This window comes from Theropithecus gelada, chromosome 11, assembly GCF_003255815.1.
Source record: "Theropithecus gelada isolate Dixy chromosome 11, Tgel_1.0, whole genome shotgun sequence".
NCBI lineage: Eukaryota > Metazoa > Chordata > Mammalia > Primates > Cercopithecidae > Theropithecus > Theropithecus gelada.
The window spans coordinates 65,115,064-65,238,490 of NC_037679.1; the positions used below are offsets into that span (position 1 = coordinate 65,115,064).

The 123,427-nt window shown below is 44.8% G+C and overlaps 1 protein-coding gene across 1 annotated transcript; it reads right to left on the reverse strand.

The window, feature by feature from the left end:
* Nucleotides 1-33,069: 33,069 nt before the first annotated feature.
* NUAK1 (NUAK family kinase 1) lies at nt 33,070-109,645 on the reverse strand. Its single transcript, XM_025403421.1, has 7 exons — nt 109,280-109,645; nt 76,859-76,979; nt 57,138-57,289; nt 54,255-54,320; nt 42,850-42,969; nt 40,563-40,695; nt 33,070-37,709 (listed from the first exon to the last, which is right to left on the reverse strand). The coding sequence occupies exons 1-7, from the start codon at nt 109,535-109,537 to the stop codon at nt 36,556-36,558; spliced, it is 2,004 nt and encodes a 667-aa protein (XP_025259206.1). The 5' UTR covers nt 109,538-109,645; the 3' UTR covers nt 33,070-36,555.
* Nucleotides 109,646-123,427: the final 13,782 nt, after the last annotated feature.

Consider the following 123,427-nt stretch of genomic DNA (forward strand, 5'->3'; position numbering starts at 1 on the left):
GGCAACACCCCAGAATAAACCTCAGATCAGCTGCACTACAGCCCCCAGCCTAGACCCTGCAGAAAGGGGACCAGGAATTACTGACTCAAAGCCGCAGCCGATTACTCACAGACGACGTATGCAAGCTCCCATCTCCCACTTCCTCTGAAATAGATAACAACCGCTATTTTAGCCTGAAATGCCACTGGCATAAAAGCATGAAAAGTCGTAAATCTGGAATGATAAAAACTCATTGGAAAATAGCAGTCAGGGATTTGGATGATAAAACCCCACACCCTGCTCTGGCCAGCTGGGACCCCCACTCTCGAGACGCCCAGCCAAAGAAGGGAGAAGAAGAAAAAAGGGGGACAGAGGGGAGATCAGTACCACATACAGTAGGAGGCTAATCAGGACTTCTTTGCCGGAAGCTGAACAGACATTTAACACCAGGAATGGCTAACTGCATATTTCGAATTGTTTACAGCAGCATACACAGTCTGATTTCTCTGTCCACTCCAAATCTTCAGTGAAATCCGATATACCTACAAATAGGGACTAACCCTTTTTAAAGGGTTATTATGTGCTAGGAACTGTTCTAGGACTTTCCACAAATTAATCCATCTAATTCTTACAATAACTCAATTATTATTCCAATTTCCCAGATGAGGAAACTGAGGCACAGAGAAGTTTGGTAAGTTGCCCAAGGTCCCAAAGCTAGTAGCAAGTGACAGGCCCAGGCAGTGTGACTTCAGAGTCCTAACTGTTCACCATCATTCCATATTTCCTCTCAAATATTTGGCATGGGGATAGCAGGGGGGTGCATCAAAACCAAAGAAGGGGCTGAAAGTCAGCTCTGGGTTGACACAGCACAGATAGGTTAGTCTCAAGCAGAAAAGGACTCCGAGAATGTCAAGAATACTCAGAAATCTGGAGAAGAGGTCAGGCGCAGTCACTCACACCTGTAATCCCAGCACTTTGGGAGGCCAAGGCAGGTGGATCACTTGAGGTCATGAGTTCGAGACCAACTTGGCCAAAAAGGTAAAACCCTGGCTCTACTAAAAAAATACAGAAATTAGCTGGGCAGATGGCATGCACCTGTAGTCCCAGCTACTTGAGAGGCTGAGGCAGGAGAATCACTTGAACCCTGGAGGCGGAGGTTGCAGTGAGCTGGGATACCACCACTGCACTCCAGCATGGGTGACAGAGCAAGACGCCATCTCAAAAAAAAGGAATCTGGAGAAGAGAGTGGAACTGCTGAGGGGATGGAATGAGGTTTCAAGACAATCTGATCTGGATCTCAAGGGTTCTGGAGCTGTTGTCTGGATTATGTTTCTGAAAGACTTTGCCACTTTCCCTCCCTCAGATCTCTCTTGGTGGTCAGTCCTAATGTGTGCTGGGTGTGGCATCCTCAAGTCCCTTGGCAGCTGGGTCCCTCCCTTTCAGTGCCTCTTCAGGGCTCAGTTCTATTATCCCTTTGTCCTTACTTGGTTGTGTTAGGAGTTAAAGGGATTAATCTCACCTCTGCCTCACTGCCCCTAGGGCAAAGTAAATCTAGAATTATAAATACAGAAGTCCGATGGAGGATAAACTATCACCTATAATCTTGGTACCGCCTAATTAGAGAACACGGCCGATTTTCCCTGGTTAAATAGGTTCTTGCAACTTTCCCCTAAATCTAGCCCAAAGTTCTTCAGTGGAAATTTCTGTGATGATGAAAATGTCCCATATCTGATCCCAAGGTATTTACACCTTGGTAGAAGACTGGAATTGCAGGAGAATACAGGGCCTGCACTCTGCACTCTAGAGGGTGCCATTTGCTCCCTGTCTGCTAATGGCAACTCATGGAGTTTTGCAGTGCACCACCCGAGCAGCTGTCTATGGGAGCTCTGGAAGAAAGCCTGCATCCTGCAGACAGGCCATTATGAAAGGAGGGAGAGAGGAAGAGGTGAACATCAATCAGATTACGCTCTCCTCAACCCTTGAGGGAAGATTCAGCAAGAAAAAAGTAGGAAGTGCATTACTTCCAAATTCTTTACTTCCTGGAAAGAGGGGAAACATTTCCTCATGAAAACATGAGAATAGGGGAAGAAATTTCTCCTAAAGAATTGTCTGGATCAAAGCACCCAGCTACTACTTGGCTGCTTGGCTGGAGGGAAGATTCCTCTCTACACCACATACCCAACACCCCCACCCTGCCACCACCACCACCAAATGCTCTCAGCACTGACGCAGCCAGAAGACTGATAAGACCAAAAGGTTTTCACTGGCTAAGATCACCCTTAGCCCACAAAAATGTTGCTTGGGGCTGCTGTGGAGGGCTAAGTGAAATCAGCATTCTTTACTTCTCTCTGCCTTAGTCCAGTTAGCCATGCCCCTCCTCCCTTAAAGAAGAAGAGTCATAATTTTAGCCACAATTTTCCCCACTACCTAGTGCCTTAACAAACAGAATTTATCTGGCTTCATCCTCACACAGTCAGGGAAGCTCCAACTCCCATCACATTCCTTCTAATGAGTTTGAGGAGTTGGGGGTGGCAGGGGCTCAACTATGCTCACCAATGTCCCCTCCCAGCCAACAGGCAGCAGCCGCTGCTGCTTTTCTCTCCTGTGCCAGCGGTGACATCTCCTGCCCTCCTCACATTGTGCCCAGGTTGGGTCAGCCCACGGCTTGACTTATTCTTCATTCGAGCCCCTCTGAAATGCTACAGAGCTGAGCCGCCTGGAGCCACCAGGGTCTGACAAGAGTCACTGACAGTGTTCCCTTGACTTTCCTGCCTACTTTGTGACCATGGCCTCTGTCTGGGGCTCTGCCTTGGACAATAAGCAGTGTTAGGCAGATGACGAGACACGGAGATGACATGCATGTGGCTTGAGGACAAGAAGAGGGAAGCTTTAGTGGGCTGAGCATGATGTCTTCCCTGAGGAATAAGATTCGAGCTAAGACCTGAACAGTGAGAAGAGGCAGCCATGCAAAGGGGTTGAGGCAAGAGCAGTCCAGGCAGAGGGAACTTTGTGCAAAGAGCCCAAGGCCAGGACAGGCTGGCTTGTGTCTGAGTAACAGAAAGGAGACCAGTATGACTGGAGCTAAGTGAGCAACAACAAGATTAAGATAATGTCCCTAAAATGCCTGAGATTTCTTAAGTGCTTAAAGAAATGGCAGCTGCTTGCAAAGGCAAGTAGTGCATAGAGAAACAAATGTTCTCTGTTTAGTCTCTGTTTAGTGTCTTTTGATGAGGGCCTACTCCATGCCAGCCACTGGGCTAGGGACAGCCTTGAGTGATTGTGGTGATCATATTCTGGTCGTGAGAGGGGGTTGCTTTTATTCCCATTGTACAAATGGATTTTGCCAAATTGAGCAAATAAAAACACAAAATGCCTACTTAAATTTGAATTTCAAACCATAGATAATCTTTCAGCTCAAGTATATCTCATGCAATATTTGACACATGCTAATGCTTTAAAATGAAGCATGAAGAAATGAAATACAATGAAGAAATTGTGTTTTACATTGAAATATGTATTGCACACCTAATAGATGCCAGGTATGGCCCAGTAAACAAAGATAATAAAGCCTGATGTCAGAGGAACACCCACCATTGCTCTAACTGAAAGCATTACAGCTCAGTCTTTCTGGAGGAAATTAGGTGATGAAAACCAAAATCCTTAAAAATATTCGTATTTTTTGGCCTAGAAATTCCACCGTATATGACTTTCTGATACATTAGCTAATTTTGTAAGTTCCTAACATACATCATTATTTTTTTGCAGAGCAGGCTACAATTGCAAAACATCATTTCTTCCATCAAAACAAATAACAAGCCAGGTGTAATGGCTCACTCCCATAATCTTAACACTTTGGGAGGCCAAGGCAGGTAGATTACTTTGAGCTCAGGGATTTCAAAACAGCCTGGGCAAATGGTGAAACCCCATCTCTACAAAAAATACAAAAATTACCAGGGTATAGTGACCTGTGCCTATAATCCCAGCTATTCAGGTGGCTGAGGCATGAGAACCATTTGAACCCAGGAGGCAGAGGTAGCAGAGAGCCAAGATCGACCCATTGCATTCCAGCTGGAGCGACAGAGTGAGACCGTCTCAAAAACAAAACAAAACACAAACACATACACACACACAAAAATAAAACAAAAATCATGTAGACTAATGTCTTCTTTTTAAAAAATGTTTTATTTCCATAGGTTTTGGCGGAACAGGTGGTATTTGGTTTTATGAGTAAGTTCTTTAGTGGTGATTTGTGAGATTTTGGTGTATCCATCACCTGAGCAGTATATACTGAACCAAATTTGTAGTCTTTTATCCCTTACCCCCTTCCACCCTTTCCCCCAAGTCCCCAAAGTCCATTGTATCATTCTTATGCCTTTGCATCTTCATAGCTTAGCTCCCACTTACGAGTGAGAACATATGATGTTTGGTTTTCCATGCCTGAGTTACTTCACTTAGAATAATAGTCTCCAGTTCCATCCAGGTTGTGGCAAATGCCATTAATTCATTCCTTTTTATGGCTGAATAGTATTCCATGGTAAACGTATACACCAGAATTTCTTTATCCACTCATTGATTGATGGGCATTTGGGCTGGTTCTATATTTTTGTAATTGTGAATTGTGCTGCTATAAACATGTGTGTGCAAGTATATTTTCCATATAATAACTTTTTTTCCTCTGGGTAGATACCCAGTAGTGGGTTTGCTGGATCAAATGGTATTTCTAATTTAGTGTGGAGATTCCTAATGTCTTTTTGGTCATGATTATGAACTGTTATGGTTTGACTTGTGTCCTCCCTCAAAAGAAATTATGTTAAAGGGCTAACCCTCAGTACAACTAGCTGAGATGAAGCCAGGCATCTGAGGATGAAAAGGAATTCCAGTCCCACAAAATTCAAGCGTCCCCTTTTTTGGTGCAGGTATACTCCTGCCAGTTTAAAACTAATAGCTAATTTTTTTAAAGTTTGTAAAGTTTTTTGCAAATTTGATTAGAGGATTGTAAAAGATCCTGGCCAACATTGAATGATATGTAAATGTTCCATAACAAACAATCATAACTGGCTAGCATTCTATAAACTCACTGCAGCGTCTCAGACCTCAGGCCAAGAAAACTCTGCTGTTTCACGTTGCTCTCTTTCACGGTCCCTGTCTTCCTCCCAAAGGCTGTGTGTGTCATCTCCTCATCCCATGGGCTGTGTTCTTTACATCCGGCACTGCCTGTGACCCATAAAACTCCTGAAAGACACAGGGAGAAGCTCTGAAGCTGAGGCAGGTTAGAAAAGAAAAAATTTCTGAAGGTTGCGAAAGAGATTATTGAGTCCACATAGTCAATGTCACTATCACCATCACCATGGTCATTGTCTCCTTCAGAAGAGTTTATTGAGCATTTACTAGGCCCCGATACTGGAAATACAGCATGAGAAACACAGTGGAAGTTTCTGTCCTCCTGGAAGTTCCATCCTAGTGGAAGACAGACCATCAAAAAACTCCAAGTCATTTCAGACAATGATACCTGTTGTAAGAGATGCAACAGGGTGGTGTGGTAGGGAGGAACTTGGATGAATTAAGGAGGTAAGATAAGGAAATGAGAGTAAGCACCACTGCAGGGGAGATAAGGAAGAGCTGTGAGGCTGGACATTCATGAGGAGAGTTCTCCAGGCAAAGGGAACAGCACAGGCCAAGGTCCTGACATGGGAATGGACTTGGCGTGTTTGAGGGGCTGAAAGAAGATTAGTGCATTTGTGCTGTGTGCAATGAACAGCAGCAAGAGGGTGGGAGAGAAAGGAGGGGCTTGTAAACCTTGAGGAGGAGGTAGGTTTTGCTCATAGCTATTATTTATTGAGGACCTATTATGCTCCAGGCATTTTACAGACACTCTTTAAATTATCTTGATAACCACACATGGTTGATATAATGACTGCCATTTTATGCATAAGTATAGTAACACATAGAGAGGATCCAGGATGTGTTTATGTCCCACAGTAAATGGCAGAGCTGGAATTTACAGCCATATTCATCCAACTCCAAAGCCATGCACCTCACCACGACAGCATGCTTGGTGAAAGGTTAGGAGTTTAGTAATTATGGTGCCTCTGCATGCTCCCCTCTCCTCCTTCCTCTGCATACCCCCAACTGCTTGTGCCTCCTCATTTGCTCTGCTCTTTCTCTCAAACACCTGTGGTATGTGAACAATCTGAGGGCCAGGGCAAGACAGCCTCCCTAGAACCTTACATGAGTCTCAGAGCCCGGGACTGTGTCAGCAAGCAATGTTGGAAGGGAAACCTTTGTTCTCCTCTTGCTGTGTCTTTCCACGCAGTAGCAAGATCTCTCCTGGGGTGACACTCTTAGCTTCTTTCTGCCCCCTTTCTCACCCCCTTTATTAGTCCATTTTCATACTGCTATAAAGAATTGCCCCATCCTGGCTAACCCGTCTCTACTAAAAATACAAAAAATTAGCCAGGCGAGGTGGCGGGCGCCTGTGGTCCCAGCTACTCGGGAGGCTGAGGCAGGAGAATGGCGGGAACCCGGGAGGCGGAGCTTGCAGTGAGCTGAGATCCAGCCACTGCACTCCAGCCTGGGCGACAGAGCGAGACTCCGTCTCAAAAAAAAAAAAAAAAAAGAGGTTAAAGAATTGCCCAAGACTGGGTAATTTATAAGAGGTTTTTAATGAACTCAGATCAGCATAGCTGGGGAGGCCTCAGGAAACTTGCGGTCACGGTGGAATGTGAAGGGAAGGAAGGAAGGAACCTTCTTCACAAAGCAGCAGGAAGAAGTGCCAAGCGAAGGGGGAACAGCCCCTTATAAAACCATCAGATCTTGTGAGGACTCACTCACTAGCACGAGAACAGCACGGGGGAAACCGCCCCATGATTCGATTACCTCCACCTGGTCTCTCCTTTGACACATGGGGATTATAGGGATTACAATTCAACAAGAGATTTAGGTAAGGACACAAAGCCTACCCACATCATCCCCCAGGGAAGAGGGGAGACTTAACCTGATTGGTGAAGTTGAAAAGCAAGTTCTTTTGCCTTACCTTACTTCCTGTCCCCTCTCCTCCCCACCCCTCCTGTCCCATCCTCTTTCTTTCCCTCCCCTCCCCTCCCCTCCTTTTGCTTTCTCTTTCTTTCTTTTCCTCCCCTCCTGTCCTCTCCCCTCCCTTTCCTCCCCTCTACTTCTCTTTCTTTGCCTCCCCTTCCTTCCCCTCCTCTCCCCTCTCTTTCTCTTTCTTTGCCTCGCCTCCCTTCCCCTTTCTTTGCCTCCCCTCCCTTCCCCTTCTCTCCCTTTCCCTTCACTTCCTTTCCTTCCTCTCTCCTTCTCTTCCTTTCCCTCCCCCACTCCCCTCTCTTTATCTTCCTTTCTCTCTTCTCCCCTCCTCTGTCCTCCCCTCCCTTCTCTTTCTCTTCCTTTTCTCCCCTCCCTTCCCCCCCTTCCCTTCTCTTTCTTTCCCTCGTTTAACCTCCTATCTCTTTCTTTTCCTCCCCTCACCTTCTCTTCCTTCTCCTCCCCTCCCCTTCTTTCTCCTCACCTCCCTTCCCCTCCTCACCCCTTCCCTTCTCTTCCTTTCCCTCCTCTCCCCTCCTATCTTTTCCCTTTCCTACCCTCTTCTCCCCTCCCTCCCCTCCCCTCCTCTCTCCTTCTTTTTCTCCTCCTCCCCTCCCCTCCCTTTTTCTTCTCTTGCTTTCCCTCCCTTCCCCTTTCTTTCCTTTTTCTTCCTCTTGGCACTTTGCTGCCCACATGCTCTGTTCTTAACACATCCACCAGCCCACAATCTGATCCACAGCTAACTCACCTCCTGCTGTTTTTTGAGAAACTAACAGTGGGAGAAACACTTGTAGGGGAACAATTTATGTTCAAGAGTGTGTCACCATTATTAGGCACCCACTGCATACCACCATAAAGCTGTGGTTTTTATGTTACTAACAGACAATAGTCTTAGCCCAGTGTACCACCCTAGATTACTATGAGAACCAGCTGAGATAAGGCAGTGAAAGACAAGGTGGTTCAAAACCAAAGAACCCTGTTAATTAGAATGGAGGGTAGAGGACATGATTAAGACAGAGATCTATACACCCTGAGAGTACAAGTAGGATCTCAGAACCAGGAATAGCCAGAGAGTGTGAGGGCACAGAAAGGGACATGAGGCACAGCCTGCCTGCAGCAGTACACAGCAGAAGAGGTGAGGGCCGTGGAGTTAGAGAGAACTGGGTCAGAATCTTGGCAGCCCCATTTACTGGCTGTGACGTGAGCCAGTTCCCAGCTTTTGGGCCTAAGTTCACCTCAGTTTCCCCATCTGTGAAATGGATGGGGCATCTGCTCTTCTGCATGCCAGCGTCCATGCCCCTCTTCTGACCACAGCCTCCCAGTTTTCCTTGAGGAGCTGCCTTCCCCCACTCTCAGGTGATGTTGTGAAGCAGACCCCCTCCCCCAGGTCCAGCAAGGGCATTTGACATATATCTGTGCAGTTTGAGCATCAAACTCCCATAGCCACGGTGAGTTGTTCTGAAACGGACAGATAAATCTGTCCTCTCATTCTGACACTTCTGCTGAAACTCTCAGGAAGAGAGAATCTCTTCTATTCAGATTGTGCAGTGGGTAAATTGTAAAACTGGAGCTGTCATGAGAAAAGTTGCCACAACAAGCAGCCTGATTGAGGAGGAAACGCAAGAAGGTATGACTAGGACTTGATAGCTTCTGAACCCTGGATCCAGCCAGACCTGAAGTCGTAGACTTTTTGGATATAAATAAATAAGTTACTTTAATTTTGATGAAGCCAAGTTAAGGTGCCACCTGTAAACAAAAGTAATAGAGCATTTAATTTAATAATAAATTCCAAGTGCTTATGTCACGGGATCCTTGGGGTGTCACTTCACCAGCCAGAAACCTCTGTGGCCAGGAGTGCCTTCTGCCTGAGTATTGTTTGTGCCCGCTGGACTCAATTCCACCCACTTGGCCCAGCAGGCTGCACTTGGCTTGCACTACTGGCCCAGATTCCACACCTGCCAAGAGCGAGCCAGGCATGGAGCAGCAAGGGGTATGTGAGCAAGCAAGCAAGCACAGGGTCTGGCCACTGCACACAGCCAGGCACACCAGCTGCTGCAGTGGGGCAGGCTACTCCAGGCACTGGCACAGATACCGGCTCCGTGCAAGGCTGCAGGTGGACCAGACATACAACAAGTGGCTTCTGTTGCAGGCACCAGTGTCTGGGCAGGGGGAACATGATAGCGCCTGAAAGCTCAAAGATGCCAGAAACCTCAGAGCCCCAAAGAGGGTGTTACAGCTCTGACTTGGGGAGCCCCTAGGTCTAGGGTCCCTGAAGGGCCACAGCTCTACTCTCCTTCTTGTCACCTGCAATGTGGCAAGCAAGGGGATGTGTTTCAGCCCTGTTTGTGTTACAGGTCTTTCAGTCCCACCATTCAGCAGGTCCTGAGTTCTTGTCCCACATCCAGGAAGGATGAGGTATGCAGACAACTAGAGAGTGAACAAGGCAAAGAAGTGCTTTATTGAGCAACAGTACAGCTCTCTGGAGGTCCAAAGTGGGTAGCTCCTGTCTGCAGGCAGGTCGTCCCAATGAACATGAAACCCTCAGCAGAGAGAAGACCTGTAGTAGGTAGCTCCTATCTGCAGGCAGATCATCCCAACATCTGTGTGAGTCTGGCTGAATCTGGGGGTTTTATGGGCTCAGAAGGGAGGAAGTGCATACTGATTGGCCCATGGGCAGCCAAGGGCAAGCGCAGAAAAAACATCATAAGTTCTCACTCCAGCCACAGACTCCACCCAGAACTGGCAGCCCAGCCCACAGGCTTCAGGCCCTCCCTGGCATGAAGGTGTTTCACCAAGGACCCGCCCCTTTCTGCCCAGGAACCTGTCTGCCTCCTGCCATCAACATACTGTCCAAGGCACCCAGGCTGTTCCTGCCAAGGGGCACCTGCAGGCCCACACAGAGCTGCCCTCAGTCACCTACCTCAGCCTCCCTCCCATGCTCATCAGTGCCCAAAGTCCACAAAGGGCCAAGGCAGGAGGGGGCTGGTGTATCAGCACCACCCCAGGTGTGCACACACCCGGCAGGGTTATGACAGCACTCGGGCTTGGCCATAACTTTGCTTCACCCCAGGTGGGCACCAGGAGCAGGGAAAGGCCAGGCAGTGGGAGCAGGCACTTTCAAGCCTGTGGAGGCAAGAAGCTTCCTGGGCCCCCAAGAGCACAGGGATGCCCAGGATGCCCAGGTCTGCAGCATGCACCCAGGAAGCATGGGTGCTCAGCAGGGAACAAGGCTCCCACCAGTTCCAGGCTCCTGCTGGCTCTTTTGCACAGACCCTTTCACACAGAGTGCACAGCCCCAGTCGTACCTACCCCGCTGCAGCTGGTGTCTTCGCAGCAGCCACTACAGATAGACCACTGCTGCCATCACTTTAGAGCCACGCCTGGCACACAGTAGTTACTCGATACCTGAAAGCAAGAGCCATATCTGGGATCGAACATAAGCAGTCTGACCTCACAGCCCATACATTTAACACAATGTAAGATTTTTTTCTGAGACTTCATCAATTGAGTGCCGAATTCATTGGATGATAATCATAGGTGACATCAGAGGAACTCCTGAGATGCAGTTCTCTCCCTGTCTCCATATGTATACACACTCACACAAACACATATATAGAGAGAGAGATAATCAGAGATATGGAGCCCAAAATGTCTTAAATATTATTGAAATCTGTAGCTGTCCACTTTCACACTGTTATAAAGAATTACCCAAAACTGGGTAATTTATAAAAAGAAGAGGTTTAATTGACTCACAGTTTCACAAGGCTGGAGAGGCCTCAGAAAATTTATAATCGTGGTGGAAGGTGAAGGAGAAGCAAGCACCTTCTTCACAAGGCAGCAAGAGAGAGAGAGCATGCAGGGGAAACTGCCCCTTTAAAAAGCATCAGATCTCGTGAGAACTCCCTCACTATCATGAGAACAGCATAGAGGAAACCACCCTCATGATCCAATTACTTCCCACCTGGTCCCTCCCTTGACACACGGGTATTACAATTTGAGATGAGATTTGGGTGGAGGCACAGAGCCAAACCATATGATCAGGTGACAATTAGAAGCTCTGATTGGCTATCAGGGCCACCATAAGAAATTCTAAAATGTGATTTTATTACATAATCAAACATATCTGAATCATACATAGAAAAATAACAGTAGTCATTATCTAGCAAATGATTTATTCAGAAGATAATGTCTTTGAAAACATGGATAGAAAAGGAATAAGAGGTCAGACATGCTGGCTCATGCTTGTAATACCAGCACTTTGGGAGACGAAGGCAGGAGGATCATTTGAGGCTAGGAGTTTGAGACCAGCCTGGGCAACATAGCAAAGTCTCATCTCTACTAAAAATGAAAGATAAAAATTTTAAAATTAGCCCAGCATGGTGGTGCATGCCTGTAGTCCTGCCTACTTTAAGGCTGAGGTGGGAGGATTGCTTGAGCCCAGGAGTCTGAGGTTGCGGTGATCTATGATTATATCACTGTACTCAGCCTAGGCAGCAGAGCAAGACTCTGTCTCAAGTAAAGGGCCCAGGAATTGAAAACAGTGGGACACTGCTCCAGTCCAAACTAGTTGCTTTTAACGGAGGTGGAAAACGATGGGAGCCAAATCAGATAAAACTACAAAAGGAGAAACTTGTTTTCTCTAAATTCTCATCAGAAATTCATAGTCCTGAGGACAAAACCAGAGGATGATGTACCCATCCAAATGTATTTCTTTTTTTCTAACTGTATGTGGATTGAGCTTTCTAAAGAACTTATTAATATGGCAGACTAGTTGGCCAACATTTCTAGATGTGGAAACGTTCCCACAAAGCCTTACAAAATGAGCCTGTGACCAGCAGAGGAATCTGGTGAAGCAAAAGAGCAAAATTATCAGCCTCCTTCATCCTGTTCAGACTTGGCCAAGAGTCAGAAGAAAGGCTGGCTTGGCCACTTCACACAGACCACCCACGTGACATATGCACACTGGCAGATGGAGATATACAAATCTTGACTATCGCTATTTGATTATTTACTGATCTCCCCCGCTACACCTTAAGACAATAATCTCCTCCTTATATCTCCAGTACCCAGAACCTTTGCCATGCAGTGAACACTCCATAAATGTCTGTTGAATTAATTCATTTTTATTGAATGTGGCATTAGTCAACAATGATTAATGTAGACTGAAGGACCAAGGTTCAAATCCTGGCTCTTACTGGCTAAATTTATGATCCATCTAGGCCACACTGCCTTATCTGTAACATGAGTAAATTTGAAGTAAAAATTCTTATGCCATGTTGGTGGAAAGGTAGATGGTTACAGACATTTCAGAAAAATCTGGCAGCCCTGAGTGAAATTAAATGTGCATATGTCCTCCTAGATACATATCCCAGAGAAATTATCTCTCCCCATGTTCATGGTAATGGCTTATGGTAATGGAAGATGCTAGGAAAAAAAAATCCAGTTAAACTTATATGTAATGAATGTAGTCTACAGAATGCAATGGAGCAAAAAGGTACAACAAACCATATATCCACAGAGCAATGTGGATAGATTACAAAGGTGCAGTATTATGCAAAACAAGCAAGCAATCCAGAAACACATGAAAAGATGTACAACCTCCCTCATAACAAGAAAAAAAATACAAATTAAATCTGTACTGAAATACTATTTCTCACCTATTTGATTGTTAAAAATATAAAAGTTCAACTTCACTGTTGGCAGGACTGTGGATTAACAGGCATCTTACACATTGCTGAGGAGGTGCAAATGACACATCCCCTATAGAGGGGAATTTGAAAATATCTCTGTATTAGTCCATTCTCATGTTGCTATGAAGAAATATCCAAGACTGGGTCATTTATAAAGAAAAGAGGTTTAATTGACTCCACATGGCTGGGGAGGCCTCAGGAAACTTACAGTCATGGCGGAAGGTACCTCTTCACAGGGCAGCAGGAGAGAGAATGAGTGCCAGCAGGGGAAATGCCAGATGCTTATAAGACCATCAGATCTCGTGAGAACTCACTCACTATCATGAGAACAGCATAGGGGAAATATGCCCATGATTCAATTGCCTCCTACCATGTCCCTCCCACAACACATAGGGATTACAGGGATTAAGATTCAAGATGAGATGGAATGGGGACACAGCAAAACCATATTAATTTCATAAAGTGATGTAGCATTTGTGCTTTGACCCTGCAAGTCCATTACCAGGAATCCACCCTGGAAATGCATCTCCACAAATACAACATGCATCCAGGGTTATCCACAGTGGTATTGTCTGTAATAAAAGAATGCAAGCAACTTAAATTTCAAACAATAGGAAATTAGTTGAAGAAACTATTGTACATTGTCACAATGGAGTACTATGCAAATGCAAATGTAAAAAGTATTTTAAAAATTTCTGTTTACTGATTTGGAATAACTTCAGCATATATTCTTGGTAATAATTCCAGCATATATGTTTGGAATAACTCCAGCATATATATGCCCAGGTATAGAACACTGTTTATATGTGCAGTATATTTCATGAAATAAGAAAGAGAAATGAGAATATATATGTATGTATTTACTTTTGCTCAAAAAAAAGCCAGAAAGATAAACCAGAAACCAATAATCATGATTATGTTTCTGGTTATGGGGGTAAATAAACAGGAAGGAGGGGTAAGGATGGGAAGAAGCCATCTCTGAGTAGAATTTTTAATTTAGTTTTGTGTTTGGAACTAAGTGTTTTACACATTCAAAAGTAAATTAAACCAAAAAGAGGGGAGAAAAGACTAACTCCAAAATTAAAAACAAATGTTTGAACACAATATCCTAACTATTCATCCTTAGTGGGATATACTCTACAAACCAACACAACAAAAATTTTTGCAGAGAAATCTTAAACTTCATTCAGTAGTTTTATTGTTAGTAATATATTTGTATTAGAAAAATAGTATTAAGTGAAAAAAATTAAAAAGAATTAGGTTTATAGCATATCATCATTTGAGAAAATTACAGACTCACAGACTGGTAATATTTTACAAGAACACAGTCTTATTTAATGGTTTATGTGTGTATGTGTACATATATTACATACATATATACAAATATATTACATACATACATATGTATTACATACATATATACAAATATATATTACATATATGTATATAAACACACATATACACATATATGTGTATATATACACACACATATGCATATGTGTATATATGTGTGTATATATATACACACTTTAGGGCTATTACTTATTGTAGGGAGAGAGGGACATAGAAGTCAGAAAAAAGGGAAAAAATAAAACGAGAAAACGAGAGAGAGCCTTTACAAGGACTAATGACGACTCTGTGCTATGAGCTGAGAAAAATGACTTACAAAATTTTCTGAGGCAAAAAGCAGTACAGATATCAAATAAATAAAATGAATGCATTGATTTGAGAAGTTGCTGAGGTTGCTCCTGGCTCTGATCTAAATTTTAAATAAAGAAAGTTTGAAAAGACCTTGAGCTACATAATGGCATTCTTTTACTTCCAGAATCCAGCACAATGTCTGGCTTATAATAGGTACACATGAAATATATACTGGATAATGCATATCAGTTATGAATTACATTTGACTGATACTAACAGAGATCAGACTTCATAAGAAGAAGCCTGTTTCTGTCATGCACAAAAGATGTCTAGAGATAGGCAGTCCCTGGCAGGGATAGTGGATCCATGGTCATTAGGAAGGGATACAGGCATCTGTCTTTCTGCTTCACTGACCTCATGCAATGGCTTCATCCTCAAGGTCACCTTATGGTCCAAGATGACTGGCCAGATGCCAGTCATTCCATGTACATTATAGGCCAGATAAAGGGAGAAATGGAAAGACCAAAAGAATGAAGACAAGTTTGTCCCCTCCCTTTGAAGGAAACTTTCCAAAAGCTTTCTAAACTTTCTAAAACTCTAAGTCACACTTGCGATTGCATTTCATCTAAAATAACTTAGTCACTTGACTGCACCTAGTTAGAAGGAAGCAATAAGGGAGGCTGGTGAACATAATCAACGGATGTACCCGGCTGGAATTTAGGATTTGATACTGAAGAGTCATAGATATCAGAGTTGGGTAGGAATTAGCAGTCTGACATAAGAGAAGGAAATGAGACTTTTTGAACACCAACTATGTGCCTGGTGTTTAACAGACTCTACACGCATTATCACATGGCCATGTCTCATGGGAGACACTTATACTAAAAAAATTACTCGTCACTTATGTAAATTCAAGTTTAATTAGGCATTCTATACTTTTATGAGTGAAGTCTAGCAATCCTACACACTTGCTGAAATGTGACTAAGGCTGGTGGTAGAGCAATGAGCTCACTGGCTTAGTGGTAAAGCCAGTAGGCTCCGGAGTTGGCCAGGGTGCAAATCTCCATTGATTATATGAACTTGAACAATTGCCTAGTCTTTTTCTCCATGTCAACTTCTTCCACTGTAAAAGAAGAATAATTGTCTCTATCTCTTATGGCAGTTGTAGGATCAGATGAGTTATGTGAGAAAAATACCTAGGACTGAGTGTGCCTAAATAGATACAGGGAGTGAGTTTTGGACTCACTTGGATAGGAATGACCCTGTCCTTCAACTTTCAGTCCCTCCTGACTGACATCCTGGTTGGCTGTGGCCTAGTAATGTGGGCTAACATCAACCCTCTCTATTTCAGTCATTATTAAAACTAATAATGATAATTAATCATAATGGCAATAATTATGGTCAACCATCCCACTGTACTTTCCAGTGTATGAAAACGATCTCCCTTACATTATGTCTGCTATCATTTTCCATTTTGCTACCTGTAAAATATCAGTGATATTCACAATGATATCCTCTTCAGACAGTGATGTGAATATTAAGTGAGATGATGTGTGTCGGATGCCTAGCACACAGTAGGTGATAAAGAATTCACATGCTTAATTCCTAAACTCTACTGCATGGGCCTACATGTGTGCAAAACTAGTGAATATTTGTTTTCTATATTTGAATATTGAATGTATATCTATATTGAGTATATGTATATACTGCATATTTATCATAAATAATGCCTCAATGAACCAATTCTTGTCAGTACTCATAAGTCACCCTCACAGATAGTTTTTATTGGAGGTCATCCCAGAGAACTTTTGAATTGGGGTTTCCTCTCTGTGGAGCCTGAGCTTGGCCTGTTTCCATTTAGCCTGGTCCTCACACCAGTGACAGTAACTAAACCGCTTTTAATCAGTGGCCTATGACTGGACCTGCTCCAGATACCTCAAATCAGGAAATAGATTACAAACAAGGTCTTCTTTTTGTTCTTTCTGTCACTGGCCTGGCTCAGGGCTGGGAGGATAATGGAGCAGGAGAAGAGAGCTGTGTCAAGGATGCCCACCTTGGGATCCTTGAATCCTGAATCCCACCCACCTGGGATTCCATCTCATTTCCTTTGCAATGCTTGGTGGAGAAGGACAGTAAAGGGGGCAAAGAGAGGCAAGACAGAAGATGAAGTTCCCCAGTGGTGGTCTCATCAGCAGAGCCTCAACATCCCTTGTTTAAATTTCAAGTTGAGAGAGAGTATGCCATGCCACGCAATATATACTAACAATAGGGCATCAACTCAGAACAGATGTCTGAAGGTATATTTCACTAAACAGGGAAAAAAATTAAAGTTCTTCCATGCCCAAGCCTCAAAAGCAAATGGGTCAGAGCTGTTTGGCCAGCTACTGCTCCCATTCAACCTGTCTCCCCAGAGTTCTCTGAACCACACACCAGATAAAATCCACCTGCCTCTTCTTTCCTCAGAAAGGATCTGAACCTTGACTGTCACTGCAAGAAGAGGCCACAGGATGTGCATATAAGGCTTAGATGACTTGAGTTCAAATTTTAGCTCTGCCCTCTACAAGCTCAGGATCTTGGGAAAGGAGCTTCACCTTAATGGCAGCCTTGGTTTCCTTATCTATTAAGTGGGGATAATAGTAGTTCCCTGCTGGGTTGTTATGCGGATTAAATGAGATGTGCAGGATGATTTGCCATTTTCTGTGAGTCATTTTTTTGGCTGCACAGCAGTTGAAACTTCTGGGCCTGTGACCCAACCAGACATACCTGCTCAAAGTTTTAAATCTCAAAGTAACGGTCCACAGACACAGGGATGAGGCAGGATCCATTTTGGCAATACTGTACTTACCAGAACCATCCCATTTTCTAGAGCAATGGTACCCCTAGCAATGCCCAATGGCCAAAGGCCAGAGCTGGCTGTGGTAGCACAGCAGCCACAGTGCCAGGGGCAGCCAGGGTAGCTGTAGTCTACCCAACACCCTGACTCTATGGTCCAATTTTGGCTGAGTTCTGGCCACCTTGCTTCCTTTATATTCCCAACTATTTCCCAAGCCTTGTTTTCCAGCCTTCTTGGAGTTTCTGGGAGATGCCTTATATTCTTTTATAAATTTCTTTCTGGCTTAGATTAGCCAAAGACCCTTTCTATTGCTTACAACTCAGATCCTGGTCTGGTATAGCAGTCAAAGGACTTGACATGGTGTCTGGTCTACAGCAAACGTTCAGTGTATGCTAATTTCCCTGTGTGTCAGAGATGTTTCCCTATTTCTGTCCCCTCATAACCATAAACATAATCATTATTATTGGTTTCTGATTTATCTTTCTGGCTTTTGTTGTGTGTATTAGTTTTCTACTTGTATTAGTTTGTATTGGGGCTGCCATAACAAAGTACCACAAACGTAGGGGCTTACAAACAAAAACCATTCATTACATCAGAGTTCAGTAGCTCAGACGTCTGGCATGGCATGGTTGAATTCTGCTCAGGATCTAACAAGGCTGAAAAGGTGCCTGCAGAGCTGCATTCTCTTCCAGAGGCTCCAGACTGAAGCCCCTTCCAAGCTCACTCAAGTTGCTGAAAGAATTCAGCTCCTTCCAGCTGTAGGACTGAGGTTCCCATTTCCTTGACATGGGACCCCCTCCATCTTCAAGCCAGTAACAGAGCTTTGAATCCTTCCCATTCTTAAAATCTCTCTGACTTTCCCTTCTGCATTCCCCTTCTGCAATTAAGGGCTTGTGTGATTACACTGAGCCTACCTGGCTAATCCAGGATAATGTCCCTATCTTAAGTCAACTCATTGCTAACCTAGATTTCCTCTGCAAAGTCCCTTTTGCCATGGAAATAACTAACATTCAATGCCTCCAGAATTAGGGCTGGAGTCTTGTGGGGGCTGTGAGCCTGCCCTCTACACCCTCCTTCCCAAAGGCACGTGGACAATGCCTCCATTTTCTCTTCTTGCTAAAACTGTTGGTATCACCTGGACAATGTTTTCAAGTGACATCTGTGGCAATGTGCTGGAGGAAGCAGAGAAGAGACCAAGCAGTCAGGGACTCAGCTCCAAAAATATCTAAAGAGCTTCAGTGAAAGATGAAGAGTGCGAAAACCAGCCAGAGGAAGCAGAAGGGGCACCAAGAGCGATGGGGAAACCAACTGGAGATAGAAGGAGGGAAAGGAGAGGTGAGGCAGGAAGCAACACCGGCCCTTCCCAGCTTTCCATCCGGGCATCCGGTGCCAGAAGGCAAAATGCAAAACCAACAAGGAGGAGAGGCAGATTTGCTAAGTGAGAAGAATGGGATTTTTATTTGAACACGTTGAATTTGAGAGGCCTGAAGAACAAAGTGAAGATGTGTCTCCACGTCCAGGGAGGAGGCAGAGGAAACTTGAGAAAACTCAAGCTAAGATAAAATAAAAAATATATAAAATAAAATTTTAATAGTGAAAGCAAAGGAGAGAGAGGGGGGAGAAACTCAGAGTGGAAAGGACAGGCAGGGGAGGAAGGATGAGAAGCAGTGTCTCAGACATGCTGACAGCGCCACATGGGAGTCACAGCTCCTGGCTCTGGCTGCTCACAACACGTGATTTCAAATTCCCATCTGCCACAGAGCGTTTTTATGCTTTCATGTGAGTCTGCGGCCCGGCACAGGCCTGCAGATATAAAGGCTGCTTAGGGATGTTCTGGAACTCCAGATGGCACTCTGGGATTCCTGCCTACATGCCTTATGCTTCCTGGGCCTAAGAAAGATGCTGCCACCCGAATTCTCCCCAGTTCCTGCCCACCGTCTCAAAACAATGCGCACAACGGCCTCTCCCTCTCTCCCTCTCCTTTCCCCTTTCTGCGCCTTAGGTCCCTGCCCCGGGACATAGTGGAAAGATCATGGATTCTGGAATCTGACCTCTGGAACCTAGGTCAGTATCCACCAGCTGTGTACCCTTGAGCAAGTTACGTAGCCTCTCTGAGGCTCAGATTATTCACGTATGGAACGGAATCAGCAACACCTATCTCAATAGGCCTGTTGTGGGTTAAATGCCTAGCACAGTGCCTGGCAAGAAGGAGAAGCCCAATCAATCTCCATCCCCATCCTCCAGCCTGGCACACAGGCCTGTGGGTCTCTTTTCAGAGGCAAACAGGTCCAGCCAAAAGCCCCAGGGCCAGGATGACTGCAGTGAGCACAGCTTTATGGTCAGGGGGACTGAGTTGTCATCTGTCTTTACCACTGATTGATATAATCTTTGGCCCGTTATCACTGTGGCCTCTCTGAGCCCTGATTTCCTCATCTATAAGACAGGGACAGTGACAGCATGCACCTCCACTGGGGATCTCTTATTTGCCTTGTATTAGTCTGTTCTCATGCTGCTAATAAAGACATACCTATGACTGTTTAATTCATAAAGGAAAGAGGTTTAATTGACTTACAGTTCCATAGGCCGGGGAGGTCTCACAATCATGGTGGAAAACAAGGAGGAGTAAGGTCTTGTCTCACATGGTGGCAGGCAAGAAGAGAGCGTATGCAGGGGAACTCCCCTTTATAAAACCATCAGATCTTGTGAGACTCATTCACTATCACCAGAACAGCATGGGAAATACCTGTCCCCATTATTCAATTACCTTCCACCAAGTTCCTCCCAGACATGTGAAAATTATGGACGCTACAAATCAAGATGAGATCTGGGTGGAGACACAGCCAAACCATATAATGCCCCTTTCGGTGCATTCTCCACCCTTCTCCACCTGCTCTGAGCCTTGGAAGCTGACCCGTGTCAACTACAGGAAGGGATATCTGCCCTCTGACTTCAGCAGAGGTTCAGCAGTCATTTCCCAGGCTCCCTTCCGGCAAGGTCACCTCTGGCTGGCTGCTTTCCCTAGTGACAGCTCCTGTCAAGGAAGCCCTCTTGACAGAGCTCTCTCCTTCTAGAGTCCAGCAACTCCTCCCCTCCTCGTCACGATCTGTGTAGGGAAAAACTCTCCCAAACCTTGCTTTTCTTCTGCTTTCACACCACCACAACAATCATCAACACAGAAGACTTTCATAACAAAGATGTGGAGATTTGTCACCACACACCAAGCAGTAGACCCCAGTTGGGCATCCTCCAGTTCAATGCCAACACTAGCTACCTGGAGATAGGGTCAGTCCCCAAGACTCTCTTTCTCTCCTGTACCAAGACACCAGTCACAAGTCTGGACCTCTAGAACTTCGGACCAACTAGCTTCAGGTTGGGGTTCCTATGACCCCCATTTTGGGTTTAATTAATTTGTTCAGGCAGCTCCCAGAACTCAGGGAAACAACTTAAGTTGACTGGTTTATTATAGAGGATATTGCAAAGGATACAGATGAAGAGATGCATAGGGTGAGAAATGGGGGGAAGGAGTGCACAGTTTCCACGCTTTCTCTTGCTTGGAACATCTGAAGGTTCCTGGGTGCACCACCCTCCAGGAACCTCCACGTGTTCAGGTATCCAGAAGCTGTTCTTCCATTGCAAGTGACAGAAACCCAAATCAAACTAATTCAACCCAAAAAAGGAGAATAACTCTCATCACTATGAAGTCTCAGGTTAGTGTTTGCTTTGAGGGTAGCCTGGCTCGGGAGATCAAATGATGCTACAATACACATTTCACTTACTCTCTTAGTTCTGTGGTGCTCTTTCTTGGCTTCATTCTTAGGCCATCTCTGCTATCATTTGGTGATAAAAATTGGCCACCAGTAGTATCTCTAGATTTACATCATCCTAATGGTGAGTCCAGAATAAAAAGAAAGAAAGACAGAAAGAAAGAAAGAGAAGATGATGACAACAATCATCACAAATCCCCCCACCCCCACCCCCGCCACCACTCAACATCCATACTTGATCACCCAAGTGGCATTGATTGGTCCTGTTTGGGCTTTAGAATGAACACTGAACTAATTATTAGGTCCAGAAGAAAAAAATTGAACTAGTCAGAGTGAGTGAAGAGCTTGCCCCTATAGTGTGAAAGGTAATTACAGCCCGGTGAGGTCCCACTGAATCACATTGCCTTGCCAGAAACAGAATCCCAAAATAAGTGATGTAGAACTGACACAAAGCAGATTTCCATATAGGACCATATAGATTTCCACTATAGGACCATTAGGGGCACAGACTATATATTCAATAAATGCTATCAGAATGGAAACTAAGAGTTCTATGAGATTAATACTTTCTCCTCTCTCTGCCCTCTCACTCCTATCTCTTTCTCCCTCTCCCCCGAGTCTCTCTGTCTCATATATTCACATACACACACAAAGAAGTAGTTTCAAATAGTCCCTGGGGCACTAACAGAGGAAAATGACCATGAGGATGAATTCCAGTATTACTCACAGGATAAATTCTCTTGTTACATCAAGAGGAAAAGAAAAACCATTAACTGAGGCATAAACTTCCTAATTGTGAAGACCATGATTGGCAGGCAGTGAATACCTCATCATTCTCAAATAGAAAATAAGCTTCAGGAAGCCTTTAATAATAACCTATTATATTGACATGATTAAGGTTGAGATAGAGCAGGCTATGCTGAAGTGGTAGAGGCTGAAAGAGAGAAGAAAAGATTGCTCCTGATGTCCTTTTGTATCTCACCCTTATCCAGATACTGAAACTGGACCACCATAATGAGCCAAGTGTCATACTCCAAAAAATCTGCCAGACATTCCTGCCATTTCAGCTTTATTGAATTACTATGTAGTGCAGCCGTAGAAATATAAATCATGGAGAAGCGGGAAATGCGTTTACTTCATTAACCCATCTAGCCTTCACTGAATGCCTGCTGGTGCCTCTCTTAAAAATAGCCTTAGAATCTCACCCTGCAAATACATTTGCATTCTGTTTTCCAGCAGCAGTAAACCTGATGATAGACTATTGTTTAATTCCTATTTCTCCTCAAAAGCCCTTTCATTCCCATTTAGTTGGCCTCATGTTGTTCAGAACTTTAAAGAACATCCTGTGTCCTTTGTCATTTCCTGGTCTTCCACGAAGTAGCTGGCCAGACTTGCTTTTTTGCTACCATTCCAATCAACCAGCCACAAAGAGGAAGAAATGGTTCCTGAGGTTGGCAACAAATATCTGGATGCATGCAAAAAGCCCAAATCACCTTGGACACCAAACTTGGTGCTCTGTGAAAGAGTTGCACAGGAAAATCCTGAACTGATAGAACCAGTAATGAAGACAGAGATGATTTGGTCATAGCAAGCAGCTTTGCAAGTTTAGATGGCAAAGCAGAATTAGGACCAGAAGCACCGGAGTTAGATGGCCTCGGTTCAAATTCAGACCATAACACTTATCAGCTGGGCAACTTGAGCTAGTGACTTTCCTTCTTCCAATTTCCATTTCATCAGCAGTACTAATGTTCTCCAAAGGCTGTTGAGAGGTGGCTTCAAGAAAAACAAATGATGGGTGGGGGGACCTGTAACCTACAAAGTGTCACTCAACTTTGTTATTATTATGACACCCAGACCAAAGAAGACAAGGGACATATACGTCTCAGCTTGGGACAAAATTTCAGAATTTATCCTTGCCACATTTTCTGTGAGAATTCCTTTGCTTTCTCATCCTGTCCCATTTCCCAAGAGGCCTATGTTGTTCTTCATGCTTACTCTTAATTAACACTTAATAAATCTTTCCTGAAACATTAATAGCTGGCCAAGATTTGGCTGACAATGGCTTAATGTATGATACTTCCCCAGGGGTGTTGGCATTTATTTTAATTTGGAAGGAGACCCTAACTTCTCTCCTAACAACCCAGAAACTACACGAGGGTCCAGGGAGTCATCCCTAAAATGTCACCATCTAGGACTTTCCCACATGATCATATTGAAAGTTTGGGAGACAGTAAAAGAATGAAGAGGAAGAAAGCAAAGCAAAACCCACTGGGAGTTGCATTTCCCTCCCAAAACAACAACAACAAAAACCTAGTGCCTGGTACACAGCAGGTGTTCCATTAATAATCTTAAATGGAGGAATAAATGATAGAATTAATGAACCAGCGAACAAATAAATGAAGAACTGCCCCATACTTTCTCCATTCACTCACAAGGAAGAAAATAAATAAAAGCTAACTTTGGCAGGGCATTTCTGAGAAGTCGCCAACTATAACAGCAAATTCCCTGCCTAATCCTTCTTACTGGAATTGTAGCACTAAGAATAGCCAGTTTGCTTTTTACTGACTGGGTTCTTACCTGCCTTCTTTCTGGAATGTGGTCCAAAAAAGGGGAGAATGGGATCTTGATCATGATGAAGGGCACAGGCTTTGAAGTCTATCATATTTGGGTTTTAGACCCAGTTCTGCTAACATCTATTTGTGACTGGGCAAAAGACTTAATCTCAACTTTTGCTTCTACCCATGAAGGAGAAACTCCTATGGGATACACCCTGACCCACTGAAAAAACAATCTACAAACAGAACAAAATAGATTCAAGAAGTGTTTTCAGACATTAAACAGCAAGTAACACAGGACCATAATCACCAATAAAATGAAAAACTAAAGTAAACCAGATAATTGCACCATCTTAACCTGGAAGTAATTTTTGGACTGAATCACCAGGAGGATGAACCCAAACAGAGAAAGTCACAGAGATCAGGGAGGCCAGGGTAGATAGATTTGGAAAGCACAGAGTACTGGAGTGAAGGAAACTATACAAAAAAAGAGCTCCAGAAATCTACATAGGGGCACTCTGGATCTTTAGCTAAACATTAATCTCCACATGCAAATGAGGCTGGGCAAGGAAAATTAACAGAAAAAAAATCACTAGAGAGCTGCAAGCCAAACAATTCTCAGAGCTCACCCAGGGCTGAAAATATTCAACTTCCCACCAGCCAGAGCACAGAGACAATGCTAAATACATGGGAAACGTAGTAACGCCATGGAAGTTTTATGCCTTGGTAGTGGGGCTAAATAAGCCCTTCAGTAAAGGGATTAAATTAACCATTTAAAAATATCAAAATTGAACCTCAAAAGAATCAAGCTGAATTGCATCCTAGTCACTCGACCCACCAATACAAAGCATAACACTCTTCAAAGGGATATAACAAAATCCACCAATAACCAATATAAAATACACAATGCCCAACCTCTAGTTAAAAAATTAGTAATTATGATGAAAGCATATGATTTGTAAAAGAAGGAAAATCAATCAATAGAAACATCTATAAATTTTAAAGATGAATGAATTATCAACCAAGGACTTTAAAATCTTTCAGGTATGCAAGCTCAAGTGTTTAAAGAAAAACATGAGTATAATGAAAGAATATATGTATATACAAAGGAACACATACATACACTATATATATGTAGTGTGTGCATATATAGATAGATCTATCTATAGTGTATATAGTGTGTGTGTGTGTGACACACACTATATACACACATATGAAAACATGCCAAATGGAACTTTCAGGAATGAAAAAAATTCAAGAGGAACCACAGAGAAAAAGAAAAAGACTGAAAAATATAAACAGAGCCTCACTGAGCTGTAGGTCAACATCAAATGGTATAACATAAATGTTGCTGGAGTTCCAAAAGGAGAAAGATGAACAGAAAAAAAAAATTGAATTTATAATGGCAATTTTAAAATCTAAATTTTTGATGACATCTATAAACTTACAGATGCAAGAAGGTCAATGAACTCAAGGAAAGATAAACACATAGAAAACCATACCAAGAGAAATCACAGTCAATTGCTAAAGAAATAACTACTAAATGAAAAATATGAAAAGCTGCACAGAAAAACAGACATGATAAACCCAGAGAACAAAGAGAAAAATTATCTCAGATGTCTCATCAGAAACTATGCAAACCAGAAGACAGAGGACTGATATCTTTGAGGGATAAAGATGTAAAATGTCATGTAAATTTTGATAACCAGAAAAAATATCTTTCAAAAGTAGAGTTGAAATAAAGATTTTTTTTTTCAGACAAACAAAAGGTGAGAGAAGTTGTCACTAACTGATTTTCACAAGAAGAAATGTTCATGGAAGTTCTTCATGAAGAAGAAAACTGATACCAGAGGGAGACTTGGAACACAAAAGAGTGAAAACACAGCAACCATAAGATTATGAGTAAATATGAAAAGAATAAATCAACAAGGAAATCAGAAAATATTTTGAACCAAATGAAAATGAAAACAAACCATGTCAATATTTGTGGAATGCTTCAGCAATTATTAAACAAAACCATACAGCTTTCAATGCTTATATTTGAAAAGAAGAAAGGATCAAAAATAATGACATTAAAGCTTTCCACAAAGGAAATTCCAGGTCCAAATACCTTCACTGGTATACTAAATCAAATATTTAATGAAGAAATAATGCCAACTGTATACAAACGCTTCCAGACAATAGAAAGGAAGACAAGATTTTCTAACACAGTTTAAGGTCACCATTGTCCTGAGACAAAACCAGACAAAGACATTAAAGAGAGAGAAAAACTATAAACCAACGTCTTGCGTGAAAAGAACATATTTTGCAAAATATCAGCAAAACGAATTTGGCAATATATTTAAAGAACAATACAACATGAAGTGAAAATTATCTCAGGAAGGCAAGGTTGGTTTAATATTCAAAACTCATCCAATACAATCACCATATTAACATACTAAAGAAGAAAAAACATAATTATCTTAATAAATTTAAGAAAAGTATTTAACAAATTTCTTTACCCATTTATAATTTAAAGAAATCTCTCAGCAAAGAAGGAATGTAAAGAAACTTCTGGCCAGGCACAGTGACCCATGCCTATAATCCCAGCACCTTAGGAGGCCGAGAGACGGGTGGATCACCTGAGGTCAGGAGTTCAAGACCAGCCTGGCCAACATGGTGAAACCCCATCTCTACTAAAAATACAAAAATTAGCTGGGCATATTGGTTGGCACCTGTAATCCCAGCTGCTTGGGAGGCTGAGGCAGGAGAATCGCCTGAACCCGGGAGGTGGAGGTTGCAGTGAGCAGAGATCGCTCCACTGCACTCCAGCCTGGGCAACAGACCCAGACTCGGTTTCAAAAAAAAAAAAAAAGAAAAAGAAAAGAACCTTCCTCAACTTGGTAGAAGACATTTATAACTAACATTATACATAATCGTGAAAGACTGAATATTTTTCACTAAGTTCAGAATGAGGAAAGACACTTGCTCAGTCTATGTCCATTCAACGTCATACTGGAAATCCTAGTACTAGGTGTGTTTTGTTGTATTGTAATGAGGCAAGGAAAAGAAATACAAACATACAAATTAAAAAGGAAGAAGTAGAACAGATTTTATACAGAGAGAACCTAAAATGGAAAAATCCACGCACATGGAAAATCCTACTGGATCTTTAAAAAAAAAGCTACTAGGTAGGACTACTAAGTGAATTTAGCCAATTCATATAATTCAACTCTATTTCTACATACTAGCAACAAAAAACTTGGGAAATAAATTTGTAAAGAATTCCGTTTATAATAGTTCAAAAGTATAACATACATAGGAATAAATTTAACAAAAACTGTGTAATTTCTGCATACTGAAAATAAAAAATAGTGCTGACAGAAATAAAAGAAGACCTAAATAAATACATACACCCTGTCCATGAGTTGGGAGACTTAGTATTGTTAACCTGTCAATTCTCCCCAGATGATTTATAGATTTATTATAATTGCAATCAAAATCTTAGCAGTCTGCTTTGTCAAAATGGACAACTGATTCTAAAATTTATTTGTAAATGCAATGGACCCAAAATATCCAAAATAATTTTTAAAATAGAAACAAAGTTATATGATTTCAAAAGTTACTAAAAGCTACAATAATCAAGGCGGTATGATTTTGGCAAAATGATTGACCAATTAATGGGAAAGAATACAGGGTCAGAAATAGACCCACACATCCATAGTTAATTATTTTACAAGGGTGCTATGTCAATTTAACAGAGAAAGAATGGTCATTTCAATAAATAGCATTCCAAAAACTAACATCTCATACAGAAAAAAATAAGTAAAATTCAATCATTCCCCACATAGTAAACAAAACTTACCTTAAAATGGATCATACACCTAAATGCAAAAACTTAAATATAAAGCTTTTAAAAGACAATGTAAAGAATATATTTGCAACATCAATGTAGGCAAAAATTTCTGAGATAGGACACAAAAAGCTCAACCATTAGAAAATTTATAAAATTGACTTTATCAAAATTCAAAGCCTCTGCTTTTCAAATCACTCTATGAATCAAAAATAAAAGACAAATTCAACAACTGGGGAAATATTTATAAAAATGTATCCCACAAAATCCTTGTGTCTAGTATACATAAAAAACTGTTATAACTCAATAACATGAAGATGACTATCTTAGTCCATTTTCTGTTGCTATAATTGAATATCTGAGACTGGGTAACTTACAATAAAAATAAATGTATTTCTTACTCTTCTGGTGCAAGAATAGGAAAAATCTCAGATGAAACTAGTCAAACCACTGACATGCCATGACTGCACCGCAAACTTGAAGGATAACTCACCTCTTTCAATCTGTTTCTTCACTTTGAAATCCCCTTCTCAATAGGGAGCACTCCTATTAGCTCCAACGTAGCTTCATGGGCAACATGATCCCACCACTCTAGATCCCCAAAGGACCTGAGCATGTGATTATAAGTTGTTTCTCTAAAATGGGAGGCAACTTTTCCCCAGCCACCCATGTCTCTCTCCTTCATCAAAATAGTGCTTAGCTACACGTGTTTGTAAGAAGCCAGTCTAAGCAGAGCCCATTTCCAGGGACCATCTGTACTTCCTAGCAACTGAACCCACATCCATGCCTTTGGAGATGACCAGCAGGACTGGGTAAGAAGTCTGCATCTGGCTTTCTGCTCTGCACACATGTTTTTGTCTGGACTCCAAGGTCTGACAGCTGAAACTTCTGGAACGCCCTAGGCACTGCTGAATCAGATGTTTTCAGCTTCGGTGATTCACAACTTCCAACTTGCAGAACATTCTCAAGCTAGCTATTTTTTGGAGTCCCTTTTCTCCAGCTGCCTCCAAAATGAACTGTCCCCAGCCCTGAATTTCACTGACAGTGAGGTGTTTCTGTGGAAGTCTGGTTGAGGGCCATGCCAGTGTCATCGCCCTGTACTGGGCTTTGAAGTCATGATGACCCACTGATTTTTATGTGATGAAGTTGCTGTTGCAGTGCCTGACCCCATGCAGGTCCATGCAACCCAGCCTGGCATCCTATGTTTCCATATGGCCCCAACCGGGTTGCTTTGAGCTCTCAGTCCTCTAGAAGTAGGGTCCCCTGAGGCACCACAACATAGAAAAGGCCATATAGAGCCCTGTTGGAATATGTGCATGCACAGCTTTGGACAGCCACTGGAGACCTGCTGTCTCCTTTACTGAATTCTGAGACATTGCAGGTGCTCAGGATGGAGTGACCTCCATCCCATCCCACAGTAGAGTAGTTAAGAAACATGAATCATTCTGTTAATCCCATCTGCTGAGACGGGAGCTTCTAGAACTTCACATTGGTAGCGTACTGGGGACAGTTGCTCTCTGCTCCATGTTTGTTTGGAGAGTGCATTGATTTGGGCAACTGTCTTTGTTCCTGATATCTGCTCAGCTCCTGCAGGAAATGTTGTTTATATCAACAGAGATGGCAACAGGCTGGGCTTACTGTCAAGGAGACTGAGTTGCAGAATGATCATCCCTGATTCCCAACAGAGCAACTAAGAGCTTGGGCTTGAAAGTCAGTCATCCAGGCCCATATTTGAATCCAGATGCACATTTAACAGTTGGTTGACTTGGGCAAGTTACCGTGCTTTCCCAAAAGTGTTTCCTTATCTGTAAAAATGGAGATAAAGGGACATGAGGAAACTTCAAAGAGAGAATAAACGCAAAGGGTAGGCACACGGACTGCGGCCCGGTAAGCACTTGGTTAATACTAACAATAATTATTTTTCTTAATGGTGAGAGTTCCCACCAGGAAGCAAAAATAAGCTGTGGCCGAAACATTGCTAAGTGTTCATCTGATTCCATTTTACTTTTTGCTTTTTAAGTACTGTAGACTTGAGGACTGTCTATGATTAGGTCGAGGTCAGATGGCTGAGTTTTGACCAATGGGAGGTGGACGCAAATGATGCACACCACATCTAGGCCTGATCTTTAAAAGGTTCCGACTGCTGCTCTCTCCTTCATTTGCACAGCTAGAAATGAAGAACCCGGAGATGTCAGAACCACAGGATAGAAGCAGCTCAGGTGTTTGAGTACCTGCTGGGAGGTGACATGACAAGAGAACAGCCCTGTACTGGACTCAGTGGGAGTGAGAAATTGTTATTATATTGAGACATTGACATTTCAGGGTTTATTTGTTACTTCAGCATAACATAGTCTGTCCAGACTAATTCACAAACAAACACTAGTACATGGAGTGGATGGGGAACCAGCTGGTCAACATTCAATGGATATTCCCAGTCAGGTAGAGAAGTGTAAATTTTTCATCAGGATGAAAATAACTCACTATTTTACAACAAAGTTGATTGCAAATTTCCCATGCAACCTCCCACTGGAACCAGACAGTTGTGCCAGGAGGAGACAAGTCTTGTGACATGAATATCCCTTTGTTTGCACTTTCTGGTCTTCATATAGCAACACTGCTGTTCCACTTCCATACCCCAAACTTTGCATGATTCTGTAGATTAAAAACATCCTCTCCATAAATTTCAATAAATTGGCAGTGAATTTCTGCAGCGGAAACATATTCTCATTTAAAACTGCACATCATGGCATGTATCTTTGTCTGGGGACCACCTGTTGAAGGAAGCAGCCATCTGTACACAAAGTCATAAATGATCACATTCAGTCCATGTTAAAATATGGCCATACATGTTTAACAAAACATCATGCTCCCTGGATCATGGCTGTCCTATGCCAATGGAACCAGAAATGAATCCTGTAAAGCTCTAATGTGAAGACCCAAGGGCCTTTGCAGATACTGTTCTCTCTGCCCAGAATGCTCACTTTACATATGGCTAGTCTTCATCTTCAGATCTCTGCCCAAAAGTCACCTCTTCAGAGATGCCTTCCCTGAATGCTCTTTCTACAGGAGGTAGCTCCCACCCTTACTTCTCTATCTCTGCACCACATCCATTTCTTCCATAGAACTTACTATATGTAATTTGGGGAGGGGGGTTGTATATGTAACTTATTTCACTAGACCCAAGTAACTGGGAAACTCTCCAACCTCTAGAATTCTGGGTATATGAACTGATAAAGCCCCTGTAGTGTTTAAGCCAATTTCAGCTGAATTTTCTGATATTATAGCTGATTTTACAGCTAAAATCTTCCTAACAAATATTTCTCCTCTTTATAGTATTACTACTATTATCTTCCCCTGAGATTATCTGTATAAATTAAAAATCCACTATGTGCCAGGCACTGCTTAGGTACTTTATTTCATTTAATCTTCACAATAACTCTGAAAATTAGCAATTATTTAATGCTACTATATGAGTGAGGAAATTGAAGCCCAAAATGTGTAATTAACATCGTTGGCTCTGAATTCCTTCCTTTGGTGAACTGTCCTCCCACATTCTGTGTGATTCCATGTCATTCAAATATACTGCAAGGTGGGTATATGATCCAGGCTGGCCAATAAGAGCACTTCTCCACCCAGACTCTGTGATGGGCCAGAAGGAGACACATGACCCAAACAAAGACAATCACAGTCCTTCCTTGTTACATAAATGCTAGGACATTAAGACCTATCTGGTTGGGGGATCACACTCTCAAATAACGTCATAACCCTGCTTTGGCCAGGAGCTATCTTGCTGCCATGTGGAGAGGGCATGCTAAGAATAAAGCCTCATCCAAGGAGAGTGAGTGAAAAGGAGGCCAGTGAGATCCCTTGAACTCCTGGATCCAACTGTGCCTGAGAAACACACCTGGGCTTCTCGGTTCCATGAAGCAGTAAATTAGTCATTACTTAGCATGGTCTGAGTGGATTTCTGTCATTTGCTACTGAACAAAGATGGAGAGAGCATTATGTAGAAGTTAAATACACATTAGTTCTCTCAACTTTTCCTCCTTAAAGTGACCACTGCCCATTAACCCCACAACAGTTGACAACATGTCAGCTGCTGCCACTACAAGCAACCCTATTTTTTCACTATGCTTACTATGTCACATTTGGTCCAGCCTCTAGGCCACGCACAGGCTGTTCTTTCTGCCTGGATAGAGAATTATGTCTTTTCCAAGGTCCACACTTCTAAGCAAATATACTCCACAAATGACCTACAGCGCCTCTACCTGCAAATGACTGCCCATTTGCTAGTGGGGGCAGGGGCTATAGTAAGAATTAAAAGCCCACAGGTCTTTAAATGTCCTATTTTAAGTCAGTGAATATTGCCCTGCCAAGAAAGGACTATTGTTTCTCATTCATATTGAGTTTTATATTCAAGGTAACTTCATAGAATTTCTCTCATTCCTTCTTTTTCGTACCCCTGTTAGAGTTGGGTAAGAGGGCAATGAATACACCCATTAGACAGATGAGAAAGCTGAGTTCCAAAAAGGTGTAGCAACTTAACTCAATTGCAATTATCAAGTCCAGACTGAACTTGGAATTCTTCCCACCTCGGCCCAACCTGAGAGGCACCAACATGTTCTAATTTGGCAAGCCACAATTATAAGCATCCATTCCCCAACCTCCTACCATACCCAGCACCTGGTCAATTTGGACAACTAAGCCCTATCAGGTTAGGTTACCAGATAGTATACAGTATGCCCAGCTAAATTTGAATTTCAGACAAATTTTTTTCTTAGTATAAGCATGACCCAAATATTGTCTGGAACACACTTATACTGAAAAATTATTCATAGCATATGTGAAGTTCAAAGGTAACTAGGCATTCTATAGTTTTATTTGCTAAATATGGCAATGCTACATCAGATGTTCTTCCAGTAAGCTAGAAAAGGGGTGCAAGTCGTAATTTATTTGGAAAGTCAGACTTTTCTGGAATGGATCCTATAACACTACTATTCTGTGCACAGCATCACTCTCTAATGTTTGATACTAGGGTAGGGTTTGATGTCACTTGATATTATGGCCAGGATCCAGGAACTCTTCAGTCTTGTTCTATGATGCACCTCTCCTTCCAAGAGCTTTGTGGAGGGTCTATTTGCACAAGAAACAGTGGCAAAATGGGACTCAAGATACTATGTCATTCTAGGCAGAGCCGCGAGTGGCCTTCCCCATTAGGAAATCATGACCCACTGATCTTGGGCTCTGATTAATCCCAATCAGATTAGCAACTTCCTGTCCTTGGGATAGAAGGGAGTGCCTAGGGAAAGGGCAGGCACAGGAAACTGCAATGTGGGGGAAAAGCGTGGCTGAGTGTTAGCCTTTGATGACGTCTAGAGTTCAGAACTAAGGAACCTGGTGAGTAGTCTCTGTTGGAAACCAAGACTGAGAACATGTAAATTTGGAAGCTATGGGATAAGCCAAGGTAGGTTCCATAATCAGGGAGGAGAAAGCCAGGGTATAAAAGGAGAAGAAAGCTGATATGCAAAGAGAAGCAGAATAGAGGGTATACTGTCCTCTTCAATCCACCACTCCAATTCTTAATTCCAGCTGCACTGCAAGCTGCATTGCCTCTTCTGAGAACTTCGAATAAATTCCCTTTTGTGCTTAAGCTCATTTGGGTAGGTGTCTGTTACTTATATTGATTCTGACACTTACTTGACTAAGAAAAACCACCAAATAAAGAAGCAAGCTCTCTGGTTCAGTTCATTGCAATTTATTTAATTTAAAAATAAAAACAGAAACAAAAACCAAAATGAAACAAAAATCAGTTTCCAATAAAAATACAAACACTTTGGGTAGTTATCCAGCTTTTTTTTCCCCTGTAGGCTGTTCTGGGCTCAAACCAATCAAATGAGTGAAAACCAATTTTGACAGGAGCCGTAAAGCATGTTGCACCAATTAAATTACACCAATATATTATTATAATACCTTTGAAATGCCTTTCAGACCAATAAATAAAAAAGACAAATTCAAATAAAAAAAGTCAACTTTTTATTACCAAAAAAAAAAAAATAGAAATTAAATAAAAGTCACAACGTGGATTTTTTTTTTTTTTTTTTTTTTTAAATGTGCAGTCAAGTTTCTCTCTTTTTTTCTTCTAGGAATGATACCATGCCAGTAAATCCCTACAGAACATTTCCAGTTTGGCAACAAGCAGTCAGTCGATCATTCACATTTGTACTCAAGACAGCAGGCCTGGGCAAAACTCGCCTGAATTTCACCCTGAAAAGTGCTCCCCATCATCTGAAGAAGCAGCACCTGGTAACAGGGATGGCAATTCAGAGGGTACTTAGCATTTTCATTTCACCTGGGGTCTTGAAGCACTTCCTGAAAACTGATCGTGCCTTGAAATTTACCTGTAAAAAGAAGTGTAATTCTACCCCTTTGGCAGATGTGTAAACTAAGACGGTGCAAGGCCCACAGAAGCAAAGAGAGGACCAGGAAAGCTGACAGCGAATCTCCTGCTTTGTCCATCGGGTCCTAAAAGTGTCTCTCACTTGTAATTCCACGGAAGTGAATAAAGCATAACTTCTTTGACTGGGATTGGCTGGTAGGGATGACAGGACTTAATGATGAAGCAGGGAGCTGCTTTAACGGCTTTTCCCTCTATTGCAAGTTTTTCCTTGAAAAGACAGTCAACATCACACCTAGAATTAGAGGATGTTGGCAGTGTCAGAGCTAAGCAGGGCTTCAGGGACCAGCTAATTCATCCTTCCAGCCCTCACTGGAAGGAAAACTTAACCACCACAAACAATGCAGATGCCTAAGGCCACCTATGACTTAACTCAGAGTCTCTGCCTCTGAGTGGAGGACTTTCTCTGCCACAGTCCACTGGCTGAGTTTCCTGACGAAAGAGAACACGTGTTTGGGGGGAGGAAGAAGGGAGTAGACTGACTTTCCTCAATAGTGTCATTTTTATTTAAAGACTAGAATGATGGAAAATACTAAACAGACTCAATCACTTGGCAAAAGGAAAAAGGACATCAACCAGTAGGGTGGTGCTAGATCTAAGTCATACTGACAGCTAAGGACACGGCCAGCTGCCGTGCGCAAGGGGCCAGCAGGGCAGCAGCATAGGCTATTCAGAAAAGCCAGAATGAAATGAGGCAGGAAGTAGGGAGCTCAGAGTTGCAGGTTGCCCTCCATGCACCCACACCCCTATCCCCCCCGCCCCCCACACACGCACAATTTGCTATCTACAGATTTTTTTTTTTCCCTTTTAACCTCTATTAGAGTTCAGGAAGGAGGTGGAATTGAATGAAAGGAAACTGAGCAGCTTCCCATAACACACTGCTCAGCTCAACCTGAAGGAATGCACAAGCCAAAACACCAGAGCCGGTGGCAAGGGGAGAAACCAATCTGTCTCCTTAAGGAAAGGGCAATTCCATTCTAATGCACTTTCTTAGCACTGTAAGGTGAATTTTTTCTTCTCTCTCTACGAACTATTTTTTGTTGGTTTTTCCAAAGATGTTCACAAGACCGGTCTTCCTGTCTATCTACATGGCTACCAGTGGTGGCCATCTTGAAATGAGTTCAATTTGCCTTGGCCAGCAGAATCTGAAGTCATCCCAAAGAGACCAGGAAGTCCAAACCTAGAATCCTGAAGGTGTCCCATGGTTGGAGTGGCATCTTGTCATTGTGATCCGGGTGTTTAGAAATTACATATCTAATGCTTTTTTCTTTTTTTTTCTTTTTCTTTTTTTTACTTTTTAAGATAAGAGTCCTGCCGCACCTCTTTTCTACCTCCCCCAGAACCATCTGGGTGACATCTAAGGAAATGTTCACTCTCTTACATGCTTCCTCCCAACCCCCTGCACTCTTTCAACACCTTATTCATTTAAATGAATGGAACTTTCTTTTCCCCCAAAGCCCAGGAGTTCATGTCAAAGTTTAAAACCATGACATAGAATACTTAGATTTGGGGGAAAAAAGCACCGTCTACCTGATTTTCCTTTCCTCATCCCAATATCCCACCTACATCTAACTCCCTAGAAGCAAACTTGTCTACCTCTGAGGATGCTACACTCAGTGGATGGGGAAACCATTTGTCATTGGTGAACACAGCCAATGGTTGAGCCAGGTAATCCTCTGGAAACTATGGACAGTAGCACGTCCAACTCAAAGCATCCATGCATGTGAGAACCCAAGAGGCAGCATTCCAGTTAATATTCAGAAAGAAAGTGACAAGTTGCCTCTCGTTGGTGCACATCAACTTCCATTCATCTGTGCAAAGATCACAGACCATCTTGTGCCCTGTCATATACAATAGTTTTTACCTCTGACACCATCATCTTTCTCCCTGTCCACACTCAAGAGGTTGTGCTGTAGAGCAAGGCAGACATCAGGAAAGAGGAGGTGAACAGCAAGGAGCTAAATCACCATGGGCTGACTCTATGTCCTTAGCAGAGTTCAGAGTGTTCTCTCTCTGACCAAGGCCCTGTCTTTCATCAAAGTTGAGTAGCAAATTAACAAATGCCTCACCAGTGGATGAAAGAGTTAACATAGATCCCACAGGATGACTAAACCCAATTCCGAGGGCCCAGCCAGATCAAAGATGACAACTACATAGCATTAGTGCTACTGCTTCCCTTCCCTTTCCCGTGGTAGCCATTACTAGTCAATCACAGCACTCTTTCCCCATGATGTGGGCCACTCACACCAGCACAACCGGCAGCCACTATTAATTGATCATCAACTCAAGCTCAAGTTGCTGAAATCTACTTGCCAGCTCCATGCAGCCAGACCTAGCTTGCTAATGCAAGGAGAAAAGGGGCAAGTTCTTCGGGCTCACCCAAGGCAAACAGCCCAAGTGTCTCCTGCCCCTCCTCCAGAAGCATTTGGATAACTTCTAAGGAAATGCTCCCTCCCCATATGCTTCCTCTCTACCCACTGAGTGCCGGTCAACACCACCTCTCCTGGACAGCTGATCCTCTAGGAGGTGCCATAAAGCAAATGCCAAATAGGGCCCAAATTCTGACTGACAGTTGTCAGAACTGGCAGAAGAGCCCACCCCTCCCTTTTAAGTGTTGGCTCAAGGCTGCAAACTTGGCCAAGTGAGACAGTGCCAATCCTTTTTCAGTCTGTTGTCATGGCCAGCAAAGAGGTAACCAGCCTATGAGCCCAAGTCTTCCTCCCCTTCCTCCCTCGTACCCCCACCTGCCCCCGGCGCCCTGGAGTGCTAGTTGAGCTTGCTGCAGATCTCTAGCGCTTGCTTGTAGACCTGAGTCACATCATCCATGTCTGCGAGGAGGGAGAAGCTGCTGTCTGCCAACCGGTTCCGGTACCGCTTCAGGTACTGGGGCCGGGGCCGGTTCTGGAGCCCCTCAAAGTCCTGGATCTGGAGGAAGTTTTCTGCAGAGACGCAGCTGCGGATGCGCTGGCGGGCAGGGCGATTCTCCTGCAAATCCAGCAAGTCGAAAGAGTCGCTGGACAGCACGCTGTCATCGCTGATGACACTGGAAGGACGGCTGTAGCTCCGGGAAAGGCCCTCGGCAGGGACACCAGGCTCTGACAGGGATTCCAGTGTGGGCATTTCAGGGCTGACCAGGGCTGGGTCCATGGCACCCGCTGAGTATTTGCTGCTGTGTTTCAAGATGCCCTTCCTCCGGCAGGAGAGGCTGTGGGAGGTCACCCTGGCTGGGTCTGGGGGGCTGGGGGAGGGGACGCTGCTGCCCATCACATCATTACTGTCCAACAGCTCCGAAGACTCGCTGCGCTCTGGGGAAGAGTAGTAACCTGATTCTCTCTGCTGGGTCTTTTTCAAGATGCCTTTCTTGGGCATCGTGGCTGACTGCTTGGGGCTGAGTTTTCCCGGCACCTCTGCCTCTGGTGAGCTTGGGAGGAGCACACCAGTCCTGCATAAGTCCTGCTCCATCTTGAAAGTAGAGGGTAAGGCAGGACCAACTACACCTTCAATGAAGCCAGTGCTGTGAGAGCGATGCTCGCTGTTGCTTCGCTTCTTCAGGATCCCCTTGGGCCTCTTAGAACTCAACTTGGATGGGCTTTCAGGCACTGCATCCAGACCAGACTGAGCAAAGTCATTCTCTTTCTTGGATTTCTTCAGCGACCGCTGCCGCTCTAGCATGACCTCAGAGGTCGTGGGTTTGACCAGGCCCTTCATTTTGGCTTCAGTGTCAGCCTGCAGCCCTGTGGAACGGTGGTGCCAGTCAATGATCCGAGCCAGGAGTGGGGACTCAGAGTCATGGAGGGCATCGCAGTCACACACGCTGCTCTTATAGCCCCAGTTCACCCACCAGTGGTTGGCAATGTCCTCAATAGTGGCCCGGCGATCGGGGTTCACCATCAGCATCCACCGTATGAGTCCTCGAGCATCTAAGGGACAAGGGACAAAAAGAATTGGGCATTACGTGGGAGCTTCTAGCTTTGTGATAGTGGGACCCTCCAGCAGTGATGAAAGACACACACTCCCTCTAGGAAAAATCCATTTGGAGACCTGGTCCAGTCACATTATGGAGCAGGATGCCCCAGCCTTTCAGACCATCCATCAAAAGCGTAATCAAGACTTGGAACAGGCCGGGGTGCCATCACATGGTGGCATGTTTTCCCTATAAGTGAGGAAATGTCATAGAGCTATGAAGTTTTTCATCATCTTGAATCTTTAGAAAATGTGGAAGGTCAGGTAACCAAGAAAGAATCCAGACTTGACCCCGAGAGATGCCCCACCATTCCTTTGGCGAATATCATTTTACCAAAGGAAAAACAGGTGTAGATCACCATTGCTTTCTTTATTCCTCCACAGGTGGGCTTGTATAAACACACAGCACCTGCAGTGACTGGGCAAGCATGCCAGAGACAGAACATGGAGTGTGGCTCAGAGGCACTTACCTGACACACCTGGGCAGTAAGAGCGGCTCTCTCCGAAACTGGCCTCCCCCCAAGGTCCTGGCCAGGTTCTGAGACCAATACTCAGTGAGCTCGCCTTCTTTCCCTCTCTGACATAAGCCTTCTCCTACTGAGCTGTCAGATCAGAGAAGTGATCTATATCTGCTACCCATTCACAGCCTGTCTGAAAATTCTACTTGCAAATTTCTGCTGCCAGACAATTAGGGAAAACCCCTAAAGGGATGCTGAGAAGGCCACAGGAACCAACTGACTCTCACAGCTTATAAACTGACTTTTAGGTTCAAACTGTGTTCCCCCAATTGGGGTGAATTATATTCTGGGAAGCTGCCACCTCCCCTCAGCTGCTTATGTAGGCAAATGAGAAGCTGGCAAAGGCCTGGTAAAAGGGACTGGGGCAAGAAACACCTCTGAAAAGTACCAAGATGATCATCCTCAGTCATTCAATAAGTATTTCTTGAACCCCTACAATGTGCCAGGAAGCGCATTGGCATCAGTTAGCTGGTGAGGCAAAGAAGACCACTTTAGAGGTCACTCTGAATTTTTCCAAAAAGAATAGGCTGGCTTGTTGAAAAAATTATATATATATATAGAGAGAGAGAGAATGCATATCTATATATACACACATACAACAGTCTAGCCTCAGTATCCATAGGGTCTGTATTTGCAAATTTGTCTACTCTCTAAAATTTATTTGTAACCTCAAAATCAATATTCACAGCTCTTTTGCAGTCATTTTTGCATATGCACAGAGCAGCAAACAATTAGAGTCACCCCACCCAACACACGTATGTATTCACAGCTAAGGTCAAACAAGGCAACACTCTGCCTTCTTATTTCAGATCTCATACTATTATACAAAGTGTCTTTTTCTCAGTCTATTTAGTGCTGTGTTTCTCACACTTTTTGGAATTTTTATTGGCGATTCCTCCATTTTAAATGACCCCCCAAAACAGTGCTGAAGCACTGTTTAGTGTTCCTAGCACAAGAAGGCTGTGATGTGCCTTATGGAGAAGATAAGTGTGTTAGATCAGCTTTGTTCAGGCATGAGTTACAGTGCTGTTGGCTGTTGAGTTTGATGTTAATGAACTAATAATATAGATTACATAAGGTGTCTTTAAACAGAGACACACATAAAACAAGGTTATATATCAATCAGTTGACAAAAATATTGTGAGCAGAGGCTCTCAGGAATCTAACCCTCTATTTCCCCTAGGAGCAATAGTTCAGTATTCACAAATTCAGTGTTTCTAGCAACTTTGTAGAACATAACTACTATGAATAATGAGAATCAACTGTGTATGTGCAGATATACAGATATACATATATATGTGTGTATATATATATGCATGTGTATAGTATGTATATAAATGAAGTGCCAATGTTAACTTCATTTTTTAACAAAAATGACCAATGATGACCAGCTGTACACACTCCCTGTACAGGCATGATACTTCCCATCAAGAGATGGAGCTCATGACCGTGGTTGTCTTGACCAATAGAACACAGCAGATATGACACAATCTGGGTACAAGCGTGGACATAGCACTGGCACTCCAGCCTGGGCAACAGAGCAAGACACTGTCTCAAGAAAAACAAATTTTAAAAAAAGAAAGAAGGCTCAGCAACTTTTTATTCCTCTTTCTTAGAACCCCTTGCTGCCACTGTGGGGTGGCACCTCAGAGAGCACCGAGGAAGGTCCACTGTTCAGCCCCAGCGGCAGCCCCAGCTGCCATCTGCTTACAACTGTAGGAAAAAACCCAAGGAAGGCCAGAAGAGCACCTCCCAACCCACAGGAGTGAAAGAGATGATTTCAAGGTTGTGTAAACCACTGAGTTTGTTTTGTGGGGGCAGATGGGGTAGAGTTGTTATGCAGAAATCAATAATGAGACAGTGCCCATGAGCCATACCCTATGCCAGTGGCACAGGAGTGAGAGACAGAGCAGTGGTCACCCTCACAGTATTTACATTCTGAGGTGGGTGGTTTCTGTGTCTACCCAGACTGGGAGAGACCTCGTCTAATACCTTTTCCAAAATTTGTATTTATGGTGGAGAATCTGAATCCAAAGAGCTTAAGTGACTTGCCCAGATCCACACAGCAAGCAAACAGGACTCCTAGAATGTGTGCTCTGAAAAGTTCCTTTGGGAAGGTTTGGGGAAAGCAGCCTAACAAGCAAGCTTTGCCAAGGATGATGCTTCTGGGAAGAAGAAAGAGGAAAACCAGGAGACTCCAGACAGACATACTAAAACAAACGCAGAAAATGAGAGTGGGTAAACAGGTCTCTCTCCCCTCCACCTCTGGCCCTCCCTCCACAGGGCACGCACCTGAGGGCTGCGTGGGCTCCCGGTACTCTCCACTGCTGATCTGCCGAATGAGGTTTTTGTGATCGAAACCATCGAAGGGCATTGTTCCATAAACAAGGGTGTAAAGCAACACGCCCAGGGCCCAGCTGTCCACCTGAAGCAGAGAGACAGCACATATAGCAGCTGGGAAACAGATCCCAAGGTGCCTTCCAAACCATTAGCATCACAGCCTGTGAGCAGCCACCCCCAATGCCCCCAGGAACTGAATTTAGCACCTGGAAGACAGGTTCCCAGTACAGCCTGACATCTGACAGCAATGCAGCTGGGACCTGCTACAGAGCCTGACCTTTCCATTCTGAGCAGAGGCCAGTGGTCCCAATTGGTAAAGTACTTTCTTAAACAGATTATCTTATTTAATCCTCACTACAATCTTGTGAAGCAGTTAGGGCCAGGACTATTTTCAGCCCCATTTGACAGATGAGAATACTGAGGCAGGAAGAACCTAAATGGTTTCTCCAGAGGCCCTGCCCCAGTGATGGAGGTAAAACTGGGATGCGGGGCTCTTCATTCCTAATCCAGGAATCAATTCCTTCCTGCACTTTCTTCAAATGAATCAGGAATTACAAACTGAAATCTTGTAAGAGCCAAGCAAACAACAGATATACACAAAGCAAGAAAGAATTGGGGTTACGACATAGAGTGTTGGGGATGGAGACAAACTGTACAGTACATTCACCTGTCTTAGGCAGACAACCTCTGTTTAGCTAATTGCTGCCATGTGGTAATGTGGGCCCAGCACTACTAGATTCTTTGGTTTTTCAAGAGAAGTCAGAAACCAAACTTTTATATGAAATCTCCTAATTATTACATGTTTGCTCAATTTTTAAAAATAAAAACTAAGGTGGCCAAATAAAGGAGTTTGCTGACCAGATCACAGGCTGCCAGCCTGTAACCTCAAAAAACAGGTCATCAAAGACCAAAATATTCATTATCTACGAGAAATTTAGTGTTGAGTTTGTACAAGTTTATAAATTGAGTTCTATGCTCCTCCCTCGCATTCTTATTTTAGAAAGACTTTCTCTTCATTGCAGTTGATAGATGGTCTTGGCATCCTTCTCTCTACCCTTCAGCCCTGCCCCGAAACACTCTCAAACAGATAAATATTTAAAAGAAAACATTTCAACACACTGAGCAGCGGCTATTTAAAGGATACTGAGTGGATGAACTTCTCTGAAAAGAGAACCATCTTTCAAAAAGAGAATCATCACGCACAACTCACTCATTTTCAAAATAAAATTTCCACATACCCATATCTTACAGTGGCCCTTGAAACACTAGCATATAGGGAAATGTATTTCTCATGAATTAGAAGATGTCATTAAAATGTATTTCCTTAGTCAGACATGCATGCTGCCAAAAATATATACAAAAAAAAGATATTTACTCCAGAGTGAGGCAATTTTTTGTTTTTTGTGTCTATAATTTTGTGATATAATAGGGAAAAAACTAAATGTTCACATCTAGACATTACTAAATAAATTATGCTATATTCATCAATAAAATGTCATTAAAATCATGTGGGTTTTTTTGGTTTTTTTTTTGAGACAGAGTCTCGCTCTGTCGCCCAGGCTGGAGTGCAATGGCACGATCTCCGCTCACTGCAAGCTCCGCCTCCCGGGTTCACGCCATTCTCCTGCCTCAGCCTCCCGAGTAGCTGGGACTACAAGTGCCTGCCACCACGCCCGGCTAATTTTTTTGTATTTTTTAGTAGAGACGGGGTTTCACCATGGTAGCCAGAATGGTCTCGATCTCCTGACCTCGTGATCTGCCTGCCTCAGCCTCCCAAAATGCTGGGATCACAGGCATGAGCCACCATGCCCGGCCGAAAATCATGTTTTTAATAATGAATTTGGAAAGTGTCACAAGATAGTTTTGATAGTAAAGGGCAAGATATACATATGTGTGTCATATACATATGTATATCTTGCCTTTTATTAACTTAATCTCAATTAGTTTTGAAATGCAGAGATCTACATTGGGAAAAGTTTAAAAGTCACAAAAGTATTAAGTGATTCTCTTTTGTGGGGGGATGGCAGGTACCTTTATTTTCTCCTTTAGGCTTTTCTGGGTTTTCCAAATTTCCTCCCAGGAGTATATATTATTGCTTTTATAATCATATAAGGAAAAGTTTTCCTTGCTTGCTTTTTTAGGCTCTGTTTTTTTAAGCATTTCTCAAATCCAATTTTTGCCCTTCCTCCCTCTTCTCCCTCCCCTCCCCCGCCCCATATGCATCGGGCAAGCTGCTCACCTCTGGCCCTCGGTAAGGTCTCCCGTTGACAATCTCAGGAGATGCATAGAGTGGACTCCCACAAAACGTTTGTAAGAACTTATCCTTCTGGTACAGGTTGGAAAGCCCAAAGTCAGCAATCTACAAAGAGAAGCAAGACCCAGGGAGACTTGTTAGCATTCCAGATTATGTCTGTGTTGAATCAGTTCACACCACACAGCACACAGAGTGGATGAACAGCACCTGGGTTGGTCTGCTGGCTGGATCGCCATTTTCTCTCCAGCCCTGAGTCTTCATAAAGGACCACTCAGCCCAAGCAGGTCCATGTTTCCTAGCTGCAGTCCTTGGCATCCATCACAAGTTCTACCAAATCTGCAGACTACAAGCTTTGCGACTTACTTAGAAATTACTCTTTAAATGGACGCTCTATTTAAACTTTAATTTAGACTTGCTCTGAGAAATAACATTCACAAAATCACTGGCTTGATGTTTCTGATGAACTTTAAAGCGTGTAACTATTAATTTAGGAATTCTCCCTCTGTGGTCTACCCAATCATACTGCATCTGCAGTGGCGTGCATATCACACTGCGGAAAACCCCTAACCTACGCAACTGGTGATACCACCTCTGTATCCACTCACACCCTGATCAGAACTGTATTTTGACTGTCTTGTGACCTGAGATGAAATGGACTAACTGACTCACAGCATTGGGTTTTGAGTCATCATATTTCAGCCCAACTCTGCACCTATCCATCTGTCACTCAGTGACCTTGAGCCTCAGTTTACCCACCAGAAAATGGGAATCCATGATCCCTTCCCTGTTCTAGCTCACAGGATTATCATAAGAATAAGAAGAAAAATAAATCAATCGAGATGAGACCTTGGCCGAGCAGATCATTTGAGGTCAAGAATTCGAGATCAGGCCGGGCGCGGTGGCTCAAGCCTGTAATCCCAGCACTTTGGGGGGCCGAGGTGGGCGGATCACGAGGTCAGGAGATCGAGACCATCCTGGCTAACATGGTGAAAACCCGTCTCTACTAAAAATACAAGAAAATTAGCCGGGCGTGGTGGCGGGCGCCTGTAGTCCCAGCTACTCGGGAGGCTGAGGCAGGAGAATGGCGTGAACCCAGGGGGTGGAGCTTGCAGTGAGCCGAGATCGCGCCACTGCACTCCAGCCTGGGACACAGAGCAAGACTCTGTCTCAAAAAAAAAAAAAGAATTCGAGATCAGCCTGGCCAACACGGAGAAACTCCTCCGTCTCTACTAAAAATATAAAAATTAGCCAGGCATGGTGGTGCATGCCTGTAATCTCAGCTACTCTGGAGGCTGAGGCATGAGAATCACTTGAACCTGAGAGGCAGAGGTTGCAGTGAGCCAAGATCGCACCACTGCACTCCAGCCTGGGCCACAGAGGGAGACTCAATCTCAAAAAAAAAAAAAAAAAAAAGAAAGATGAGACTGTGAGTGTAAAAGTGCTTCATAACCTTCAAGTTTCATGCAAATGTTTCACCTAGTCTTGTTTCCATTGTACTCTACACTCCTTGGAATCATTCTCTTCTCCTTTGGTTTCTTGAAATGTTTTATGTGTTATTCATGACAGCATTTTTACATATATATGTATATGTATATGCGCACATATATATGCATACATACATACATATATATATTTGCTTTCCCTACCAGACTCTGAGTTTCCTGAGGCAGTTGGCAGGTTCCACATCCTCCCCTTAACTTTGCATCATCCACTCCTTAGCACCCGCCCATACCCAAGAAACACTTGTCACTGGAACAGGCATTATATTTTGAAAAGCACAAGATGATTAATACATAATGCAAAATAATAATAATAATGATAAACTTAATTGCCACTTTTTGAACAACTTCCAGTTATCAGGTACTGCTCCAAATACTTTAAATTATTTAATCTAATCTTAACAAAAACCTGGTTTACACAGCAATGTGAATGCATTTTATGCCTAAAAAAGGTTAAAATAGTTTTATGTTATGTCCACTTTACCGCAAATTTTTTGAAAAATTCATTTAACAGATGAGGAAATTGAGGTTTAAGGAGATGAGGTTACTCATTTAAGGAGATGAGTAACTAATATGCAGCAATATAAACCCCCGTGTCTCTAAAGCTTCAAACCACAGTGCCACCTTCCCCTCGGTCACCTGCATATTTCACTCCACTCTAAGTCAACCTTGCAAGCTGAGCCCCTGTAGGTTTCCATCATTCTCCAAGCTGATTTCCATTTGAGGCTTGGAAAAGAGCTGCATGATTCACATGCCCAGAGACAGCCCAGTCTGAATACCACCGAGGCTCTGTTGTGGTCACAGCCCCTAGAAGCAGCCTATTTTGTAAAAGTCATCCCTGAATGAACGGAATGTCATTGAAAGCAGCTGGTGTACAACCATCCTCAGAAAATGCATTCTCTGGGCTCAGACTGCACTTAATTGCCCTGAATTCCACTTTCTTATCAAGGCCCCTGACTTGCTTGCAGGAAGTTGGTTGGAAGCTTTATGAAGTGTGCCCTGTCAATCAGAAGAGGCATGGAATGGCTACACACAGGAAAACGCATTCTCTTCCCGCCTGGCAGCAGTGCCTGGGGCACCAAATGAGCTTCACGTGCGTGTGAGAGGCACCCACTGCACATGTGCACACTCACGCTGGGAGTTTTCACTCCGAATCTGGGCAGCCTCTTTTGCTTTGTAGCCGTTCTGGAGAAGTGTGTTTATGTTATGGCCCACTCCCATCCTTGCAGACTGATGTTTATCAGTCTCTCCCAGTAAAACTGTCATTGCCACTGACACAAGATTAATAGAAATCCAGATTAGCCTGTGTTCTTGGCACTTCGAAGGGAAAGCAGTATTAATCAACACACACACACACACACACACACACACAGAGCGTTCTCAAACCTTGAGCCATTGAAACTCAGGCTTCGGCTCTAAGATTTAATGCCATATGGAACTTATATCAACTATTGATAGGAGGGGAAATGGCCACTGGTTATGAAACCTCTCTGAAGCTTCAGTTTTCTCATCTGTAAAACAGTGTTAGGAAGAGTGTCTATCCCTACTGTGCCATGGCGGAGATTAAATGACAAAAAGTATGTAAAGTCCTTACAAAAGTAATTGGCCCAGAGTTGGAGCTCAATATATATTTGCTTCCCAACTTTAAATCCAGAGAGTTAATTACCTTCATTATACTAGAAGCAGAGTTTATCCCAATGCCAGGGACTCTTGACAGTGAAGAAATACAGACATTTTAGATGCCAAATAATAATGGAATTAAATAACATTGAATAATAAAATGAAAAATTCATTCCTTTCTGGATTCACCTTCAGTTCTTTGGATTAAGTCAAGGAGAAAGTCTCAGTTGGGCACTGGTGTGTCTTCAGTATCTCTTTAGTATTTATTAAAGAGACCAGGCCTCGGGCCTAGCCTGCAGCAGCAACCAACACGAAGTTGGAACTTCATAATGCTATTTGGTTTCCATTATACTTAGTTTTGAGCTTATCTTCTATTCTTGGTAAGTGATTCTGGTTTTCCACTTAAGGTAATTATTTAGGGCTTCTTTTTCAAATAGACAGAACTTTAAAGAGTGACCTGAACTCAACAAAAATATTAAGTAAAATAGCAGTGAGGATACTGCAGAAAGGTAAAATCCATGAAAAGGATGAAAAACTGAAATTTGAGAAATATTGATTTTAAACATCATAAAACAAAAATAATCGCATCTCAGAATTACTTTGACCTGAAAGAGCCCTGAGAGATGTTAATCCTGCCCCTCGCTCTAAAAGTGAAGCAGCTGAAGGTTCCAGGGCATAAGAAGTTTTGCTGAAGGTTGCAAAAAAGGGCAGCAAGTACATGAAGGAGCACATGGATCTTCCCAAGCCGTACACTTTCTCCAACAGAACATCAGCTGTAAAAGGAGAGGATGACTTTCCAGCAACGAGGCGACTGGGCTGTAGTATTTTGCTGACACACTAGCAAGTAAGCCTTGGAGGAAGGTACCTAGCTGGTATTTTCACTTGTTGTTTTGACTGTTCCCCTGCTCTATACTGGTTCAGAACCACCTTCTGCCCCTGCCCTGTGCTTCAGTTCAGCCTCGATTCTCAAAAGGAGCCATGGAACTCAAGGCTTGGGTCCTTAATATTTGGAGTTTTTTATTGTTATCAAGCCTTTCCGGAGGTGTTCCCTGCTGCATGAAAATTGGGGTTAGAAAGATAAATGAGGAAGGATTATTCATTCATATTTCAAAAGGATTAACCTCACTACAACACAGATGAACCCTGAAGACGTTATGCTAAGTGAAATAAGCCAGACACAAAAGGACACATATTATATGATTCCATGTACATGAGGTCCCTAGAGTAGTCGAATTCATAGAGATGGAAAATAGAATGGAGATTGCCAGTGGCTGGGAGGAGGGGGAAAGGGGAGTTACTGTTTAGTGGGGACAGAGTTTCAGCTGGGAAAGGTGAAAACATTTTAGAGATGGATGATGGTAATGCTTATACAACAATATGAGTATACTTAATGCCACTGAACTATGTGCCTAAAACTGGTAAGTTTCATGTTACACATATTTTACCACCATAAAAGGATTAACTCCAGAACACTGTTAATAATGAGCTTATCTGGTGAAAACTCAGTGTCACCTTGCTGACATTAACTGATAGGAAAGGATGCTGATGGCAATGATAATAATTAGTGATGGTCTAACAGTCATCTGCAGTGTTTAAGAGGAAGTGTGGTGCACTCCACAGATCAGATGTTTTGGGGCCAGGAGAACTTGGGGCTAACCATGGCTTTGTCGTTACTAGGTGATGGGTGGGACCTGCCAAGTTACTCGAGTTCCTTATCTGCAAAATGGGACTCAGACTAGAACCCACCTCACATAGGTAAGAAGGGTAGAGAAAATGTATGTAAAGCTCCTAAAACAGTCCTGGGACCAGCTGACGCTATAAATTACAGCCATTATGGTAGACTGATGGTTTGACCAACCTAACAATTGTTTGTTAGACCAGGCAAACGGGGAACCGAAAGCATTAAAGCCACTGCCCATTAAACAGCCAGGAGATCTTATCACTCGTTCATAACAGAGGCATGTCCAGGGTGAGAAGCTGCATCGTAGGATGGGAAAAGGAAAAGATTCAGGGTTTAAGTACTTGAGTTCAAATCTCAGCCTCACCTCTTACCAGCATCTAACGGAAGGCACTTTAGTTAATCCCACCCCACTCCAATCTGGCCCACGGATCAGCAGCATTAGCATCACCTGGGAACATTTCAGAACCTGAGACACTCAGGCCCCACCCCAGATCCACTAAAACTGCATTTTAACAAGAGCCCCAGTGTATAATACATACTTGCACATTAGCCATTCTGAGCCTGCATTTCTTCATCTGTAAAATGGAGTTGATAAGGTCACCTACCTGGAAGTGCTGGTATCAAACCAAATAAACTGATCCGTGGAAGTGCTTACACCACGCCTACCTAGCACACAGTAGGCCTTCAACAAATGTTAGCTATGACTACTTTATTTAACCTCTCTGAGTCTCACATTCCTTTGCTGGAAAATGGAATTGCAATACCACCAATCGCTTGGTGCTGTGAACATCAAAGCCAGATTAAACAAGAAAAGAATTAAAATAGGCCGGGTGTGGTGGCTCATGCCTGCAATGCCAGCATTTTTGAAGGTTAAGGCAGGGGGACTGCTTGAGGCCAGGAGTTCAAGGCTGCTGTGAGCTATGATGGTGTCCCCGCACTCCAGTCTATGTGAGAGAGCAAGACCCTGTCTCTAAAAATAAAAGTAACAGTAGCAGCATGGCTATGTGCCAGGCACAGTTCTATGAGTGCTACATATATTAATGTAGTAAATTCTCACAACAATCCTATCTGGAGGACTGCGGATAGTGAATTCTAAAATTATCCTTATTTTGCAGATAAGAAAACTGAGGCACAGGGTGGTAAAGTGGCTTGCCGCAGACATCGGTGAACAGGTGCCTTGGCTGTAAACTGCTACATAAAGGGGAGTTATTGCTGTCAGGTGGCTGACGAGGAAATGCACTTTCTGCGTAATTCTTCGGGAAATCAGCAATTCCATCCAGGAAGATACACTCCATAACTCCTTTCCGGCCTTGGAGTTGATCGTTGTGGCTTCACCCACCACAGCCTCACTCCTGAGTTGCCAGGAAGTGAAGGCGCGGAGTGGAACAAGGAGCCGAAATGAGTGGGGCCAGCCTCCATCTTCGGAGGATCTAAGCTCATGCTGCCTCTCTTAAAAGAAAAGAAATTCCCACCACGAACAATGTGAGGAGGCTCTTAAAAGAGGGCGCGTCCAAGCAGCAGCTTCCATGGATGCTAATGAGCAGCCAGTGCCAGCTCATAGCACACAGCCCTGGCATCCCTGCATGGCTACTCTGGCCACCATGACTCAGCCTGGCCATCAGCCACCATTAGCACTTGGAGAGTCTCTCGCAGGGACAGCTGTCTGCAAGCCTGCCTGCAGACAAGGTAAGGCTGACTAAAGCACAGACCAAACAGTGCCCTCGTGTGATGTGCTCTTAGATGTGGGGCAAATTTGGATAGTGAGAGTAGAGGGTAGAATTCATCAGGTGTCTGGTCTTTAGAGTCAAATAGCCATAGGTTTGTAGCCAGTCCTATCACTTATTTGCTGCAAGAGCCTCGTCGTCTGTAAAATGATGTAACCACACCCACCCCAGTGGAGACATTCTGAGGACCAAATGAAATAAGGTGTGGAAGGTCTGACATGGGGCTCTAGCCTCCAGCAGGGGCTCAGAAAGCATTACTTTCCTTTTCTAGTCTCCATGCTGTGTTCCTGTGCTTGCTGTTTCTTCCTCTTGAAAAGCCATTATCATGTTCCTTACTATCAAACTCCTACCCATCCCTCAAAACCCAATTCAATTCCTCTTCCTACATGAAAGCTTTCTGGTCCATCCAGCCAGACAGACCCACTACTTCCTGCTCACAACTTCCAGAATACATTACACAGGGCCACTGGGCCCTGCCAAGGGAGGAGGATCAGGGAAGGCCTCCTGGAAGAAGAGACATTCAAGCAGAGACCTCAAAGAAGAAGCAGGCAAAAAGGAATGAGCAGAGCATTCCAGACAGTGTGAACCATGTGTGCCAAGGTCAAGAAGCCAGAGACAGCTTGGGGGATGAGAGGAATTCAAGTCCTACACCAGGGGCCTTCCCTGACCACTCTAGCTAAAAAAGCAACTCTATTCTTCATTGTCACCCTGCATGAATTTTCTTCACTACCAGCCAATTACATTATGTGTTTATTTGTTGATTGCTGTGTCTCCAACTGGAATTTTAAGCTCACTAGAGCAGGTACCTTCTCTTCTTCACTGACTTCTGTGTCCTCCTCATGGCTCATTATCACTGCTAGTTTAACAACTGCTAGATCCTGAGTTCCAAGACAGAAATTTGGCTATCTAGTTCTCTATTACATCCCCAGCACAGGGCGAAGACACAGTAGGACCTTAATGAATATTTCTGATCAAATAAATATTGCCCAGAAGAGATATTCAACTCCTCAGTGAATAAATGTAGGAATGGATGAGTGAATGCAGGTATGCATGGATATATACACACAACACATGAATTGATTAATTCATGCATGAATACAGCTCTCACATTCATATCATCAAAGCCCAGAGGCTGACTCTGAGCTGCCCCACTTGGTCTTGTTAAGCTTCAGAGGTTTCTATCTCATCTTGGCCCTGGCCATTCAAAGCTTCTTTTCTTATCCACAGCAGCCGCGTTTCCATTGTCATAAGGGGCAGCAGGCCATTTCCCTTAAGCCCCTCTGTTCTGAGCCCTGGGAGCTCACCAGATTCCCAGCCCTCTTGGAGGAGGTCGGCTGACCCTGGTGCCTGGACCTCTTCTCATTGTAAGACATTTTTACAGGAGCCTTCTATGGGAATTGTCAGCATTCCATTCTCTCAGAGAGTGGGCTGTGTATTTGGCCCGTTTTTTATTAATTGCAAATTAATGCTGTGCTGGGTGTCTATTTTAGTAGACATGCTTCCAGAGTGCGGAATGCAGCCCAAAGCAGCACATTGCTCTCATTCTTTCTGCTGACCGACTGTGTGAATATTTTTAGAAGCCACACCCTCTCGCAGTGGCCAGATAAATAATTTCCAAGGCCAGATGTGCTCTCTGCAAATCCACATCAGGCAGGGAAGGGGAGAGGAATGAGCTACATGGCTCTCCCCACCATTGCAGCGACATGTGACAAGTTTAAACCAGTAGCATTTATATAGGCTTCCTAGGCCAAAGTCCTCCACATTTGAAACGTGGAAAACGGATCCACACTTAGAGAGGCACCAGAGGGAGCTCCAAGAGAGGACCTTGCTGCTCATGTCCCGTTGGTTGGTGGCTCATGTGTCCGTGGTCCCCCAGGTCCAGACACGGATGGCAGGGGCTCTCTTGAGCATGGAGGCCAGCTTGTGGCCATGTGTCTGCCTGCCTTTGTCAGCAAGGGTCCTTTCTAAATATGTTTCAGCAAAATGCTGAGTCAGGAAGAGTTGAGTATATACCACCAGAAGACAAATCAAGACCAGCTGAATCACATTTTCTAAAACCTTGGAAGTGGATGCGAGATGATGAAAAGATAATTTGCCCGGAAGTCAAACACATGAGTTCTAATCCCAGCTCGTCATTCCTTTATTCCAAAGTCAAACCATTTTGAAGTACCTACTGTGTGCCAAGCACTAGTCTACACTCTGGGGAAGCAAAGACACAATAATTTAGTCTAGACTGAGTCACTGCGTGGTCATGGGCATTATCATCTAGACTCTCTGGGTCTAATCATTAAAACAAGGGGTTGGAAAATGACCCCCAAAGTTCTTTGAAGATGTGGATTCTCAGATTTGAGTAGGATTCCTTGAACAAGGAGGAAAGGAATTGAAAAGTGTTGATAATGGGAAGATCTGGTTTCTCTTTGGGATGTATGTGTGCATGCATACCCATGCTTTACCGTGGGAAATGCCAGGATTAGAAATTCTTAAGGAAAAGTGTATGCCTAAGCCTTCATTGTTAATACTGTTTTGTGTGTGTGCTCTTTCCCTCCGTCATGCACAGGGACCCCAGGTTGAAGAACTAGGTGCAGGGGAACTGTCAGGCCCAACATCATTGCCCTTTTGCTTACACAAACGAAGCCATTCTTCTGGGCTCCTGCCTCACTGTTTCCCTGCACAACTGCTTTCAGAATTCTAATCATTCTTTTCCTCCATTAGGGAATTCTATGATTGCATAGAAAGCTATGCGTCTTATCACTTCTGGGAATACATCATGGGACCAAGGGGTCACACTGCACCATAGAACCCAATCCCTAGGCAAGAGGCTCACATTCCAGGCCTTGTAAAGACGACATTTAGTTTTGAGCACTCTGGGGGCAGGTGGCAGGAAGAATCTGGAGAGGAAGTCAATAAGGTTGATGACACAAACCCTTAGAAAAATGTGGCCCTCAAGCCAGGACCAATTTTTCAGCCATGACCTGATCACCACTCCCCAGGACCTAGGCATCTTCAGAGCAGCTGACTTCCGGTTCAATTCCCTCTCCAGTGGCCAGCCACTTAAGCAGGCTCCCAGTATAGTAACAGTTAAACGTGAATTGCTTTGATTGTAGTATTGTCTAAAATCTTCACGTTTGTTATTGACTCCCCAGGACTGGGCACAGGACATTGCACACAGTAACTGTTCAGAAAATATTCATTAAAAAAAAAAAAAAGAACAAATAAACAATAATCTGCAGAGACAGGAACTGGCATCCCTACTTGACAGATGAGGAAACTAAAGCCTAAATCGTCATGAAACTTACCCCAAATCCTGCCATTACTAAGGGGCAGGGTTGCAATATCTAACTCCAAAGCCACTGCTTTTAACTTTGACTCATTCGGACACGAGTGCTTAGCAGTTTACAAAACTGAACACAGAATGTCTCATTCACTACTCTAAGCAGGCCTGTGGGTAGTACTGTTACCCTATTTTACAGTTGAGGAAACAGGGTTAAGTGGTTTTCCCAGTGTCAAGAAGCTAGTAAGCCACACAGCCCGGAATTTCCTAACTCTATAACCGGTGCTCCTTCTAGAATAATCCAACCACTTTACCAGAAATAGACCCTGAGATTGCAGTTCCTATTGCCATGGAGAACTACTTCGACCAACTATTTCCTCCTTATTCTATGGACTGCATGTGACTACGGTCAACCACTCTTCAAGAGCAAGAGGTCACCGGGTCATGGCTTCCAGGGGCCTCTCAAAGGATGATGGTGACTAATGGTTGCCGCCATGATCTGTACAGAGAATCCCAACACCAAAGCGACTCCATCCTTCCAAGCAAAGAAACAAGTCTCATCACACGCTCCTCCACTGATAGCAGCGACAACAAAAAATCATTCCCATGCTTTGTCCAGGGACCAGGGATAAGCCACTAACGTCACCAGCGGCCAATTGGAGGGCTCCTGCTGGTGCCGGGAGTACTCAGGCCGTTTCATAATGAAACCCATGCAGCGAGCTCCGTTTATTTTGAAACCTTATTTGCTTATTTTGTAGACGTGGTCAAAAGGACATTCAGAGGGCTCCCCGGGAGGCACTTGAACCCTGTGGGCCAGGAGAGCTTTCTCCAGCTCCAGCAGCAGCCAGCAATAATACTCTCTGTGTGAGTAAACTCCAGAACTTGCTATTTCCCAACAGCAAGCACCATCCCCATTTTGGTCAGCTTCCCAAGTCCATGGCTGGTTTCAGGAGTGGGAAGATGGAGAGGGAGAAGTAGGAGACAGGGTGGAGAGTGACAAAGAAATGGCCAGGAAGAGTTTCAGCTCTAAAATAATTTAGGGCCCTGCTAGAAAATCAAGCAAAGCAACTTGAATTTGGGCTCATGAGTCAGACAGACATGGGTTCAAATCCCAACTCCACTCTTTACCATTGGATTACCTTGGGCAAATTACTTACTTTTCCTGTGCCTCGGTTGCCCTATCTGCGAAATTATGTAAATAACAGTACCTACCTTGTAGAGTTGTCATAAAGATTGAATTTAAGTGATATCAGGCAAAAATATAAAATACATATGTATCTATTGGTTGCTAAAAGTATTGTTATGGTGATGATTTTAGACTATGAGCTTCCTGAGGAGAGACACTGTATCTCAGTCATCTCATCTTACCCAGGGAGGAAGAACAATGCCCAGCATTTAGTAGGAGATCAATAACTGCTTGTCGAATTTAATTGTTTGAACTGGACTTTGAGCTCAAGCAAAGAGACTCTTCCCCACCAGCCTGCCAGGTAGGAAGTGGCTGCCTTATTTCCAGGCTGCGGCTTGGAGCGGGTTAAGCCTCCACAAGGCTGCAAGACCCAGGCCCTGCACATCCATCAACGAGACAAGAGCTTTACCTTAATATTGCAGTTGTCATCGAGCAGTATATTTTCCAGCTTCAAGTCCCGGTGGACCACACCGTTCTGAAATGAGAAGACAAAGAGGGAATTGAATGGGAGCGGCTGGGATGAGAACAAGAGAGAAAGAGGAAGAAGGAGGGTGCGCAAAGGGAAATGTCTGACAGATTAAAGAAATGCGCCAGCCCGGTGGTCTTCGCCTCCATCCTTCAGGCTGCTCTCACTGTCTTGACGCTCCCCCGCCAGCGACCGACCAGCGACAGGAGAGCATTAGTCACTTGCTGTGTGGTTAAGGGAAAAATGACTGGAATCTGTTTTCCCCCAGAGCCTGTAAAACAGCAGGGGGATTCTTTGTCGGAATGTAATTCCACTGTGTGAAAGCAATATAATCCCAGGCAGCGGCAAACAATGTCTGTCTGGGATGGGATTCCCAGGGAAGAAGCAGATTTCTCTGCTGGGGACTCAAGACTTGTGGGGTTCACAGGCACTCCTCGTCTGTCTGTGTGTCTGTCTGTGTGCCTGCCTGCCTCCCCAATGCTGGAAAGACATCTGGCTCAATCTATTGCGACCCATTTTGATCTGTCCTGAGGATAACATTTCCTAAGCAGCCTGGAGAGAAGGCTAAGAAAGTCCCTCTCTGCTCAGCAGGACTCAGGGCTGGGTGAAAGGTGAAGCGTGAGCGCAGACCAGTGAGACCGGGACCGCTGGCCTGACCGAAGCAGGTGGCTGCCGTCCTGCCTGACCTTTCCATTCAGGCAAACTCTGGCAAGGCTGGAGGCTGAACTTCAATGACCAGCAGCCAGCCAGCTGAAATGTGAAAAGCAGTCATCAGCCAATAGGCTGTCGGTCTACACAGCAGTAACCATTAGCCTTCTTCATTCTTTTTTAAGACTATCTTTTTTATTATCTTTTTAGGGGGTGGGTGAGCATGGGAAGAGCAGTGGGCCTGAAAGAACTGGCTATTTAGGGGTGCGTGGACAAGTAGCGGGGGGCACTGAATGATTCTGAACATCATTCAGCATAAAGGACATCTGCAATCAAAGCTGCTCTTTTGAGGAAACCAACAGGCATGTTGATGGGTGGTTCTTTCTTGTTTATTTTCCTTTTCGTTTGACCATTCTTAATATCTCCAAAAGCACTACTCCGAGGGAGGAATGAAAACATGTATTTCTACTAATCTTTTTCTAATTCAAGCCTGCAAGGAGGCCTTCTGAATTCAGAAATGCACAAAGCCAAGTCTCTTAGAAGAAAGATGTCGACTATCAGGCGCCTGATTCCATTAATTTTAAATATCAGGAGCAGTTTGGTTTACATTGCTTCATTCCTGGTTTTCGTAATAAGATGGAATGAGTCTAATAAAGCCTCATTCATACAGAATCCAAGTGTTCACACACTTCAAATCACAAAATCACTATGGTGATTTACAATGATACCTGATGATGAAATACAAAATATTATACGATTCAAATCATGAGCACATTTTGAGTCAACAAAGAGAGGTCAAACAATGTTCACACGGGTTAAGGGTTTTAGATTTGAGTAACTGTCTTCTAATTACTTACAGAGCCACTCTCAATTAAACACAATATTTAACAAACCAGGAGGCCCCATGTTGCGATCATTTGTATAAACAAGTTGACTCTGTTTTGGATGCCCTGTTGGACTCAAGTCACATTATCCTCAAAGTAAATGACTGTTCAGGGTGTGACAGATCTGGAGAAAGTCTGAATGAGATGAAAATCATGGTCAAAATGAGTAATAACAATAATGGCTGAGACATGGCTTGTAATTATCTGTGTTCTTCATGCCTTTTCCAGAAACCAAGAGTGGCTCTACTGTGGCTATATTATTATTATTATTATTATTTTGGAGACGGGGGTCTCACTTTGTCACCCAGGCTGGAGAACAGTGGCACCATCATAGCTCACTACAGCCCCAAACTGCTGTGCTCAAGGGATCCTCCTGCCTCAGCCTCCCAAACAGCTGGGACTACAGGTGTGCAACCTCATGCCTGGCTACTTTAAAAAAAGTTTTTCAAAGATGGATCTTGCTATGTTGCCCTGGCTGGTCTTGAACTCCTGGGTTCAAGCAATCCTCCCCACTCAGCCTCCCAACTAGCTTGGATTATCTTCTGAACACATCCCATTGAGGTGTGCTGTAATAAGACGTATGTGCATACAGGTAACCTATGCAAGAAAAGGGCCCAAGAGTATAGAAAGGTTTCAAGAACATTTCTCCCAGTAATTCTACTTCTGGAATCTCTCTTAAGTAAATTATTCACATGAGAGGAAAATATTCATATATAAATATATTGATCACTATTTGTAATAACCAGAAATTAGAAACAGCCTCAATGTCCAACAATCAAGAATCACAAAGAATATTTAATAATATAGGAAAACATTTAGATCAAAGTATTAAGTAAAAAAGCATGACACAAACGATGTAAAATTGAATCCAGTGTGGTACCCTAGATTGGATGCTGGAACAGAAAAAGGTCATTGGTGTCTCCATTTTGACAAACGTATCACAGATATGTAAGATGTTAATATTAGGGTAAACTGAGTGACGCATAGATGGGAACTCTCTGTACTACCTTTGAAACCTTCCTGTAAATCTAAAATTATTCAAAATTAAAAGTTTGCCTAAAAAAAAAAATGTGAGAAGGAGGAGGAAGAAAACTGAAAAGAAACAAGTGAAAATGTCAAAAATGGGTTATCCCTGGATTCCAGAATCGTGGGTGATGGTAATTTTCTTGTTTCTAGTTCATAAATTCTCCATACACGTTGCCATGAACAGATATCACTTTCATAACAGGAAAAAAATCATGCAGTGCCATAAAACCCATCTATGGCCAAAGCTGCGGGCCAGTCGCAGCCGTACCTTGTGACAATAGTGCACGGCGGAGACGATCTGCCGGAAGAAGTGCCGGGTCTCCCTCTCACTGAGGCGCCGCCGCTCACTGATGTAATCGTACAGCTCCCCTTTGCTTGCATATTCCATGATGATCACAATCTTATCTTTGTTCTCAAACACTGCAGAGGGAAAACAGCAATACACAAACACCCTGTTTAGCCAACAAGCTCACTTATGCTACAGAGAATGCGAGAGAGGACAACGGAGACGTCGCCAGGCAGAGGACCAATCAGTCAATTCAGCATCACGAGGCACTGGGTGTGCTGTCCCGCCAGGTGGGCAATGGTGTGTGTCACCGCCATTGTTCCTGGACACGCCTTTGTCATGCTAAGGGAAATGTGGTTCTCTTTTCTGAGGACCCCACTCTCCTTGTAAGATCATTCTCACAACCCTCTCCCGGAACGGCTCTCCTGTAGACAGAATAATGGGTAACAATAAACACTACTAATAATTTATTAACCATTGGATATAGACCAGGTACCCAGTCCTGATAGAGCTACTCTGACCCCAAAATGGGTGCTCAATCTTGTCTCTTTATAACTTGTCTCTTTATAACTTCCCATCTCAGGCAAATAAAACCCAAAGCTTTTAATGTGGCCCACCAAGTTGTGCACGATCCCATGGGCCCCTCTCAGCCCTACTACACATTCATTCCATGTATTTGTTTATTCTGTCTCCCCCAGTCAAATGTAAAAGGGGGTTATCCAGTTTCACTCACTGGTGTATCCTCAGCAGCCAGAACAGTATTTGGCACATAGTAACATAGTAGGAGCTCAGTTAATATTTATTAAATGAGTAAACTCAAACTACATAAAGGCATTTTTGAACATTAATAATAAATAACAATATAGCACTTACTATGCACCAAATTTGTGTGTAAGGTTTTAAGTACCTCACGTGTACTGACTCGTTTAAACCCTACAACAAACGATCAGGGAAATATCTGTAATTTTACTGTTTGAAAGATGAAGACACTGAGTCCTACAGAGGTTAAGAATCTGGCACAGCCTGCAACCAAGCAGTTTGGCTTCAAAGATCAAGTGCAGAGCCATTAGATGGATGGCCTCCCAAAGAGCTGGCTGGAATCAGCAAGGCTCTGGCCCCCAGCATGGATGGGGAACTAACGCCGCAGCCTTCAGGGCTGCTGCTACTGTCATCTCAAGCCGGCTCCCTGCCACCAGTTCCAGCCCCTTCTCACTCAACCTCCACACCACCAAGGAAACAGTCTCCCCAAATGCTTGTAAACGCTTCTTTCTCTCCAACTCTGATGCTCTCTAGCTGTGATGTTCAAAGACAGGGTTCCAGGCAGATGGCCAGGGACCCATGCATGGAGGCAGGGAGAAGGGAGGCCACAAATGACAGGCTGTCCAAAGCCACTCCATTGCCACCTGTTTCATACTTTGGACTTTCACATAAGATGTCCTTTGAGCAAGGATAAAATAAGCAATATTTGTTTTGAAATCCATCATCACTCTTAAGGGATATAGTACAAAAACCTTTGCAGGGTACCCAAGACCCTCCCTGAAGGTCCCCTGCCTACCTCCCTCCATCTCATCCACTTTTCTAACATTTCCATCAGGCCCCCTATGCCCAGCACCCTAATTCATTAGCCAAGAATGTGCTCATACGTGGTTTCCACAGCACCCCTCCCACTGCACTAGTCAATACTTGCCTCATAGCACATGCAAACTGTGCTATGGTTTATTTCCTGGTTTACATATCCATGTCCTCTGCCTAGATGGACGGAGCTAAAAACTATAGTGTTGAAATGAGATACTCCTAGAGCTGTGTGATTCTAGGGATGTTGCTTGCCCTCTCTGGGCCTCAGTTTAGTCAACTATAAAACATGAATAATATTAGCAAGTATTTAGAACTGCTGGGAGGACTTCCTGATATCAGGTATGTTCAATGTTTACAAGGCCTTTCCCTTACAGCACTCAATAATGTTAGCTAGTATTGTTGCTATCAATACTAATTCATCCCCAGAGCCTAGCACCAAGGCAGACACACATTCAGTGAAGAACTGAGTTAACCTGGAACCTATCCTAGGCCTGGGTTCCCTGTCCTCCCATACCTTGTTGCTGGCTGCTAGAAGCTCAGACCCCTCCAGTTCCTTTTTGGCTCCTTCAAGTCCAGCCAAACCTCCCTGATAAAATGAAGGGGAAGGAGGAGGGTAGGGAGGAGGAGGAGAGAACATCCAGATAAAATTGGCTGCTCCAGCGTCTGCTGGCCTCGGTGTACCCTGCAGCTTTGGCTCCTGCCAGGGATTTCAGCCTGTTGTGCACTTTTCATTAACAATAAACTCTGGAAACTGGAAACATCCCGACTGCCTCGGGATGCATGGCTCAGGCCCCAAAAACGAAAGAGTGATAGGCCCTGGAGAGGGCAGCGGGTTTTCTAATTTTAAAAAGAAGGGATGTAGGAAGAAGGAAAGTACTTTGACAGATAAACAAACAAGAAACCTCATACCCCAAAGAGTCTGGTGCATCTTTAAGGGAGCCAAAGCCTCTGGCCCTTCAGTGACTATCGGGAGGTGTGGACCACTCGCCTCACACAGGCAGAAGGGCTGTTTCAACGGCTGGATTCTTCCCTCTCCAACTGACTGATTTGGTATCAAGGAGACATAAACACAATTCGGCACAATACAGTCCAATACACCAGATATTTTACTAAGCAGCTTCCATCAATAAGTCCTACTGATCCTGTCTCTACAATATATCCCGAGTCCAGCCGGGCACGGTGGCTCATGCCTGTAATCCCAGCACTTTGGGAGGCTGAAGCAGGTGGATCACTTGAGGCCAGAAGTTACCAGACTGGCCAACATGGTGAAACCCCATCTCTACAAAAAATATAAAAAATTAGCCAGGCGTGGTGGCAGGTGCCTGTAATCCCAGTTACTGGGGAGGCTGAGGCAGGAGAATAGTTTGAACCCTGGAGGTGGAGGTTGCAGTGAGCCGAGATCACACCACTGCACTCCAGCCTAGACAACTGAGTGAGATTTCATCTCAAAAATAAAATAAAGTGTATCACAGATCTGTCTACCTGTCTCACCTCCAAAGACACCCCTTACCCCCATCCTTACTGGTTGCCAGCCTTTCACACTTGCCTCCCTGCTGACTGCATTTGGAGGGGTCAAGAAATAGTTCCAAATGCATATTCCATGGGGTACTCATTCTGCAAGCTGTCTTGAAGAAGAAAAGAATTCCACGGTCAAACACAAGCCAAACGTCAATACTTGATTGTCCTTGGAGAACCTGGTTTCCTTAACTCAGTTGATTGGGCCATTTCAGTCCTCCAATTGGCATCCAGAAGAACTAATATGGAGCCAGTTCGGAAAGCACTGGATGAATGAGATGATATCCGAGGGACAAAACTGGCCCCTCGCTCTTAGGCAGGGCCAGTGAGCAAGGTGGTCAGAGAACTGTCCAGGCGGCCAGGCCTGGCTCTGGGACACCATCCCCCAGTTCCTCATAGGGAGCAGCCCATGTCTGCCACTTTAAATTAACTGAGAGCAAACAAGATTCCTAGACTTCAAGCCTCAGTGTTTCATCAAGCAGGCTGGGGGTGTTACAGATGAAGCTTCTTGAAGGCTTTCTTAGTAACAGCAAAATTTGCTGTAGGCAAGCACCACGTGCAGGCACCACGCTAACAAGCATTCTGCATGAATTACATCATAAGGATTTGGTACTATGAGGATCCCCGTTTTACAGATGAGAACACCCGGGGACAAGGTGAATAATAATTCCCGTAACTACAAGGAGTACGAGGCACAGCCAGCACTGCGCCCAGCAGTCTGACTGCTGCCCCCAAGCTCTCAGCCACTCCATTACTACTCATCTATCTCAACCCCTCTGACCCTCGGCCTCCTCATCAGTCCAATGAGACTAGTAATTTCCTCACAGGTCTCTCGCCCTCAGCACGGTGCCTCGGCCAGTGCTCAACAAATGGAAGCTGTTCTCACAATTACTTCATCAGCCACTTAGGCAGCTCTAGCAAAACAAAACCCTAACACTTTCCTCTCCCTGCTGGCATCGCTCTTTAAAACATGTTGTGGCTGCCGCAGAATCACAGCATTTTCGAGCAGGAAAGGACCTTAGAGAGCGGGTGTTATTTTTCCAGAATAGTCTAGGATTTATAATGCATAAGAGCAAGGCCTTGGGAATTAATACTGAAGAATGAGCAGCTTCCGCACCCTTGGCCCAACGCTCCTTTGCCCATGCTTAAGGTCACTATCTACAAGGTGACAGGGATACTCTTGGCCATTCTTCTAGCAAAAAACGGCTGCTTCCCTTGGGCACTTTTACAACTGGTTATTTATAAGCCCAGAAATCTTGTCTGTGTTTATGTTATTAGTCACTAAGCAAAAGCTTATTTTCCACCAGTTGGGAAGGGTTTCCTTTCTGAAAAATGAAAGCCTGTGTCTCTTGGCCAGACAGTTTTACCCAGAAGCCTGGTGGCTCCAGAATGGTAAGGAAAACTATGGCCCTTGACATGCCAGGCCTACCAGGAAAATTAAATCCCTGAATAGAAACTTAGCTCAGCCTGAGTCAGCCCACAGCACTGGGGCCATGGCCAGGTGGTGCAGAGCCTGGATTTAGCACAGCAGAAAGCACCTACTATGCAGATGGCACTGGGGATACCGAAAGAAGACTGTTCCCAGTTTGGAGGGGAAGGAAAGGCAGGCCAGGTAGAAGGGTCAGCAAGAGGAAGGGAACAGAGCAGAAACAGAAGCACCAGCAACTGGCAGGGCCAGGGACTAGGAGGAGAGAAAGAAGAGGGCGATGAATAAAGCACAAGAACTTGAAGGCCCAGAGGGAGCTGCAGGTGAGCCACACAGGCAACCAAACATCGCCGAGAACAATCCAAGAGACAGGAGCAAGGCACAGGACAGCATCCAGGATCCTGGACCTACGAAATTGTTCAGGGCTCAATTTTTTCCAGGAGACTTCCCAGACAGGGATCTCTCCTACCCTAGAACGCTTGTAATAAGAATAGTTAACATTTATTGAACAGTTACTACATGTCATGGATTAAAACATTTATTCCTCACAACAATCTTATGAGATAGGGATCCATATTATCCCTACTTTATAAATAGGGAACCAAGCCAGGCATGGTGGCTCACACCTGTAATCTCAGCACTTTGGGAGGCCGAGATGGGAGGATTGCTTGAGGCTGGGAGCTTGAGATCAACCTGGTCAACATAGTGAGACCTCATCTCTAAAACAAAAAATAAAATAAAATAAATAAATAGGGCACCAGCACTCACATCAAGAAACAATATTGCCAGCCCCCTGCAAGCACTCCTGCCATGTCCTCTTTCTGTCATTAATCATCTCCCCAAAGATACAGATACACCAATACCATGAATATAAGGAACATGAACCAAAATCATAGATGAGTTTTGAAGTTCTAAAAAATGGAATCATAGCCAGGAGCGGTGGCTCAAGGCTGTGATCCCAGCACTTTGGGATGCTGAGGCGGGTGGATCACGAGGTCAGGAGACCGAGACCAGCCTAGCCAACATAGTGAAACCCCATCTCTACTAAATACACAAAAAATTAGCTGGGCGTGGTGGCAGGCACCTGTAATCCCAGCTACTCGGGAGGTTGAGGGACAAGAATCGCTTCAACCCAGGAGGAGGAGGTTGCAGTGAGCCTGCCTGGTGACACAGTGAGACTCTGTCTCAAAAAAAAAAAAAAAAAAAGGAATCATGTAGTATATTTCCTTTGTCATTAATTCAATATGTTTGTGAGAATAATCTATGTTGCTCAATGTCGTCAAAGATTGTTCATTCTCATTGCTCTAGAGTACTCCATTATGTGAATGTATCGTGTGGTTTATTTATCCATTCTACTGTTGATAGACATTTGGGCTGTCTCCAGTTGAGGCTTGTTATGAATAGTATTGCTATGGATATCCTTGTGCATGTCTTTTGATGCATATCTGTATGCATTTTTGTTGGGTAGATACCCAGTAAGATTGGATGGCAAATTTGTGCAACTCAAAAGCAAATGTTCCTGCCACGACTCTCCACCCCCTTCCTCCATCATCCAGTTCTGCTTTTTGCATTACATCCAATAAAGGTTCTCCTTCATTAAATGGAGCCAATCTCACCGATTTTTCTGAAACAGCTTTATTATCAGCCTATTTGAGGCATCCATCTGAGTATTTTGCTACGTGTCAAAGGGAATATAAAAGAGGAGAAGGCACAGTCATTACCCCTAAGGAGTTGCTTTCAAGTTGGAAACGACCAGTACTTAAAAAATAATTCAAGAGCTAACCTGTACAGTACAGACTTTAAGTACCTGGACAATCAGAAAGATCAGTGAGGTCACCCAGAAGGAACCTGAAAAGATTTCTAGAAAAAGCAGGCATGGAACTGAACCACCCAAAAATGACTCGGGTTTTGCTTTTGAGATAGTTTCACCATTGTTTCAACATATCCTAAAATACCCGAACTCTCCTTTTTCTTCAACTGTTCCACAAGCAGGCCTTCCTTCTTCCCAAACACCAACTTAAATTATTTTTCTTGTTTGCTGTTTATTTTCCATTTCAAAGGAGAGTAGGGATTGGTTGCTATAGCAACAGCTACTTCTCCACATTAATCCTGAATTTCATCAGATGTTCGGTTTGACAGTCCCGTTCTGTCCTCTGATCATTTGGCTTTCACAACCAGGCTAATGACCCAGCTCCCAGAGATTGCCTCCTGCAGCTCTCGAGGTTAATAACACAACGTGTAGAACTTGAGAAAATGTGCTCAAGTCAATAAAAACAGTGCTCTGGTCTGAGGGAAACGCTGATGGGTGAGGAGATCCTGGGATTTTAAGCATCCACTGCCCATGTGGCAGCAGAATACACTGGGCCGTTTTGGAAGAAAGAGGCCTGGAAAGCAGAGAGGATGAGGACCAATTTACAGGATGTGCCAGGAAGGGTGGGCTTTTAAAAAGGGAGAATTTCTTTCTGTAACCTCCAGGGAGGAAGAGTCCTTTGTTGAGTTTTTTGGTTAGTTGGTTGGCTGGTTTTCCTGTTCGTCTGTTGAGACAGGGTCTTGCTTTGTCACACAGGTGGGAGTGCAGTGGCAAGATCTCGGCTGACTGCAACCTCCGCCTCCCAGGCTTAAGTGATCCTCCTGTCTCAGTCTCCCAAGTAGCTAGGACCACAGGCACACACCACCACTCCTGGCTAATCTTTGTAATTTTTTAATTATTTATTATTTTTTTTTTTTTTGCTGGAGACATGGTTTTGCCAGGTAGCCCAGGCTGCTCTCAAACACCTGAACTCAAGCCATCGGCCCACCTCGGCCTCCCAAAATGCTGGGATTACAGGTGTGAGCCTCTGCACCCAGCCCATCTGTTGATTTTAATAAAAAAGGCCTAGGGCCTAGGAGTGGCCCCATGAGAATTCTCTTCACACCTTTGCCTTCTATCAGCTCCGTCTCCTAGGTGGCATCCAGGGTGCTGCCATTTCTTCCACGGCACTGCCTCCCTAGGCAGCAGCGTTTTTGTCATTTTCCCAAAATCTCAGACCAAAGTACCTTTCCAGTCCTCATGGGTGCTCTTTTATTAAAGGTCAGGACAATCCTCACAGAAAGTAGCTTATTTTTCACTTCAAAAATGAAGTGATCTTTTCTTTGAAAGGACTGTCTGCAAACCAACTGAGTCATTTAGTCAATACAAGATTCGTTCTTCAAAACTTTCCACCCTAGAAGTCAATTTCAAACACCTCGTGGGCTCACGGCTTCACTAAATGGTCCTCTGATCTCTTGAATCTGAAAGCCCAGAGCAGTGAGGATGAGAAATGTAAACTGGCATCTCCCTGTCAATAAATTGGTCTGAGTTGATTCAGTGCAGTTCCTGGTTTGCATAACAAAAGGCTTTTTTGTTAACTCACTGTCTTTTCTTGAACCAAAACTCTTTCTAGATGTTGGCTGGCATGCCCAAAGAGAACCACAGCCAACGAGGCCACCCACGGCCAGACGTGGACTCCACGGAAGGCAGAAGAAATGGTAAGAAAGTGTAGAAGCCACCTGCAGAAGAGGGGATGCAGAAGCCTTGCCAAGACCCATCCATGCCTGCTATGATTAATAGTGCCAATGGGGCCCAATATCCAATCCTAGGAAGGCAGGGGACGTGGTCAGGATAGAGACAGAAGTTGTGTGGGAGAGGGGACTTGACAACACCATGCTGGACAAGCCACTGGACTCCACCCTTCTTCCACAATCATCCCTGGGGAGCATTTCTAGAAACCAAGAAAGACCCTAAGGTGGAAATGGGCTCTATCAGCCATCACCACAGGCTCATGATACACACTCAATATCACACACGCACTCCAGAGCCTCCCTGATCATTCCCTCTATTGCTCTGTCTCAGCCTTTGTGTCATACACAACACACACACACCACTCTCTCTCTCTCTCTCTCAAAAAAAACACAACTCACTCACACAATCCTGAATGTAGAAAGCCCCGGCAATTGATCAGAACCTCTCACAACTACCCCCAGAAAGAAGCAAGGGTTCTTGTACTTGATGCCGTGAACTTCTGAAAAAGCATGCTCCCCAGTTCTGGCAGTGATGGGGATAGAAATACCTTTGTGAAGAGAGCCTTAGTCTTCCACCCCTGGAAACCCTGGCAGAGGGCTCTGATACAGGGGTTCATCTCACCCTCACCACCTCACCAAGGTGGAAAGGCCAGGCCCGTGGTCATCACACCTCTGGCTCCAGCCACTTCCCAGTTGGGTGACCTTGGCAAGTTACTTAGCCTTTCTGTACCGCAGGCTCTTCCTCTGCTAAAACGAAGCCTCTACCTTACGCCTCATAGTAAGTATTATCACACCACACGGCAGCAAGTGTAAGCAGAAGTGTTAGCTGTTCCGACTCAGCAGCAAAGGGGAACTAAGGAAGACATCAAATCCAGAATTATGGGTATGCAGTGGCAGAGTCCACACCCAAGGCTGCATTCGTGCCCTTGAGGTATGTGTGTGATGGGCTGGAGGTGGAGGAATGGCAGAAATAGTGAATGAACACTTAAAGACATCGGAGGATTCGAGTGCCCCCCAGTAAAAGCTGAGGTGAAGGCAAACCTAGCTCTCTTCCATTCTTTGGTCCCTAGGGCCATTCCAAGCATGGGTGTCAATCTCTGAGCCATACCTACCAGAGGCACCTGCTGTCAGAAGTCATGGCAGGGAGCACAAATTCCCCAAATCAAAAAAAATCCCAGACTCTGTAGGTTAAAAGTTACAGTTCATCTAATCTGACCCCCCCTTTCAATATCCAAATCCCCGCTGTTATACATGGCCATTGTGGAGGCCCCTCTTCTGTGCTCTGTGAGCCTTCCCAAATGCATGCTGGTGACTGTCTGTGCAAATTAAGAAAGCTATCCCAGTTCATTCCGAAAGACTCCATAGTAAAGGGCAATCGAGTTTTTTTTTTTTTTCTTTAAACATTAGGTGCCAAGTAAAAGGGGCATTATTTAAGGCACTGGAAAACTGAATTCCAGGAAACCCAGGAGGGCGAGGCAGGACAGCCTGGGAGTAGCGTTAGTTTGTAGCTGTTTTGTTTCTGATCTCCAGCCTCTAGAAAAATGACTTGGGTGTAATCAAAAGAAAACAATGAAAATAATAACTTGAAGGTCAAATAGCTAACTTAATAGGAAACTCATTAGAAACGTGGCTGGACAGGCTCACAGCTGAAGCGCTCGTTCACATGATTACACGTGAAGAGAACTCTCCGGTGCTGTGTTACGAACAGGGGCGAGTCCTCAGTTCGGATCCAGTCTGCAGGGACTTCATGTGGAACTTGTGAATCTGGCAGCAGAGGGAGTGTGTTAAAATGCTCAATGATTTGCCATGGGTTCAAAAGAGTAAACACAAGCATAATACACTACTTTGCCAAGTTCAACAAACCGTTTCATGGGGCTCTGAGTCTCTGATGAGGGCAGCAACCCAACAGCTAAGTACACCCAAGCCCGAACGTATCACTCACTGCTCACTGGTGACTGCCGCCAGACACACGTTCTTCCCTGGAATTCACTGATGATAAGTGATCAGACCAAGACAGGTTTCCAGAGCAGGGCTCATTTTCTCTTTGTTGCAGGAGTAAGCCTGTATTTCTCAGCCTGGTCCATTACACTGGAATATTTGCGGGTGAGACCCAGGCATCACCATTTTTTACAAACTCCTCATGAGATTTTAATATGCCTCCATCGTTCAGAATCACTGACAGGCAAGCTGGCCTCAATCTTCTCTTCTCCAACCTCCCAACAGAAGTTTCTACCCCAGCCAGAAAGGACATCTCACTGATCCCTAGATATGACATCAGGAATAATCAATTCCATTTCTTGAGCATGGCCCTGGCACGGTGCTTAGCAATTTTATTCACTAGCTCATTTAATCCTACATTATCTATAGAGTAGCTAGCTACTGGTCCCATTTTATAGACAGGGAAACAGCCTCAGAAAGCTTAGTCACTAGCCCAAGGTCACACAGCAGTAACTGGCAGTGCAATTGGCTCATCTGAATCCCAGCCTACGTGGATGACAAATTTACACTCTTGCCCTACTATTAGGTTGGTGCAGAAGTGATTGCGGTTTTCACCATTACTTTAATGAATGGTACCCGAAACAAAAGTGTTAATAGAACAGTACCTGGAACAAAAGTGCTCAATACATTTTTGTAAAACACATGAATGATTCAAAGACTAAATAAGCAAAGGAATGAATGAGAACAGTGGGTAATGTTAAGCATCATTGATCTTGTTAGATCAATTCAGCCACTCTCTGCCTTCAAAACAAACTAAATCAGGACCTGCTTGCAAATCTTCCTGGCTGAGAACCCTGGAGTAGCACAGTTGTGTCTGAGAAGAGAAACATAAACTGCTTGTAAGTATTTCCAAATAACTGATGCTAGAAATACAGCCCTGTTTTTGTTTCTAAGGAAACAAGAATCAATTATTTGGAAGGTTTTGCTTCTAACCTTCTATGGAGGGGTTTTTCTAGCACAGTGGGGTTGTCAAATTTGGGTGTACATCAGAGCCACCTGGAGGGCTAATGATTACTCTGGGTGCTGGAACCCACCCTCAGGGTTTCCAGTTTAGCAGGTCTGGGGCAGACTCCAGCTGGTCCGAGACTGCCCTTTGAGAACTGCTGCTTAAATGCATTATTAAGCAGTTTACCAGGGTCCTGCCATTCTCAAGAGGTGATTTTCCAGGGGCACAGGATGGAGCAGCAACACTTTCTGATTCCAGGACCTGTGCTGGGGTCTGCAGAAACATCTTACACAAGCTCCACTGCCCCTGGCCACAAGCTGGAGGTCAGAGTGGGGGGTGGGGGCAATGCCGTGTACAATAAGGAATACAGGCTTTTCCACAGCCCTTGTCTCTTGATTTCTCTTCTGCTTCTCTGGATTTTTAGAGCAGTGATTTTCGCCAAGAGTGATATCTCCCCCCAGAAAGACCTATCCAAACCTCAGGGAGCACAGGTAGCTTGCAAAAGCATATTGTAGTGCAATTTCTCTAGTAAGATGAGAGGAGCTTTTAACTGATAGTGCACTCATCCAAAGTGTCTTCATGGTGGGAATTCAGAGAATATTTGAGAATACAGACTTATTATAACTTATCTTCTCATGGGCAGGATGCTTAAGGCTCACAGGGTGGGGGCATGAGATTCAAATGCTTATCAAAGGACGCGTTTGTCTATTTCGTTTCTTTTCAAGTTGGAGAAACACTTTCAACGGATGAGAGATCACAGTTAACAAATGCCAAAGAGGCTTCCAACTTTGTCCCAGAAACCCAGGATCACCCTTACCTAAAATAGGAGAAGTGATGAAAGGGTTGGCCAGTTCCAGTGTATCACAATGCAAAGAACCCATAAAGAGATGCAATCTTGCATGGCCAAGAGGAGAGATTTCCAGAAACCAAAACCAAGGGTGTCAAAGGGAAGTCACAGGCCGAATCTCCCCCACCCCTCCACCCACCTTTTCAATTTTATATACCGGACTGTTACCAGATGGGATGCTAAAGATGTTTGTTCTCAGTGGTTTTGCAGATCGGGTCTCCTAGGCTTTCAAAGGGGAAGTGGGGGTGAGACAGCATGCCTTTGATGTTTGAACTTCGGTCCTGAAATCAGAACCTCAGGCAAAAGCTGTTTTTATCTCTTCCATCCTAGGCAACCCAGTTGAAAGCTCCAGTGGGTACTTCCTTTTCAGCTGTTTTTTCCATATTGTCAATTACCTCCCTGCTGAGAGAATGGAATTCCTTTGACTGGAAACAGGGGTCCCCCTTTGAGATGGTGCCAGAGATTTCTTTCTTTTCTCTTGATTAGGCTCCCCTCGGTATCACACACTGAAAAGCGTAGGTCTATCCTCTTTTATTTACTTAGCATTAGAAGGCAGTTATGTTTGTATTTACACAGAGTTGACAAATTTGAGGGTTAATCACCTTCACCCACGGGTCAATAGGAGAGTTAACTCCAGGGTTTGGTTCAAGAAAGATACATTTGAAAGGAATTATTTTTGAGATTTGGTGAGCAGCAGAGTTGCTTCAGTGAAGTCACAGATTTTACGGGCCTGTGGGTATTGTGATTATATAAAAATCAAATTTTCATGGTGTTCTGCAGTTTAGAAAACACTTGACCTATGAGTTTAACATAATTGAACCCCAACCTTCTTCCTCAGATGCTGGCAGAAGTATTTTCTAAAATGCCTACAAAGCTAGGATTTAATGCTGTCAGATATGTAAGACTGCAACCTCTATGAAGACTGGGAATTCTCCATATCACAGGGTCTAGAATAATACTTCCTTCCAATTAGCGGTCTCTGCAGACCACCAAATGACCTGGTTAGTATCGGGAGCACCGAGTTCTGAGTGTCGCTGCCTGGGTTCAACTCTCGGATCCACCACTTATTAGTTGGTAACCTTAGAAAATGGACTTTGCCCCTAAAGCTGAATTTTCCTTACCAAAAAATAGGGATCTTAACGTTTCATATTTCCCAGATACAAGGGTTAAACGAGATAGTACATGCACACCTCCTAGCCCAAGGTAAACACTCAATAACTCCTTGCTATTACTAGTACTATTTTATTTTATTTGTTTTTGTGAGATAGGGTCTCACTCTGTCACCCAGGCTGGAATGCAGTGGCACAAACTTGGCTCTTCACTGAAACCTCTGCCTCCCAGGTTCAAGCGATTCTCCCACCTTAACCTCCTGAGTAGCTGGGACTACAGGCATGTGCCACCACATCCAGCTAATTTTTTGTATTTTTGGTAGAGACGGGGTTTTACCATGTTGCCCAGGCTGGTCTCAAACTCTTGAGCTCAAGTGAGGCCAGAGGATCCACCAAAAATACCTCACTTGAGCTCAAGAGTTCGAGACCAGCCTGGGCAACATGATGAAACCCCATCTCTACCAACATGACCTCCAGAGTGCTGGGATTACCGGCGTGAGCCACCACGCCCAGCCTTAGTATTATTTTAAAATGTAAATCAAAAAACGCTACTTCCTCCTTTCTAGCAGTTTCCCATCATTCCTTATAAAGAATCCACACTCCTTCCTGTGGCCAGTGTGGTCCAGATCTAGCCTTCTCCACCTCCTTCTCCTGTTACCCTCCTCCTCACCCCTGCAAACCTCCCAGATCCTTTGTCCCTTCTACCCATACCAGTGCCTTCTCTCCTCTGAGCATTTGCGCATGCTGTTCCCTTTGTATGGAATTCCCAGGACTCTGAAGGGCTTAGTCTCTGCTTCATTCAGGTCTTCACTCAATAACCACTTACTCAAAAGTCTTTCAGCTCAAGACTCAGTTCGAAAGGGACCGCCTAGTCTGTTCACTTTGGTGACTCTCCATCTCCTCTCCTTGAATGGCAGCTCCAAGAAGGACAGGAGCTTGTTTTGTTGGCCCCTGTATTCCTAGTGCCTAGAATAGGGCCTGGCACATAGTAAGCACTTTATTAGCATTTTTATTAATGAATAAGTCACGTTTTCTCTAGAACTGGTATTTCAATATCACCGGTGAGTACAGCTTAAGATGATGGCTCCCTTTCATTAAAACCCACACTTTCTAAACATACAGGGTTAGGCACATCATTGCGTTGTCATGTTGCTATTGTTGTTTTGTAGATGTTGTTGTTGCTGCTGTCACTATGTGTGTGCACATTTGGCTCTTTATTTTAATCATAAAGATCTTTGCTAAAGAAGACATTGGCAAGTTCTTTTACAGCTTCTACTCCTTTGGCTGGTATCCGAATAGCCACTTTGGTGCCTTAGCATCCATTTCTTTCTAAGCAAATTAATGCATTTCTGCACCAAGCTAAGGCTCTTGATTGGCCTGTCAACCAATCGGCTTTCGGAGAGAAGGTTCCCCTCTCATTCTGTGAGTAGCAGGAAGACCAGCAGATGGGCTCACAGACTCGGGTCCCACCACCACTGTTGCCACCCTTCTTGCCCCTACCACACCTCCGGGTTGCAGCAGGGGCAGGCAGGGGCAGAATGGAAAAGGCCAGGCTGAGGTGGCCTGCAGAGCCAGCAAAAGAAGACACAGGATCAGAAATACAGGGATGAGACAAGGCAGAGCAAGAAAACAAAGGGGACCAGGAGACCCATCACGTAGCCATGACACCCAGCATGAAGAGCTGAACTGCATCCCCGCAAAAACTCAGGCATTGAGTACACCGAATACTTCAGAATGTGACCCTATTTGGACACAGAGTCTTTACGGAGATAAGTTAAAACGAGGTCCTTAGCACAGGCCCAAATCCAATATGACTGGTGTTCTCATGAGAAGAGGAAATTTGGACACAGACACATGTGGTGGTAAGAGGTATGAAGACATAGTTAAAAGTCGGCCATCTATAAGTCAAGGAAGGAGGCCTGGAACAGATCCTTCCCTCACCACCCTCAGAAAGAATTAACTTTGATCTCAGACTTCCAGCCTCCAGAATTGTGAGAAAATACATTTCTGTTGCTTAAGTCACCAGTCTATGGTATTTTCTTATAACAGCCCTAACAAACTAACACACCCAGCAAGTCATTAAACCTTCTAGAGCCTCAGTTTCCACAACTGCAAAATGGGAATCCCTGGCCTGCTCACCTCACAGGTTTGCTGTGGGGATAAAATGAGACCAGATGTGGGAGACGTTTGTAAACTATGAAGAGTTCTACAGATGACAGGATGTCTAACTTCACTTTCAGAGCTGGATCTTTGGGTCCTATTGGGCAAGAAAGCAGATAAAGGCATGGGATCCTGGGACTGTGGTTCCCAGTGAGAGGTGCAGGAGCTGGAATACAGCCTTGGCAATCTCCTGCTCCCAACCCCCAGGGAAGGGAGGGGAGCTGGATGTGGGAGAAACAGAACTTGCGTGGGAGAAGGGAAAGGGAACAGAACAGAAACTGGAGAGCTCTAAGAAATTAAAAGAAAGAAAAAGGACACATGTAAGACCCCGGGAGTTTTCTGGATAAAAACAACACCTTTTATTTGCATGATACCCTGCAGGTCACAAAACACTTGGAGGCACTGGGTTCTTGTTAACCTACTTGAGGTCAGGAATGCCTTTGAGAGTCTGATGAAAGCTACATACCCTCTCTCAGAAAAAAGTAACTCATGCACACAACACATAAAACATTATAGAGCAGCACTGTCCAGCAGAACTTTCTATGAGGATGAAAATGTTCTGTAGCTATGCTGTCCCATAGGGTCACCACTAGCCTCCTGTGGCTACTGAGCACATGAAACATGGCTAGTGTGACTGGGGAAATGAATTTTAAATTATTTTGTTTTAATTATTTTCCATTTAAATATCCATCTGTGGCTAGTGGCTTTTGTGTTGGACAACATAGTTACATACTATTCCAAGGGATTCACAGATCTCTACAGCTCATCCATGAAATACCCTTGTCAATGGACCCCATGTTATGAACTATTTGTGATGATTACAGTGTTCTCATAATAATTATCTTTTTTTTTTGAGCTTACCGGATACATGTATCATGCCATTTAATCCTGTTGAAAACCCCATGACAGAGCTAGAATGGTCATCCCCATTTTATAGATGTGATTACTGAGGCACTGAGAAGCCTACCATCTTACCCCAAGTGTTGTGCCTAGATCACAGTGGAGGACTGGGGACTGAAACTGAAGACCTCCTGATGTGAGACCTCAAGTCTTCCCTAACTCCCTAAAACCTGTCCTAAGGGTTTCACCAACTGAAGCCCCGGTTCCCTCCTGAGGCCTTGATAGAAATTATTTCTAGTAACCTAAAGAACTTCCATTCGCACTGCTATGCATCTTTAAAGTGACAAGCAAGAGCTTTGGGGGCTTCTCTTCTCCTTAAAGCCTCCAGCCCGGGCTCTACTGAGGCCATCTTCACGTTGGTAACTGAGTATTCTTCCATTAAGATTTGTCTCTGATCTTCTCTTTGGCAGAGGGATGGTTTCCTGTTCTCCATTAGTCCTGTCTGATTCCCAAGGCCATAGAGGGCATGGTGCTGGTAAAGAAGTCGGGTTTCTCCATGTGGGATGCCAGCGACCACACATTGCCTCTCAAATAAAGAACCCGGAACCTTCATGCTGGGAACGCACTCTCTTTGCCTTCCTACTCTGGGCTAAGAAATCCCAAATCACAATAGTGTTCACAGGCCACAGGACCATCTGGGTCCACACCCTACAGGTCAATCCTTCACCATGGCCTATGGAGCTTAACGAAACTCACTTCCACGTTGTGTCTGTGTCTCTACTCACTTCTAACTTCTAAAACTTCCCCTCATTCACCAGGCATATTCAGATTTTATCTTATCAGCCTGGAATTCTATTTTCCCCAATTCTTCCCCCATCAAAAAATTCCTTCAAGGCCCAGCCCAAATGCCATACACCTCCATGAAAACTTCCAGCCCCCAAGCTTCCAGAACATGGTACCAAAATATACTGCTTACATGTCTACTGATATGCTTTGGCTGTCTCCCCACCCAAATCTCATCTTGAATTGCAGTTTCCATAATCCCTACGTGTTGTGGGAGAGACCCGGAGGGAGGTAATTTAATCATGGGGGCAGTTACCCTCATGCTGTTCTCGTGATAGTGAGTAAGTTCTCACAAGATCTGATGATTCTATAAGGGGCTTTTCCCCCTTTTGCTTGGCACTTATCCTTCCTCCGTCCATGTGAAGAAGGACATGTTTGCTTCCCCTTCCACCACGATTGTAAGTTTCCTGAGGCCTCCCCAGCCTTGCAGAACTGTTGAGTCAATTAAATCTCTTTCCTTTATAAATTACCCACTCTTGGACAGTTCTTTATAGCAGCATGAGAACAAACTACATCTACATAGCACTTTTTCCACACTGTCTTGTATTGCTTTTTTTTTTTTTTTTTGACAGAGTCTCACTTGGTCACCCAGGCTGGAATGCAATGGCACAATCTCAGCTCACTGCAACCTCTGCCTCCCGGGTTCAAGCTATTCTCCTGTCTCAGCCTTCCAAATAGCTGGGATTACAGGCACATGCCACCACACTCAGGTAATTTTTGTATTTTTAGGAGAGATAGGGTTTCACCATGTTGGCCAGGCTGGTCTCAAACTCCTGACCTCAAGTGATCCTCCTGCCTCGGCCTCTCAAAGTGCTGGGATTACAGGCGTGAGCCACTGTGTCCGACCTGTATTGCTTCCTGAGTGTGGGATCCATGTTGCTTCTTGAGTGTGTGGTCCATATCACATTCAGCTTTTAAATTTCTAACCTCATTGAACAGAGTGCTTGACAAGAAGTAGACACTCAGTAGACTAGTGGTTCTCAAACTTGTTAAAACACAGATTGCTGAGCCCCACCCAGAGAGTTTCAGATTCAGCAGGTCCTGGGTGAAGCCTGAGAATCTGCATTTCTAATAATCTCAAGTTACACTGATGCCACTGGCCTAGGGAAGCACTGTAAGCTTGAGAAGCACTGTAAGAGGTGTTTGTGGCATAAATAAAAGATGGAATCGATTAAAATTTCCCTTAAAAATCCTATCACCAAGGGCTCCAAAAATGAGCCTTCAAATGACCAGGATAAAAGAAATATATTACCAACATTTACTTCTAGATAAGAGGCAAAAATAGAAGCAGCAGAAAAAAAGAATGGCAACAAAAGATCAGGGAACCAGATGAAAAATGAAAACTGTCAGAAAAACTTTGGGAGCACCACTGTTGGTTTCCTTTTAGTCCTACCTGATAACTTTTTACAATCAGACCAGAAATTAAAAATAAGTTCATTTTTCCTTTTTTTTTTTTTTTTTTTTTTTTTTAAACAGACTCTCACTCTGTTACCCAGGCTGGAGTGCAGTGGCACAGTCTCAGCTCACTGCCACCTCTATCTCCCTAGCTCAAGTGATTCTCGTGCCTCAGCCTCCTGAGTAGCTGGGACTACAGGTACGCGCCACCATGCCTGGTTACTTTTTGCATTTTTAGTAGAGACAGGTTTTGCCATGTTGGCCAGGCAGGTCTCAAATTCCTGACCTCAAGTCATCTGCCTGCCTCAGCCTCCCAAAGTGCCAGGATCACAGGCATAAGCCACCGCACCTGGCAATAAGTTCATTTTTCTGACTCAGTCATATATTTTTAAATATTCTAGGGAAACACTCTGACTCAGTAAAACCAAAATTGGGAAATTTTCATAAGAAAATAATCAGAAATGAATGTCAAAATGATGCACAAGGAGAGTTGTGAAGACCTGTTTACAATAACCAGAAATTTGGAACAACTTAAGTGTTTGGCAAAAGAAATTAGATTCAATAAATTATGGTATGTCCATAAACAGAATGCTATAAAACCTTTTCAAAGGTCTTTACAGGGGAATATTTATTGATACAGAAAAGATGCATGAGACAACAAATGAAAAAATAATCAAGCTAAAAAATAGTTTAAATAGCATGATCTAACTGGACAAAACCCACAAATAGACATAGAGAAATAGATAAAAACAGAGCTATGGAAAGAAAGCTATTTACCAAATTGGGAGTTAGGACAAAAATTATTTTTTAATTTTAACATTTCTATTTCAATCATTTCTACAATAAACACATACTGCTGTGTAATTTATTTACAGGGTCTTAAAAAATAAATGATAGTCTGTAGGCGGTTTATTCTCTCCATTTCTTCTCATGAAGGACCAAAGAGTTGAATTGAAGCCTGAGCATTTGTATAAGCTTTTCCCCACCCTGCTCTTTGGCAAACACCAACACAATTTGGGCTCCATTTTAAAGGCATCTGCTGCACCAACCCTCTTTCTTGGTGCTTACTGGACCTGCTCAGGGTTAATTTCTAACTCAAAGAACCTAACTTTGAATAACTCCATACCACCGGCAAAGCGACTGACTTTGGGGAATGACATTTACAACGTATCCACTGTTATTTGGTCACCCAGCAAACTGTCATTTTTCAGAAACCAGGGCTGTCTCACAGACTGCCTTTCAATAAGGTGGGTTGCTTAGCAACTGCCAAGGAATTCAGAAGACAGAATAAGGCATCTGCCAGAGATATTTTATGACCAAAATGAGCTGCACTCATGTGTCTGGTTGTGTTCAAGGTAACCAAGTAAGAGATAACACCGGACTATTTTTGCATCATGAGGAAAAATACTTGGCTTCTGCCCAGAAGGGCAATTATCTCAAAGTCTTGGCAGGCCCCATGGTATGAGAAATGGTAACTGATACGGGGGTGAAAAAAAAAAAATCACTGACCTTCATAAATACTGATGATATGAGGATGGTTGAGAGATGACATGATCTCAATCTCTCGTCTGATGTGAACCATGTCTTGTTCATCCTTAATTTTGTCCTTACGAATGGATTTTATAGCAACCTATAAAGTCAGGAAATGAAATGTTATTCAGAGAACTAAACAGATGCAAATCAGCCATTGGGGGAGTTTGGAAAATAAATACAGATGTTACTTGTTGGCAGAACCGACAATAACCAAAACAAAGCCTGGAAAAGCCCCCTGTCATGTCTTTCATATATAGCAAAAACATTCTTCTCCCGGCAACAGAAAACATCAGGTTTTAACAGCCTGGGATTTGTGATGGTGGTTTTTGGTTTTGTTCTTGTTTTGTTTCGTTTTTGTTTTTTTCATAAAGCAGAGGCTGCTTAACACGGCCAGAGTCATTTACTCGAGGAACCCTGATGCTTTGAAAAAAGAAAAAAGGCAAGTTCAGTTTACAGGGTATTGATGATTAAACATGGTTAGGTGAAACTGGTTACCACTCAGCTCCACTGTGCAGCTGCCACAGCAGTGGCTATAAAGAATCATTACTGCCTGGCCAACCTCAAGGCCAGCTCTGCCTCAAGCCTTGGTTTTTAAGACTCCAGGCTATGCTGTGTTTACGCAAGGGCTCAGAAGCGAATTCCTTCCTACATCCTTCCTCTTGCTCAAGGCACCTTCAATAGCACATGGTATGACTAGAGGGCTCTTCTGGAGACAAATCAGGGTAAAACAAAGCGAGTGACAGCTCATCTCCCTGCCTGACCCCTGTCAATTCCCAAAGCTCAGTGCCAAAGTTGTAAATCCAAACTGCAGAGACCTGCTAGGGCCAACACACAGAGCAATTACTCAAAAGAAACACACCAAGAAAAAGGCAATGAATGACAACAGGAACCTAATAAGGAAAAGCGTGTTTGCCAATGGATTCATCTTTGCTCATAAACAAGCTGGTTGGTAACTTAATCAGATTGGCTCTAAGCGGGCCAAAAACTACTTGAGGAAGGAGCATCCACGGGTAACAAAGACGCCCACCAATCAATGTGCTGCCGGATCAGAAAGCCTGCCCAGTTCCCTTCCAGGCTGGTCCTCTTGTGACCTCGACTCTCACCAGTGGAGGTCAGGTAAACTTTCCTAGGGGAAAGGCAGCTAAACCATCCTTCTGGATTATAAGGGCATAGAGTTATCTGGAGCAAAGAAAGTCCTCGTTATCAGCAACCCATGGCTACACCTTGCCTATCACACAGTCAACCCCAGCCAGCCTCAGCAGGGATATATTCACTTTTGGGAGCACGTGCTACTTCTGACTTGCACCAGCTCTCCACCAAGCACTACAAACGGAAACATTTCTAAAATACATCAGTTCGTCTATGACTCAACAAGAACTGGGTAGCTGTTATGACTGTTTTCGCTATGTGCTGACCTCCCAAAAAACAGGTTATGTCTGACTAGCAGCTCCCTGGATTTCTCCTTTGCAGTCTCCTTACCCCAGTTGTGATTAAGTCAGCATTTGTGTCTTTACTTGACTCTACACTGGTAGGGATCTTATTCACTGCTTTTTTTTAACCTCCAGTCCTTAACACCATGCTTGGCATATGGTAGACTCGAGAAAACATTTAGTGTAGACAGGTAGGCAGGTAGATAAAAAAGGAAGGAAACACGAAGGAAAGGAGGAAAGGAGGGAAGCTAAAGGGAGGGGAGGGTAGATGTTATTAACTGATGCAAGCTCAGACCAGAGAAGTGGTAGCAGAACTAGGGCAAAAAATGTGGGAACCACCCCAGTTAAATAATACTGCCAAGACAAGCATAATGGGAAGAAGATTCAGAATTTCTTTAACATCTATCTACACAGGCAATAGAGAAATAGATAAACAAATATAAAACACAGGAGGCCCTGCTGTAAACCCAGGGGCAGGCTCCACCTCCCTTCGACCGTGGGTGGACCCATGGCTAGATAGAAGGAGGCTGCATGGAGATGAATGAGCCTCCCAGCTTAAAGGCCCCTTTTCAGCAGAGAGCCAGACTCAGAGCTACCCCAAGTCCTCACGACAGCCCCATTCAGTATATGGCAAGACAAAACTTCCCTTCGCTTACGTCAAATGTAAAGATATGACTGGATGGCTTTATTTTATCTGAGGAAGGGCTGTAATCCTGGGACCTTGTTCTGGGAGGAAGCAGACAGTGAACACACACAGGCTGTGGAGGGTGTGGGTGGCTGCTGGAACAACTCCTACATTCCTCCATAAGCTAAAGATGGTCAAGGGTAGAAACCACCCCTTTGATTATGCAGCAAGCTGAACTTGGCCTCAAGGAGGCTCTATTGTCAAGTTACAATAGGCATAAATTCTTCACCATGCAGGGTCAGAGGAGGGTAGCAACATTCTAAAGGGCAAGAAAATAAGCCCACTTGCTGATTCCCCCCTAACAGTCCAGCGAGGCGGAGGGTCCCACGGTGCAATCGCCAGGGGATGCTTTCAGCTGGGTGTGAAAAGGAAAGTGCCCACATTCTCATCAAGCCGTGCTCAGCACTGAGGAAACTAAAAGGGTTCCATAAATGTTAATAAGCATTGTGGCTGTCTCTCCACAAAAATGTTCCCTTTTCCTACAATGAGTTTTCCACTGAAAATGTAAAAGAGGGTGCATTCTGCTCCCCTATTTCAAAGGGGTGACAGGAAGTCAGGAGGAGACAAATGCTAGAAATCACTTTCATCTGTGCACCTGCCAAGGCTGGAGGGAAGACATTCAGCTCTACTCCCAGAGTGGTGGCAGACCCATCCAAGGTCCTGACAGCCAGTTAATGACAAAACAAAAAAACAATACTGCTACTAATAATAATGGCCAGCATTCATTAGCCACTTAATAGATGGAGCAGACACCATGCTGAATGCTTTACACACCGGGGATCTTTGCACCTTTCTCATTCAAGCCTCAGCTTCACACCACCCTCTTAGGGAGACCCTTCCTGACCCCTCTAGCTGATAAGGCCACCCTTATGGCCACCTCCCTCTCTCTATACCCTTCCCATTTTATCTTCTCTGGAGCATCTCACACCAACTGCTTTATTAGCTGCATATTCAGCCTGTTTTTGTAGGACTCAGGGAGCTAAGAATGGTTGTCATATTGTTTGAGGGTTGTAAAGAAAAAAAAAAGAAAAAGAAAATCTCTAAACGCAGCTCCTGTAAGAGTGTCTGCTTGAGGAAGTTGAAGGATACACTGAGCCAGTGCACAGACAGTATTGCATAATGCTTAGGAACACGGCTTTAAGTCCAGGCTAAAGCCACTCTCTAGCTGTGTGACCCTGGGCAGGTTACATAACCTCTCTGTGTACCAGTTTTCTCATTCATCTAGTAGAGAAATAATAGTACCTGCCTCAGAGGTCCTGGTGAGGATTACATGTCAGGTGCTCAAGAATACGCCTGGGCCAGGGGGTCACTGCTCAATAAGTGTCAGTCTTTTTTAACCCAGAGTGAGTGTTCTATAAGTACAAACTTCCTTTCTTCCTTTCTTTTTCAGAGCAAACTTGAATTTCTCCTGGCTCCTCAAGGGACAGTCACTGGAGGTCTTAGGGACATGTTTCCAAAGTACATAAAGGACAAGAGCATCTCCATCCTGGGTCTTCACATTGCAACCTCACCTGAAATCAGGAAGATCAGATCAGCTGGTCACACACCATTATCAGCAGGGCTCCTGAGTCCAAACCAGACAGGAGGATGAACACCTTGAACCCAAAAAGCAATCCCAGGACCATTTCTCTACCCGCTCCCACACTGCCTCCTTTGACCATTCAGCTGAACAGGGCACAAATATGTTTCTACTTAAAATCAAAAGTCAGCCTCAAGATATTCACACTTCAGCCTATATGAAATTTGGCTGTTCATCCACTTGTTCTTTTTGAAAACCTACCATGTACCAGGCTACACAGGAGGGAGCCAGCGCGACTGCTCCAGCCCTCAAGGTGGGAGGTGGGGTGGGGAGGGTACGGGCAATAAGCAAAACTCACACCAGTAATTACATAATTACCCTCATGGCCAGGGCTACCAAAGAAATGCACAGACATGCCCGGCATTGCAGAGGAAAACTCCTCTCCAGTTTTCCTCAATTCTCACATCTACAAAGAAACACAGAGGTAAGGAAGGGGCCCAGTAGGAAGAGATGACCAAACGCCTGAAATCACACACCCTTCACCCCCAAAAATCCCATTTGTTCCTGCACAAGTCAGAGAGTCTGCAAGGAGGAGGGGACTCAGGTGTTTGAGCCCGACTCACAGTACAGCCACATTCATAAATGTTCCCAAGTCTAGACAGCACCGTGTGCCTTATAAAACGGTCTGCTTTTAAATAAGGCCACCCTATGGTTTAATGTTTAAACCTTCTGCAGCAGCAGGTTTGGTGGAGAACCTGTGAATCCTGCCCTGTAGTGCCTGCCTGTTTCAGAAGCAAACTCAGCCCAGATAATTCCATTACATGCAACAGGCACAGCCTCCTCTTGAGGGTTGGAGGTTTTTCCTTTTTTGAATAATCACCAAAAACCACCTGCTCTGCGGCCTGCTGGGCATCCTCTCCCACATTCGCTGCTGTGGGTGTTCAGAGCTTGGTGACCTAGGAAGGGCTGGGGGATGCAGAGTGGAAGAGTACATGCTCAGACTGTCATCGGCTGGGTAACCTCAGGCAAGCCCAAACTTCCCAGGTCACAGTTTCCTCCCCTGTAAAATGGGGTTAGAAAATCCTGTTTCTTGGGGTTGTTGTGAGGAGTGGAAACTAGGTAAGTAAAGGCCCCAGCGCACAGTATTCACTGAATGGCAGTGATTATAAACCACATTTAAGGGGTAATGAGCCCACAGCAAATCATATCATAGGTCTCTCAGCTCCCCTCCACCCCTACACATATCCTCCCCCTCCCCACATTTGCACAGTGGCAAAAGCAGGTTAAAATTAATGTCTGGCCAGCCCCAGGGTATCCTGGTGTCTTATCGAGAGGATACCTGTGTAGTGTAGGACCAGCCTTGGGGGCGTGGCAGAGAGTCTGGGCAGGTGGTATGTTGTCGAGGCTCTAACCAAGAGAATCCCTGCCCTCCTCCTTTTGCAACCATCTCCCTGCATGCTCATTCATTGATATAAGCTGGCCTTCAAGGAGTATTCTTGAAATGCCTCTCAAATAGGAGTCACCTGTGCATCTTGTAAAAGTGCAGATTCTGAATCCATAGGTCTGGGGATCCAGCCTGGGATTCTGCATTTCCAGCAAGGTCCCAGGTGATGCCAGCCCCAGGGACCACACTAAGCCAGGTCTTAGTGCTTTGTCTTTGACCCTGATGTCTCAACATTTTTTAATCAATGGCAATATTCTTAATAATAACAATAACTAGTATTCCTTAGGTGTTAACCACATGCCAGTGGACTTTCTCATTGAAGCCTACCTACAATCCCATTTTGCAGATGAGAACATTGAAGCCAGGAAAGATAAATATTTCCCAAAGTTACATAGTTTGTTTAAAAAAAAAAAAAAAGTGGAGCTAGAATTTAAGCCCAGAGGCTGCTGACTTTTAAGGCTATGAATAAAGTCGGGATGAAGAGAAAACATCACAGGGAACAGAATCTCCTGTAGGATCAGAAAGGGTCCCTAAACCTAGTGAGATGGACCCCCCTCCAAGCAGATGCAGTTTTACAGGGTCATATGTGAGGTCCCAAAAGGAGGGACTGGAGGGCTGAGCAGCAGGGAAGAAACACAGTCATAAATATGGCATTAGCATCGCTTAGTGAGAACAAGTTTGCATCCTAATCCCAGCAACACGAGCTGGCAACTTCCCTGCCATTCACAAGGTGTGATCTCATACCCAGGCACGTTCCACAGGAGCTGCAGGGCACGAAGTCAGAGGCAGCACAGGGGATCTCTTCTTACCTAGGAGCCCAAAGGCCACCTGCAGCAGGAGCGGGCAGCCAAGCCCAGCTGGAAGCTAGGGTAAAGGGCTCCTGCTCCTGCCTGGGAGATGGACAGAGTGTGGGGCAAGGCACGGCCCCACCGAGGCCACACCGGTCCAAAGCTCCCAGGATCGCCAAGTGGCTTTCACTCAGAAAGGCTCTGCCCAACGACAGTCACCACGGTGATGTCACCCATCTTGCAAACAAAGCCCCTAATTAAATGACCCCCAGCTCTTTACGGAGGGGCCTGGCCAACTCAGAACAACCCCCCAGCAAGTTGCCATGATGCAACGGGCCCCATGGGAACCAAGCCAGCTCTGCCTGGGGCCCATGGGCCTCTTCTTCCCTTCCTCTTTGGCCTGTTGGTTCATGTCCTACATGAATGTATTTCAGAAGGAAATGGATTGGAAGCCAAGAGTTGTATCAGCAGGCTCTGAGGCGAGGCACTGAAGTCAGGGAGCACGGCATGTGTAGCTAGGAGCTTTTCCTTTAAAGAGTGGCATCCCCTCACTAGCCCCCATCAGCCCTTCAATCTTATCAGAGGTTCTGAAAATTTAAGCCTCTGTAACTTGGTTCTCAAACCTCTATTTCTCAAAATTCTCCATTAAAGACATGAGGATTCCTGTGATGATATCGATTTCTCTCCTGCCATGAAAAACGCATTCTATTTTCAGAACATAAACAACAAAGCAGATTGGTGCTTGACTGGGCCTGGGCCAGCTCAGGAGGGCCTCAGAGGGCTGGGACAATTTTATCTACAGGGACAGTCATTCCTTGGTCTCTAAGGCTCACCCCCACACCTCTCCCCTTCAAAGACTGAGCTAAGAATGTCATTATTGCAAGCGGTGATGCCACAAGGGAAGTGGAATTAATGACTAAGAAATAGTAGGCAGATTTACACTCCCTGTCGAGGTATGTAAACATAAGATACAAACCGTGGCTGACCAGGCAAGAACCAAAGAAATAGCAAAAAGGCCACCGTAAAGTTCGTGCTGAGTGGGCATGCCAAAAGTGAGCCACAAATCAGCCTGAAAAGGACAGTCAGAGACTCCAGAGCACTATCTGTCCAAGGGTGGTGAGCAGATCACCTGCCTCCGATCCCCTGGTTAGGGGGAAAAGGGAAACTTTGCTAAAATGCAGATTCCTGGGCCCACCCCAGAGCTAGTGAATGAAGGTGGCGGTGTCCAGGGTAGGGGGCAGACCTGGTCTCAGCATTCTTTACAACCTCCCAGGTGATTCTGCTGCACTCTGAGGTTTGAGGGCAGTCACCTTAAAGCAGGGCAAATGTGGCCCTGACGATATCTATTATTCTGTAGCTTAAACAGGAAGCAGTTATGTTACACACTAGATGACTGATGAAAATTAATGAAACTTCCATTTATACAGAGGGGAATTAAACACAGGCTTCCTTGAGGGGGCTCGGCGACTTGAATTAATTCACCCCTGGTAAATGGAGAGTTTGCCTCCAACGGGTATCTCCCTAGTCCCAGCCCAAGGTGGGCCTGTGGATGAAGTGAGGCCAGGGAAGCTGGGTGCGGATGGGTTACTTCACAGTCTACACATACAACCCAGAGCATGAGAAAGCCTCTGGTAACACAAGAGACGCTAACACAGGCAATATCAGATTCAAAGAAAGACTGAAAATGCCAGGCTGTTTAGCTGAGACTGGAGTTGCCAAGCAGCTGTTTATTTTTGGACTTTCACGTCTCTGAAGCCAAATGCAACACCAAATCAGAATTCTAAAGTGCAACTGTTTTTCTTCCAGGTTACAATTACCCTGGGGAGGGAGGGAAAGGGCTGGGCCAGAGGGCTGAGGTTGCTTACAACTTGGACAGCCTCAACCGGTAGCATCTGATCACTCTGACACTGTTTATAACAAGGCTTGGATAAGCTTAAGGTTCCGCAACTTTTATTTATCAACCTCCAAACTCAGAAGAACCCAAGCTAGTACTACTAAGAAATCCAGCATCTGCACCTTGGGCTCATCGTCAGTCACAGCAACTCAGCCAAGGCGACTCCTATAAGCAGAGGGACTCGGATGATTACGCCACCGGCTCAGTTTCCTCACCTGCAAATGAGGACGATGATGGTACCAACCTCACAAGGTTGCTGTAGCAACATGGCAGATTGTGTATATGATGGATGGCAGAGAAGGCAAATAGTACCTATGGCAGAAGCCAAAATGAGCACTGTTATCATCAGTGGATGTTAGAGCTGTAAGGACTTAGAATGTTCTACGCCAATCTCCTCATGTTACAGATTGGGAAACTGAGTCCCAGGGAGGTTAAAGTACATACAGGCCCCCAGTTCATGAAGTTATCGGTAGCACTGGAATTGCAACAAGAGAGTCCTGATTCCCACTCCAGGAGGGATAAACACTCTGAGCAAGGGGTCCTTCCTAACCAAATACTAAGCCACAGTGAGCAGCAGGGCTGAAACTGCCACAACAAAATTCAACATTTACATGGGAGGCTGGCCCCAGTCACAGCCAAGTCCCCAGAACTGTTGCATCATTAATAAACCCAGATGGGAGTGGCAGATACTCTTCAGGGTGCTGACAAATCATGACTTGTGTTGCAGCGTGGTGCATTTCACCTCCAACTATTGTCTGTCTTCACATAGCTATTCCAGAGACGCTGTTTTCAGTTCAGTTCTATCCAAACCTTCCTCCAATTTCTGAAGACTGATTTAATATCACCCATGAATACGCATACTTGGGAAGTTTCCATCCCATTATTTCTTAATTCATTGCAAACATTGCTTTTAAATAACTTCAGGCCACTACTGAATCCCTAACCTTGGGGACAATGAGCTAGGAACACAGAGACCTAAGAAGCAAAATTAGTTTTCCAAAGGGAAAGGAAATTAGTCAGTTGAGTTCAGCTGATCCAGGTGAGCAGAACCAAAAAAACTTTTCTTCATTTCTTAATATGGTAAAATATAACAAGCAAAAAAGAGGCATGATTTTCTATCTTATTTCATACTTTAATCATGAATGGTTTTATAAAAAAGTGAAAGAGAAGATTCTGCAGAAGTTATTTTTATCCAGACAGAATCTCTTCTGTATAGAAAACTGATTTAGAGCAATCAGGATGTATAAGACCTATTGGATAGGGTGGGAGCAACGGTGCAGGCTGCCGTCTGTCCCCCAAAGCCTCTGGAGAGCACTCAGGAGCCCCTGAGGCCTCTCTCATTATCTCCTCACAAGCATCTTTTTCTTCCAAGAGAAGCTCTCATTGTCCATTATTCCTAGAGTTAACAGGCTGGTCCCTGCTCCCCAGCCCATTGCAAGATCCGTCGGGAGGCTTGTCATCTCCCTCATTAGTGCTCCACAAGCCTGCCTGCTGGGATGCTCTTGCTCATTGCAAATGCACAGCCCCAAGAAACCGCAGGCTGAGCTCAGAGGCGTGTGCTCGACCCCAGCGAGCATTTCCTGCCATCCCAGCATGGGGATGAGCCTCGCCCAGTACTCAACTCTCAGTTCCTACCCTCAAGGAGGCTGAGGCAGGGGTCTGTGGTTATCTCAGAGACCCAAGTTGTGCCCTGGGTTGGGAAGTGTGCTCATGCCCCTAGACATGCACCTGCCATTTTCTCTGCCAGGATCCTCCACACCCTGTCCTTGCCATTAACATTTTCAGTTGACCAACTCCTCTGCATCCATCTGCTGCAGGCATGGCCCATCCCCTGCAATGACCCCTTTGCAGATATGGGTCCCCTTTTATAACCTTGCTCACCATTGCTCATTTCGTGCTTCATTTGCACGAAAACCATTTCTGTTTTATGCACCATGGCATCTCCCGTACCGAGCATGCACCTAATGTATGGTATATACAAAAAAGCAGGAACCCAAGTATTAAGAAGGACCCTTGACAAACAGAAAACCATAGTGGGACATCTGATCATTCTGGTCAACCTAAACCCCAGCCACCTGCCCCTGAGCCTTCTTTTACTTGCTCACCTTTCAAATGTGGAATCCCTTCTTGTCCCAAAATCACTGAGCCTGAACGTCCTCATCTTCCAAATGGAGATAATAACAGTGCCCACTCCAGAGGGGTTGGGGGTGATTCACAATCACAGCTAGCAATCATAACAACTACCAGTTATCAAGCCCTCACTATGTGCCAGGCCCTCAGTACCTTTCTGTTAAGCCTCTCAACCTCTCACTCATTAAATTCTTACAAAAACATTATTATTTCTGCCTTCTCAATGAATATAACCTGAGTCTGAGGGAAGTTAAGTAACATGCCCTAAGGCACATAAATAAATAGGAGATCTGGGTCTCCATATGCCGAAAGACCATACTCTTAACCTCTGAAGCACACTGACAAAGCAATCAGCACAGTGCCTGGCACATTACTATCATCCCCAACCCCTCTGGTGTTACATAAATACGAGCTGAATCAGAACCTCTGGACATGAAGGCCCCATCAAGGCCACACTGCCTTGTCTCCACCAGAAGTCCTTTTGTTAGCTAATATTTAAACCACTTCCATCTTCAAAAGCACACCTATCAATCAGTGTTCCTGCTGCTTTCTGTGGGACCAGGTGGGCAAAAGGCAGAATTGTATGGGAGGGGCTGGGAGGCATGTCCCTAAAACGATGTGGGAATGAGTCAACTCCACAGCAAGCAATTTTGGAAAATCTGTTCTGGATAAGGCATTGATCCAGTCCTAGAGAACATGACCTAGACCTACCCTTCAAGTTGCCTACCATCCAATGGGAGAGGCCAGTAGTCACAGGGGGTCCTCCCCACCCAGCCCCTATTCACCCTCCTTTTGGTAGGAACACCCTGACTTCACTGTGGGGACTATCCCTACCTCCCAGATGCCTTTCGAAAGAGACCAAGATACTTCACCCTCTCCCATGCCAACAGGCAGGCATACGACTCTAGAGCTGGCCCTGGAGATGCTCTTTCTAAGGTTTCAAGAACCGTCCCAGCAAAGTGTTCTTTTGGGAGCCCACAGGCACATGATGTGTATACACAGAGATGGGGCCTCCTGAGAAGTCATTGCATGCATGGCTCCCTCATTTCTATCCCTGTGTCTTTCTCACGCTCCTAAATAAGAATCAATTCAAACCAGAAAACCGAGTCTCACTTTGCTCAGCTATTGATTTTCCTGTTTCCAGAAAGAGCCAAGGCATTGTCGCTGCTGCCTCTTTCTCGTACTGCGTGCCTTACACTCAGTCATCTCCTCCATAAAGTGGGCCTATTTCACTTGACCAGTGCTAGTTGAAATGCAGTCTTCAGGACCCACGTAGATGTCATTTTTATAATAACTTCCTCAAACACCACAAAATGCAATATTAAATTATTGTGGAGCTTTGTCCCGTTTCGGGGGAGGGATTCATTAAGGATAATGTGCAACTACTTTGCACAAAGGTGCAGGAAGTGCAGCCGCATTCTCTGCCAAAAAATGTTCACACCGGCCGGGCGCGGTGGCTCACGCCTGTAATCCCAGCACTTTGGGAGGCCGAGGCGGGCGGATCACAAGGTCAGGAGATCGAGACCATGGTGAAACCCCGTCTCTACTAAAAATACAAAAAAAAAATTAGCCGGGCGCGGTTGTGGGCGCCTGTAGTCCCAGCTACTCGGGAGGCTGAGGCAGGAGAATGGCGTGAACCCGGGAGGCGGAGCTTGCAGTGAGCCGAGATCGCGCCACTGCACTCCAGCCTGGGCGACAGAGCAAGACTCCATCTCAAAAAAAAAAAAAAAAAAAAAATGTTCACACCTACAAAATATTTACCTATCACTGTCCATGCTACATAATGACAGCCTAACAAAAGGGAAGGTCATTAATTGTCAATGCCCCAGACATAGCAAGCAGAGACTGCAAGCCAGGAACTGCCGTGTTCCCCTCTGTGTCCTCAATATCTAGGAAAGGATCTGGCTCTATAGTAGTGGAATTCCAATAAATATTTGTTGAGCTTAATTTTAACAAAAACGATGACTATCGTAAGTCTTAATTTGTATAAGAATTATTCCTTTCTTACACATCCACCCACTACCACCAACTTGGCCCAATATCTACAAGTTGCTGAAGTCGGGCAATCTACCCAGATTCCACTCTGGTCCAAGTGGCCTCTGTACTTGCGGCTAAGACCACAGATCCACGGAGGCAATGCCATGTTGCATGAATGACCTCCCACTTGTAGATACGATGTCATCCCACTTTCTTTTATTCCCCCCACCACCACCCCATAAGACAGGCTAGAAATTTTGCAGGAGAGGAAAACAGAAACCGAAAAGAACTCCCCAAGTTTCCACAGGTCATGAAGGCCCCACCCAAGTTTCAACCCAGGTACTTAGATCCGATGGCCAATGCTGCTTCCACTGGACCACACCTGTTTCCATATTTGTCAAATCTATGGAAATGTGTGCTAAGGAAGAAAACACTCTTAGCCCTGGCATTGAGATGCTTCCTTTCTCTGGAGTGTAAAGCCTTGGGGGGGAAACTAGCTCAGATAGCGGATTGCTCAAATGTCATGGAAGGTCTGGTCAGAGAGCTAATCAGAACAATTTGAATGTGCGGCTAAGCAAGGACACTCCTTCCTGGATCAAGCGTTGCTTTGATGGCAATACTTTATAAGAACCATTCCCTTACAACAAAACTGTCAAATCCAGCAACCACAGGCCAGAAACATCCCTGCGGAACCCCGCCAAGCTGCTTTCTGATGTACTGTACACACAAATACCAATATTCCCCAGATGTTCTCCATGTAAAACATTTGGTTTGAGACACTGCTCTTCTTTCCCAAAAACTTTTACATTTGTTTAATGGACTCATACAGTTCAGCTAAAATATCCTGGAGCAGACATCTGAAGCCAGCCCGGCTCTAATGTGAGCATCCCATCTGTGGAAAAGACGAACAAGTAAATAAGACCGTCCTTCCCAAGATTTATGCTCCTTGCATCTTTAAGCAGGTCATAAAATGTAAGCTATGTAAGGATAATAATGTAAGTTGCTTTCAAGTGTGTTTCTGATTCCATCTCAGTATTAATCTAAGACTGATGTTCCAACAGAGACTGGGTCTCGCATGCTAACGAGGGGACTAAATTCTACTTCTTACTGCCTCAAAAAAGAAATCCAAAAATCTGTCACCTGAGCAACATAGATGATTGAGATACAGGTAGGTTTTTCCTGGTTTTAATTATCCAAATATAGCAAGAGCTTCTTTATGCCAAAACCACTATCCCTTAACCTGTAGTGTAAAACACAAGTAAGAGGTAGCAAAATAGGAAATGCACTTGACCTTGAGTCAAGAGACCCAGTTCAGCCACATCCTAACTGAGTGACCCCAACCAGTCCTATTTACCCCAAGGCAGCTCATCCTGTTACCCAGAAAACACAACATCATGCCTGGAGCGCTATTCAGCCCTGAAGACTTTGGGGAAGGGAAATAAGCCCTTAGAAACGCCACTCAAAGAAAAGGCATGGATTCCATGCACAGAGCCCCTGGAGATGGTCACCCATAGCTTTCCCACTAACACAATTACGAGGAAAGCTTAGTCACAGAAAATCTGTAGGGAAGCTGGAAAAAATGGAATTAGAAAGCTGAGAGACAAAGCCTCACTGACAGAAGCAAGACATGACAACTCACTTTCCCCTTAATCTTTAACTTTTCTGTATCTGGTGAGTTTTCAGTATTGAGCATGCACTATTTTCACTAAGGGAAAAGAAGAATTTTATTTTTTAAAAAGGTCACAAAGAGGAATGAAAGTTAATGAGGGAGATGACAGACACAAACTATAAATAGTAGACATGAGAACTCCAAAACACAGTACAGAGGACCATCGAGGAGAATTTTCTCAAACTCATCAAGAAAAGGTTTTAATTACCTTCAAGGAGCTTTGTTTTAAGAAGGCAAGAAAGTGTGCATCCCGATGAGAAAGAGTTCCTAAAGAAATGCCTGCAATGTTTAAGAGGATTGGCTCTTAAATGGGTGAGCTTCAATTGTCTGGAAAAAATATATATTTAGAGCATTCTATTATAACTTATTAGTATTTCCACTTAACCAAAGCATCCAATTAACCAGCGTTCTCCATTCCATTGACTGAGGCTCACGGCAGGCTGAACACTAGGGGCTGTTGGGCGACTCTCCGCTCTTCCCACACCAGTCCACACAATGAGCCAACTACCCACCCTCATCTCAGCCAAGTCTACCGCTTCCAGTACGGCAGTCTCTACAGACCATGGCCTCCAACACGACCAGAAACTTACAGCACCACTGCAACTGGCCCTCTGCTAAGGATAAGAAGTCCAATTTCAGACTTAGATTTGCCCTCATCATTGCCAAGAAAAGGCAAAGTGATGTGAGATGGCATACAGAAAATGCCCAATATTGTGCCCAACATCCAGTATATGCTCCAAAAACACTGGCTGTTCTTATCATCTTTATTAGTATAATAATAACAAATAGACCTTATGCAGAGGTGTGTTCAAATACAAACACCACAATGAGAACTTCAAAATCTGAGACTCAGAGAATAATGTCGGGGGCAAAGTGAGAAGGGGGCTGGGAGAAAAACAGCAGCTGTCGTCTCTTCTGAGAAGCCATTTCAGGTCACCCCACTAACAGAAGTCCCTCCAAATGTACTTCTGTAGCCCCCAGGGAATTGATTTCGCAGGATGGAATTATTTCCCTGAAATAAACAGACAGTCAAAGGTCACTACAACTGGGGCCTAAAAGAAAACAAGCCAGCTGCTGATTTACAGGCAGCCTATGATGCAAGATAGCAAGAGGTCTCGGCCCAGGTCCAGTGCAATGGCTTCGGACACACCAGTCCCACAGGGGTGAGGATGGAGGAGGGGGCTCACCTTCCTGTGAGCAAGGTTCCAGCTTGACCAGGCATGGATGGGGACACCTTCAGGAGAGCAGACCCTTGAACCTCTGCTGTCAGCACGCTCTAGCCAGTGGCTCTCAGCCCTAGCAGTGCATTACAGTGACCTACAGGTAGGTCACTGTTACTCGGGTTCCTTCCCCAGACAGCCTCCTTTGGTTAGCCTGGGGAAAAGTCCAGACGTCAGTGTTTTGAAAAGATCCCAGGTGATTCTCATGCTCAGCTGGGCCTGAGAACTAGCAGCCGCATAGTGGAAAGAACCCACAGTGGGGTCAGGTAGACCCGAGTTTTTAACTCCAATGCTGTCTTGCTTTCTTGAGCAGATCAGCCACTCTGTCTGAGCATCGGTTTCTTTTAACCCTAAAGTGAGGACGATCATCACTCCCCATCACAGTGTTGCTGTGAAAATCGTACAAGATAACGTATGTAAACTGCCTCATCTAGTGTACCTTGCAGAAGGCACGCACAAGGTGGTTTCTAAATGTTAACCCCTCCTCATTTCATGCTTCTCTTTTCAAGGTATTCCCATGTGGGATAGGAGTTCTAAGCAGCTCTCAGTTCTAAGGGGTCTCTTGCCTTTCTAAGTGGTTCAAAAAGGGTGGGAGGCTGGGCATGGTAGCCCACACCTGTAATCTCAGCACTTTGGGAAGCCAAGGCCAGCAGATCACTTGAGGTCAGGCATTCAAGACCAGCCTGGCCAACATGGTAAAACCCCATCTCTACTAAAAATACAAATATTAGCCAGGCGTGGTGGCAGGTGCCTCTAATCCCAGCTACTTGAGTGGCTGAGGCACTGGAATCACTTGAACCTGGGAGGCAGAGGTTATAGTGAGCCCAGATTTTCCACTGCATTCCAGCCTGGGGTACAGAGCGAGACCCTGTCTTGGGGAAAAAAAGTGGGGGTGGGGAGGGAGGTACATCCTTCCTGAAAAGCAGGTATGAACAAAACTGCGGACAGAATGGGGTGGTGGATCCCTACACACACAAAGCACACACACAAAGCACACACACACACACACACACACCCCTATTGGGTGAAACAGCAAAACTATGTAAAACCTGAGTCACAAGCAGCAAAAGTGAGGAAAATCCAATCTTAAAGATTTGCTTTGCTTTTCCTGTCTAGAAGAAAATCTATCTTGTGTGTGACACTTTCTCAGAAACTCTTTGCCTGTGCTTCTGCCTCCTCCATCAGACCAGGTGAAGTCTTATGCCTGGGTGTACGACACAGGGCTGCTGCACAGTAGGCCCAAGGGAATGTCCATTGAATAGTTAAGCTCCTTGGGGGCAGAGGTAGACATTTGTAGACCAAGAGTGCTCATAACATCCACACGTGGTAATCCCCTAAACAGGCATTTCATAAGTATACCAGAACTTTGATTCCAAGCAACTAGCAGAAAAGGATAAAAAGGCACACTGGGCATTCAGGAGGCAGCTGCCCCAAGTCCAGTGGCCACGAGCAGCAGTATCACAGCAGTTCAGGATTTTCAGATCTTACAAGGAGTATAAACATGGGCAAGTGACTTAATTTTCTGTGCCTGTTTATCCACCTGAAAAATGGGGATGATAATGGTGTTCACCTCTTAGGGTTACCATGGGGATGAATTCAGGTCAGTGACTGACATGCTTAGACTACTGCCTGGCAAGTAATTGCTGCTATGTAATTGTTTGCCACTATTATTACTCCATGATTGGATAACAAGAAAGAGACCTCAAGTTTCAGGTCCAAATAGGAGCCCTCCATTTATCACAAGAGAAGGTATAGACTACAGAAAATGGTGTGGTGTATCCCCAAATGAATACAGCAGCTAGCTTCCCGTTGTCCAGAGCTGTGTTCTCAAAATAACATATGGACTTCCCCCATCACATTCACTTGAGTTGCTTCGTTAAAATGCAGAAGATACTCAGGTGTCCCTAAGTCCCACCCCAACCCTGTTGAATCAGAATCAGACTCTCTGAGGTCAGTGACAAGGATGGCATATTTTAACAGGTGCACCTAGGAGATTCCCATATCCCTGAAAATTTAAGAGCCACTGGATTGAATAAGCTCCTTACCTAAAGCATCTATGTCTGTTTGCTCATCACTATATACCCAGAGCCTCGCATAGCACCCAGCCTGTAGTCCACGCTCGACAAATATCAGATGAATCCACTCCATGGTTTCAACTCTACAAGTATATGTTCCATTTGTTTGCAGGCCCATTATGTGTGAGGCTCATGCAAAGCAATGCTGATTCAGGTAATTTCATTCATTCTAAAAATCGTTACTGGGTGCTTAGTGCATACCAGAAACTGTTCTAGACACTGGAGATACAACAAATGTGATGAACGAGGTTGCTCAGAAATATAATACTTTATAGATCATAATGCGTGCTGTGGAGCTAATAAAGCAAGGTAAGGGGCCAAGTGTGTGCCACGTCCTCATTCAACCCAGTGTCTAGAGCAGCACTAGTCCTGCCCAGCAGAACTTTCTATGATAATGGAAATGATCTATTCTGCAACATCTCATGATAGCCACTAGCCACATGGGGCTACTGGGCACTTAAAATGTGCCTGGTGCCACCGAGGAACTGAATGTTTTATTTAATTTAATTACAATTAATTTTAACTTTAATAGCCATATGTGCCCCTATCAGACAGTGTAGGTCAAGAGGCAAAGAGGCAGATATGTGAGCTGGAAATTACAACACAAGGCAATATGAGCTATAAGGAGGGGAAGACAGAGCACCATGTGCTATATCAAATGCCTCTCACCCAATTACCAGATGCCCTAATGTTCTCTGGCTCTGGGAATTGAAAGAACAAGGTCAGGTACGAGGCATTGTGCTTGGGCTGGAATTTTTACAGCCCATGAGCAGTTGAAAATGGTATGCAGCCCAGCCAAGCCCCAGAGACTGCAGCTCAGGATCACACCATCATCTGCAAAGCCAGGCCACAGCTGCCAAAGAGATCTCTTTCCTCCCGTCATTCTGCTGATGGTCATTTTGTCCTTGGCTACAACGTCCCACTGGGCCCGAGACACTGCAAGGATTTTATGAGATTTCTTCGCTTCAAGCGTAAGCACGATTACAAGCCTCCTAAATTCCACCGGAAAATTGGTGGCTAATCCAAACATTTCATAAAATTAGAACTCACTGTGGGGCTGAATGGAATTCAGACTGTGCCGCCACCAGAGAAATACAAAATATTCATTATAATTTTTTCCTTCATGAGCTGTTTTAAGAAGCAAGTGCTTTTTCTGCTTGAAGCAGAGGGGTTGGGGGAAAGGAAGAGTTTTTGTTTTTGTTTTGTTTTCTCTGCGGTTTGCAAAAAGCATCACCAGATGAAAAAGTAAGGAATCCTGCCTGACTCCCCAATCCCTCAACTAGCAGGAATAATAACAAACCATCCCAATCTTAACTGTTCTTGCCTTTATAAAGGCAGTGTTTTTCCTGGAAAATGGGATTTTTTTTCCCGGACAATTGGATTTTTGCTCCTTAATTTTTTTCTTAGGCTTCAGCCCTAGAATTTTTATATCCTGAGATCTCATTAGCAGAGGAGATACTGCAATCATTCATGCATGCGTATCAGCAATATTTACTTGCCAAGCACTGTTCTAGGCACTTGGGGTACATCAGTAGGCAAAACTGATGAAAACCCCTGGCCTGGTGGAGCTTGCCTTTTAGTAGAGGAAGACAAACAGAAGAGAATCCAGCAACTGCCACTTTGAAACAATTTTGGTGCAAGGCATGAAGATTCATAAAATGCAGTTTTTAGAAGGGGCTTGAATGTAAGCTGCAAGGAAGGGAGCAGAAACATCATCTGTCTCACGATGGCTGTCTCCCTACCATCTAGAGTGGTATCTCACACAAAGAACGTAATCAATAAATATCTGTTAAATGGCCGGGTGTGGTGGTTCGTGACCATAACCCCAGCACATTAGGAGGCTGAGGCAGGTGGATCACCTGAGGTTAGGAGTTCGAGACCAGCCTGTGCCCCGTCTCTACTAAAAAATACAAAAGTCAGCTAGGTGTGGTGGTGCACACCTGTAGTCCCAGCTACTCGGGAGGCTGAGGCAGGAGAATTGCTTGAACCCGGGAGGTGGAGGTTGCAATGAGCCAAGATCACACCACTGCACTCCCACCTGGGCGACAGAGCCAGACTCCATCTCAATAAATAAATAAATAAATAAATAAATAAATAAATATCTGTTGAATGGATAAGAAATTCTAAAACAAAAATCTGGCCCGGAGCGCTCATCTTACAGATAAGTTAGCTGAAGCCATGGAGGGACATGTCTTGCCCAAGGTCACACAGCTTAAGTTGTGGCAGTGATGGAACCAGCAGTCAAGTCGCCCAACATACCCAGACTCATAATAGTCCACAGCCATTTGACAAATATTTATTGCATTCTGACTGCGTGCCAGGCACTGAACTAGGCGCTGGGAGGAAATAAATGAGTAAGACATAGAGCGACTGGGATCATGAAATTAAGTTCTTCATACTGCTATTTTCCCAAGCACGGAGGCAACTTCTCTGTGCTTTAAGTCCGGCTCCAACAGTGGTTGTAATCGCGAACGCTGAAGTCAGACGGTCCAGCCCTACATCCTGTGATCCCGGCTCTGTGACTTTGGGCGAGCGGTTGGACTTCCTCTAAGCCTCTGCTTCCTCATCTACAAAATGAATGTGATAATAATATAGGTTTGAAGGTGAAAAAGCGGGAAATAGTTAGAATAGTGCCTGGTGCACACTGATCACTCAATGATTCCTGCTGTTAGGGTTGTTAGGGGAAGGATGCTCCCTCTGCCCTGGACCTTCCTGCACAACCAAATAAGTGGAGACTTCCACTTCATTTTTCTCCTCTCTAGGATCTCTACTACCTGCTTCACGTCCACACACTCATTTGCTTCCTCCCTCAGTATTCCATTTGGTCCTGCCTGAAAAACAGATACCCACAAACCATGAGGAAGATGCAAAATGAGGTTCTCCTCAGGGCAGCAAGCACATCACTGCCCTGTCTTTCCAGGCAAACACGTTCACGGCTGGGCTTTGAGCTCACCAGAGAAACAGACCATTAGCCTCCTCCCTGCATGGCTTCTGCTAATAAAAGAAAGCGTTCACTTCCAAATCTACTAAGAATCACACAAGGTAATTATCTTGCCTCAAGGACCACGGAGAGCTTCTAAGGTTTGCTGGTATCTGTCTTAATTGATACTGAGAAAGCCCAGGCTGCCTAACGGATGTGTTTGATAGAAAGCAATAAAATTCTGAGAGATTAAAGAAGAAGAAAAAAAATACAACAAGAAATCAGTCTCCTTAAAAGGACCAGCAAGGAGGGGTAAATGTGGACCACAAAGACTGAGGATCTTCAAATGCCAGGGTTAGATGTACACTCTAGAAGCAAGAGGTGGGTGAACTCATTGGGGCAATATCTTACTCTCTGTTGCCTCCCCCTGTGCCTAGCACAGTGCTATTCGAATAAATATTTTTAAACCAGCTACCTGAGAGAGGCAGAAGGGAACACCTGCCACAAGAAAAAATGACAGTTATTTCTACTCTTTCTTGGGAAGCAGTCTAGGCTCATAATTTCGAGCTCAGACAGACATGGGTTGCCTTCCTGCCATCATCCCCAAATTACAAACAGTGGGGCCCTGGGCCTCAGTTACCTCTGGGCAAAGTCAGGTGACAGCATCTATCTCATAGAATGGTTCTAAGAGTTCGGCAAGATGACACCGGCAATGCACTCAGCACAGGGCCTGGCAAATAAAGTGCTCAGTAAAGGTTAGCTTTATTTGTTCATCATCAAGGATGAAAGAGTAGTAAACATATGAGTCAAGTCTTCCCTTTAAGTGAGACTGCAAAAACATCCCTTCCCCTGGGAACAGGGCTCTCTTAAGTCTTTTCCTCATCCCTGGAATCTTGCCTCTAGCCTACCTGTCACCCAGGATCAAGAAGCCAAGCTCTCCCGCGTGCTCAATGTGCCCAATCACTGCTACAGCCTTGGGAAGACTAAGTGGCGTCCCCAGAGAGATCCTGAGAGCAGAGGCAGCCACGAGCCTCTGGCCTCACTGGGACCAAAAGCAAAGTCCCTTTAAAGTCTAAACATTTAAGGAATGAGCAAAGATTCTTCTGAGCAGCCCAGCAGAACATGAGCTTACCCTCCTCTGAATCACAAATAACAACAAATAACACTGCTTGACAACTGGCTTCATGTCAGGCACTGTTCTCAGCATGTGTGTGGCCCATGAGTCCTTGTGACGACCTAGGAGTTCAGTTCTATTACCAGCCCATTTTACAGATGACAAAACTGAGAGGTTCTTTGAGGATGAGCACTTTTTTTTTTTTTTCCTTTTCTTTTCTTTTATTTGAGACAACTTCTCGCTCTGGCTGGAGTGCGGTGGTATGATCATAGATTACTGTGGCCTCCAACTCCTGGGCTCAAGCAATCCTCCCATCTTGGCCCCCGAAGTAGCCAGGACTACAGGGGCAGGCCACCATGCCCGGCTAACTTTTTAATTTTTTCATAGAGACAGAGGAGTCTCACTGTGTTGACCAGGCTGGTCTAGAGCTCCTGGCCTCAAGCGATCCCCCTGCCTTGGCCTCCCAAAGTGTGGGATTACAGGCAGGGGCAACCACACCCAGCATGGGTGAACATTTTCTGTCTCACATAGAGTCTAGTTCAGAAGCCACCTCATACACATGTTTAAGAAAGCCCTGGCTGCCTGGAGCTGAACAGAATGCATTCACATCCCACAGAACCAGAGAGCAGGGAAGGTGAGCAGACCTCCCCAAACGTAGACTGACAATCTACATAGGGAGAGTCTCGTACACTTGCAAAGTGGGTATGAGAATGGAAGATACTTCCGCTTTCCCCAGCAAGGAGTCCTTCTGCCAAAAAACAAGCAACAGGAAATGAAGGCTGTCAGGGAATCCTAGGATCTCTTCCTATGGGCTGGAAGGAACCCTTAAGGACATTTTTGTCTCAGCCCCTCAATTTACAAGTGAAGCAAGCGTGCTCGACAAAGCGGCACCTACTGTGTGCAATGCCCCGTGCCCAGGCTGCTGCAGGGACAGACATGGCAGAGACCCCATCTTGCCTTTCCAAAGAGTCCTCCTTCCAAAACTTAGATTTACAGACCATTCACTGTTGGCAACACACTTTTCTAAGAACTCGACATACAATTTGTTAACCCTGCAACTCCCATTTCACAGATGAAGAAATCGAGTCACAGCTGACTATCTCAAGGTTACACAGGAGGTTCACGTTCTTTCAAATCCAGGAAGCCTAGCTCTAGATTCTCTCTTTTCTTTTTCTTCTCCAGATTCTCTCTTTTCTTCTTCTTCTTCTTCTTCTTCTTTTTTTTTTTTTTTTTTTTTTTTAATGCAGAGACTCATTCTGTTGCCTAGGCTGGAGTGCAGTGGTGTGATCTTGGCTCACTGCAACCTCCGCCTCCCAGGTTCAAGTGATTCTCCTGCCTCAGCCTACTGAGTAGTTGCGCCACCAGTAGTACTGGTGTGCGCCACCGTGCCTGGCTAATTTTGTATTTTTAGTAGAGACGGGGTTTCGCCATGTTGGTCAGGCTGGTCTCAAACTCCTGACCTCAAGTAATCCACCCACCTCGGCCTCTCAAAGTGCTGGGATTACAGGAATGAGCCACCACGCCCGCTTCCCTTTTCAATGTGTAGATTGGACGGTCCACTTCCCTTCCATGATCCTGTAGAAGACTGGGATAGGAGTGACCTTTGGCAGTTGAGGTGAACCGCACGTGAGCTGAGCCTAGTTCATGGTGAAATGGCAGCAGCCAGCAAGGCTTCGTTTGAACCTGCTGCAATCAAGCATCTTTGTGGCCCTTGAGCCACATGAATAATGGGAGCCTGACACAGGCAGAAGTGAATGGGGTCCCGCTGGAGATACTAAGAGAAGCAGCGGCTACCTTTTTTAAACACGGAAATTGCCCTTCAGCCAAATAGATGAAAGTTGAGCCCTAAGCCATTCACCATTCCCCGCCCTTCCAAGGAAGGAGCTAACACCTACCACAGCCTCCTCTTAGCGCTTCCCCCTGGAAATCTCAATATCTCTAATGAAACTAAGCGAAGTGGAATTCTTTTCTCAAATTTAAAAGGCAAATCATGATGGTGTTTTTTCAAGACATACATTAACTCCGCACCCCAGCCGGTTTACCATTCTTAAAGTACTTGATTTACAATCCAGAAAGAAATGTTTTGAAAACCTTGCAGACGCATTTTGCATCTAAACCTTGCAGGCTCTGCAGAGCTGATTACCCGGGCTTCTCAGATGGAGGGCTGGACTCTCTGAAGGAAGCCGGGCCAGTGTGGGAGTAGCCCAAGGAGGCTACTGAGAGCTGAAAAACTACCCACCTGGAGCAGCCTCCAAGGGTGGGGAATGGGTTTGGGATGGGCTTGAGCCGCCTCTCCAGCTGCGGTGCAGAGCTGTCACTGAGAAGCACCCGGCAATGCTGTGCACACAATGCTAAGGGGAGGCGTGATCCAGACGAGGAGGAGGATGGAGCCCCAGGGCCTTCCCTGATGACTCCTGCCTTCACAGAACTCTCCCTTCTCAGGCTTGCTGGTGCTTCTTCCTGCAATTGTTCATTCGATCATTCATTCATTCTTACTGAGCACCCACTAGATGCCTAGCACTGGGCTACAGGCTGGGCTGCAGTGACGAATGAGACAGACAGCAGCCCTGCTGCCTTTCTACTAGACAAGGAAGAATGGAGCCTACACATAGTCCAACACACACCCTCCATGTGCTCAGGACACAAGACACGGGGCTGAAACAAAGGAGTAAGGAAGTGGTGGTCTGAAGACCCAAGCAGGAGCCTCGAAGGACATGGTAAATTCAGACTTTGGTTCCCATGCAACCCATGGGAGGATTTTAAGCATGAAGAGCCATGAGCCAAGATAAGAAGGTCACTGGGTACTCCACCCTAGCACTTCTCCCTGAAACAGTAATATTAGCTCTAGTTTTCAAGAACCTACTATGCACCAGGCTCTGTGCTGGAAGCTTCCAAATCCTATTTCTGATGGCAATCTCACTCGGTAGGATATTTCGCACTTGGTAGGATATTTCATAGCTGCATTTTCCAGATGAGTAAACAGAAGCCAGAGAAAATGAGCAGCTTACCTGGGACCATCTAGCTCCTGGCGAGCAGGACAGAATTTGAACCCAAGTCTGTCTGATTTGACAGCTGGGATTTCTTCCACACCTCATTCCTTTTTTTTTTTTTTCTTTTTTTTTTTTTTTTGAGATGGAGTCTGCCTCTGTCACCCAGACTGGAGTGCAGTGGCACAATCTTGACTCACTGTAACCTCTGCCTCACAGGTGCAAGCGATTCTCCTGCCTCAGCCTCCCGCGTAGCTGGGATTACAGGCATGTGCCACCATGTCTGGCGCATTTTTATACTTTTAGTAGAGATGGGGTTTCACCATGTTGGCCAGGCTGGTCTCAAACTCCTGACCTCCGGTGATCCACCCGCCTCGGCCTCCCCAAATCCGGGGATTGCAGGCGTGAACCAACGCACCCGGCCTCGACACCTCATTTCTATACTCAGATTATTGCATTGTTCTCAGATTATTCCAGATGTCTGAATCTAATAGCCCCAACTAAATTCGAGGTATCTCAGTGGCAGGACTTGCAATATCCTCCTCTGAAAGTCCCTATGGTGCTGGACATATTAAATAAGCACATATTAAATACATCTATCTGGTTTATTGCTAGATTGAAAAGAAGAGCAGGTGTGTTGAGCCCCAATATGGGGATGTTATATCTTTTTTATGGGGAAGCTTCAGCCACAGAGTATTGACAAGTGGTAGCTAAGAAGAAGAAGAAAGCAAGCTACCACCAGGGCTGCCAAGCAGGGATGTGCAGATCACACACGTACAAGGCACCAGTCAATGCACAGGTGAATGGGCCCCAGCCCACGTCGTTCTCACAGAGCCACTAGTCAGAGAGGGGCTGCTTCTGGCCAGGACAGAAGCCTTTTCGTATGTATCCACCTAGAGGAGGCCTTTTTTAAATTAGCGTCAAGGCGCCTTGTAGAGTAGCAATGGCCCTGGCTGCATCTATTGTGCACCTACTGCATGCCAGGCACCAGGCAAAAGGCTTAGCTATGTCACTTTGGCGCTTCCTCTCAACAATCCATAAAAGAAGAACTATTGTGAGCCACAGCAAAGAATCCAGAGGTTAAAAATTAGTAACTAGCCCAAGGTCACACAGCTATCAAGGGGTGGGCTGGCATATGGACACAGGCAGCCTGGCCCTGGGGCTCTGTATGTTGACCATGGTTGGCAGGATATTGTCTTCGCTTCTTTCACAAAATGAGTGTGAGATTTCTGTGGAACCAGAGGTTGCAATCTTAGAGGCCTGAGAGATACAGGCTTCCACCCCTTTCCCACTCTCCACCCTGTGCCCTCCTTTTTAAAGTTATTACCAGCTTTATTGAGATGTAATTCACATATCATACAATTCACCCATTTAAAGTGCACAATTCAGGGTTTTTTAGTACATTCAGAGTGGTGCAACCATCATCACAATTTTAGAACATTTTCAGCATCCCCCAAAAAACTCCATACCCATTAGCAGCTACTCCCCATTTACTCCCAGCCCCACCCCCGGGCCCACTCATCTACACTCTGTCTGTATGGATCTGTCTCTTGTGGACATTACATACAAATGGAATCTGTGGCCTTTTGTGTCTGGCTTCCTTCACTGAGCATAATGTTTTCAAGGCTCATCCACGCTGTCGCATGTATTAAGTACTTCATTTCTTTTTACTGCTGAATAACAGTCCAAAAATATTCCATAAATAAAATTATGGAATAGATCATAAATAATATTCCACAAATGAAATGGACGTGCCACATTTTATTTATCCATTCATCAGTTCCTTCCACTTTGGGGCTTTTATTAATAATAATGCTCTATGGACATTTGTGTATAAGTTTCTGTGTGGACATATGTTTGCATTTCTCCTGGGTAAACCTAGAAGTGGAACTGCCCAGCCCTGGTTTTCACATGCAGTTAAAAGTTAACCGAAGAGTTTCACTGTAAAGCCAACATCTGGCTGCTCCTGGGCTGTTTCCAGGGAATTTTATCAATTCAGCCAGACTCCATTCACGGTGGGTCATCTGGCCCGGCCCCTCCTACTCTGAGGCCTGGGATCCTCTCATTCCTGTACTCTACAATGTCGTCTGGGCCAGTACGATGATAAATGCATTCTGCTTTAAAGCAGATACTTCACAAATCATAACTTACAGATGCTCCAGGACTTTCATGTGGGAAAGACAAATGAGACTTCTGCTGTCTGACTCTGGAGCCACTGAGGACAGGAAGCCACAGCCAGAAACCTGACAAACCCTGGATATACGTCTCTCCCTAACAAATGCATGTGCAAACGTAACAGAAGGGGAATTCGTGCAGAGAAGGGTCTGCCTGTCTTTTCAGACTTTGCTCTGTAACCTGCCATTCATTTCCAACCATTGTCTTTCCTTACCTACAAATCTGAAGTTCCTTGAGGTCTGGAAAGATAACGTACAACTTCTACATCTCCCAAGATATTCTCTCACTCAATGTATTCACTTCAGTTCCATCCTACAAGCCTCTGTTGAGGACCTACTATGTGCTTGGCACCACGCGAGGCATTGACAATAAGTAGCTATGCAGGATGGATTCAAGACACACGGGACACAGCGACACACAAGATACCTTGACTCAAACCCTTATCTCCTGCTGCTTCCCAGGAGGAAGCAAGATCAACACATACTGGCATGGTGTGGGGGCATTTTTGTCTACAGGCAGGGAAGTGAACCCGCTTACCCCTCAAAGCCCCCTAGGGACTCCAGGGTCTGAGGCTGCTTGGGAAACAAAGAACTCTGTGTGTGTCCAGGTGAAGAGCTCCCTGACCTGATTCATTAAAACAAGCTCCTCCAGGTCCAACAAACAGACCAAAAAACAGACGGCTCACCAGAAGCAGGCAAATCTCATCTCCCTAACTTGGCTCTGATTCTTATCTTCCCAACTCAACTCTTGCAAAAACTCCCTGCTCCAAGCCAGCACACCAAACTGATGGGCTCAAGGCCCACTGTGATCAGAACCCAGCTCAGACACCTCTAGAGGGAGAGTTAAGGTCAAGGTCTCTGCATTCACATTGCCCGGGTCCAGGCCTGGCTCTGCTGCTGCCTGTGACCTTGAGCAAGCTAGTTAACATCTCTGGGACTTCAGGTTCTTCATCTGGAAAATGAGATGATAGCAGAATTGTTATGAGGATTAAATCAGTTAACATGCACCTAGCATGTTATAAGCACTCAAGAAGTATTAGTTGCTATTATTTGCATTAGCATCAATTATTATTATTACACCCATCCTACCTTACTAATCCTGCCCTCCCATTGTGTCCCAGCACAAACCTTGCATTCCAAGTCACCTGGAATATTCACCTTCCCCCAAACACAAGTGAATGAATGCCTTGGAAAGCCTCACATTTCAATCATCCGAAACCCAAATCAAGGGTTATTTTCAATAGCACTTGTCCTCCCATTAGCTGGAGAACACTTTCTAATCCCACAGTATGCCCTGGCCCCTCCTCTAGATCCCCTTCCGGAAGGGTGGGGGATCACCCCATGGCTGCTCTTCTGGCACCATTAGCAAAGAACCACACCCAAATCCAGAGGTCACCAGCTGTGCAACATTAAGGAAGGTTCTCAATTCCTCTAGCAGCAACGGGTTTCCAAACAAACGCGTTTGGAAACTGGTCAGACACCATCCAGCTGTCTGACCCTTGGCAAGTTACCTCACCTCCCTATGTGTCATTTTCCCCATCTGTAAAATGGGTCTCACTACTTTACACCTCACAGGGTTGCTGTGAAGGTTAAGTGAGGGAAAATGTCTCTAAAGCACTTAGCACAGTGCGAGGTACCACAAGCTCTCAAAATATCAACTGGTAGTAAATAATGGTAGCAGCAGAAATATGATTCTGTCCAGGATCAAACTCAGTTTGATGAGCTAAGCTTCAATGAGCTGTAATCCAACTTGAAAATCACCTGAAACAATCGAATCCTCTATGGAAGAGTTACTCATGCCTAGTAACTACTTCCGCCTTCTCTTTCACCAGGCTGGAAGCTCCCTGGGTCTTACTCATTTCTATGTCTCAGCGTTTAACACGGTGAGTAGCATATGGCAGATGGTAATAAATCTTCGTTGAACTGAACAGAATTAGTTCAATGTTTGTAAGTACATTTCATCTTTGCTACTAGATTATAAGTTCTTTAAGAGTGAGGCCCATATCTTTCTCCAGTAAAGATTTATTAAATGAGTGATGGAAAAATACCAAACCAAGAATCAGGTTTCTAAGATCAAGCTCAGTCATTCAACAGCTGTGCAACCTGGACAAAGTCACTTCACACTTCTGCTCCTTATTGGTCCCGCCTCAAAGATGAGAAGTTTGAACCACATGTTTGCCATGGTCCCTTACATTCTAAAACTGGATTTGGGCCTTAGCTGCAACATGGCACTTCTGCCACCATGCATGTGACGTCAACACACCCTCTGGCTTGGCAGGCCAGCTTGCTAATTTACCTCCCTGATTTGCAGTTTTCCAGCAGGAGGCTATGAATAGCTTTGGGCCAGTGCTTAAAACACCCATTTTTGGTCAAAACACTTGGCTTGCTAGGTGAGGATGCCCCATCACCCAAGCTAATGCTCTAGTGGCCGGGGGCAGCAGGGCAGACTGTGGGGGAGGGGCACACACTGACCACCAGTCCTGCCACTCCCATCCCATACTCCCTGCCAGGGACCCTGCCTCCAGCTCACACCATACCACCTACTGCTCACTAGAGACAACCTGGTACAGGGAGGAAGTTGAACTTGGCCCCTTGACACAGAGGTGATCACAGGACATAAAATTGTGTGGTTTTGGTTTTTTGTGGTTTTTTTTTGTTTTTTTTTTTGCAATGCTTTGTGTGGCCCGCAGGTCCAGGGAGCTTAGCTCAAAGAAAATGCATGCTGAATTATGACACAGAGGCTCACCCGACAGGCCTGCCCAAAACTGTATCAAAACAAAGGTTGTGCAATAAACAAGGCCCAAATTCAAGACTTGAGAAATGCATTCAGATCCTATCTGAATCTGGCTAATTATCTCACCTTCCTATGGACACACCTCCCTAATTAATTTGGTATTTATTTTATTACTCTGAAAAGTTGATTATTTCTTCTATCTCTCTCTGCATGATACAATGTATTGTGTCTCTCTCATGGTCTTAAAAGCTAATGAAATCCTAAAACGAGATGAGAAAAAAAAATCTGCTCAAAGGAGGAACTAAATTGATTAATGTCCCCTTTTGAGGTTTTATATAGATCACTGTATTCAGTTCTCACAAGTCCATGAAGTTGGTACTCTTAGTAGCTCGTTTTACCGATGAAGAAGCTGAGGTTTCAAAAAGTCGCATAGCTTGCCAAAAGACACAAAGCTAGTAGGGGATAGATCAAGGATTTGAATGTAAGCCAGGGCTCTTAGCCTTTCTGCAAGAGTGCCTCATTTTTGAGCTTGTTCATCTCTGGAACAAGCCACTCTGAGTCCTGGTCTCACAGACATGCTTTAGCAGAGGCCGCAAGACTGCAGGAGGATGCCTGGATGGTGCACACGGTCGCACCAGCTGACTCCAAGCATCTCATTCTGCACTTTTCTTCAGAACTGCCTTTAGCGGCACATAGAAAATGATGCTGTGTTGTGTTGTGTTTTATTCGGAAGGTCCTTCCAGGTATGCAATTAAAAACCACCACATCCTCATTTTTTTGAAACTTCTCTCCTCTCTGAAAAGAGCCCCTGCTTTCAACAGGGATGTTGATTTCACAGCATTTCATAGAGCCCCGTACCCGGCACCTGTCTTGGGCCACTCACATTAGTAAAATACGTTAGAACCACTGCTCCTCTTGAGAGACGCTGTAAAAGGCACTGGTGCAAATGAAAATAAAGCATCACTTCAAAATTCTACCCAAAGATCAAAAGGCTAAATTAAGATAGCGCCCTTTCAGTTCTCCTCAACTGCACCTTCAAAGCAAGTTATGAATGTTTAGCACATCATCGGTACCAGAAGAAAACTCCAAGTTCATATTTTAGATGAAAATTTCTTGCTGCTCTTAACAGGTTCTGAGTCACCAGGCACTGTATGGGCAAGAACAACTCGTTGACCAATTTTTTGTGTGTTTGGTGTTATTTTCTGTTCAGCCAGTCACAGGAAATTCTCCACTTGACAATTCCTGTTTCTCACTTAAGTTCTTAACACCATCCGTGAGCAGTGTGCTCGGCAGGGGGAGGACAGGGGGGCCAAGGAGGACTTCCCTTCCCCAAACCTCAGTTTTCCCATCTGTTTTATGCAAGGTTTTCACCCAGGGATCTGGCTAACATTCTATAAGCTTAGCTATCAAGGAGAAAGCAGCCCCGTGAATAAATGAAGCATTTTAGAGACTGCCAGTTTCTGGGCGTGGGTCTGCTGCCAGATTTAAAATCTTTACATAATTTTGGGGTAAAACTAGAGATTTAGCTGAAATTAATAGCACAATGGGAAACCGAACTAGGGCTGAACAATAACACAGCGGGACTTCAGACCTGTGGCTGGTAAAGAAGCCTCTCTCGTTCTCAGGGCGCCCCCTCGCGGCCTCTTGACTAAATCCTGACGGAATGTTCAGTTTCTGCAAATAAGAGAAAGACATCCCCCAAAGAGAAAGGCGGACTGCTGCCTACTGATGCAAATGCCTTTCACTCTAACCTAGTCTGTGGATCAGGCAGTTCGAAGAACGCCTGACAGGAAGTCCCACTGAAGCTCAGAAAGGCATCTGCCATAAGACAAGGGTTCGTTCTTTAGAAGGGTCTGAGGCAGTGCCCCAGCATTTAGACTTTGGGGTCCCTTCACAGACCCCAGGCACACCCTTACCACTTCAACAACCCCTCATAGTCTCACATTCTCAACCTGCAACTCGAACTGCGTCTGTTTTTCATTATTCTGCTTCCCACCTTCCCAGTGCGATTCTTCAGCAGCTATTAAGACAACATGAGCAGGGAGCTAAGCTTAGTTTTTGCTTATTCAACATCCAGCCTGGGGAATATCACCTCAGAAGAAAAGCATGAATGAAGCGCACATGTCCCAGCCTCTTCTTCCACAAACCTGAAAATGCCTTCATCAGAGGCCACCCCTACAACCCTCCCCTGTAACAGTTTCATCCTACAAAAATGGCACCTGCCCAGAGTGAATTCTCAACTACTTGCTTGCTGTAGAATTTATTACAGAGCCAGCTTTAAAAAGAAATGTACATCTCAAATTTCCAATTAATTGATAACAGATTTTTTAAAAATAACGTTATGGGATGAAGTTACATAGACTCAAACATCGAATCTGAGAAATGGGTTGGGAGGGCATTATCCAGGTATCCAGATATTTGAGAATTTGGGGACTGAACTTTGCTGACTGGCACCCCTATTTTTTTCACAGAACTGTCCCTGCCCAAATGCAAAAGAAACATGTCAATATTAAGCTGCTATTTGACAGCTCATTTTCCTTTTTTCCTGCAGTCATTTGTTGTTTATAAGCAACCCTGAGCCCCCAAAACACTCCCAAAAGTGCACACAAGGAGCCCCATAACTAGTTTCTGACTTTGGCCCTAAATCGATTAAAATATATCTGATCTGTTTCAAATCAAAGAACCATGTAAATTTTCTGCCACACACCACACAAAATCTTTGTGCAACAGTCAGTCACTTTGAACCCAACTCTCTAGCCACAAGCAGTGTGGATTTCAAGGGCCTGTTCTGCAGAAGTGAAAATAACAACAAACCAAGGCTGGGACAAGGCAGACAGACCCCAAGGCACTCAAAGCACTTCTTGGAGCTGTGCAAATGGTGCCAGGACCCTGGCAGGGTGTCAGCTGTCACAAGAGCAGCGGGGCCAGACCCCTTCAGCCGTTTGGTAGCCCTGCAACCAGGAGCTGAAACGCAATTGAGCCTGCTGCAACTAAGCACATGCCCTGGACATTTCACTCCTCCCAAAGCCACGATGCAAACTGTTAGAATCCTCAGACTTGCAGTAGTCTTTATTTTTGCTCCCTAACCTTGTCTCAAAAACAGGCAGGAGTCGCCCTCCCTTGCAGCCACAGCATCATCAGGGCAATGCAGAGTCTTGAGTGGGAGGATGCAGAGCAAGGGGCTGCGGGCAGATGGGTGCAAGGGGGTAGGGACACCCACAAAACACGGGACTTGAGGGGCTAGCTCTTATTTGGGAATGTGGTTATTTGGAGAGTTGTGGAAATAAGGCGTTTCGGGGCATGGTCTGAATGTGTGCCTGCGAGGGAGACCCCGGCCGTCCCAACGCTGCAAAGTGTTTGCAAATCTAAAACATTCCTTTGCTGCTGGGATTAAATTTTTTAAAACAAACCAAAAAATAAAACAAAATATGTGCAGACAGGATGTAACAAGTGTTTCAGGACAGAGACACGCCTGAGTCACGGGGTGCTGGGGAAAGAGTCTGTCTCGGGGCTTCCCAATGAGCCCCCTCCCTGTCAAGAGAGCCCTAGGGCGCACAGATCCCCACCTCGCACGCCATCGGTCCCCAGCCGCGTCCAGCCAGCTTCCCCCCGCACCCTCTAGGATTGACCCACTCACCACTCGGCCCGAAAACCTCTCGGTGGCCCTCTTGACTTTGCCGTAGGTGCCTTTGCCCAGGGTCTCCTGCAGCTCGTAGCGGTGCTTCAAGTTGTGCTTGTGGTGATGCCGCTTCACCCCGTGAGGCTTCCTGGGCTCCGGGGCGGCCGCCGCCGCGGGGGCTGCAGTCGCCCCCGCCACCGCCTCTCGAGGAGACCCCGGCACCCCCAGCCCCAAGTCGGGGCGGTCCCCCGCCACGGGCGCGGCGGCCCCTTCCATGTCCAAGCGCGGGGCGAGCCGGGCTGCAGAGGGCAACACCGGACACAGCGCTGGGTTGTCGTGGTCCCCACTAAGGGAAGCCGCGGTACGCTCAAGGTCGCCCCCGCAGCATCAGGGACGCGGCCCGATCCCGCTCGTGCTGCAGCTCGGTCACTGGCGGCGGCGGGGACTGCACATCTGGCGCCCGCGGCGCGCACGGTCCGCGAACCGCCCCCCGGCCGCGGCGAACTGTGGAGCTTCGGGCGAGGTGGCGGCGGTGGCAGGGGAGGCGGTGGTGTTTGCAGGAAGGAGGGGAGAGGGTGGCTCGGAGCGCAGGAGGGGGAGTGTTATGTGGGGCGCCGCGCCCCCCAACCCCTCCCCTGGAGGACGCGCAGACGGGGCGGGGGCGGGGACGGCGCTCGCGCTGCCCAGGGGGAGGGGGAGCGAGGGGCGGTGCAGCTAGGGCTTCCCCCACCTCCCTGCAGCCACCCCGGGCCGGGGCCGCAGTGAGCTGGGAGGGGGATGGGAGCGTGTCGCGACTCGCCCTTTGTGCGGCGCGGCGTAGGCCACGGCGGCGGCGGCGGCGGCCAGGGGGCCTTTGTCCTCGCTGGGCCGGAGGGGACCGGGAAATTCCAAGCTGGGCGCCCCCTCCCCGGGCGCTCTCGGGCTCGCCAGTCGCAGCTATCGCGGGCCCTCCGCCGCCTCGGGCTCCGGCTCCGGCCGCTCGGCCTGGATTCCTGCTCGCGCCGGGACGGCGGTTGCGGCTGACCGAGCCCCGGGGCCAGGGAAGCTAGAGCGCCGCGAGCCGGGGGCCGCCGGGACCTGCTCGCCATCCGGCCGGGGGCGCCGCGGGCCCGGGCGCCCCTTCATTTTCTTGTAGGTGTCGCCGCGGCCTGGCGGCCGGAGCTGGGGGAGGGGGCAGGGAGGCCTGGTGTTGGGTTACAGGCGGTGACTCACGGACCTTGCCCGCCGAGGCTGGCACCCCGCGGGGCAGAGCTGCGCCCGCCTGGGGCACCTCCGAGTCCAGGAGAATCCCAAGAGCGGCGCTTTGGCCCCGGCCCCCGCGCCCTCTCCGAAGAAAGGAGAGTCGGGGACGAGGGAGGCCGGGAGGCTGAACCCCGGGCCCGCCGTCGAACCGCCGGCCCTCGGACACTATCTGGACCCCGGCAGGGACAGCAGCCTGGAAGGGGAGGAAGGCCGGGGACGTGGAAGAGATGAGGTTCTAAAGGCGCCGGGATGGAGCTGGCTCCCCAGAGGCGCCCACCCTGCCAGCGGAGGCCACCATCGGAGGTGGGCAAACCAGGGACCTGGGGTGGACCAGGAACCCCGGCCTGCTGAGCAACCCCTTTGCTGAGCAGGAGGCGACTTGAAGGCCTCTTGCCTCCTTAGGCCTTGGAAGATTTCCTTTCACTGTAAGGGCCAGCCAGATCCTGGCGATGGTGACAGGAACGGTACCCCGCACGGTACGGGTCAGGCAGGAAGGGCTTCCCACCGCGGTGTGACTGCCCCCCTTCTAAGAAGAGACCATGAAAAATAAGGAAGAAAGCTAGAGAAAAAGAGGTCTTGGGGGATTTTTTTTTTTTTTTTTTAAACAAATGGTGCAATATACCAGACTGGGGTGGGAAGAGTGAAGGCTGAAGAATATCTGGTGTTCTGCAAATCGCATGGCGATTCTTTTCCACCAGTGGACCTCACTGGAGCCTCCTCTGCAGCTCTCAGGTCCAGCCCTTCCTCTGCATTCCCGCTGCCTTCATTCCTGTCTACCCCTCCTCACCTTACCCCGGACTCCTGCAACAGCCCGCCCTCCCCGGGAGCCTCCTCACTGCTGCCAGAGTAATGGCCTGAAACACTGCCCTCATCCTCCACACATGTGTCTCTGCTGTACTCTGACGCGTGATATTCTTACCTGTCCAAACTTTTCTTCTACTGATGTTTGACACAAACTCCCCTGCCCCTTCTTCCCTTTCCCAGGATCAATCACAGAACACAAACACAAACGTGCATCATGCCTATTCAATTCCTATTCTGTCCACCATCATGCCTATTCAGTTCCTATTCTGCAGGGCCTCCCTGCCCCCCATCCTGAAACTGTTCTGCTTTCTATACAAAGTTTGTGGACGTTGTCCCTATAGATCCTACAGTCAGGGTGAGTGGCATGTGTTGAGTCCTGTTTTCACAGAGGGTTGGCTGTGTGACCTTGGACAAATGACTTAACCTCTCAGAGCTTGGGTTTCCTCTTAAGATACGGATTAGCAGATCTATTGTAGAGAGAAACACATTGTGTCTGCAGTAGTATTTTAAAATGTTTTCTACTTTTTCCTCTCCCCTGGGATGTGGTAGAAATCCACTACCCCATCCTCTTGAAGTTAGATGTGACCATAGGACTTGCTTAGGCCAATGGAAGGAGAGCAGAAGTGATTGTGTTGCTTTCACATGGAAACTTTAGGAGCCAGTGACCAAATCCCCATGTCTTCTTTTTCCTGTCTTGACAATCATGGTGGTACAAAGTTGGAGCCTCCCCAAGCCAGCTGAGTCTCTGTGTAAAGACGGCAGAAAATCCCAGCCAATCTGCTTTGGAAAAGTAGCGTCAGCAAATATTAAACTTTATTTATGTTAAGCCAGTGGGATTTGTTAAAGCAGTGTAACCTGGCTTATTCTGGCTGATAGTGTTACTCCCAGATATGTGGGACTTCATCAGTATCTATTGAATCAACAGCATCTGCTCTACCATAGGCTGGTACTGTTTTATGACAGTGAACCCTCCTCTGTAAAGTAGCTGTTTACGATCCCTATTTTCAATTGAAGAAACCGTATCAGAATAGTTAAGTAATTTCCCAGAGGTTACACAGTTTGTAAATGGCAGCACCAGGATTTAAACCCTACCTGTCCAGTTCCAAAGCTCCCCCTCTTCTCCTTCCATATATGCCATGCTCCATCTCCTTAAATGGGAAGGATGAAAAACACCCAGTACAATGCGTAGCACACAGTCATGCCCAGGCACTGGGAGTTCCTCTCCAGACTGAATTCCTACCACATTTATAATTGGAACCACACTTCAGCACAATGCTATCAGGCACTGTGTGTGAATGTTTTCACATCGCTAAAGGATTTTCTTCAACAAGAGCCCAGGCTCCTTGATTAAGAGCTTGAGATCTAGAGGTAGAGTGACTGGGTTCAAATCCCTGTTCCACCACTTATGATCATCTTGGATAATTGCTTTCCCCCTCTATGCCTCAGTTCTCTAATCTGCAAAGTGGTGATGGTAACAATGTATGTGGTATTAACAGTTATACCAGTAATACATCCCACAGGGTTGGTATGAAGATTAAGGGCTAGAATATATACACTCAATAAATCATGGATATTAATATGATGCTTTTCATCTTCCATGGATCCTACTAGAATTTGTCTTTTTTTTTTTTTTTTTTTTTGAGATGGAATTTCACTCTTGTCACCCAGGCTGGAGTGCAATGGCACGATCTTGGCTCCCTGCAACCTCCGCCTCCCTGGTTGAAGCGATTCCCCTGCCTCAGCCTCCCAAGTAGCTGGAATTACAGGCATGTGCCACCACGCCCAGCTAATTCTTTTGTATTTTTAGTAGAGACGAGGTTTCACCATGTCGGTCAGGCTGGTCTCAAACTCCTGACCACAGGTGACCCACCCGCCTAGGCCTCCCAAAGTGCTGAGATTACAGGCATGAGCTACCGTGCCTGGCCTGGGACAATTTTAAGCAGTTTAATCATACTGCTTGGTTAGACTCTGATTTCTGGTTTTGTTCTGGATACAGGACAGATGTAGTAACGGTGGCATTTGAAAGCGTGACATCCACATTCTCCTACATCTTTTATTTACATAAAGCTCATTACTGGGCCTTCACTGCACTTTCTATTTTCAAAGCAATTTAAAAGAAAGAAGGTATGTTCGCTTTCTCAAGAAATCATTCAGGAATCCTGTCATTCAGGCAGCATAGATGAGTTTGGAGGACATTGTGTTGAGAGAAATAAGCCAGGCCCAGCAAGACAAATACCACATGTTCTCACTCATATGTGGAAGCTGAAAAAGTTAATCTCATTGAAATAGAGAGTAGAACTGTGGTTACTAGAGGTTGGGGGAGGGGATGGGGATAGCCAGAGGTTGGTTAACAAGTACAAAATTACAGCTAGGTAAGACAAATAAGTGCTCATGTTTGATAGCACTGCAGGGTGACTATAATTAATAATTGGGAGGATGAGAGGATACAATAAATTAATAATTTATATTGTATATTTAAAAACATACAGTAGAATATTGTATAAATTAATAATTTATTATATATATTCAGATAGATAGAAGAGCAGATTTTGAATGTTCCCAACACAACAAAATGAAATATGTTTGCTATGCGAATAACACTGATTTGATCATTACGTGTCGTATGCATGTATCGAAATATCACACTGTGCCCTGTAAATATGTACCATGATGTGTCAATTAAAAATAAAAAGAAAAAAAAGAAACATTTGTTCAGAAAACATCGTAATAGCAGTCATTGTTTATTTGCTACCTCCTGCCTGCTAGGACCCCTACATATGCATATCGCTCTGCTAATCGTCTGCAAGGTGGCTGTTATGTTGCCCATTTCGCTACTGGGAAATCGGAGTCTCAAAGAGGCTAATTTGCCTGTGATCAAATAGTAACTGCATTCGGGATTTAGAGCCTCTGACTCTAAGGCTTTGCTCCAAGCCCTATCCCGAGCTCATGTCAATTAATGCCTGTGCTTTGGTTGATAACTGTTCTTCCACTTTGCTAGATGAAGTTTTGAAAAGTTACCTAAGACTGTGATGTTTCTAACTTAAAATATGTGGTCTGGTGGACAATTTACATTAAATAGCAAGCTAAATAAGCGCTTAGTCTTCACTGTAGAGGAAGGAAGATAATTGCAACCAAAAATTCATGCTTCTTCATCCATAGAGCTGACAGACGGCTGCTCAGCCAGGGACACGTTGCCCAGTCTCCATACATCCAAGTGCGGCCGTGAGACTAGGTCTCTCTGATGGAACAGAAGCAAAAGTGATGTTTTTTTCTTCCAATCCAGGGTGTTTAAAAAGTGGGTGTGCCTTCTCCACATTGCCTAGCTGGAAGCAGAGGACTTGGAGGCCCTAAGTGAATGGTGAAGCCACAAGATAAAAGAAACCTGGGCCCCTACTTCACCTTGAGAAATAAAGTCACTGTCCGACCAGGACATTGGACTGCTGCATCAGTGAATAATAAACTTAACTGATTGTGTTAAGCCCCTGCAATTTGATGGTTTATATGTCATGACAGCTAGTACTACCCTAACTAATATACAGTTTACACCAAATCTGTATTTACACAGAAAAAGCAAAATGGAAGATTATAACAAGTACCTAAATAGTTGGAACCCAAAATGCCTTTTTTATTTTCTCTCTATCTGTTTATTCAAGGAGATAGCAGATTATTTAGGATCTTGAGTTTTTCTTTTATTTTTCCTGCATTGTTTGTGTCAGAGATTAAAAAAGAAGAGTATTCAAAGTCATAAAACAGGAAAAAACAAATTTATTCATTCTACAGTATTTTTCCGTACATGCCAGGCACCTGGGTCTGAGAATGTGCTGGGACAAGACAGGTCTGATCTCATCTTCATGTGGCTTGCAGTCTACGAGTATTAAGTACAGTTGATAGCATTCAACTGACTTCCAGCCCTCAGACTTCTTGGGAGAAGCCAGGCTACTTGAATGTGGACTAGATAACTACAATAAAACTAAAGCTTACAAGTCCAACAGAAAGCTATGTTTCTTCCCCCTGCTAAATGGCTAGAAAAACAATAAGAATGATGACTAAGGGCAGAGACTCCAGAATCAGAAAAACCGGAGTACAAATGCTGACTCTCCCACTTTCTAGCTGTGTTATCTTGGTCAACTTCCTCTTTGTTTCTCAGTTTTCTCAGCTTTAAGATGGGGGCATTAGTAATACCTGTCTCAAAAGGGTTTTGTTGTTGTTGTTGTTGTTGTTAAGGATTGGATGAGTTAATTTAAAAAAAATTAAAGAAAGCACAAGATCAGCAAGATACAAGTAGCCGCACCCAATAAATGTAGGCTGTTTTGTTTGTTTTGTTTTGTTTTGTTTTGTTTTTTTGCAACTTGCCCACTGATATTCCATTCTGTGTGTAAAAGGATATAAGAGAAGGCCTTTCCATGGGGGTTGATGAGTGATATCAGGAAACAGAAGTATAAATAGAATCAGTGGATATTTACAAGGGTCAACAGAAATAGCCCAGAAGGAGTTTTAGTTTTAATTTATCTCATGCATTTGATGGTTGAGAGGGCTGGTTGAGCCTGTTGGGAAGAGTGTCAGTTTGGGGAGCCACCTCAGTGGGTAACCGATGGAGCAGGAGATGACCGATGACACTCTCCCACACTCACATTCTTGATTCCTTTTGGAGATGTCAGGCTTACGTTCCTTGCACATTCCTTCTTCCCTTCCTCCTGCACTTGTGAATGGGATGGAGCACGTGGACAGCTGGCAGCAGTCCCATTTGCCTTGTTTTCTCTGTTCTAAACCCTGTACTGAAAAATAAGATAGCTTCTTCCTGGGGAATAAAACAGCAGGGATTTGCTGGAAGTTTCTGTTATCAAAAAAAGAAACTGAACGGTGATAAATCCCCATCAACAGAGAAGGCACTGGCAGGACTCCAGAGCAGAAACAACACCCTGCCACCCTGGAAAGAGTGGCTGCCAGAAAGTCGCGAGAGTAAAAATGGCAGGAATGTGCAGGAACGTGCTGGGGTCAGGTGGCAGAAAAACTCTAATTGGCTACAATGGAAGAGGCTTAGGGTTTCACTGAGGTTAAATAGGGTTCCAGGCAGGTTGGGGTCCTTTCTCTTGCTGAATAATGCACACATTCCTTTCCCTTCGTGATTCTCAGGGTTTCATGTCTCTTGGTCTTCGCACACACTATACCCAATTCCTGGGACACCTCATTTCCTGGCCTCCAGATGACAAACTTCTACCATCTCAGAGACCTGACTGAGGACGTCACCTCTCCCCTGATCCTGGGCTGGGCAGAACTGAAGGCTCAGTTCTCTGTCCCCAGAGCACTCGGTTCCTGGGTCTATTATAGCACTTACCACATGGTATTACAATTACTCAATTGTGTGCCCAGCTCCCTGCAGTTGCCTGGAAGCTCTGGAATGGCAAGGTCTAGAACGGCGCTATCCAATACAAATATAATGCAAGCCACATAAATAATTTTAGCTTTTCTGGCAGCCATGTTAAAAACCAGTCAAAAGCAAGAGAAATTAACTTTAATAATATTTGGAATAGTAATAATAAATATATTACTATATTACTATAAAATAAATAGCAATAATAAAATATTTGGAATAGTATCATTTCAATATGTAATTAATATAAACAACTCACTGATAAAATATTTTACCTTTTTCTGCGTTCAATCTTCAAAATTCATTATGCATTTCATACTTAGAGTAATTCTCAATTCAGAGATAAATTTTCAATGATTAAACTGAAATGCAACTCTAGCAAAACAATAGTTGTATTTCATAAAATTTTCATTTGAAAATTTAAATTGAAAAAATCTGAAGCAGTGTAAAATATATTTACAGTTGATTATATAAAATTGTATAAAATTTATTATATATAATATATTTATTTTTATCTATTTATTTTATACATATATATTTATTTTATATATATTTTATATATCCAATAGTATAGATCTAGATCTTACTCTTCTAACAGAAGCATAGGTCTAGCTTGTAGTGGGTGCATTAGAAATGTTGAAGAGATGTATAGATGGATGGGTGGGTGGATGGATGGATGAATTTATTTGATACCTTTACTTTCTCCCTAGTTTACCATTCAATTTCCTATACAGGAAATGAATAACCCAGAAAAGAAAGTCAGAATGAACTTAAGAAAAAAAGTGAATTCACAGAAATCTTCCTTGGACTCCAATTTGCCTGTTTGCCACATTGGACAAAGTTCATACAAACCAAAATTCTACTTTGCGATCCACACAGTTCAGCAACCCAGTACCTTTGACTCTGCTCAGATGTCACCCTCTCCATGGGGCCTTTCCTGACCATCCTGTCTACAATTGCAGCCCACCTTCTCCACCTCCCATTCCACTACTGGCACTGCTTTCCTTCCCTGGATGCTTTATTGTTCACCATTGCATTTACCACCATGTAACACATTATAACATTTCCTTATTTGTTGTGTTTGTCCCCACATAGCAGGAGTTTTCATTGGTATTATTCACACATGAATCCCTAGTACCTGCTATCTAGTAGGTGCTCAATCATTATGTAATGAATGAATGGGTGGATGAATGGTTTGAGTTCTAGCAGCTCTTCCACCATTCAGCTCTGTGACCCCAGGAAGTAACTGAACCTCAATCCCTCCATACGTAAAATAGGTAGAGTCATAATACTTAGTTCGTAGGATTGACAGGATACAATCCTACAGAGTTAATTCTTACCTTGTAGAACTATGAAAATGTCTACGAAGTGTTTAACATAGTACTACATAGGCATGTAGTAAACACAGACAAAATAGTAGCTGCTATTATTATTGTTTAAATAATATTATTATTAGATTTATTCTATCAGGTCTATAGCAAGCATGTAAAACAATTACCATTTCTCAAGTAATTATGTCTTAAACAAACAAATAAAAAAACTAGGTCAGGAAAAAATAGCCATGGGACCAATATTTCCTATATAACTGCCTACATTTATCTGTGCTGTGTTTCTGTGTATTCTTTTAAGTCTGGGAAACAGGTCTATCAGACCCACCCTGCCAAGACCCAGGGTGGCTCAGTGTCAGGCCCTACGTCCGTTCTGTTTACTGTCACCAGGGACTAAGGTTCTAAAAGCAGGCACGAGAGGGAAGGCACTCCAGGCGGGTCACCAGCCTGCCCGTGACGACAGAAGCTCCCGGCCCACCTGCTCTGGGACACTCACACAAGCCTTAGATGGCCTGGGGCCTGGCAGCTTGCCCAGTGGAGCCAGCCTGCCCAGCAGCTGGCTAACTGGCAAGTGATGCATTAGCTGCCTTCCTGGCAGACAAGCCACGTGCCCTAGATTCCTCTCAAGGGCCTGCTTCTCCTGCTCCTCCCAGTCTCATCCTTTGAAACCCTTAATTTAATAGGCACATTTCCAGTCTGCCAACCCCTTCATGATGCTCTTAATTCACCTGTTCACTCATTCATTCAACAGATGTTAATTGAGCATCTATGATGGTGCAGTCATTCTGCAAACAAAGAGTAATACATTTATTACTGGTCCTCTGCCCTCAAGGAGTTTCTAATACCTCCCATCAGCATGATGCTTTACAGTTTACAAAACACTTTCCCACAAGTGGTCTTTTTTAATTCTCAAAATGATACTTTACTTGGGATTAGATATTTTTATTTCCCCCATTTTTCATGGGATATGCTAAGAGATCGAGAGACTACCCTGTGGTCTCACAACTTACAAACTCATGTAATTTGGCTACACAGTAGCTAATATCTAAGCAACAAAAACTTCTCCAAGAAAGGGGGAAGAAATCACATCTCACCAACAATTGTTATATAAAAGTCACAAAAAGCTCCTTGAGAGATAAAGTCTATTTGATTGTATATCTAATGGCTCCAAAAAGAAATTGCATGTTTTGCATGGTGAGGAGGGAGACTGATTTCCTCTATGACAGAACCAGGGACGACTGGGAAACTTCCAGGAATTTGGATTGAGCACCTCGCCAGATCTAGGATCTATCTGTCCCTGGCCTCTCCCATACAGATGCCCGACTCGGGACTCTTGAAACATCTGAACTCAAAACGCTGACTGCCCAAATGAACTGGATGTGGACAGATGCTGGAAACATGCACACAGGTATGAACAACACCTCTTTCCCCCAGAAGCACCATTTCCAGCATCCCCATCTTTAAACCTGAAGTTCTCCAGGGGAAGCATCAGGTACCTTTACAAGGGAAAACATCTTCCCACAGCTCCACCAAGTGGCTGGGTCTGCCCACTGAAAACTTCTCCAAGAAATGGAGAAGAAATCTAGTTCACTCGCTTCAGTGCAAGCCAAGGTACAAAATAACGACTAGGGCCAAGAAAGAGAAGTTGGCCAAATGAAAATGGGGTGGAGAAATTCTGGGGAGACGGAAACCAGGAGGCATGGATGTCCTCAGGGCAGGGAGAAGGAAGGTGGTTGAAGCTCTTTAGCAAAAGGTAATTTGGCAAAAATGTATAGACTCAGAGCGAGAAGTAGCCAACACTTCCCTTCTAATAGATAAGAGAACTGAAACCCAGAGACGTTCATGCTCTCATCATCTGGTAGAAGGGCAATGGTGGATCCTGTGCAAAACACGTTACTGGTGTGATCTTATTTAATCCATGTGAGTCTAAGGCGGAGGTATTACTACTTCCCAATGTTACAGACGAAGATAGGGCAAGGGCCAGCATGCTATGGCCCCCTGCCTGTTTTTATGCCATACGTAAGCTAAGAATGGTTTTCACACTTTTGAGTTGCTTTTGAAAATTAAATAAGAATTGGGCCGGGCGCGGTGGCTCAAGCCTGTAATCCCAGCACTTTGGGAGGCCGAGACGGGCGGATCACGAGGTCAGGAGATAGAGACCATCCTGGCTAACACGGTGAAACCCCGTCTTTACTAAAAAATACAAAAAAACTAGCCGGGCGAGGTGGCGGGCACCTGTAGTCCCAGCTACTCGGGAGGCTGAGGCAGGAGAATGGCGTGAACCTGGGAGGCGGAGCTTGCAGTGAGCTGAGATCCGGCCACTGCACTCCAGCCTGGGCCACAGAGCGAGACTCTGTCTCAAAAAAAAAAAAAAAAGAAAATTAAATAAGAATAATATTTCATGATTCATGAAAATTATATGAAATTCAGATTTCAGGGCCATAAATGGAGATTTATTTGAACACAGTAACGTCCATTTCTTTATGTACATCTATGGCTGCTTTTGAACTAGAAGGGCAGAATTGAGTAGTTTCAACAGAGATCATATGGCCATCAAAGCCTAAAATATTTACTATCTGGCTATCTACAGAAAAAGATACCAGCTCCTAGAATAAAGGCTCAAAGAAGTCAAGGAACCCAAGAAGAAGTGATACAATGGAAAGAGATCAGAAGAATGGGAAGGAGTTAGAAGGCCAGGCCTGTCACTGACTGACCTGTAAGACCAGGGATAACAATCACATGTCCTCCTGGGTTTGTTGGATGGATGGATTAAAAAGTTTAAACATGCAAATACTCTGTCAGCTGCAAAGGGCTCTACATGTTGTGTCTATTGTTATTTATCAGACTGGAGCCAGCTTATAGTCTCAATTTCCCAACATTTCCCATCACATCACACAACCTCTCCTGGCCTTAGTTTCCCCATCTAGAAAATGGGGATAATGATACCCTCCTATGTAGAGACATCATCAAAATGAAAAAAAAAAAAAAGAGCATGTTTGTGAAAGCCACTTCTGAAGTAATTTGTAGATACTTCGTTTCAGGGTCCCGATCTCCTTTTTAAAATGAAACTGAATGCCATGAGTTTTCAGCCTCCAACGTAGAATACAGAGAAAGGACAGGACAAAGAAATCCAGCGTGGCTTCAGCTTGGAGTCCTGCTTTTTCAAAAAGAGCAGCTGTCTCACTGTTCTTTCAAAAGGGCAACTGATTGGATTCTCTGCACCTTCATTATGCTGGAAGGGCATTTAGGGAAATTAATGTGTCCTTGGGGGATTGCTATCCAGCAGTCCCCTCCAGCCTTGCACTTCGCTCTCACCCCTGGCTTCTCATGTTACCAGCTGGCGATCTCTTCAGAGGTGGTACCAGCCACTCATAGCAGACAGACAGCAGGTGATGAGTGGACTCTGGCCATAGGGACTAATCTCTGTACTGACAGAGTGAATGAGAGGCCAGGCGGGGTGACTCACTCCTGTAATCCCAGCACTTGTGGGAGGCCGAGGCTGGTGGATCACTTGAGGTCAGGAGTTCGAGAGCAGCCTGGCCAATTTGGTGAAACACCGTCTCTACCAAAAATATAAAAAATTAGCCAGGCGTGGTGGCTTGTGCCTGTAATCCCAGCTACTTGGGAGGCTGAGTCATGAGAATCACTTGAACCCAGGAGGTGTAAGTTGCAGTGAGCTGAGATTGCGCCATTGCACTCCAGCCTAGCCTGGGAGACACAGCGAGACTCTCTCTCAAAAAAATTTTTAAAAATAATAAAAATAAATTTTAAAAAAAAGAGTGGATGAGTAGTCCCTAGGGCAGTTCTAGAAGAGAAGCAAAGACCTACTGCTGAGGCAGGAGCCGGTGAGCAACCCACTCGGTCCACACCTGGCCACAGCACAGATACAGCAATTTTCCAGAGAAAATTTAAATAAACACCTTTACCTAAAAGTCCCAGTAGCTCTCACCAAAATACTTGGATCATCGGCCTACCTGCTGGCTCAGACTTTAGTATCCAGTGTAGCCCCTTAGTATCCAGCTACATCCATCTAAAGTAAGTCCAGCCAAAGTTGAAGGGAATAAAGCACAGAGAAATTCCAATGTGAGAGAGGCTGTGTAATATGGAGAATGAAAGCTATTGTAGTCTGATCTGGGTCAGACTCCAGCTCCCACCATTTCTAGCTGTGTGACTTTAGGTAACTTGCTTAACTTCTCTGGGTCTCAGTTTCTGCATCCACAAGATGGAAAGAATGCCTAACAAATATAGTTATTTGGGGAAGATTGTATTAAAATATGCCTGGTATCTGGAAAATAATAAGGGCTCAGTTAAAGGGGAGTTGGGGCAGCAAGTTCTGCTTAGGCATCTTGGTAGCTGTTTGTCTACAAAGACTGCAAAGAACCACTTGCTGCATGTGAATGAATGAATGAACAGAGGAACTGACAAGCAAAAGAGCAGGGTGCCTCATTCTGGCTTCCTGATAACACCCAGGAGAACCATGATGTCACATTCTTGTGTCCAATTTACAAATGAACAATGTGAGTCCCAACAGCCTACATTATCCATAGAAATCTGGAATTCGAGTCAAGGGTTTTGGTTTCCATTTGGGCCTCTGTCTGCTCATCAGGTAAACAGGTAAAATCGTCAAACCTATATTACTGAGCTGTCAAGGGCATCCAAGGAGAGGAGGGGATGTGAGAACATCACATTTGTGGCTATTAAGCATAAAATCTCACTCTCCAGGTAGAAGTGTCCTTTAATAAGACACAGATTCCCTGTTTGGCTTTAGCCGAAAGGATGAAATTCTAATTATGGAATTTGAGGCATAGTCAGATGAGCTTGACAAGCGTCAGTGCAGATGAAATGGGAACTTCCCATCACCTTTGCAAATAAGTGGTATATGGCGGTGTGACCAGGGGTCAGTGACCTTGTCCTCTGAAGGTGTTATCCTGAATTTGTAGAGTCCAGCCTCGACTGTGGCTCTGGCCCCTGAGTGAAACCTGCAGGTAACAGAGCTGCAGAAGACACTGACATACTCCACAAATCCATCCTTGTTCCTTCAGCAGAAGCATCTGGCATAGTTCCCATTTATGAGCACCCACCAAACTTTCAGGGATCTAAGGTTACAGTGAGCTGTGCTTCATGCACTCCACTGGCTCTGTCATAGGTAGAAACCCATCAGAGGAAGCCTTTTCAAATTACACACACACGCATACACAAAATTAGGAGTATTTAATAATAAAAGAATCATCTAATATAAAATTATCTAAACTGTCTCGACTAAACCTTCCCATTAATGCACACACATAAATTCTTTTGCGGCCGGGCGCGGTGGCTCAAGCCTGTAATCCCAGCACTTTGGGAGGCCGAGACGGGCGGATCACGAGGTCAGGAGATCGAGACCATCCTGGCTAACACGATGAAACCCCGTCTCTACTAAAA

Bases quoted from the DNA above. Each gene is read 5' to 3' on its own strand.
- NUAK1 (XM_025403421.1), bottom strand. From the start codon at position 109,537: ATGGAAGGGGCCGCCGCGCCCGTGGCGGGGGACCGCCCCGACTTGGGG. The intron at 57,290-76,858 runs GTCAGTGATTTT...TTCCCTCTGCAG, and splicing joins TATCATCAGTATTTATGAAG to TGTTTGAGAACAAAGATAAG. The intron at 37,710-40,562 runs GTGCGTGCCCTG...CTTGTCCCTTAG, and splicing joins GGAGCCCACGCAGCCCTCAG to ATGCTCGAGGACTCATACGG.